The sequence below is a fragment of the Agelaius tricolor genome, unplaced genomic scaffold (genome assembly GCF_023055355.1).
Source record: "Agelaius tricolor isolate 1412-34295 unplaced genomic scaffold, bAgeTri1.0.p SCAF_8, whole genome shotgun sequence".
Lineage (NCBI taxonomy): Eukaryota > Metazoa > Chordata > Aves > Passeriformes > Icteridae > Agelaius > Agelaius tricolor.
In genome coordinates, this window is record NW_027269268.1 from 40,146,069 (window position 1) to 40,290,247 (window position 144,179).

General features: G+C 37.3%; 2 protein-coding genes across 6 annotated transcripts; one reads left to right on the plus strand and one right to left on the minus strand.

The window, feature by feature from the left end:
* The first annotated feature begins 6,291 nt into the window (after positions 1 to 6,291).
* Positions 6,292 to 109,317, plus strand: ATP8A1 (ATPase phospholipid transporting 8A1). Of its 5 annotated transcripts, none has more exons than XM_071432471.1 (37): positions 6,292 to 6,570; positions 14,279 to 14,393; positions 15,581 to 15,680; positions 16,374 to 16,472; positions 19,496 to 19,541; positions 23,433 to 23,473; positions 24,378 to 24,451; positions 28,546 to 28,615; positions 29,214 to 29,341; positions 32,550 to 32,661; positions 33,492 to 33,657; positions 35,872 to 35,999; positions 38,587 to 38,664; positions 41,083 to 41,171; positions 41,704 to 41,748; positions 44,354 to 44,426; positions 46,218 to 46,323; positions 47,566 to 47,648; positions 47,829 to 47,878; positions 52,552 to 52,621; positions 53,628 to 53,712; positions 57,209 to 57,348; positions 59,225 to 59,363; positions 60,539 to 60,603; positions 63,995 to 64,167; positions 66,695 to 66,878; positions 66,988 to 67,098; positions 73,714 to 73,788; positions 73,906 to 74,028; positions 76,645 to 76,723; positions 80,619 to 80,680; positions 83,864 to 83,920; positions 84,372 to 84,479; positions 96,194 to 96,282; positions 96,679 to 96,771; positions 104,403 to 104,494; positions 104,832 to 109,317. In XM_071432471.1, exons 1-37 carry the CDS (start codon positions 6,522 to 6,524, stop codon positions 104,927 to 104,929), a joined length of 3,495 nt encoding a protein of 1,164 aa, XP_071288572.1. In that variant the 5' UTR covers positions 6,292 to 6,521; the 3' UTR covers positions 104,930 to 109,317. The 5 variants fall into 5 exon arrangements, with proteins under 5 accessions (XP_071288572.1, XP_071288574.1, XP_071288571.1 ...); XM_071432470.1 differs by lacking the exon at positions 24,378 to 24,451 and adding an exon at positions 27,026 to 27,099 and having other exon boundaries at positions 6,293 to 6,570; XM_071432473.1 differs by lacking the exon at positions 41,704 to 41,748.
* Positions 109,318 to 110,472: 1,155 nt separating this feature from the next.
* SHISA3 (shisa family member 3) lies at positions 110,473 to 115,806 on the minus strand. Its single transcript, XM_071432475.1, has 2 exons — positions 115,416 to 115,806; positions 110,473 to 114,590 (listed from the first exon to the last, which is right to left on the minus strand). Exons 1-2 carry the CDS (start codon positions 115,708 to 115,710, stop codon positions 114,139 to 114,141), a joined length of 747 nt encoding a protein of 248 aa, XP_071288576.1. The 5' UTR covers positions 115,711 to 115,806; the 3' UTR covers positions 110,473 to 114,138.
* Between the last annotated feature and the right edge of the window lie 28,373 nt (positions 115,807 to 144,179).

Sequence of the window (144,179 nt, forward strand, 5' to 3'; positions counted from 1 at the left end):
AAGAGGGACTGATAGGAAACCTCATTGCAGTTACATCTTCCTTCTGAAGGGAAGGGCAGACATTGATCTTTTCCTTGTGTTTTCCAGGGACAGGACCCAAGGGAATGGCCTGGAATTGTGTTCGGGGAGATTTAGGTTGGACGTTAGAAAAAGGTTTTTCGATTGGGCACTGAAATGGGCAACCCAGAAAAGTGGCCACAGCACCAAGCCTGACAGAGTTCAAGAAGAATTTGGACAATGCTCTCAGGCTGATGGTGTCACTCTTGGGGGGGGAGGGTCAGAAATGGGACTCAATGATCCTTCCAACTCAACTTATTATATGATTCTTTGATTCTGTGACTTCCTCTGAAGGGCTAAGCACTATTCTTAGCAATATTGAGGCCAGGGCCTCATTATAATAGGACTGGCATTATTCATGTTAATATCAAAAGAGAATAGCAAGGGACCTTAAGGATATTGTTGTTCCAAACCCCCTGCCATGGACAGGGAACCTTCCACTAAACCAGGTTGTTCAGAACCTAATCCAGTCTGGTCTTGACCACGTCCAGGGATGAGGAGTCCACAACCTCCCTGGGCAACCTATTCCAGTGCCTTACCACCCTTACAGAAAATAATTTCTTCCTCATATCGAATCATATCTAATCTATACCTCCTCTCTTGATTAAGGCCATTTTCCCTTGTCCTATTACTACATCCCTTTGCCAAAAAAAAAAAAAAAAAAAATAGAAAAAAGAAAAAAAAAAAATCTGTTCAAAAGATAAATAAAAGCTTCCAAAGTTGAGAATTTGGAAATCATGTGTGAAAACTCCTAAAGTATATGTCACAATAGACAGGAGACAGCAGAGGTCCCCAAAGATCTCTTCCTACATAGCCTCTCTATCTATATCCATCCTTCATTCTTGCAAATTGAGTTCTAGCAAGGCCTATTTTGGGAAAAGATAAAGAGTAACTTCCCTTCCCTCCACGTGTAAAAATGAAGTTATGAAAGGAAAGGATAATGAGGTAGATTTAAAGAAGTGCTGATACACTAACTTTATTGACCAAAAGGAATGCTCCTGATGGCACATTTAATAGTATCTGTACTGTCTTTTCAAGGCCAAGCTACAAAACAGACTAAGAACTCACCATAAATGTATTGCACCATTGTGAACATCTAGGTTGACTGCTTCCAACTACCACAATTCCATTTAGCATGTGAGATCATAACTTTTCAGGAACTTGCAAGTCTGATGTGCTTGCAGCAAATGATGCTGCCACAGTGTTACAGGATGCACACCAGAGAAGATGTTCTTGCACACTTCCATTCCAGTTTGGTTTTATCCTATGGAATTATATATCCATAAGTATTTTTTCCCTTCAGTGCCATGAATGTGAATCTACGGGAGTATAAAGAAAATTTGAGTAAAGCATCTTTAGGCTCAGGTATGGAGTTTGATCTACAAAGAACAGGATGTAGCATCTGTTGCACTCTGGATCTGCTTTGTTTCTGTTTGTCTGGTGTTTTCTTGCTTTCCTATGATTTGTTTATGCAGTCAGGTACTGCTACAGCAGCTGAGGGAGAAACTAACAGGAATGCCTTCACAGGTTTCTATAAATCAGCCTAGAGACTGAATTATCTAATGTGATTTGTAGCATGTTCTATATGTCTAAATATCCACTTCAGGTGGTTGAAGTTTCCTTTATTAACATGTTTTGCCTCAGAAAAGGAGAAGTTTTATATTTCATAATCAGAAAGGATACGATCAACATAAATTTACACTAGCTTGTATGAAAGAAGCGCATTCTATAATAAAGATTTCACAGATGTAACATGTGGGCAAACAGAAGATTTGCTGTTTTCTGTTAAATCACCAAAATAACTGTCAAGAATTTCACTAGAAATATTTGAAATATCCTCAAAGTCAAATATTTTATAAAACTTGGAGATATATTTACCTGAGAAGATAAAACCTAACATGAGAAATCCCAAAGTTTAGAAAATAATGAGTTAACATGTAATTTTGTAAATAAAACTAATTACCATTTTAATGGTTTTAGGAAGAATTTTAAAGCACTTAATCTGATCTACTTATAGAATAGTTAACAGAAGCTTATGCTTAAACATATGCACAATGGATTTAAAAATCAGTACACAAAATCTGTTAGTATTAACCTTTCAGAGGGTCAAAGAAAGCAAAAAAAAAAAAAAAAAAAGAGCACAGAACTAGTTGTCTTCAGCAATACCATACATAGCCTTCTAGTAAATTACAGACTCATCTGATCTAAAATGGTTGCTTCCCCATACCTTTTTGAATTTTAGATGTAGTTATTTATAAAATTTCATTAGACAATTCCCATGCTATGGGAGTATCCTGTATATTCAATTACAAAGGTAATGGTTCCAAATTATGAGAGTTTGAGATTAATTGCACAGCCACCACTTGCTGCACTATCCTATGAAGCAGAAAACAACATATACCAGAAATCCTTTCCACAAAGCTCTGGAAAAGCAGCAAAAGTTACAGTATACATTTTCCCTTCCACTACTGTATGAAACCTGGCCACTTATCAATATATCACAAGGGAAACTGCACCCTGAAAATTCATATGAATTAATAGCATTACTGGGAAAATCTAGTCTAAAATTTTATGTATGTCAAGTTTGTGAAAACTTCAAGCCTGCAGAACTAATTTATCCTGCTTTAGATATGCAGTTATTTTATATAGAGCATTTCTTACTCCGGTAGGCTACTACAGTGCACAGTTAGTATATCAGAAAGAATGGAAACATCTATATTTTCTAATAAAGTAAGTGTTTATACCATTTTCAAGAACAAATCTGATTTGGGTTACGTAGTCTACACCCCTGAAAGCCATTACAGATGAAATGGTGATGTAAGACTGGATCATCATAGCTCAGTCAAATCATCAAACTATGGAATAGTGGAGGTGACATTTTTGACATATGTATAAATGTGTATCCTTTCACAATTTTCTTTTACTAGCTCAACATTTTAGCTGTCATTGCAAGACATTTTATGTCTGAAATAACTTACTCTTCTCAATGAATATGCAATTTTTCTGCATATATTTTAAAAACGAGGTTTCTGTCATCTTTTGTTCCAAAAGGTAGGGTGTGCTAATAAATTAATGCTAATAAATTTCTATCTGTTTCACCAGAACTTCCACATATTTCAAAATACGCATTGAAATTGAAGAGAAAACTCAATTAAGAGTGTCATCTAAGCTTTAAAGTAGAATATAGGCATATTGTTTAATTTATAGCTGTGTTGGAAAGCAGACTGACTTGCTTCTGTTTTGCAATCCTGTCATGTACATTCCAAACAAGTGATGATCCAAAGCTAAATATTGGATTCCTTAAATATAGAGCACACTTTCAAGTGCATAAACTAAGTATACACTCAGCTTAAAAAGCTGCAGAAGCCTTTTCTGACCTGTTTGTATCCAAACGGGAAGGGTGGAATGTGGAGGTGGAAATTTGAGTGACACAGGTTCCATTTACATAGAAGAGGTGAAAGGATGGAGTTCATACAGTTGTCTTCCAAAGGAAAGAAATAAACACAAGGGCCAGCTGGTTTTGCTGGCAGATCATGTAGGGGAAATGTAGAAGAAATAGACACTACTATGCTTCTCCTGGAGTAATGTTGCAAGTGGATGGGGACTGTTAGGAAATACAGCAGCTGAGTTTCATTCATTTGGATGACATCTGGTTTAACTGTCTGTTGTGTAACTAAATGGTTAAACATGTTTATCTGACCATTGAGACTTCGTAGAATAAAAACTGAAAAAATTGAGAATTTCTTAACTGATAGCATGATTTTAAAAACCTTACTCATTCTTTCAAATATTACCCATGCTATAACTTCAAAAAAGGTTTGGTTGTTGGGGTTTTTTTAAAGACTTTTAAGGTTTCACAGTAACTCAGAGTACACAAAAGTATACCAAGATTAAGGCTAGTAATTTTTTGTTGTGCTCTTTTGTGAGGTGGATAGTGGCCTTATTTGTAAAATAACTATTCACAATTTTAAATAACACTTGGCAGCATTGTTATAGTATCTTCTGTTCTCAAGAGGGTACGCTTCCAGCTGCCCAAAGGTATCAGTAATAGGCCTCACTTGCCAGGGATATTACAGCCAAGAAACCCAGTTTAGACATAAAACAGCATCCAAATGTGGATTTAAGTGACAATCCTATTTGTCACCAGCACTGCAGTAATTTGGGGGGAAATGCATGTTGACTGGCATGTGTATTGATTTATAGTGAATTTCACAATTTTGTTGCAGCCTTTTAACAATAATGAAGCTGCTAGAAATTGCAAACCACCGCTCCCACCCCCCTCAAGATTCTCTTTCACAAAAGGGCCCTATTGATGCTGGGAAGTTTATATTTATATATATATATGAGTCCCCTAAATGACTGCTTCAGTCTGGCTTCAATGGAATGTCACAGAAAACTAGAAGCTGTTTCTTGCTGAAAGTAGTTTGCACCAGCCAAGACTGCCCACGGCTGACTGACCCACACTGAGTATTTCTTAAAACTGGATGAGCAATGCATGTTGTTTCCACGCATTTTGTTTTACCAGAAAAATGCATGAAGAGGCATCATTTTTTTGTTTCTGGTTCAGAAAAGAAAGAAAAAAACTCAAAACCTACAAAAACACAGACAACCCACAGATTGCTGCATAGGATGATGCAGAAGAGCATTGTCTTTTGAAGGACACTCTTAAACAGGTTTTCTGACCTATGACTTGAAAGAAACCCACAGTATTTATTTCCTAATGCAGTCTTCTCTGAAGCAAAGTATTCCTCTTCCTTGATATCTGAGCTCAGCATTTAAGAAAAACAAATTATTGGTTCACTTTCCTCCATGAATGAAGCACTGCTTCATAGAATCATAAAATCATTAATGCTGAGAAAGACCTCTAAGACCACTGAGTCCAACCATTAACATAATACTGCCAGGTCCATCACTAAACCCTAAGCACCAACAAAATCTACATGTTTTGCTTGATCCTTTTACAGAGATTAAATTTATACAATTTTATCAAATATTCATTCTGTTGCTGTCAAGAAAGACTATATATATATATATCTTATTTTCTTATTGTGGGTGTATATCTTCTATAGTGAAAACAGCAGCAATTCTACATCTGTAATCTGTGTTATGTACTTTCTTGAGGACACAATGGTGGCCTTTAGGGGACACGTCAGCCTCAAATCCTCTCAAGATTCATGAGACAACAGTAGCTTTATTCCATTCCATCATCCTCTAGGCAGCCAGTATGCTTTATGCCCGATTGAAACAGATGCAAGACATAACTATGCCAAGCAGACCTGCCCCCAAATCCCATCACCTTTCCTATATTCTCCTGCATGCTGTTTTTACTGTGGCAGTTTTTGGCGGAGGCCCGGGGGCAGCATGCGGGAGGCGCACTGCTCAGCCTGTTGCCATCAGCCCAGAGTCACGCTCACAGTGCCGAAGTGAAAGTGCTGCTGCTGCTTCCGCCCGAGGCATCTGCGGCGGGGACCTCCTTCCCAACAGCCCACTCGGGAGCAGTGCTTGGAGTCGCACTGACTCACGGCTGTCGAGCTGCGGCATCCTGATTGAGATTAAAAATAAGAAGTCGGGCGAGAGTTTGAAGGCTGCCTGTCAAACAGAGCGTGGCACAAACACTCTCCTCGCCTGAATGGGGGCTATGGAACGCCGTTTCAATTCCCTCGCCGGATGAACGCCTCCCGACCCCCGCCGCGCCCCTCGCTCCACATACACCTCGCCCAGCAGCGTACGAGAGAGAGGGCGGGAGTCGGAGAGTCCGCTCTGCACAACCCCACGCCTGAGCAGCTCTGTCGGCTCGCCGCCGGGCCCGCTGCCCCCCATCTCTGCCCCCCCGGCAAGGCCACTGGGCTGCACACGCCTGGCGGGGCCCCGCTCACCCCGCCTGGCCCCCGGCACTCCCCGTCCCGTCACGGCTCCCGCCCGCCGCGGCTGCCGGAGACACCGGGCGACCTTGCCTGGGGCTTCCCCCGCCCGCCCCCAGCGCCGGGCAGCGGCCCAGGGCTCGGCGCGTTCCATTCCCCCCGCATCACGGGGTGGGGGCCGCATCGGAAGCCCTTTGCTCGCTCCAGAGGCGGGACACACACCGCCGTAGTGCTGCTGCCCGGTTAGCCGCGGTGACCCGACAAGCCCGAGCCCGGGGGAGAGGGAGATAGCGGCGGGACGCCTAGGGACAGGGAGGCGCGGGGGGAGGGCGGAGTTGGTAGGTTCCGGAGGGGGCCGGCGAGTGCGGAGCGCGGGCGCCGCGGCTGTCAGTGAGCAGCGGCGGCGCCAGCGGGGACGGGCGCAGCCGGAGAGAGGCGCTGCCTCGGGTTGCCGGAGCCGCCGCCTCGGGCTGCTGGAGGAGCCGCCGCCGTCGGGACCCGCCGCCCTCACCCCGGGCCTCGCAGCGGCGCAGGGCGCGCTCCGGCGGGCGGCAGGTGCAGGGCGCGCCGCTGTAGGGAGGCGGCCGCGCCACCACCCCGGCGATGCCGACGGTGCAGAAAACGGTGTCCGAGATCCGCTCCCGCGCAGAGGGTAAGAGCCGCCCGCCTCTCCGCGCCGGCAGGGAGCGACGGGGGAGCCCGGCCGGCGTTCCGGCGCGGAGCCGCGGCGGGGTCTGCGCCGCCTGGCCGGGAGGGGGCGGTGGGAGCCGGTGTCGCGCCGCCGCCGCGCTCCTCACCCCCGTCTCCGGTCGTGCCGTGCGCCCCCGGTGGGGCTACGGCGGCAGAGACCCCAGCCTGGGGCGTGAGCGGTGCCGGTGTTCTCGGGGAGGCCTCGTATTTATGGTTGTCAATATCCGGGGAGCCCCTCGCAGCATTTTGCCCCTCAGCGATGGCAGCGGTGGTTTCGTTTTCCCCGGGGTGTGCGGCTGCCCGGCCCGCCGGCCCCGAGCGGCAGCGGGGGCTCAGGGCCTGGGGTCCTCGGCCCGGGAATAAGCCGGAATCCCTCTTTTGTGTGTGACATGTACGTGTGCGCTGACCATCAGAAATAAGCGTTTCTGATACTCGGCTTGTGCCAGGAAGCTTCGGACAGCGCTGAAGTCTCGTGCCTAAGTGGATTTGTTTAACCTTAGGTAACGTGTCAGCGGCTGCTTTGTGAAAAGAATCGTTCCTGTGGAATTACATTACTATAAGGTCTATTTTATGCAAAAGTAACATTTGAATACCAAAGCAGCGGTATGTTGGGGCTGGCTGTGATTTTTGGTTGCTGTAGGTAACAATAACAATGTCCCGGTAATGGCATAAGAAGTATTGAGGCAGTTATGCTGGATTTATCCCCTTGTCTGAAAGTTTCCTTGCTTAAACCATATATCTAGTTGATTTTTTTTGTTTGTTTGTTTTGTTGTGCTTTGTTTGGTATAGGTAGGCAGAAACTTCCTCCCTGTATCTTTCTTCCTTCTTCCAAACAAAGAATATTTTATTTAACTTTTGTGCAAGGAAAAGCACAAAGAATCATAGATTAGAAGTGGGCTGTTGGATTGATGTTCTTTCCCAGTTTTACCATGTTTATGCCTTCCTCCACCAAAAGTAGGTTTGTAGGAGGTCTAGCTCTGCCTCTGCCTAGGAAATCTTAGTGGCAAAGAAATAGAAGGATGCATCTTTCTAAGAAGAAAGGGAGAAAGTGCATCCTTTCAGGAACACTTCTGAAATGTGTTTACAACCAGAGCAGCAGTCCTGTATACTCACAGTGATTAGTAGATGCACATAATGAGACTAGTTAAACGTCCAATTTTTCGGTGCTTAATTTCAATTCCTTTTCACTTACCCTTGTTCCAGACAATTGGTTTTCACTGCAAGCTGAGCATTGCATAAATAAATTGGGAAAATTGATGCTCTCTTTAAAATTACCTAATTCCAGAACTCTTAATGGTTATTAATGGAATAAATGTGGTGTTCCCTAAAGGTAACTGGCTATCTAAGATTTACAATTACAATAAAAGGAAAAAAAGAAAAGGTTTATTTTTCAAGGTTGAATGACTGTGAAGCAGTTAAATACTGGGTTTAAGAAGCTTACCAAAACTACTTTCTTTAGGACTGACAGTAGGTATAAAGCATCTTTTAAGAAACTTAACTTTTGCAAAATGCCATGATAGTTTTTTCATTATACCAGTTGAGTTGATTCTCTATGACTCATACTGTACTTTACTATATATATAGTACTACTCAAAAAATTTTGAAATCTGTTTTCTTAGGCTTATATTAATGTGACACTTACTAATTAATTTGATCTATAGTTAGTCTTTGTTTAAATATAATTCACAGTGAAACCAACATCAGTTAGTCTCTTTTTTTTCTTTTTGAGATGAGTGATTCCAAGTCCAGTTATGCCATACATTTAGACTACATAGTTGCCATTTCTAAACACTCTTTATAAATGCTACTATTTTCTAAAACAGAGAACTTTTTTCTTTTTTTTTTTTTCTAAAACAGAGTGTTTTCTAAAACACTCTGCTGTGTATTTGACAGGGACATAAAGGAACTGTCAAACCCTAGTTCTGGCTACAGCCCAAGTCTCTTAGATAAGCACTATGCCAAGTGATGATAAAGCTTCTTTCAGAGAACTCTGCCAAAGTCTTAGCCCAGTGCAGAGTTGTTGCTGGCAGGGTCCCTCTCTGTTCTTGGAACACTGGTAATACTGTAATCACAAACAACAGCTTCCATGACTTCTCTCATGGTGTGGACCATTCCTTAACCTAAGACTTGTGGGGGTCTGACAGACAGGATTACTTGCCTTACTCTAGAATTTTTGTACTGTATCTTTGGGCCTAAAATCTCACTTTTCTCTCCTGCCACTGCAGCAACTAATTCCTGCTTCAGAGACCTTTTCCATGGATCATGAATTACATTACTGGGCTGGACTGCCTTGAACACCATCTCAGAAAGAACTAAGCTCTCTCTCACATGAAGAGATAGTGATAATGTTATTAGAAAAAATCAAATGTTGTGTTCAGATGAAACAAACTGAATCAGAACTGTCAGAAGGATGTGCATATGTAGCATTCCCAAGAAGTGGTCAACAGTCACACAGAAGAATTGACACTACACTCTGTAAATTATTGAAAAATAAAAATTGTAGGTGTTTTAGGGTCTGTAAGCCAACATGTTACCTGCATAGAGAAACGAATTTGAGCAAAAAGGAACTACTGATTTTGTGCCGTTCTTCCAAACCTCTGCAAATTCTTCATGGCTGATGAAGGATAACCAAGCATGTTTTAATAGGTTTAGTAGGTTTAACCATGTTTTAATAGGTTTTTGTGTCTGTTATCCTGTTGCAAGAAATAGGTGCTGCTTACCATTCTGAAGTGGTATGTGTATCAATTAAGTCTCTCTCAAGGCACAGAAGATCTGGCCCTCTTAAACAAATATAGGAAATTGGTGTCATTCTGCAATTGCAAAACACAAGGGGAATTTTTTAGTAGTGTGGCCTACATAAAGCTTTATTAAATACAGTAACTAACTGTGGTTATTTCAGCTATATATAGCTTCACAGTTAATATATGCATCTATTAAATAATATGAAATTGGATCATTCAAGTAATTCTATTTCCTTTGAGAGGTTCTGGGAAAGTGGAATTGTTCTTCTCAAGTCTTATTAGGGTTGTCTGAAGATTGAAGCATTAATAATTTTCTTCTGTGTGTTGGTGGAGTTCAGTGAACTATATTAGGTCATAGAGAAAGGATAGAGAGTTGAGATGCCATGATCCTGCCTACCAAAACTAGTAGGTAATAACTAGTTCTTGTTGGTGTTCTTGTACAAAATCTAGGTGAAGCTGAACTGGGGTAAGATGAGATGTCTTTCACATGAAGAATGTATTTTGAAATTCTGTAGTGGTCATCAGATTGTCTTCAGCAGACTATCAGTTTTTGTAGTGCCTGATGTATCCTTAGGTATTTCTGCTTATGGTCTTTAGGACTATATAACATTTTACCAGATGTAGTGATCATTATAGTTACTTGTGTCTGAGGGTTATTTGTGCCAAGTGTGTTTTGATTCCAGTGTTTCACAACAGGGAAAAATCTTGGTTTGGTTATAGACAGGTTTGGGCATCTCAGTGGTACCAGCAGGTTCAAGTAGGTCATTTAAATTTCCTTCTGTGCTCTGAATCCTCGGAAGAACAGACTGATGGGTCAGGTTCCCAGTGCCTATTCTGTCACTGAAACTCTGTCATGGCTTTGCAACAAATAATTCTGAAGACACTTCCTTTTTTCATAGTGATTCCATCTTTGAACTGTGCCGCATTCAAAAATATGAGCTAGCAAACAGACTATTCTGGCATTGGCTGGGACTTAGTTTTCTTCCTAGCAGCAGATACAATGCTGTGTTTTGGATTTAGGCTGAGAATAATGTTGATAACACACTGATTTTTCAACTGTTTCTGAGCAGCACTTACACTAAATCAAGGACTTGTCAACATCTCATACTGCCCTGCTTGGGAGGAGGCTGGGAGTTCAGAAGGTAAAGGAGGGGACACAGCCAGAGCAGCTGCCTCCCTGCTGACCAAAGGGATGTCTCAGACCTGTTGGTATTATGCTGAACAGCAAAACCAGGGAGAGTTGGCAGGGGCCTGGCAGCCTGCTGCTCAGGGACTGGATGGACATTGGTCAGTAGTTGGTGAGCAATTGTGCATTACTTGTTTTGTAAGTTCTTTTATCATTATTTCCCCTTCTTTTTGTGTCCTATTGAGCCGTTTTTATCTCAGCTCAGGAGTTTTACCTTTTTTTCTGATTCTCTGCCTCAGCACTTGGGGTAGGCAAGTGAGTGACTATGTGGTGTTTAGCTGCCTGCCAGGTTAAACCACAGCACTTAGGTGTATAAGAGGTTCTTGGCTACAGCATCAGCTTTCAAAGGTTTTGAAAGCTCTACTTAGAGAATAAAAAAGAATTTTTTTTTATGATTAAGAGGGGTGTATTAAAATCCTTTTGGCAATTTGGTTGAGGGTTTTCTTTCCTTCCCTTTATTTCCATACTGTAGTATATGTGTATGTAACATTACAAATTTGTAGTGAAAATGAAACTGTCTCAAGGAATGAAAGCTGAATGTCTTAAACTACCTTACCTAAAGGAAAAATTAGGGGTATGGAATTTACTGTTGTTGTTTTACTAATATAGAAACTTTTTAATCAAGACTGGTTTAGGAGGAGTCCCTGCAAATACTGTTTAAAGAGAGATGCTTCTTCCAAATTTATTATTGGAATCAAAATTTGGTCTTCAATGGGTGCTGTTGTTGAAAGGAGCTGTAATTGGTTTGAGGGCTGTTTGTTTGTTTCATGGTTACTTATTTGCAATTTGTTGTTATTGAAGATGTTATGGGCTTTTTCTGGGTTAGGCTGCCAAATGAGCTTGTGTGGTTCCTGGAGTATTTTGTTGGCACCTCTTAAGTCTGTTAGGCTGGGTCCTTCCTCTGAAGAGACTTCTTGAGATAAATACTGATGTTTGAATGTGTGTGCCTTTCATTGGGCAAGGAAGGAAATAGAGAAATTGCAGAGGGTGAATGTAGTAGTAGGGGGTTCCTGTATCATAATGGAGTCTGTGATTTATGAGTAGGAAATGGGATGAAATAAAAAGTTTCTGCTGAGCCTTTTCTCAATATGTGGAGACTTGACCTTGCAAAGTAGTGTCTGAAATGTATTTTGAATAGGTAAGAGGCAGTGTACTGGGCCAGTGGACTGGATAATGGCTTGGGTTTTGCCTAACATGTCTGCATGCATTTATAGAACAGGCTAGAAATAAACATTAAGTTTTCATGTACAGCCCTAATAATCCTTGACATGCTATACATTCTGGTGTATTCAGTTGCATTATAGGGGTTTTCAGTGTCTTTTTCTCATTCTCATATAGAATGAACAGTGTATATTTAACAAGCAACTATATACAGACATTATTGGTAGCATGTTAAAACTTTATGGTGATTGATTTATGCTATACCTGCTGGTACTTTACAAGCTCCAGCCTGAAGATTGCTTGGGCCTGTTGTCAGCAGTGTAGTGGCTGACTGGTTGACAAAATATTGGTGAAAACCCTTGGGAGGGAAGAATACATTGGTGTCCCCTTTTACAGATGAAAGTTGGGATGCAGGCTGGCACAAGATTCCTTATAGTCCATAGAACAATATACAGAAAGCTCAACTTTCACTGGCTAGTGGAGGCAGGTGCTGGGAATGTCAGTGAGTCTAATAAAACTATTTCAAGTTAAGCACACACAAAATGAAGAATATACTGATGCCACTTCTCTGGCTAGTGTCACAAAGAAAATCTGGACCAAGTGAAGGAATCTCATTAAGCAACAAGACCAACCAGTTAAGATTAACCAGCTTAATGGCCTTGGTTTCCAATGATCACATCCTTCCAGCTCAAGATTGGTCCATCACAATGAGCAAAAAATCAAGCCAAGGTGGCAGAAGGACTGGATGAAGCAAAGCATTTGACACTGTCCCCCACAATATCCCTGTTTCTAGAGACACATGATTTGATGAATGGACCACCCAGTGGATAAAAAAATGGCTGAATGGTTGCATTCCAAGAATAGCAGTCAACAGCTCAGTGGAAAGCAGTGACAACTTGCATTCCTTAGGGGTCAGTCTGGGAGCTGATCTTTTTTCACATTTTGTCAGGGATTTGGACAGTGAGATTGAGTGACCCCTCAGCAAGTCTGCTAACAATGCCAAGCTGTGTGATGTGCTGGAGGAAGGGATGTCATCCAGAGGCACCTTGACAGTCTTTAGAGGTGGCCTGTGTGAACCTCATGAAGTTCAATGAGGCCAAGTGCGAGGTCCTGCACCTGGGTCAGGGCAATCCCAAGCGCAAATACAGGCTGTGTATGGACTGACAGCAGCCCTGAGGAGAAGGACTTGATGGTATTGGTGGACAAGAGGCTTCACAGGATTTGACAATGTGCATTTGGAACCCTGACAGCCAACCACATCCTGGGCTGCATCAAAAGAGGCGTGACCAGCAGGTGCAGGTGTCAGCATCTCAATGGGCAGATGGGTGCTTCTGCCCATCTTCTCTGCTCTTGTGAGACCCCACCTGGAGTACTGAATCCAGTTCTGGGGCCCCCAGCATAAGAAAGACATGGATCTATTGAACCAAGTCCAGAGGAGGGCCACTAAGTTAATCACAGGGCTGGAACACGTGTACGAAGACAGGCTGAGAGAGTTCAGCCTGAAGAAGAGAAGACTCAGAGGAGACCTTCTAGCAGCCTTCCAGTGTCTAAAGGAGGCCTGCAAGAAGGTTATAGAGGAACTTTTAACAAGGACATTTATTGATAGGGCAAGGAGGAATGACCTTAAGGAGGGTAGATTTAGATTAGGTATTAGGAAGAAGATCTTTACTATAAGCATGGTAAGGCATTGAACAAGTTGCCTGGAGAGGTTGCAGACTCCCTATCCCTGGAAGTGTTCAAGACCAGGCTGGATGGTGTTCTGAGGGAAGGTTCTGATTGACTGGAAGGTTCTCTGCCCATGACAGGAGGGTTGGAACTACATGATCTCTAAGGTTCCTTCCAAACCAAACCATTCTGTCAATTAGCAAGGAGTCCCTGACAAAGCTCGCATATAAAAAGGTGAACCTACAAGAGGTCAAAGCAGCAACAGGTGGCTGTAGAGGAGTACAGAGAGATTGATTTATGTGGCAAAGTCACAGCCTACCTGGGGTTTAACCTGGTGAGTGCCTTATAGATGCCATTCTTGTTCTCCTTCAGATGTAACAGCAGGAAGATGATGACTGAGAAGGGTGGTGCCTCTAGGCTACATGCCACAGGGAACCTGGAAACAAAAGACAGAATAGGATGCAGTAAACAGTGTCTTCTCCCCTTTGGTCTCTACTGATAAGATCAGCTTTCAGGAACCCCAGGTTCCTGATGCCAGTTAGAAAGTCCAAAACAAAAAAGACTTACCTTGGTGGAGAATGATCAGTTTAGGGAACAGTTAAACAAACTTGCAATACAAGAGTCCATGAATCTAATAAGATTCAATAACAAATGCAGAGGGAGCTGGCAGGTCTCACAGTTATGCCACTCTCAGTGATCTTTGCAAGGTAAGGATGGTCTGTGGGAAGTGTAGGTTTTTAATGAGCGTCTTGAATCTATAAAAACAACTTTTTTGTTTTTTCAGGGGTCATTACCTGTGAGAAATGCAAATACATTGAGTTCACATCCACAATAAATGTCCCTTTTGTCTCATGAAGTGCTTTGAATCTTGTGTAAGTAAATCTATTTATATGGAAAATCATGCTGTGTTTTTACAGGCTATGAGAAGACAGAGGATGTTTCAGAGAAAACTTCCCTAGCTGATCAAGAGGAAGTGAGAACTATATTCATCAATCAGCCCCAGCTAACCAAATTCTGCAATAATCATGTCAGGTATTAACCAAAACACCAGAGCATTGCATGCTGAATAGCAAAATTGAAAAGGTTTCATTAATTCTACTTCTGTCATTTCTCCTGGCCACCAATGACAGTCTTAGACACTGGAGGGAGGAATGAAGTGAGATGAGGAGACAAGTAAGATGTTTCAGTTACAAACCTGACCTCCTGAATTTTTAAGAATTGAATGGGGAAGATACAGCTGGTTTACAGCTGTACCATCAATGTGTCCCTAGAGGATGGATTTGTTCTTCAGGTTTCAGTTGAGTTCATCTTTGAACCTATCCCTGGCAGCTGAATGCTGATGGAGTTGTACTGTACTTGAGCACAGCATTGTTTGTGCTTTGGAAACACTTGGCTTTTTCAGTCAGCCAGTTACAAAGATGCTGTGGTTGCCTGTGAGACTAGTTTTCAGTTTCAGGCTTTAGGGACTTTGTTGACAGTTTTTTGTTTGCTTTTGATGAATTTTACGTCATACAGTAAATACTCATAAGTAATGTGTGTTTAGATCTGATAACATCCTTACTTCTGTTGTTAAAATTCAAAGCAAATGAACAGCAAAGATACCTCTGTTCCAGGTAGGTGCGTTTTCTGAAGGTAGCTTTGAAAATGTGCAGAAATTTTGTAGACATTGAGAATAATGGGGGGGGAGGGGGATTTTCCATGACCTTGAGAAACTTTAGATGCTATTTCTTGGTGTATAAAACTTCTCCTTTTGTCTTTTGCTTGGTTACAGAGTAGAGGGCTTTTGCAGGATACATTCATTCCCCCCTTATGTTGACAGTTTTATGCAAGGTCAAAGTAAATATGACTGACTTCAAAATAAGTTAAAATATTGTTACAGGCCTTTTGTTTAAAAGTTTTTAGCACAATTGTTTTTATATATATTGTTTTAGAACTGTAGAGGGTGGTGGTCTGTTCTTAAACAGATGTAAAAGGCTTGACAGAGAGATGGTAACTCAAACATTTTATGAGGATGGCTTAGCAGAGATTGTTTTGCTAGGATAACTTTTATTCTCTTCTTCCAGGCTAGCAAAAGCACACTTAATATCCAGTATTTATCAGTTTAGAATCAAAAAGCAAACCATTTTGTTTGAAAACTTCTATAACTAAAAGGGAAAGAATACATTTGAAGAGGTTTTTACTCTGTAATAATAGCATGTGTTTTTGTCTCTTCCTCTCAGCACTGCAAAGTACAACATAATCACATTCCTGCCAAGGTTCCTTTATTCCCAGTTCAGAAGAGCTGCTAATGCATTTTTTCTTTTTATTGCATTGCTTCAGGTAAGATCAACAATAGGATTCTAATGTTTTAAACTTGTTAATAGATCATTTATATTACAGACAGAGATACTGAGATACTTGAGATTGCTGTACTGTTCTTTTCAAGCTAGCTGGCTATCAAAACAGCTGTATCATGTAGACATATCTTTAATAAAATGCTTGGGTTTGTGGCTTTCTTGCTCCCTGAAGATAACAAAATGCACACAAATATTTTTCTGTAAAACAGGTTAAGTATAGCTGAAATTCTGTTGGGTCAAAAAGACTTGTGAGAAGAAAATTCCATTCAAAAATATCTGGCATATACAGAAAACTGTTACCTGTAGTTGGCATTTCTTCTAAAGGGTAATGTCTAAAAACATACTGAGCTATATGAACAAAAATCTAAATTGGAAAGTTTACTTATATTTTATAAATGCCTATTTTAATTCAATTTGAAACAGAAAAGGAAGGTGAATATTCTGCAAACACTAAAACCTTTGGAAATAGTTCCATTGAACACTGTACTGCTTAAAGTGCAGATGTTCTTATATTGTATCAGCTGCTTCTGAAGACTATGAAGCTCTCTTGGAAATAATAAACACTGAGTCTAAAAAGTGAATTCACATGTCTTTATTGGCACAGAAAGTACTGTTTCTTGTATTAAAAATGTTTTCAACCAGCAATGCAAAAATTTTTTTCTCCTTTTTTTAATAGCAAATACCTGATGTATCACCAACAGGACGCTACACAACATTGGTTCCTCTCTTATTTATTTTAGCTGTAGCTGCAGTGAAGGAGATAATAGAGGATATTGTAAGTATTTAATAGCAATATTTTGTAAATAGTTATCATGTTTTTCATTTATAATATTACAAAAATGTTTCCTGGTTGTCAAATCTACATCCAAGCATTTGATGCACCCCTTTATTTCTAATGTCCCTTGCATAAAATCTTTAGTTTCACTGTTGTGACTTTTCATGGTTCTTTTAAACAAATGGGGAATAGGCCTTTTTAGTTTTTTTCCTGTTGCTCCAGTCCACTGCAATTAACTGTTTGCATTTCCTAAATGTTATAATTTTCCTGGTGCTAAGTGTGATCTGCTGACTCCTGATGGCCAGGAACAGACATAGAATTGGTCCTTGTTAGGCACCTATGCTAGGCTTTCCTAGGCTCTTTCTAGTCACTGTCTGTGGTAGTGGTTGTTTTGCTTTCTTCTTGCATTGAAAGAAAACTTTAAAAGAGGTGAGACATTGTCAACACAGAAGCATCCATTCAGATTGATTTTATTTTGAGGGAAAGAAAGGAATTTCAGTCTCTGTTTCACTTCATACAAAAGATGTTGGGGTTTTCTGTGTACCTTCTTGCCCTCTCTTCACTAAAACTATATGATAGAAACCCGTCTCTCTAACTTGCTTAAAATAGTCTTTTAATTGATGTCTTTTGTATGTAAGGAATTAAAGTAATCTTAACATTTACCAAATAACTCTATATACTAAGAATTTCTTTATCTGCTTTTGTTTTATTTTAGTTCTGCAGGTATGTTAGGAGGACAAGACATTAGATATGTCATGATATGTCAAGAAGTGTCTTGTCCACTAGAGGAGTAGTGTTCCTGTTTGTGGGCTCTTCTCTTTGAGTTTTGGAAAGGGTTGCAGGTAGTGTAGTCTTTTCTTGCACACAAATTTTAAGCTGCCTGGGAGCTCCAGATTTATTGTATTTGAGCAGAATTACAATGTATATGCAGAAACATGACTTAGGGAAAGAGTGTTGAGCTGCAAAGGAGGTTTGGGATGGAGAGTGCTTGGTCCTATGTTGCCTTTATTGATTGGTTTTCTCCTCAGTTACCTCTGTGAATGGATGGTAGGCAAGATATTGGCTCCTTAGGTTGTATGAAGCTCCTGGATCACAGAGTTAAGGGGTCCTGCAAGACACAATGAGGTTTACATTAAATATTTTTCTTCTATTTGGCATTTCTAGTTTTTTCTGCCTTACAGTCAGGTTCTCCTTAAATGCCTTTGTTGCTTTCTCTTTACATAAACAAAACCCCTTTAAAAAAAAGCCATAAAATCAATTCATGTTCTTCTAGATATTTTTAACCATTCTGCTGTTAATGCTTACAGACTTACACCATCTGTCAGTGTCTAGGCAAATATAAAACTGAAGCTGCTGCTACTGTACAAAGTGTCCTTTTTAAAATTATCTCATCCAGTTGCTTTTCTTTTGTTATTTATTTCTACCATTTGCTCTTTGTAACTTGAAGTGTACAGTTTGGTGTGGCAGGGGAGAAAGACAGGGATCAGGTATAGTGGGTTTTGCATATATCAGCTAAATAAAGTTCTCATTACCAAATGCTACAGAGATACCTAAAACCAACACAGCTGTACCATTTTCTTGGTGAGAAAGCTGACCACTTTCTGCATAGTAAAATATTCAAAGTGTTTTCCCTTAACCATTAATTTTCATTATGTCTCAGTTTTTTTACACAGTGAAATATCTAGGATCTCCATGAATGGTGATCATCTAATATTAAAGCTTTTGGATGGGAACCTTGTATACTAATAATAACAAATACACTTGTCAAAATAATACTTTTAGCTCAAGAACCAAATGTTTCTCTTTCTGGAATGAAATACCAAGAAGAAAAAGATGTTAGCAGAAGATACTATTCATACACAGCATATGTTTTCCATATATGCTTCAAAGGTGCTAGCAGGATTTGTGACATGCAATGTTAGATTGTCAACTGGTTCCAATAATTTTCACCTGTCACACCTCAGAAAGCCCTGGATATTCACCTTTTCAAAATGGAGGAGATTCACCCTGTGGGCAAATAGACATCTGCTATGGTCAAGTTAGGCTTTCCCTTTGATCAAAGGTTATTTATCTGTACATTCAGCCATCTTTTTGAAAGGAGAATCTGCTGGTTATCTGTGAAAATCTAGGAAAAATAATATTTCAATTTTGCAAAGTTACAAGGTGACCTTTTAAGAGCTGCTAGCTCAGAGTCAAATCAACATTTTATTGGCAATAAATCACTCAAATATCTTGACCTATTTTTCTTCCATTTTACAAGATTGCTTCTGATTTTGTTTGTATCACAAAGGCATGAATTCTGAACATCTGTTTAAAAAGTGTACCTAAACCAGTTAATTCTACTTAAATTAATTTTATAAAATGTGTTCCTGCTCAGGAAAAACTTGAGTTCTTGAATCCTAAATAGTGTGTTTAAACTAGTACTCTGCTAAGCTTTTTGTGTCTGAGTTTGGTCACACCTTGAAAATGCTGGCTGTTAGTAGCTGTATCAAAAGATTACTGTCAAAAGATGTCTCACAGCTATATTAAAACTGAGGGGCATCATTGCCTCTTTGGGGGGTGTGCCATTGATTTTTGTTTGTTTGTCTGTTACTGTTGTTGAAGTCTGCAGGCAGCTTTGTAGAAGTGGAGTCATTATGTTTACACAGTCATTGCCTGACTTCACATGTCTGTATGAGACCCTCAGATGAAGAATTGTTCCATGATCTTTGCTGTGGTAGAGTCATCTCCCAGTTCCAGGAGAGGGCAAAGTTACAGCTTTGAAATGCACCAGTTCCTTATGTAAGGAACTTGTCCAGATAGAGATTGCCCACATGAAAGGATATTTTAGTACAGTACAATTAGCCTGGAACTGGATGTGACTTTCCTGCATAACTATGCAAGTAAATAATAGTCCTGCTTAAATACTTAAGTGGTTTAGTGAATAGATGAGTAGGAGGGGCTAATAGATGGGTTTTTTATTAGAAGTATGAAAGCTTTATCTTATCAACAAAAGTCTTTAACCACTGCATTTTTTAATTTAGAAAAGACATAAAGCTGATAATGCGGTGAACAAGAAACAAACTCAAGGTAAGAAATTTTTTTAGCCTTTTTTAGGGGGGTTGTTGACTTTTTGCACATGGTAGTAATACAACCCAAACTGCTGACATAACTGAGTGGGAAATCACATGTGCAGAGTACTTCAAAATTTCTAAGGTAAACAGTTGAACTAATAATTTGCAGTGATGATATCCCTACAAAATAGAATATGTTCTAGATTAAGGTTGTGAGGTTCCTAAGAAACTTGAGCATTTATTCATTTAGCACAGGTGATGCTGTCACTGTTACAAGATTGTAATCACCTGTATATTTAATGGACCTACATTATATTTGTACTCAGAAATGCAGACTTTTAATTATAATTTTTTTTCAGCCAGCAATAGAAAGGAAGCGTCAAAAAAATAGAATTGTCTTTCTATGCTGCTTCAAAACTGTGGATAAACACTAATGGAGTTATTTTGGGTTTGATTTGTTGGGGTTTTTTTATTAAATCAATGTACCAGTTTGATTAGAAATTATGAGATACTTAGCCAGTGTACCCTAACCAAAATATTGGCATGTCGTTTTTTTAATAGATTTTGATAAAGAAAAGTGGTATAAAACTGGGATTATTTTATCTCAGAAAGTGAGGGAGATACTAGTACGTCCTAAACATGCTTGTCAGGTAGTATGTCAAAATTTAGGTTCCTGCTTTGCTGCTCTTCAACTTTTCATGTTACTTGTTCTGAGGTAGACCTCTCTTGATGGAATCAGTCCCATTTTTATAAACAGGAGAAGGAATGAGTGTCATGTGAATTTGATTCCAGAAAATACTAAAAATACCATAAAGAGAAAAATCTTACATGGAATCCTTTTAAATATATAATAAAAATAACCATTATTTTTTAGGGAGAAATGTAGTCATCACTTAAAAATCTGTGTAGCACTGCTTAATATTGGAAACATAAATTTTAAAGCTTACCTAAATTGTATGTAAATCTTTACTGTAAAATTTAGGGGGCTTGGAGGGCAAGATAGCTTAGGAAACTACTGAGCATGTAGAAACTACTGAGCTCAATAGCAGGTATGGAGAGATTAGGGTGGGGAAACAAAACTATTGACTGAAATCACAGAAACAGAAATCTCCAGAGGCCTGAAGAAACAGATAACCTATTAGCAATACATAAAAACCAATGGAAGACTTAATATCGACATCCAAAATTCTTTCATCAACCACTCATAGCTTTTCAGATTACAAACAGTTTTGATTGCAGTGAAATCTTATAATGCCTTTTCAATTTTTCTTTTGTCCACAGTTTACAAAGTTTTAATAAAAGGATTGTTTTACTCTATTTTCTGACTCTTCTTCTTGGTTACCTCTCATCAGGATCTTTGGTAACTATTCCTAGGATTCCTGAGTGTTCCATGTGTGCAGAAGAGTATCTGGGAAGTTAAATGTGTGATGAGGATAAATAAAATATTGCTCGCACTGAGAAACACATTTCTTAAGCTCATACAGGATTCACATATATGCAGCATTGATCCTAGCATCCTGACAAACCAATTTTTAAATATATTGTCAAGTACAATCTATTGTCAAAGCAATAATTAAAAAGTTAATCAGTGTGGTACTCTCTTACTTTGTTTTTGTGTATTCAGCAGTTCTGCGACCCTGAAAAGCAGAGATGTGCACAGTACATTGTATGTGCAGCTCCATCTTTGGTTGCCTTTTAAACACACAGAATTGTTAGTGAAATGACATGAGCATGTGTAGCTTCTGTATATGGGTCCCCATTCAACTTTCTGTTCCTTAATGATGATCTGTATCTCAGTCAGCCATAAGTAATTAACTTTCTAAAAGTTTACTATAAAAAAAACCTTTTGCAAAGGATTTGGATGTATTAAGCTGAATTGGGGATAATTTTTTGTTGCCTCAGGCTGCATACATGTGTGATACAGGAGGACACCAGACATTCTGACAGGATGAAATCTGCATTTCTGTAGTTTGGTGAAGCAGCCTTCTGTAGGGCAGATGGAAAATGCTTTTGAAAATTAGTTGTAAGGAACAGCTGAAAAGTGAGAGATACAAATGAGAAGGGCTGCAGAAGACTTTATGGTGCAAGTTCTCTAACCATTATATAAAAGGTGCATAACAACACCACTTCTTTTTTTGTTCTCATAAGAAAATTGATTTAACTGAATGTTAGTGTGTGTTAACTGTCCTTAAAAGCTTACCAGATCAAAGGTTAGGGTTAGAGTACTCTTGAGATTTCAGGTGGCTCAGCATGTTTTCATGAGTCTGACTCATCTGTTTTTAAGCTGATTTTAACCAGTTAAACCAGCAAGAAACAAATCCAGAAAGAAAAAATGATAGTGTCCTTTCATGGAGTGGATTAAACTGGCTCATCAAAGGGCCCAGCAAACCAAGGAGGCAGCATGCACAAAGCAGTGAGGGCACGCACCTTGGCATGGGGCGATGGCAGGACAGGACCTTCCCTCTGCAGCCAGAATCCCCTTCTCACAAAGCCCCTGGCCACAGCTGGTGACATACTTATATTTCAGACCTGCAGAACTCCAGTGGCAGTTATTAAACTGTAACTGTTTGTGAAATGTAGTTGTCTGGACTGCTGCAAGGTATATTTTTGATTCTTGTCTGTTCCTTCATCTGATTGGTGCCATGGCCCCATCAGTATTGCTGTAAGTGGTGTTGCTGACACAAGGAGATGGAAATAGGTAGTTGGCAGCACAATTATCAAATGTCTTGGGTTCCTTAGGTACAACCAGTCAGCATGCTGAATTTGTGGTTTTACCAGTTGAGGGAAATGGTTTGTCAAAATAGATTTTGTATAATGATCAGCTGGTTGGTGAGGCAGTCATTAAAATGTCTTGCTTACTGTCAGAAAGGGAGTCTGCCCCATCTACCATTGCCCTGAGCATGTCAATACTAATAAACTTGGGGGAAGGAAGGTGAAGACTTACTAAGCAGGTTAAGTAATGATTGCAGATATCACTGAGATACACAAAAAGAGGAGTCAGTCTGGACAGAACCTCCAAGAAGACTTAAATGTAAAGGCCATGTGTAGTCTCAGATTTTGATCCACTTTTTTGAAGTCAGCACACTCTTGTGTAAGAATTTGGTCCTGATTGGAACTGAAGCTTCCTGATGGTTTGAAAGCTGGAAAACAGTGAAAGGGAGCAATCTCTTAAAGTTATCTGAGTATTGATACGTAGCAACGTTTCTTTTTCTTTTTGCACATCCATCTTCAGTAACTGGAGCTAAAAAACCATTGCCTTTATTATTCTCTGAAAATACAATCTTGGCAGTTAACTGGCAACTAGACATGGTTTTTGTATCATAATAGTAACACGTAAAATTAGAATAGTGGAATGTGGTTACAGTATTAATTGTTACTACCAGGGAAAAACTATACTAAATACTACTCTAAATAGCATGGGGTATTTTCAGGATATTTGTGGAGGAGGTGACTGTAGTGATCCTTAAGTTCTCTTATATGCCAATAACAACAGAAGAGATAAAATACAGTGAACCTCCTGGCCCTTTTAATGAATATTGAATATATTCCTCTCACCCCCTCAGTAATTTCAAAACTTTTTAACTTCAGAAATTTTTATTCCAATTACTGATTTATTTTGGAAAACACATTATCATAAAATCTATATCAGATTTATTTGATTCTCAAGCCCAGTAAAATGTTCTCATTGACTTTGTAATAAGATTCGATGGCACAAAAACTATTATCAAGAATATGTGCCATATATTTGAAATGCTTGATCTGACTTCATAGAAACAAGGCATGCTCTAAAATATTATGTAAATCAGATGTGTCTGTATGGCTTTTCATAAGGAATATAGCACATACCTGTGTACTGCAGTTAGATTGTATGACTGGGAAATTCTTTCTTTTTTTCCTTTTCTTTTAGTACTACGAAATGGTGCATGGGAGATTGTCCACTGGGAAAAGGTGTGTGTCTTTATTGGTCACTTTTAGAGCATAATGCATATTTAATATTTTTTTTATTTCTCCATGTTATTTTTAATGATAAAAAATAACTGATATTATGGGAAATGTATAATCTCTTGCATTTTATATTTTTCTTTTTTGATATTTGTCTCTCAAAACGTACTTTGAAGTCAAGTCAGTTTTGATGGCATGAGTTCAAGCTGGTCAAGGTCAGTGGGAATAATCTGAATAATATGATGGCTGAGGCAAAATTACTCACTTCCTTAGTATAATGTGGTTTGCCAAGGCAGAAACTTCTGTATGGAAACTAGTTACTTCCTGTATTTGTTGAACCTCATCGGCTTAAATAATGAGAACTTTAAAGGCGGATGCGCAGTGGTACCACAAGGAAGGGACTCTTAAAGGTGTCTTTCAAGAACTAAATGTTATGCTATCATCTATTCACTTTGTTTTAATGGTTTCCATACCTGAAAACTTGAAGAAAATTTGATCCACCATAAGTTGGAGGCAAGGTTCAGATGAAATTGGTTTATACCTTTGAATAAGCAAGGATATATAGTGTGATGCAACAAAACTGTGGTCTTGGGTGAGATTAATTTCTTCTTTAACTCAAAATCAATCTTTCAGTAAAGTATTTTACAAAACCAGCAAAATTAAAGACATGCATAGAGAAGGCTATTAAAGATTAGGCTTATTTAGCTAATTAGGCTTACTAAAGATTAGATTTCCAAAGAGTTGCAGTAACTTTTGGCAGAACTCCAGCTGTACAATCTAACTTCTCCTAAGTGTGTGAGTTTCTAACAGTCTTGCTAGCAAATTCAGCAGGTAAATATTTACTGTGCTTAAAACAAGGGTATAATACATTTTGTTTGAGACCATTAACCAATTCCCAGTTTTCTTTCAGGTAGATGTTGGAGATATAGTTATAATAAAAGGCAAAGAGTATATACCTGCTGACACTGTACTGCTCTCATCAAGGTAGAGATGCCCACTGATACTTATAGTGTAGAGGCTGGTTTCTCTACCCTGCATTTATTTATTTATTTGTGATTGCTCCAAGGAAATAAAGAATAAACAAAAGAGCTCCTCTTCTGAAGTGTAGTCTTGTGTTCATTTGGTCATTTGTCATTTAAAGCAATGTTGTTTTTTTTTAACTGTGACAATTGCAGTTTTGAAATTACACAGGCATTCGATTTACTCCTAAGAAAAATGTAGTATGTTAATTTTGTTGCTGCATATAATACAAAAAAGGCTGGTTCTCTCTCTAAAAATTGGGCCTCAACTGCCATATTTAGCCATGTTGGCTTTTTGATATGTACCCAACAAATTTCATCCCATAAGTAAATTGAAATTGATGTATTGCAGGGAACAGAAATGGTTTCTAAATTATATAGTCTCCAGTTTGATAATTGAATCGTGGAAAAAAGTGAACATGATATGTGAATCATTAAATTAGTACTTATCTGAACACTCACTTTATTATCTAATATGTATATTATGAATAATTTCATCAGTTGAAAGCAAGACTTAATTTTTAGCATGTCATGCTGTGACCCTTTTAACATGGATAATCAGAGATTGTTTATCATCATTTCCTTGGACAGTTTTATTTAAGAAATCCACATCTTAAGTGGGAGATGCACATTTTTCAACATCTATTTGATCAGGTCAACAGACAACATATTCTAAGAATCCTTTTTAATAGATTTTACCTAAATGTGAATGTATTGTAATTTATTTTTTTTTCTGGCACAAGCAGAAGTGTTATGTGTATGAATATGATTTAGGTATGAACCCTCTATGACCCCACTGAAGTTAATTAATCTACTTATGCCTAAAATAAATAAAGTTAGGATCTTATGCATTTCTGTTGACAGACTGTGATATAGAGTAGTACATTGTTTCTCTGTCTTCCATTATATCTCAAAATTAAGTGCAGCTGTTTCTAAAACACTTCCAATAAATTATTATCAAGTGTAAAGTAGATCCCAGGAAATACTGTAAATTTCCCTCATAGTCTGTCTTCAGTACAAGTGTTATTCATAACTTAGCTTGTGTTGAGCGTCCTCTGTAAACCTTTTACTTCTGTACATTGAGAAGCATTTACAAATTCTCCACCAAGATCTTTCCTTCTCCAGCAAGAACTTTGCAGGCAATTCACCAAGCAGCAAGGACACTTTCTCAATTGGCCTGATAATAGCTTCTGTCATGCTAACCATAGTGTCTTGCAGGTGGAAGAGATTACATCCTCTCAGAGCAGCTTCTTCATAATCTTCCTGAGTAATCCCTTAAATTTGAGTCTATTCCTAGATGTCTTCACAGTTTTGCCCTTTCAGATTTGGAGGACATTGCATCACATTTGTGGTTTACACACAGGAAAATACCAACTGCCTGGAAAGCCTACTTTGCAATCCTTGTATCCCTAAAGGAATCTTGTATCATGAGTTGACAGTGAAAGTAATAGTTAGCTGCTACTGGACTTGGTCAAGACTGTTTCCACTTTGTTTAACCCCTCTTTAGTGCCCTTACTAGAACACACTGAGTGTATCCAACTATGTGTGTCCAACTATTACTCATATTGAATTTTCCTGTCAGCTTTTCTTCCAGCATCCAGTTTGCAGTGGGGACTTTTTGAATCACAATTGCTTTTCTAGGCCCAGTTCAGGCATTTCTTCCAGCTAAAACATCTTCCCTAATTAAGTTACTAGGATCCTGTTCCAGCCTTGTTTCCAGGAGAGAGCCCTGTACTACTGCATGACCTCTAATTCTGCCTGCATACTGGCACATGCTCTCCTCCATCTCTCATCTCCATGTGGCCATGTTTCTTCTGGAAGACTCTCATCAATTTTGCTTTCAGGTCTTTATTAATGCCCAGCTACATTTTAGGTTCCAAAAGCAATATGAGTCTGTGGGCCTGGTTTTAATTCAAACTAATAATACTGGATTTTTTTTTTTACCAGCAATAGCAGTTTCTGGATAAAAAGAGGATCTTAATTATTTTAGGAAACTATAATCTCTTTCAGTGAAGGACATAAACCTCTGAGATTTAAATCTGTATGGTTCTTGCTAGTTCAGCGTACACTGAAATTTGCGAAACTGGAAAAAAATACAAAATAATTTTCAGCATGTCTACATAGAAAAGATACTTGTTACCTGGCTCTTCAGAAAAGCTGGTGAAAAATTGGTTGTTGTGGCTTTTATTTTCTTAATTGATGTATGGAGTGGCTGGAAACTTAGTGAGCTGAGAAATAAGCATAACACTTTTTTATGTTTACATACAATGTCAGTGTGTTCTGCAGCTTAATGTTTGTGCCTTACAGTAAAACAAACCACTTGAGTAAAAATGAAAGTGTTCTAGCTCTTTTCTTTCTGACCTGATTAAAATAGATTTTGAAAAAATTGTCATCAGACATTTTAATTAACATGTATTGTTTGAATAATAATTTCAAACTCTGTCTTTTTGTCTTTGTTCATTTGTTTTGTTTTGTTGTTGGTTTTTTTTCCCCTGTCACTTACTTTTCTGTTCTAATCATTTCAAACTGGGATGTGTAGGTGGCAGTAGGGGAAGTAGTGAAAGTGACCAATGGGGAACATCTCCCAGCTGATCTCATCAGTCTGTCATCAAGGTTAGAATAAAGTAGTTGCACAGGATATGTGTATGTGGGTCCTCATATACCAAATATGAATAACAATGCCATGTTGATAATATTTGCTTTGCTATTCACCTTTCTCCAATAAAGCCTACATATTTATAAAATTAGAAAGGGTTCTTTTATCAAATATAGATCATTAAAGTGAAAATATGCAATAACACTTCAAGAAGTTAAAATTACTTCACTCCTCTTCGTTTTTACATTACCCCCATGGAATTTTATCAGACAAGTTGTCATTGAATAAACAAAGTTAAATGCCAGGTTAAATATATGTTTAAGAGGAATATATATACATGTTGCTACCAACTTGCTGTTTTCAGCAAAGAATATGGTTTAATGTTGGTAGGACTGGTAGAGGACCCTCTGCACAAACTTGGATGTTGCACAATCTCTGCTGCATGTGGTTGCAAAAGCAGCATTGTTCTTGTGTACTGTGACAAAATGCATGTTTCTTAGACATGTCAGCTTTATGCTATTGTCTGCACTCTTACCACACTTTTTTTTTCCTAACCAATCAATGGGCCTGCCTTGATCTAACAGTAACTTACTTTGGAGGTCACTGTAATCTGCTGCAGTTCTTGCAATTAAGCATGTGTCTCACTTGAAATGTCTTTGCTGCCTTAGTTTGTTTTAAAAGTGCTTTACAAAAATACCATTTGGTTTTTATTGTTAACTAATGAAAATGTTAGAATTGTGAAAATGTCTTACACAGGTGGTTCCATCCAAGCAGGCTAAATAAAAGTTGTTTATATTTTTAGAGAAGTTTGCCAAGAATAAAACAGTAGCCTGAATGTACCTTATTATAATTTTTGACATTTTAATGCTTGTACTGTACAAAATTGTGTTAAAATAACCTACTTAACATTATCTTTAACATATCCAAATAATTTAAAATTAAGTCACTTATGTGTAGCCACTTTTCCATTAATAAAAGAAATTTTAAAAAAATTGATGCTTGAATTTCATGTTAGAATGAACGAAAACACTAGAAGCATTAAAGTGGTGTAGAGAGTAAATCTTTTTTCTTTTAAGTGTTACAGTGGTTTTATGATTTTTTTGATCCTTTTCAGAATCAAAGCTGTCTTTCTGTCTTGTTTCTGTCTTAAGCTCCTGCTGCCTGCTCTAGTAAGCTCTACAAATGTACTGCACTGTGCCATATCATAATCTCATGTGTAAAGCCAGAACATTGCTGTGTACAGTGATTTTATCATTGTTTCCTTTAAGAAAATGGGCTTTGGCAAACTTCTCTGAAAATGTAAAGTACTGTAGTTTTTATAGCTTTGGCTGTAAATTATTCTGGTTTTGAAGATTTGATAAGACAAACCTGTTTGCATAAATAAGTATTACAAGATTACAGGAAGTTAATGGATTCTGCCCCCTGTTATAATTTTGAATTCAGGACTTTTTTTCTCTTAATAGTGAACCACAAGCCATGTGCTACATTGAAACATCTAACTTAGATGGTGAGACTAACTTAAAAATTCGACAGGTAGGAATTTCATTTCTGGGAATATTGGTAATATTATTTCTGTCTATTAATGCTTATAAAAACATTTTATTACATTGATGTTCTAGAAGACTGAAGTTTTAGTGGTTTGAATAAAAAACAATGGATTATTGGCATCATAAAAGTGGAGGAATAAGTGGTTACTTCTAAGTCATTCTTTGTGCTTTGTTTTAGGGTTTTTCTTTGGGAGAATCAGTAGAAACATAAGTGGTTTGGGTATTGGCTTTGTTTCTAGAGAGCAGATGACGGGGCAGAAGCCCTGCAGAAAGCAGCTGATGGGGCCAGTGTTGTCCTTCAGGGACTGGTAGGGAATAGCAGATTTTGACTGAGGGCGCTGTCGCTGTGCAGGGACATTCTTGCTGAGCTCTCTGATGGATTATGACCCTGTCGTGGTCGTGGTATTTTCAGATGCCAAGGTGACTTTTTCACCATAGCACCCAATTGCGACAGCAAAATGTAGCTGGTCCATTTTGCTCCCATAGGGATGATTGTTTTCTGGTCTTGCTGTTAGATTTATAATATGTAGATTTGTTATTGGGTAGTGTTTTTTAATGTCATGACAAATGAATTTTGTTTACAGGGTTTGCCACTAACATCAGACATCAAGGACACAGAAAGCTTGATGCAACTCTCTGGCAGAATTGAGTGTGAGAGCCCAAACCGACATCTCTATGACTTTGTTGGAAACATCAGACTGGATGGGCATGGGTATGTAAATACAAGGGAGAAGACCTTGGGAGATTCAGTCTAAGAGTAGACAGCTATGTGTTCTTAAACTACTGAAGTAAAAATAGGAATAGTAGATCTTCTTTTATGTATTGACTGCTAAACTTTACTCTTTTGAAAAACTAGAAGCATAAAACCTTCTAATGTCTACAACTTGAGTTGTTTTACTAGTTGTCCTTCAGAAAGCATTAAGTATTAATAATAGGAGAGACTGCTAATCAGATTCTGGCAGTTCTGGAATATGTGCCTAGTAACTCACTTCTTAGGCATGTCATTTGTTACAGGAGCTGAATAGAAATAATTTGTCTTTTTTATTTTTTTAATTGTTCTTCTGTTTGTGTAAGTGTGGAGTGGAACAGAGCCCATTGCTATACACCTGAAATTCTTCTAATTTGGTAGCTGAAAAATGTTTAATACCTCAGTTTACTGGAAGTATGTTCCTTTAAAAATAGAAAATATGCACTTACAGCACACATGATTGTACAACTGCTTAAAAAATTCTTAAAATACTGAAATGCTGACCAAATACTGATAGTCAGGGTCCTCTGTGAATTCACAGAAGATTTATTGCTAGATCCAAAATTGCTGGATCCTTCATTCCCAAAAATTTACAGTATTCCTTATTTATTTGGTAGGTACTTATTTATCTATATCCAGTATTGTTCATGTTTGTAGTTTTAGACTGATATATATATAGTACTAATTATTATTATAGTACTAAATATCTCTTTTTTTTCCCCTTAAAATTCCATTTTTTATTTACTGATTCTTACAGATGCCTTCAGGAATTTTTCAGTCACAAGAGTGTGGATCTATTATAATTCCACTGTGCTTGTCATTAAGAAGAGAAAAACATTTACCTGTAATTCTTCTCTGAAGGTAATATTTATAACAGATCCACACATTAATTCTTCCTCCCTGGCTAGAAGTAAAAACATACTTTCCTTTTTAATATAATAATTTAATTTTTAAAATTTGATTTTAAAAATCGATATTGAATGTGCTGATGGCTGTTATGCCTCAAGAATGTGTAAGAGGCTGCCATCTGCTGGTCAAGAATTTTTCATTTGAGAAATTATGTTTTGGAATATTTTGCCTATAGTTCCTGTGCAGTAGGACAGTTGCAAAAGTGTGGCTCTAATATAATATTTACCTTCAGTGAAAAAGAATTACAGGTAAGTGACTCTTTTTGGATCTTGGTCTTACTTCAACCTGAAAAGTCAGGGATCTGTTCTTTTTCTGCCTGTTACAGAAGGAGTGCAAATTCATCTAATTGATATTTATTTGTCCAGATCTTTAGACCTTCCTACCATATTATGTAGGTCCAGCAGCTGTGATTTACACTTTATTCATTTCCATCTTAACATATTGGCAAAAACAATAGAGTTAGAGGATACTGAAAATATGTCTCCCTCTTCTTTCATGTAATATAAGTCACTGGAGTGCCATAAATGTTTTATCTTGTTGACCTTTTCAGTCTTTTCTTTTGCCCTTTATTGGAGAGGAACTCAAAAAAAAAAAAAAAGGTTTTCTTTCTTTTCTTTTGGATATCCAGTACTCAAGGAGACAGGAGACCATTACAGGTATTTTGCCTTTTGGCTAAATCTGTGAACTAGAAGAGGCAAAAGTTTTCTGGCTATCCTCAGCCTTTGAGTGAACTAACCCTTATCACCAAAGTGTGCAGCTCTTTATTATGAGTTTACAGATGCATGTCAGCTTGGTTTTAGTCCATGAAGACAATTAGCTAGAGAAAGGAGAAAAGTTCTGTAGCCTGGTTTATATGAACCTATGACTGGACAGTGGCTTGGTGAATGGTGAGGGGATTGTGCAAAACAAGGTCAAATTCTGGTTATCCAGACCTAAAGTATATGTTTTCCTGAATACATTCTTAAAATTTTGGGTAAGAGTGCAGTATACTTGTTTACAAAAACATTTTGTTTTGTAAGTTTTCACATGTGTCTCAGAAATTACTATTCCTAATATTCCCTCTGCCATGAAAGCATTCTAAAATCACCTTCCCCCACTGAAAACATACTTTACTGAATCCAATCCAGGCATGTTGGTGACAGTCAGCAGTTATGTAAAATGCAAGAGAAATGAGTTGTATTGAATCAGTTTTAAGAAGGCTGAGGCTGGGAAATAAGACACTTGAGATCTCTGTCAAGCCATCACTATTAGAGCAGAGTGTGATGTATCACTATTAGAGCAGAGTGTGATGTATTTGTCATCAATGTTGAGTATTTGTCACATGACACCTGACAGATCTGGGCTTTCCATACCCTGACTATACTCTTTGAGCTACCCAAAATGTTACTAATATAATGACTTTTTCAGATGCTTTTTATTTTGTATATCAGAGATACAGCTGCTGTCCTTAATCAGTTAATTTGTGATCTTAATAATGCATTGCTTTCAAACAAGTAGAGATAGTAACTGTTTCAGGTAAGAATTCCAAACATTAGAGCACTTTCACAAGTGTGAACTGCCAGCTGTTATTTATAGAAAGAAAAGTACCAGAACAGGGCATGTTTATCCATGGAAAAGAGTAATAATTATCTAAAATGTTTGTATTTTAAGAAAAACTTGACATACATTATATATATAAAGACACTGTCTGAATTTAAGACAACTAAATGTTTACTATGTCTTTTGAAGGTGTGTTGCTCCTTAGCTATACATAGTTTTAAAAGAATAACAGAACAAAATATACCTGATTTTGCAGTTAAAAGAAGGCACATGAAATATTGTGAATGTTAAATAACTGTGTTCATAAAGGATGGTTATTTCATTAGAAGAATAGACTAAGTTAAGAGTTCACAAAATTATTTCATTTGAAAATTGCTTTGAAAATCAATTTTTAAGAGAACATTTAGGAAAAAAATTGATAATCATAAATCAGAGGAGAATCAGATATTTTTACTTGCAGTATGCTTGGTTAGTAGTACCATATCAAAATTAGTAGTCCATAATAAAAATTAGGTGGTAAGTAATATTTTTGAAACCTTCGATTTTTGGCATGGTTTTTTATCTCTCAAGTTTTCTCTGTAAAAACTCTAAAAAAGTTAACTGAAAATTAACTATTAACAATAATCATGTAAATTTTGAGAAATTAGTTTTAACAAATGTTGATTACATTTAATCATTGACATTGACTGGTTTAGTGTTAAAGTGTAAAACTTCTTACTTCTAGTACTGTTCCATTGGGATCTGATCAGATTCTGCTACGAGGAGCTCAGTTGAGAAATACTCAGTGGGTTCATGGGATAGTTGTCTACACTGGACATGACACAAAACTTATGCAGGTTTGTCCCTTGGATTTTGTCCAACCTGTCTGTTTTATTACCTTAATTTACCATTCTGTGGTACAGAAACATGGCTTGGTTCAATACAGTACTGAAATGTCAATAATAGAGCATCTTTCATATCAATTAAAAGCAAGAAAAATAAAGCAATTTCTTGTTGTTTTAGTCACTTAGTCCCAAAGTAGTTTTTCCACTCGTAAGCATATTCATTGATTTTATCTAGTAACTTGTGCTTTGAAAACTCTTTATTAGCAAGTTCTGTTACCACAGTTTGTCGTTTTTACTTTTGACTGTTCCTAAAACTGTCCTGTTGTGGGGCTTTCTTTCCAGTACAAAGATAATCATTCTTGTCAGAGAAAACAAACTGAGGAGGGGAGAGACTGAAATTACTTTGCCTAATTTGTTTTGAAGTATCACAATTGAGATGCAACTGTTGAGAAAAAATAAGTTCAGATTGGTCATTCATGCATTATTTATTGCTTTTCTAATTTGTAAAACAGTTACCTGAAAAAGAGTGTCTGTATTGGCAGCTGTCTTCTGTTGCACTGACAAGGTGTATTCACACTCATTTTTAATGTTTACTGTTAACTATTGGTTTTACCAGTGTTCTGTGTCATTTTTTAAACTTCTTGTGTCACAATTCTAAAGCCTCAATTCATAGATTTATAAGCTGCTGGTTTTGGGGTTTTTTTAAGTAAAAGGGTTAGGGCCTTTTTTTGTGATGATGTATTTGGGAGACTATTTAGAAAAGGATACAGTAACTTGAAAAGCAAGAGCCATGTTACCTCATCTAATATTTAATAACCACTGTTGGTTTTTGTCTTTTGCAGAATTCAACAAGTCCACCTCTTAAAATGTCTAATGTGGAACGAATTACAAATATTCAGATTTTGATTTTGTTCTGCATCCTTATTGCCATGTCTTTGATCTGCTCTATTGGTTCAGCTATATGGAACCGAAGGCATACTGGAAGAGACTGGTACCTTGATCTAAATTGTAAGATCTAAAATATTATATTAATATTTTAGTATTTTGTTGCCTTTCATATTTGGAAATGAGGATAATTACCTTGCACAGTGTGGGTTTTTTGTCAATCTCTCTTCTTTATTTTTTGACTAAAGTCCTTAGGCTAGGTATATCATAGCAAGTATAAAATTTAAAATTTGCCTTGCTGTGCCATCTGAGCTCTTGCCAAAATTCAGGAAGGGCAAGATGATTTGTTTGTCTTTACTTTTTTCAGGCATTCCATCTCTGCAGCTCAGCGAGGTCTGCATCAGCATTCCACTGGCATAAACAGTCAGCTTCCTAGACATCAGTCTGAAGCCTCTTTGAGCTGTTACTAATAGATTACATTTAAAACTGCAGTGACTTTTCTGAATTTTTATATTTGTCTTAGGAAGCGATGCTGTGTCTTTACAATTTTGACAGGGCTTTAACTAATCAATATCAGAACTTAATAGACTCGTCCTGAAGAAGATTTAAGAGACACCACAGGTCTCTTTTAACATATTATACTGGGCAGCTGTAGGTAAGGTGGATGTAGGGCAGTGTGATGTTGCACAGGCCTTCACAGCAGCATGGAACATACTGACAGAGTCTGACCTTCTGTGAGGAAACAGGATTTAAAAGAAGTTTTCATAAATATACTTTGCAGTCAATTATTCGTGTTTTCAGAATTTCTTAGGACCCTTTTTACTTAGGCAGAACCAGAACTAAAACAAAGCTCCTGAGTACAAGGCTTCTGAATGTAGTCGACAAAGAGGGGTTTTTTGGGGTTTTGGTAAGTTCTTAAAGAAAAATATTGAAGTTCTGATTTGAAGGCATTCCTAAAGTTTCTGTGTCTGCATTTATGATGAACTTTGCTTTCCTTCTTTTGGATGCTGAGAAAGAAACTTTATTTTTCATTAATTAAGAAACTTAACTTTTGTGTTTTCCTAGTGAGGTAAGAAAAAGTGAACTAGTTCATAGAATATTGACAATTTTAGGTAATATCAAAGAAGGACATCAGATGCGCTTCATCTGTGCTTTTTTTTTTTTTCCTGGGAAATATAAAAGTTTTAAGAATATGGTGGCTTATATGTGGTTAGCACAGTAGTGAAGCAGTTCATAAGTTGTTATTCCTGAAAAAAGAAACATGAAATAGTGGCCATTGATATTTTGGTTTGTGTGTTCTAAATTGAGTATCCATGTCAGTTTCTTTTCTGATTTATGTCCCATGATTAAATGAAATTGTTTTGGGTTTTGTAAGGTATGTCCTTTAAGGCTGTATTCAGCATATAGTTGTTATGATACCAGATATGTAAGAAGCATCATAATTTATATGTAAGTGCATTTTATCCCCCTTTCCCCTTAGTTATTTAATTTTTTAGCTCCCTGATCTTTTAGGCAAGTACATCATTTGATGCAGGAGTTGATATTGATGAAAGTCTCCAAAACCTTCTTTCTTGGATCTTACAGTAACAACCAAATCCTTGTTGGACAGACAGTGGAAACCTATCTGAGGCCAATTTTCTTTGAGATACCTTAAATAGAGCTAGGCAGGCTTCATCTTTTGCCCATTTGCTGTACTGCACAGCAGACTTTCCCATTCTCATCCTCTCGGAGGTGCTACTGCTAGAGTTATCTTTGTAAGAAAAACTTAAAACTTGAAAGGAAAAAGGAGTATAAAACTACTTGTTTTATATTTTAATATTCACATTTCCATTTGTTTAGAACTTTCATTAAACTCTCTGATTTCATATCTCCCTTTCATGGGGTGTGAATTTACCTCTTCCAAAACATTTTGCTCTGTTGAGGGAGACTATATGATTGTGTTAAGGTGAATGGAGAAAAAATTCATTCCACTATGTATTTCCCCTTTCAAAATGTTAAATTATAATATTCTGAGTTTAGAACTTGGTTGCTTATATAGATATTCCCAGATTTTGATCTTAAAATGTAGAAATAGAGGGAATGGCTGGTAAGTTTGCTCTTCAGAAATTGGAGATGAATGCAAAGATTGCTGAATTTGAACTCTGATATTATAACTGAGATCCTTAACTCTGAGGAAGGTCTTGTCCATAGGCAAGTGATACTGTAATTAATTCCAAAGATACTTCTTAGAACATTTTAATAAAAATCAGCTGTTCATGCAATATTTTGAATACAGTACATATATATACTTCTAACTACAGTCTCAAATATTTATTTGATTACTTTGTTTTTTGGCAGATGGTGGAGCAAGCAACTTTGGATTGAATTTCTTGACTTTTATCATTCTCTTCAATAATCTTATTCCAATCAGCTTGTTGGTTACACTTGAAGTCGTTAAATTTATCCAGGCATATTTCATAAATTGGGTAAATATTATTTTTGTAATCTTGATTTCTAAAATCAAGTGGTTCACAAGTAAGTGAAATGATGGATTGCTTGTTTATGTATACATTTTTTTTCAGACTTTTTCTAAATGCTGTTTATTTATTATTAGTGGAATCTGAGGAGATAATTTCTTTTAGTGCAGTTATAGCTGCACTGGATTGATTTTTGGAGCATGTTTGTTGTGATCCACTCAGTAATTGTAGAGGAGCAAACTGAGCCTTCTGTGGATTACAGAGAGAAATTTAAGGTTCAGATGTTCCCCAAAACATGAATAAAGCCAAACGAGTTTAAATGTTGATACCAAAGAATTGATACATTTTATTTACAGTAAATTAGAAAGAAGGAAATAGAAAAAGAGGGTGAGGGAATAGTAATAGTGAGAGATATTAAATAGAAATATATCAGATTAGGTAGAAATATATCATCCCTCTGTGGGTCCCAACGACGTGTCATTGGTCCTCTCCATCTGGTCTTCTTGGTGGTGAGTGTCCCCTCTGAAAGGCATAGAATTCAGTATTTAATTAACCAGCCTGATTTGAGCCATATGGAAATGTCCAGGGCAAGTTTGACGCTGTCTCTGGGAAGACTCTGGATCGGTTGCATGGTTTTGCATCATGTGCAGTGCTCTGAGGCATGGCTTCAGGAATGAGTCTGGGGAGCACTTGGGGGGTCTTTGATGATTGTGACACCCCCTGGCTTGCTCCTCACATGAATGTCCTGTGGATGTGGCTTTCCTGGGGTGGTGGGGGGTTGTTTCACAGCTGAGCCAGTTTGTGGGATGGAGGATGGGTGTTCACTGGGTCTGACCAGAGGTTGCGCCGCACACCCAAGGCCCTCCTCCTCCTCCACCCTTGGTGGGCGGGGACTCTGTGCAAACCTGGCAGCAGGAGATAAGAATTGGGAACTGTGGCCTCCCCCAGCCCAAAGCTAGGGAGGGATGATTTTCGGGACAGCTGCTGGGCTTGGCTCTCCAGTGGATGCTCTCCCAGCCTTATCTGTTTCTTCCCAGAGCTGAGATGATTGAACAAAAGTGTCCTTTTATCTTATCTCAAGTTCTCTTACTAACTCACAGTCCAAGGTTTCATTCATGGGGCCCATTCAAGGTGGGCTTTGGTGATGCAGCTTTTCACATCAATGTTTAAGCCATGGACTATAACATTTCAGTCTCTTGACAGTATTTTTTTGCGTTTTACTTTCTCATTATTGGTATTCAGGTATCAGTTTCATTCAGAATGATCAGAAGAATGTGTTTTGCAGTGCTGGAGAGTTTGACATTTTGCTTTGGCATTTGGGTTTTGGTTTGGTTTTTTTTGAGCACAACTCTAGTTTAATGGAGTGGGGGTCATTGTACAAAGGCAGTGTCAGTGTCTGCTAGTATTATCCCTTATGAAATATATAAAAATCATTTTGACATCCTCTCTTTTTTTTTTCTTAATGAATTAGTGGGGAAAATGAAGGGTTTACTCTGAGTGGGTGTGAGCTGTTTTCCTTAAAGCCATGTAAACATGCCTTCAATTTTTCCATTTTTTTCTGAATGTAAATTTATCATAGCATTCTGAACACTTTAATCTGATTCCTTGATCAAATGTGTGAAATAGATTTGTATGTGTAAGATATGTTATGGAGATATAGATAAGAATGCATATGAAGTAGCAGGTGAAACATATGCTTTATTTTAAAAGTTAAATACTTTTGTGAGCAGTCAGCTAGTTTCGATTTCTTGAGGGTTTTTTTTTGTGCTGTAAAACAAAATGTTCACAAATTGGAGAATGCAGTGAAATTCTTCCTTAATTTTCTGTATTTTAAAATAAATATTCAACAAAGACCCATCTTGAATGTGTAGATTACCATTGTTTATACAAGAAATCAGAAAGGCTGTTTTAACTTCCTTTCTTGCTCCAGTTTCTCATTATAAGGGATTAGTTGCCTTTTATTTAGCCTAATCTGGGACTCTGGACATTTATGTTAAGTAATATTTCTCTTTGTGTGTAGATTCTATTTGTATGGAGAAGTTGGTCATCTGCAATCTGTTGGACTACATTACCATGTTTGACAATGTTTTAATCTTTTACTGTATTTGAAAACAAACTCTGATGTTTATTTAACAAGTAAGAGGAAAAGAACTCACACCATATGAATTGTATCCTACATTTATTGTGTACTCTCAAATTTATCTTCATGTTTTTATCTCAAGATATATTTATCTTGCTATTTAGAAATGACTGGTTGTGCATACAATAGAAGTTGGTAATACTGACTTCTCCCTATGAGTCATTTCTGCATGTTGCTAATGTCATTTTAAATGTGTGGGTCACCTGTTTTTCAATATACTGATCACTAGAAATAATCTGAGCAAAATCACCCATGAGAAAATCTTACTTCTACTGGGGACTCTTGGAAATGATCTGACAGTGTCTGTGGCTTCTCATGTTGAAACAATCTTAGATAGATCTATTCATGTGTGGTCTTTTCTTCTACACTTAACTGTTCTATTTATGTGCTAGACTTCTTGTGAAAAGTTCTGAAAGACTGATTTTTAAATATATGTACTTTTTTTTTTATCTCTAGGACATAGACATGCACTATGAACCTACGGACACTGCTGCAATGGCTCGTACTTCCAATCTCAATGAAGAACTTGGACAGGTAGATAAAAGAATTACTGATTCTAACTCTGTATTGAAATTATTCATGTGAGGATTTATTTTAAAAAATATACTCTTGACTTAGTATTTACTTATTTCTATTCTCTTTGTTTTGTCAGATACTTTTAAAAATACTTTGCAGTATCAGTGAATTAAAACCAGTATTACATGAACAATCTCTGTATCAATGTGCATGTGGTAATCACAGAAGATTGAAGTGTATCAATAAAGTTACAAAATCAAAGGAACTTTGGGCATTAAGGCTGTGGCATAAAATTTAGTCTCAGTATATACATTTATGATAATGTGTGTCTTCGGTATGTCAATTTTTTTTCACATTCTCTGCATTCCTCAGAAGTGACAGTGGGTATCTTAGGGTTGAATCAGTTCTATACATGTCCTCTTTTCTTGCCACTAAAGACTGGAAGCCGTGAATGGAATGGGGGCTGAATTAAACCCTGGAAATTTGGGCTTAATTCTTTGTGCTTTGGAGTTCTCATTTAATACTGTAAAATCAGTTTGACTTTTCACAAGACATCACTTGTTATATGTTCATAATTGAGAAGTATGACTTAGTGCAAGTGTGCCTGGGGCAGAGGGTGTGCTTCTAGAAGAACTACACATGGTATTTGCTCTTTCAGTCAGTTGTATTTGCAGTCTGGCTTTAAAAACATGCTGAACTTTCTGGAACACTGGTGGTGAGCAGCTCTTACTGTGGAAAATAAATTACATGCTCATTTAATTGAATCGTATTATGAACACAAGTATGCAAGTTCTTGCATTTCCTAACCTAGAAGTTAGGAATTTTTTTTGCATTTCCTAACCTAGAACTTATGAATTCTTTACTTTATTGCATGGGCATGTTAAAGTTGTCTCTAGCTTTCCAAAACCAATAGCTCAGATTTAGCCATATAGTAAAGCAGTCCTAGGGACTAATATATGTCATTTGGAAAAACTGCTTGAAGGTTAGCATGTTCTATGACTGGTCTACATAGAGGAGTACAGAGCTTTTGCCTGTTGGGTTTAATATGTGTGTGCAGAAAATTTTGTTCTTTTGCTGGCTTTGAAGGGGAGTACAAGCTCCTCTAGTGGGGAAGAGTCTTTGTTGAATCTGCGCTTTCCTTCTCTTTCACTTTACACTGTCTGTTTTTGCTATCTTTGCAGCTAGTTTATTATTCACATTCCGAGACACATTCTTGCCTTTTGACTTCAGTAGTTTTTGTCTTCATTTCTTAGGATTCTCATCAAATTCTCCTTCACCATCAAGAGCTAGTCAGGCTTCTTGGGATCTCCACTTTCATTTTTTCAGCAGGTTCTTAATTTGAGCAGATTTTTGTATGGAGACCAAAGGACTCTACTAAAAAGAGCAGATTTCTTTTTGAAGTACATGAGGGTTGCACATTTAATGAAGAGATTTGCCCCAAGAGATCTTTAGGTTTTAAGAAAGACAAAACTTTGGTGTTGGGAAAAAAGGTTGACATTTTTAAGCTGCAATTCCCACTTTCCCATTGTGCCCACACACACAAAAAAAAAATATACAGTTCGCCACATAAACCTGACACAAAAAGATTCCTCCTTATTACTGCTGATTTTACTAAGGCATAGTTCCACAGAAACATTTTTACTAATACATAGCTTTATTAGTCCCAGGTATAATGTAGTTAATTCCTAATTAAGAATTCTTGTTGTTTTTTTTTTTTAATTAGAAGTAAAATTTAATGAATTGAAGTTTACCTGTGACTCACAGAACTTTTCGTTCATCACAACCTCATTTCTTCATATATTAACTTTTTTCATAAGATTAGATTAGAACAAAACTTTAAAATATCACAGGTTCATGTACTTCAGCTTTGAATTTTAAAATGCTCTACCTAGTAGTTTCTGGAACAGAAGGGTTTGTAATGCCAGGGGAATAGAAGATGCAGAGTAGGTAGAAAGGAATGTATTTCTCCTTTTCCTGTAATTTGGCATTTCTGAACTGTTGTGCTTTTACTAACGTTTTGGGTTTAAGAAGATATTTCTATGTCAAAAAGATCGGCTCAGAAATGCATATAGATACTTTTCTTAGCATATGGCTTTCTGTCCAAAGTTTAATGTTTTACTGGCAAATTCATTGGTCTTCAGAAGTTTCTTGCACTTCAACAAAATGTAGAGTGAGGGATGGTTAATTACACTACTGTGCACTGAGGAAAGCTTAAGTTTCCTGACATATCAGTTGATTGATTTCTTTGGAAATGGATATGAAGGCTGTGTATCTGCCATGGTTATGTATTGATTTTGTTGTTGGATTTTTTGTTGTTGGAACTGTGAAAATTGCAGAACAGGTGAAAATATTTCATATATTGATAGTCATGAATTGTACTAGATATGTCACTAACTAATGAATTTTGATGTATAATGGATTTTGTCATTCATTTAGGTCAAATACATATTTTCTGACAAAACGGGTACCCTGACATGCAATGTCATGCAATTTAAGAAGTGTACAGTAGCAGGAATTGCATATGGGTAAGTATTTTTATATATTTCTTCATCTATGTTCCTCTGCCTGTCCATATGTACTCATGCATTAATACTGTAGTTAAAATAAACTTACATCTGAAAATATCTACACCTCAGTCAGCTTTTTGTGACTATAAAATATTACTCATAAGAGACAGGATCACTTCTGTCATGATGTCTCTTTTTGCAAAGAGGAACAAAAATAAAATTGAGATACCACAGGCTTTCTGCTGTAAGGCAGCGTCAATATCTTCAATATGCATGGTTTTGCCATTGTTTACCCTGTTTAATGTTGTCACAAAAGCCTGAAGGAGACTTGCAAAAACTTGGTTTGTTATAATTTATGAAGTCTCCATAGAAAGACTATATTTTTGCAATTTTCATTGCAATCTAGGCACTAGCACAATAATTGCAAAGCAGGGTTCTTTGGTAATTTTGTTTTATTAACTAACTACTTTTTTAACACATGATCCAATTTTTTAGCATTTGTGATTCTTTCTCCTCTCCCTGTTCTGTTTTTTCCTTGCTTCTTGTGCAGCCATTGCCCTGAGCCTGAGGATTATAGTGTTCCTTCAGATGATTGGTAAGCTCTAAAAATCATTTAGCTTCTGCTGTTTCTTGAAGATTCAGGTTTAAAAATACTGAGCAATAAATTTAGAGATGGAGCTAAATGTGAGAGAGTTTACTGCTCAGAAGTTAATTCAACATTGAATTCAGGCAGACTGACCATCTTACACAAAGTTATGCCAGCCAAATTCTATGGCGTTAGGTTGCATACTGTGGAATAGAATCTCTAAGTGGGTCCCTGAAATATAGTGCTGTCATTATACTGACAGTCCTGGTGCAATTCAAAACTATTTATTGGAGAGAAGGATTTGTCTTTTATTATATATCTGGTACTATGGTAACTTTAATCACACTTTTGTACTGGTAGTCAGTAATATGTTAGTAATAATCAATAATATGTTTAAAAAAAATCCATATTTGAGAGTGAAAAATATGTAATGATATTGTGGCTATTTTACTTCCTCCAGATAGTTTTAGAATATTAGCACTACATAGTTCTTAACTGGAACTGAGATTAGAGCACCCAAATACACTTGGGACTAACATTAATGCCTTAATGGGGACTTCAGGAAGGAAGTCCTGGCTTCCTTTCTGCTGTCATCTACATGAAGCCTTGTGCTTCTTTATCATACTTTCTCACACTAAATATTTGCAATACCATTCAAAGTAAGCTCAGATACATCAGAGAAAAAAAAGTAATTTACAGTCTCTAAATTATCATTATTTTATTTCTTGAAAGTGACAACAAGACAATGTCACACAAAATTGGAATGTGTTGTGTGGAATATTTTCATCTTTTGTTGAAAATATTTGAAGGAAAAAAAATCTTGTCTAAATTAGAATTAATAATTCTTTGTTTAGATAGAAAAACAAAAAAAAAAAGCCAGAAAAATTCCTCCTGCAATGTATAAAATGTAGCACACAGACCTACCCCAAAATCTTAACCTGACCTGAATATCATTTGATGTAGAAGGAAAATGTTTCCTAAAGATGCATAAGTTTGCTTAACTGCATACAAGTAATTTCATTAAAACAATGCAGTGCTTACGTGAAATGAAGCATGCTTGCTTATAAGCCATTAATGAAAAAAGACTGGTTTTGAATAAGTATTTATTCATATAAATATGAGCACATCTGAAATGGATAAACTGATATCTGAACAGTGGTTAAAAAGAAAACCAACCCAAACCTTATAGGTAAAGAATATATTGGAAATACTTAGAAAATATTATACTTGAAATTTCTTGGTGTGTGTAAATCTGTTGCAATTAATAAAGTCTCTTTCTGCCAGTAACACTTCTAGCCCTAACATGACTAATATACTAAATCCCAAATCTTCTATATCTTTTTTTTTGTATTAGAAAGAATTGTTTTCCACTTCATTAAAACTTACACCTGCAAATATTTTTCTGTATTTTAGCACTGAGAATCCAGAAAATTTGTATCAGAAAGCTTTAAGCAAACAAAGCTTAAAGCTTAGACTCTAAACAAATATAATGTGTCTGAAGGTGTTAATATTTGTCACTCCAAGATCTATTTGCTTTGCATTCAAAAAAGAAGTCTTGGTGAAGAAGAATGCTTCAAATTTTTCCTGTAATTACATAGTTAGAAAAAGTACTCCTTGCATGGTGGTACAGAGGAGATTCTGCATTTTATATTCTTCCATGGCAGTTACTGCAGGACTAAAACAATTCACTTTTGGTTTTCATATAGAATCTTTAGACTGCCTTTGATGTATATGGCTTATTCTTCAACTTAAATTGCCAAATGTCTTTGTTCTTTTGTAAGACTGTGTAATCCAAAGTAAATGAGAAAAAAAAAATCCTTCAACTGGATTCACTTTTCAGCACTGTTTTGGTTTTGTTTTCAAATTCAAAGTCATCTAGATTATCTTAATACTTAGCTGTAGTATTAAGACTGTTGCTGTAGTCTGCTGCAGTAACAAATCTTCCTAGAAGTATCTACATATCTGAGCTCTCCCATTCAGCCAGAATATTTGTTCAGTTTGGGAGATGTTAGTGTATGGCTTTATTTCTTCAGAACCATCTCCTCCTTGCATCTCTTAAGTCCATACTTCACCACTGTTGTTGTGTCTTCTTTATCTTTCAATTTCATATGTTCCTTTTTGATCATAAGTAATAAAAAGCAAATTCTCTGCATGTAGACTTCTCTGATGTCTGGACTCATTTGTTTATCTCTTTCAGATTCCAGACTTGCTTTTCTATAGACATTTAGAAACTTATCCCAAAACTGCTAATTTCTTGATGAACTGTGATCTCTTTGTGCATATATATTTTTATGCGCCTTCAATAATCTCATTCTAGAGATCAGAAGACCAGAAGCCTCAATTTTACATTGTGGATATATTTTTACTTCATCCTTCATTACCTGAATTCAGCAGAAAGACTTTGCTGGATTTAAGTGTATTTATATAAACCAAGGTTTCTTTAAATTAAACTTTGGAAATGTGAGACAATTGCCTTTTCATTTCTTTTTCTCACAATACATGATTGCAGCCTTTATTGTAGCAGCTATAGCCCAAAACTTGTGTTTGGATGATTTGTATATAAACTGTTTAAATCATGCTAAGAGTGATCTCTTTTTTACTCAATTATTTCCAGGCAAGGCCCACAAAATGGAGAAGAAAAAACATTTAGTGACGTATCATTACTGGAGAATCTTCAAAACAACCATGTAAGTTATATAGAAACAATTATCATTGTATCATTTGTGACATGAAGCCATTGCTTCCAAATTCAAAATAATTCAAAAAATTATGTCCTTTGAGGGAAAACAAATAAGTTGTGTATTTACACAAAATCAGCGTGAGCTCATGAATACTTTTGTAATTGTTGCTGATATATGTTAATTAGATCCAACCCTTATTTTCTCCCCTCCTTTTTTGTTTTGATGCTATGGTTCAGATGTTAAGAGTTTAGAGTAGTCTTGTGTTCTTCTTTCTCTGGGTGTTTTACTGGTGCTCCTGCTGTTCAGATGATGTCGTAACATCCAATAAAGCTTTCAGGATAAGCCAAGTTAAATTAACACCCTGACATGACTTCCCTGGGCTTGGACAGGAGTCAGGAGTTAACTGTATGCCTTGGGTTTATGTGCATGCTTCCATAATGTTAGATCTTCAGATGATGAAATGAAGGAGGCATTTTGGAGACTTATATTTGCCCCAAAGAGACAATACATTTCTCGAAAAATAACAAGTTATTTATTATCTGATTAGGAAACAGTACCATCATTACCACTTTCTGCTTTTTGTTTGTGCAAGAGATTTTTTACCTTGTCATAACCAACACCTACTTTAAACAGTGTAACTGTTTGTTCTCTTTTTGAAGAGTTAAAGTAAATTGCTCTTTTCTTAAATTTTGTCCTTGCAAGAGGCCAGTTCCAGTTTAACTGACAGACAGTGAAGCATCTTTTTCTGGTAGATATGTATTATCAAGTATATATAATATAAGCATGCTATAAAAATGTGTCTGTATGCATCTTAAAAATTCAAGTACACATTCAAAGAGAGGTTTCAACACTGTATATTAAATGTATTCAGAAGTGCTTTGGAAAAGAATTTGTAATTCAGCTTTGTGAGTACATCATAGAGGATCTGGGGCCATCAGTGGAACAGAATAAGAACTTGCTCCCATTAGTGTTTTTGCACTACAGAATTAAATTAGGTTTTCAGAGATTATTGTATTTTATGGAGTAATGGTAATGTTATTCTTAGTTTGAAATACAAAACTGAAATACTGTAAGCATGCTACAAGAAACCCTCAGCTGAAGTGGCAGCTGCTTTGAGCTCACTTACAGGGAATGCTGGGGTTTCTTTTAAACCAGTCAGTTATTCATTTTGTAAATGCCAGCTGCAGTAATAAGGTTCATAGCTGTATTTGTCAAGTCTAATCAACTGTTCTGCTTCTATGTTTCTTTTCCCCTCTTTTGGCTAAATAATTTTAAATTGTTTCCACTTTTAACATTTGAAGTGCCTGATATATTCATCTTTAAAGCAATCTGATATTGCAACATTTTCCATGTGATTTTTGTTTGCTACATCTTTCTAAAGGTTCTCAAGAAGTGTTGTCAAATACTGTACTAGGCAAAAGTAAAAGAGACTATTTTTTAGTAACAATTACAACATCCAAAGAGACTTCTGTGAATACAGTAAAATTCTTTCAATACATCATTCATACTTACCTTCCCTAAAAAGTAATTATTTGAACTGTTCCATGTTCCTGGTTATCTAATTTTGATTGTTATGGTAGCAAATGCCACTAAATTCTATTTATATAACCAGTATGTAAGTAGAGCAGTATGTAAGTTAGTATGTGCATGCTGAAATTAGTTTACAGATAGTGCTTAAAGAAAAGAGGTACCTTTCATTAAATTTTTGTGGGCTGTTATTTGTCTATATCTATTATTACATTTTGGTTGTTTATTGCTTAAATGATGAATCACACTCCAACCTATTTTTTTTCTTAGCCAACTGCGCCTATAATATGTGAGTTCTTGACAATGATGGCAGTGTGTCATACAGCAGTTCCAGAAAGAGAAGGTGATAAAATTATATATCAAGCAGCATCTCCAGGTGAGACTCAAATAATTCAGTGAACATATTCTGTCAACTCAACAAGCAAATTTTATTCAGTTTATTGCGTTTGAAGAATCTTCCAAAATTAAAAAAAAACCCCCGAACTTATCCCTCAAAAACTAATTGGTATCAGCTAAAATCAGTTTTTTAAAAAAGGATTTAGACTTTTTTAGTTTTCATTAGAAAATACATTTGAATGTTACGGGGATTATGTAAGGGCAAAGAATCAGTAACTATACCTCACTGCTATGGTGTTGTCAGATTGCTGTGGAGTTCTAAAGGTAGTGCTCAGAAGAAATAAAATCAAATCAGGACACAAACTGATGTCCTTGCTCATTCTATAAGCCTATTCTGTATTTGGTATCCATGATACTGATTTAAAACAGAGGTTGTGTAATCAAAACAGAAAGGTTTTTAATTGGATAGACGTTGTGATAAATTCTGTTAAGGGTTGAGAAAAGATTATTGTGCAAAATTCTGTTTCAAGCCTATTGTGGTTCACAGACAATTTCTGAATTCAGGAAATTATTAAGCAAGGCAGAATGATTAAAATATGCTCACTTTTGCAATAACTAATATGTTACAATTTGTGATGGGAAAAACTATAACTAATATGTTACAGTTTATGATGGGAAAAACTACCTGAAGTGCAGAGGTTCTTCCTTGGGTCCTCAGCTTCTAGGTGGCTACCTCTGTGAATCCTGTCCTTCAATAGCTGAAAGACAAGGGCAGAGGTAGTGCCATAAGTAAAGTTCACTGGGTCATGGCACTGTTTCACTGGGCATTGCAAGCAAACTCCATTCTGATATCCTGAGCCACTTGGAGACAGCTGATGACTTTTGGAGATGTGGTTGCTGGTTTCCTGAATATAGGCATTGAAGTTATCTGTTATTTACAGGAATGACTTACCACTCATCTCTTCCAAACCGGAACTTAAAGAAAAAGCATTGTACATCGTCCAGTGACCTGAGGAAGGTGCTAACCTAGGTGCTTTGACAAGGGTGCTCTCATTACTGAGCTGAGAGGTGTGTTCCTTTCAGGGCTTACTTTCTCTGAACTGTAAACTCATTTCATCAGTTTTCACAGGAGAAGCAAGGAGTTCTTTCCAGCACCACATTTAATCTTAAAATCCATAAAGGAAAAAGGAAGTGAAAAGTAGAAAAGCCTCGACTGTGTTGATTAAATCATGATTAACAGTTTTCTGGTACATTTGTAAAATAACTATTGAACTTGCTGCAGATGAAGGAGCATTGGTCAGAGCAGCCAGGAATCTTCGTTTTGTATTCACTGGAAGGACACCTGACTCAGTAATCATTGAATCTGTAAGTAATTTGGAGTAGCATTATAATTTACTGTATTTGCTTATGCTTTAGTTTAAATAATCTGAATAACTTCATCATGATATATTTGTGTTGACATGTTGTTTAGTTGGTTTTGGTTCTTTTGCTTGAGATTTTTTTTTTTTAATTCTTACCCTTCTGGTGTGTTTTTTTATTCTTCAGCTGGGACAGGAAGAGAGATATGAACTGCTAAATGTCCTGGAATTTACAAGGTAAATTTGTACTTGGTGTCTTTTTGTGAAAATACTTAGACACTTGGATAAAAATGCTTACACTTTTTATATTTTTACAGGTAAAGTATGCAGGTTGTGTAGCTTGTATCTGTGTAATATGTAAACACACTATAGACAAAGCAGAGTACGTGATTAAGATTCCACTACCTGGTTTATTGTAAAACATTTTTGGAGGCTTTTTTTTGTTGTTGTCTACATAGTGACTAGTATTTTTCACTTTTGCCTTTGCTCAAAGATTAAAAAAAACTTTGATATCAAAACTTAAAAATATCTGTGGAAAATAATATAGGAAAGTACTCAAACTTCTAAATGTATTTCTGAAAGCCCTGACACCATATGATTTGTTAAAAAGTAAGTGTATTTATCATGACTGATAAATTAAATTTTGCATTTGACCTTAAATATACTTGTATAATTATGGCTTGTTTAAATACTCTACACTGAGATTCATTATCTTCTGAGCAGCGTCATTACAGCAGTTGACCAGTTGGTTTACTTGGGATATGAATTTATCACATCTTTTGCTTTCAGTAAAAATTCTCTGTTAAAGTTCTTGGAGTTATAAATGTACCCATAAGAAATATGGATGCAGTTTCAATTCTTATGTAGAGCTGTATATATTGTATCTGGGTATGCTGTCTGTGTTCTAAATGTTTGTGTAGGCCTATTGCTTACTTTGGCACAGGATAAGGAAGAGATTTGCATGTAGAGGAAGTTCCTTTTTTTCTTAAAATGATTACTCATAATTGTGCCTGTGGAAAGTGATTGTTGTCTTCCTTCCTGTCATATTATATTTCCCTTAAGATTAGCTAAAAACAAAACATAAAAAAAAGAGAAAAAATAAAACAATCCAATGCATGAGAGACTGAAGATGTATAAGTTGTGTGAAATCAGAGTAGTTGCCTAAAGTTATAGTAATAGCAATAATAGTATGAAACAATGAATGATTCAACAGAAAGTAATTTTTATAGTTTTGAATGTATTTTAACATCTGTTTGCAATTAATGGGGTTTTTTATATTGTAGAGGACATAGGTGAATTTTTTAGATTTATGTCATGATTTCATTTTTTTGCAGGCATTTGCTTGCATTTTATTTTTCTTGTAAGTTAGCAAGTATGTAGTGCAAAGTGCATTGCTGTTAATTTCACTTCTGTGAAAGTTCATACTGTGTTTCTGGAGTAGCAGTGAAGGATTGCTACTTTGTTTCTGGTTTTGATCTTTGTCTTGATTCCATCGATTTTTTTTTAACTTCTGCATAAGTCTAAAATTGTAATTTAAACTGTGATACTTTACGGAGGTGGGAGAATTGCTTTTAAATCTCAACCTTCAGAGGTATAAGTTTTTTGGTGGATACTGATCCCAGAATTTTGTTAAGTATTCAGTTTTTATAGATGTTTTTGTTCTTATTCTCCAATATTTAGCTGTGCTTGGAATTGACTTGTTGGAAGCACTAGAGGTCACCCGTGTTCCACAGCAAGAGAAATTTTGGCTCCAAAACAACACTATTTGTATGGGTAGGAGCATGTACCTTCAGAGAAGTAATCTGTTTTGAATAAAGTGTTGAGTTAAGAGTTTGCAGGTGTTCCAAGTTTTTCCCAGAAAAAATGCCAATGAATTCCTCTCCACTTTCCAGTACAGGCTAGATAAAGACTCTTCTGCAGGTAGAGTGCAACAGCATCAAGATTTGATAGGACAGTCTTACAGAGAAGCATGTTACAGAAGTAGAATTTGTAGGAATACTTGGTAGACTTGTCACTTCTGATATTCTCTTTTTTCAGTGATTACACTTGTGCCTGTGAAAAGAGAAGTATTTACCTGTATTTACAGTATTTACCTGTAATTCTTACATTGATTAGTCTCTCCTGTGTGATTGGTTTCATGAGTAATCCACATTGTCTTAGCTGTTCTACTGGGCAGACAGAAGGCATCCTAGAGCATTTGGGGCCTTACCTCCTCTCATCCATTCAGAAAGCTCCAGAACACACTGAGTTTGTGACTGCAGACATGATACTTCTAAAAGTAAAAAAGAGTGAGTGGCTGACAGAGGAGGCACCAAAACCTCTGTAGCAGTGTTTGTTTACTATGGTTGTTTAATCCTAAGTCAAGTCAGATGGTAGAGTAACTGGACCTACCAAGAGCTGCTTGGCAAATCTTGTGACTGAGGGAAGTATTTCTGTCTCTTTAAGATGCTTCTGTCTATTTATAATTCCACTGCAACTCCTTGGGAATTACCAGCTATTCTGCCTCTTAGTAACAGCACAAGGGGTTACCCAGCCTGCAGGTCCATAGAGATCACAACAGTGGGTTGCAGGATTCCATAGCACCCAAGGACATGGGGGCTTTTTTACCTACTTTATTTTTTTAATTGCAGATTATTAAAAATTACTGTTAGCAAAGGAATGTATACAAGCACACCCTTGAAGGTGTGCTTGGGGATGAGGATGAGGATGATTTGCTTGGGGCTGACTCTTAGAGAGGCTTTGTGTTGGGGTTGACTCTCTGGTAAGTCATTTGTGTGGGGCGCAGACATAAGGAAATGCAGGACACAACCACATTCAGCAATCAGTAGATGCTCCTAATTTCTGTATTTCACTTGGGACTGCCAGGAGATGATGGTGGGTTCTTTTCTCCAAGGCAAATTTTTATTTTTACAGATTTTTGTCAATTCCTAATTTCTTATATTTTCTTCCTTTTCCAGACAAAAAATTCTAGTTAAGTTTTGTGCATATTGATGGTATCTCAGGATGCCTCCAATTTCTAGGCTTCCAGGCATTTTCTCTATTTCAGGAGACATCTTCTGTTAGGAAGTCACTATTTCAGCAAACATCTTCTGCTCAGTATTTTTCCCATTGTAACCAGTTCATCTTTATGGCTGCTCACATTGCTTCTACAGAGAACAAACAGAAGAAAACAGTGGTCTCACAATTACAGTTATTTGTAGTAGTGCAATTTAATGGCTTACTGTAGTTCACCAGGAAAAGGAAATAAAACTGTCACTGCCATAAAAAGGTTTTTAAGAAGTTAGAAGTCCTTGACTTGGTCATTAGCTATATTGCAGTTTTACTAAGAAAGTTTATGTCAGTCAAGATTCAGTATCTGTCTGTATAGCTAAAATTCAGAATGCTACAGGAAGTCATTGGTTATTCTTTGATACATCTTCAGTAGAATAATATGCAGCTCCATACAGGAGTTCAAGGTTGCAATCTTCTGGTATTGCAAGACAAGTACAAAACTGCTGAGTTTTTACCTGTCAAGGGTAAATAGATCAAATTATTGTTTTATACACCCCCTAACCTACTGTAATTCCTTCACTATTTCTGAATTGAACATTCAGGCAAGTGTAATGAATTCAATAGCAGAAGCTAGATGGTCTTGACTGGAATCAATATGGATCTGAGACATGCTTTTATTTTAGGCAGCTTAACTGTAGTTTAGATGATCCTTATTTCTCCAGTGTTGTCTAAGTAGATTCACAACTGGACACTGTCAAAAGGTTTTTTGGAATTCTACTTATCTGAGTTTTAGAGGTGAAATGGAAAAGAAGTTGCAGTAGTTAATGGCTTTGTATGGGCTTTTGTGCAGTATTCACAGTAACAATGTAATTTAATATTGCTTTTCAGAAATTTTTACTTGAAACAGAGTGCACACCCAGGAGAAATTAGAAAATGTTTTCCTGAAGATACTCTTCAGCCTGTTACTTCACCTATAATTACAAATTTCTTTCCTTCACCTATGTCCACATTCCAATTACAGGATGTTTTCCATGGGAGTCTGAACTTCAGGAACCATTTATACAATAATGTTCCTTGATGATGTATAAATGGGATCCAGTTCCAACTGGAACCAAAATTGTTAAAGGACCATGTATTTCCATCTCTGTTTTACTGTGAACTGTTCTATGAGAAGTGTTTTTCTCCCTGAATAGTTTCTGTAGATTTATTTATAAATTGAAATTTGAAAGACTTATGATATAAATACACATCTTGACAGGACATGATCTTGCACCTAAAGAATGCTTGTTGGCAAACCTTAAAGGGAAGAAGACAGAAAGCAGACCGTGACAGTCTTCTCCATGTTTTCTTCCAATTTCTACCTCAGTTATGAGGACAAAAAGAAAAAATAACTTGGATTTTATTAACAACTGAGAGCCAGAGAGTAGTTAAAATTAGTCCAGCCCCTTTCCAGCTTTTAGCATACTGAAAACTTTGCATGATAAATGAAACTCTGGGATAACAGTAATGGGATTATAGCACAGTACAGTGTATGATCGACTCTGGCTGGCTGGAAAGGAAGGAAGAAAAAACTGAAACAGTCCATGATACACTACCTCTTTATGATATTCATGATAAGTGCTTTGTGCTTTAAGGTGCTTTTTTGTCATGCAGTATTTAGATGAAGGTGAAAATTCTTAATATCATTTTAATGGGAAAAAGGCCTACAGAAGTATGCACAGAAAAATAGCATTCATTTTAGTTGAAAGACACTAAAACTGTTTTCCGTCCCAGTCAGCTGAGAGCATAATTCAGAATTGATAGCACTGACTTTTTATTCTTTGTGTAATGTAAGATATATATTGATATTATTAGGTAAAATATTGGTAAATGCTTATATTTATGAACTGCCTTATATAGAGAATTTATTTCTCTTTCAGCACTAGGAAGAGAATGTCAGTGATAGTTCGCACACCATCAGGGAAGTTAAGACTCTACTGCAAAGGAGCTGTGAGTTTTATTCTTTTTTCACTGTAACAAAGAATACATCCTACCAATAAAAATACAAAAGCAAAAGATTGTAATAACTGCACTCAAAATATTGAAAATGTAGGGGAAGGAATGTTGATGTTCCTCTTTCAATTTACATTGTTTTGCTATGTAGCTGTTCAATGTGATGAACTAGTTAATGTCTTTTTTTACTAAAAAGGCCTATGAAGGTATGACAGACCTGTTCATCCTATTCTTTGTACTGGACTGATACCTTTATGTTTCCTAATAATTGCTTCCTTCTGTACTCCCAAGAAAATGGATGAACATGTATTAATTACTTGCTGGAGTAGCTGGGCATGGATCACTAGACAGAGATAGTAATCTAGCAGAACTGACTAGTTGGGAGTGTTAGCCAGCCATTGACATTACACAGAAGTAAATTTTCCTAAAGCAGGACCAGTGAGAAGGTATCCTTATCATAATGCATAGGGGAATGGAGAGTTGCTCATTAGTTCTCAGTCTGTATGTCAAGTCACGTTTGAGGAGGAAGGAATTGAAATCCAGTTCCAGAATGGTTTAAGGAAAGGAAGTTTTTGAATATAAATGTCCATTTTTTGTCATCTCTAGGGGGGAAAAAAAACCCCCAAACCTGTTGTTAATATTCCATGTATTAAGCTGGCTACAAAAAATCTGAGAATGTCAGTTATGAAGCACTTATTTTACTTTGTGGGCACAATATTAAAAGAGGAGAACAGCATTATGGCACTTTTCAAAATAAGGGGAAATAAGATCCAAAAATGTGGAAGAAAAAGACTGCATTATAGCAGAGTTTTTAAATTTAGAAAATCTGAGGATTAAGAAGTCCTTCTTTAACTTTTGAAATAAGATTATGTCTATTAATTTTTGATACTTAAATAGTGCAGGTCTATTTTTCAGCCATTTTCCTACATGATTTGTATTGTCTACCCAAAACAGAAATAATTTGCTATTAAAGTGTTCTGAGCTATATTTATTTGTTTTGTAGGATACTGTAATTTATGACCGTCTTGCTGAAAGTTCAAAATACAAAGAAATTACCTTAAAACATCTAGAGCAGTTTGCTACAGAAGGTAGGTGATATTATTCAGTATAAAAATAAATATTAAATTCAGTTACTGCTCAAATTCCCATTTTTTAAATTTTGTCTTGCTGTAGTGTTGTACTCATGTTGTTTGAAAATTATGTTTTAGCAATGTCTCCTTAAGAAAAGTCTTCTTCTTCCTAAGAAATTTCAGTAATAAGTTCGTGCTTAAAAAAAACCCTAAAAAACAAGCCACACACCCACAGAGTATACAGTAGACTCTTTTAACCAAAGCATATTTTTCCAGAGAGCAAACACATGGCACATTGTTTCTGTGAAGATCTCATTTCCCATGGTTGCTTTCATGTCCCATACCCAGTGATGCTGTAGGGATGGGCACACAGAAAGAAGTAGCCAAAGTAAAGATGGTTGGAAATTATTAGTGTGGTGCTTTTAAGGTAGCTTTTTGCTGTATTGTTTCTGTCACCAGTCCCAGTGAGGGGGATTGCCAGTGTCCATATGATTTGTTTTGGTGTCTTTAGTTTAATAATTGCTTTTACAAAACAGTTGCCAGAGGTGGGGAACCTCTCTGTGAGGCTTTGTGAAGTAGGAATGGTAAGTAAAATTTAAAAGACTGTGAAATTAAGATGATTGATACAAGCAGCCAGTTAGTTATTTAATTATATTGGATTTCACAGTACAGATGTGATGAGAAAAGCAGAATGTAGAAACGTTTGTGCACAGCTCCTAGATGTTCAATGCCGTACCCCCTTAGTATCTCAGGAGGATTTAAGTGTTGTACTGTGCAGTATCATAATGTTACAATTTATCAATGAGTTGATAGAGAGGAGTTGGAAGCAGAATTATAAGAGTTATGGGAATCTGAACTGCAGAGTTTCTACCTCTATTTTTCTAATACACTGCTAATAGAACATTAAAATTATCTTTAATGTGTCTTAAAAATAAACTTACACTGGGAAGGAAACTAAAAAACAATGCTTATGTTTTGTTAACTGATCTCTGGCCAGATATTCTTGTTATCATGAAAGGTCATTTTTTTTTGTCATGCATATGACTTCTCTAGTTTTTGTCTTCTGGTTTATCATGGAATTTAGAGTTTTGGCTAATGTATTAAGCAGCTTCAGTCTCTTGGTTCTATCAGTGACAGCAGAAACAAGTCACAGATCTGTTTCTTTTGTTAGTTTTTCATATCAAGATCCCTGCAGGAAGCATTTGGTTAGTCTTAAAGAATTTCAAATTTTAAAAGAATAAATTTTACAATAAAGTTGAAAGCAGAACTATACCTGAAAAAATTTGTCTGATGGTATAGCCAAAAGCCTCAGATACACACTGGGGGTTCTAGAAAGGCTTAACCAGGATTAGTCAAGAAAAAGTTACTTAGGTGTGAAGTTAGTTTGGGTCATAAGGTACATATTGGGTTACAGAAAAGACCAAATTAGATCACTGTCTTCTGTCCTGTGTGAATTGATGTGAAAATTTCAACCCAGTTCTTAATTACCATTCTCATTACATCAGTAGTACAACTTCTTATCTATCAGTTCATAAAAAGTGAAAAATTCCATCTGCCTTTAGAAGCACTGTACACACAAAAGGATTAAGAAGTTTATTCAGATATTTTTTGTATCCTTCTTTTCAACAGATTGAAAGATTTACTGTTCAGAAGAGTGAATTTCTAACTCTTAAAAATCATAAAATTCAATCTTTAAATAAATCACATATCTCTGGAATTGATTAAAAATTTGGTATTTATTTTTACTTCAGATTTAAATTGCAGCCAACTATGTTGCAAAGTTTCTCATGAGTATCCTTTCATGTGGCAGGACAGTATGTCCTTGGCATTTGCTGCCTGCTCTTGGTGTGTTGTTCAAAAATGAAGTGGTTAGCATGGCTGGCATTTATATGTAAGCATTTATTAAGCTGGAGTGTTAATGCCTCCTTGGATAAATAGAAAAATCCTCTGTAATTTTCCTGTGTTGTTCCAGTCTGTTAACAACCAGGCTTAATGATATTTTGTTTTCCACGTTTTATTTGGAAGATTCTTTTAAATCACAATGAAAAGAAGCATATTAAAAATTTTAAAAAATGTATAATTAGGCAGTGATTTAAAAAGAGAAAACAAATTCCTTGAAAAAACTATCTGCTGACATTTCATACACTTGGATTTCTCTTCTTCATTTTATTGTCTGCGGAAAATATGTTGAAAGCATTGGGGAAATAGTATCACTGTTAGTCAGACATAGATTCCTTTCCTCCCCTTCACCTATATTCATTGCTTTGGACCTTGTAAGCATATCCTTATTATGCAGAGAAAAAAATCAGTTCAGTTGTCAGCCTTGAGCCTTATTCTTCTAAGTCTAAATGGTGAGACACTGTGTTCCTAATGCTGTTTAGTTTTCAGAATACCCACATTACACATGATTTTTATCCTGAAGATACTAAATTACTCTTACGTCTAAGACACATGTGTTATTTCATGCCCAATCTCTAATAATTTCAAAATTGCCACTGGTGCTGAGCTGTATGCTCCAGAAACCTGTGACCAAATAAAGGTTATATTTAAGCATCCCTGGTTGTGGTGCTGTTTGTCTCCTAGAGCAGAGTGGGCAAGTGACCAAAGGTAACTACATTAATCCTGCCTGCCCCCCTTCTAAATCTACTGGCCTGCAAACTGTGGCTAGCATATAAAGAGTTATGTCAACTTCATGCTCTAGAAATCTGGTGATATGTGAAAATGAGCTGTTAGAAAATTCACACCTAGCTACTTAAATTGAGTGTTAAATGTGTGTTGTCAAAAAATAGATATTTCTTAAAATCATGCCGTCTCAAATTCTTGCTGTAATGCTTAAGTCAGATTTTTGCTGAAGGAAAAAATCTGTTAATAATATCAACCAGCTCAAAGGTTGGTAAGTAAAATTGCCAAATGGTACATAATGATTTTATTTTAAGAATTTGGAAAGCTGAAACAATCTGTGAGATGGGAAAGTTAAATGAGGGGATTCAAAGTTGGTTTCTAGATGATAAATTTCAAACTAGAATTCCATAAGAATATTGAGGACAGGTGAAAAGGGCAGTTTTAACATTGTGCTGATATATTTTAACTTTACGTCCGTCCAGCATAGCAACTTTTAAGTTTATAAATATTTTTCTCAGAAATACAATTTTACTCTGTAATTGTTTCAAGGTACATACCTGTTCAGCAAGTGTTGGGATTTCTTGATGATTTTTTACAATTTAAACTAAGTCAAATCTTGCATAAAAATTTACTCTTTTTTTCCAGTGAAATGCATCATCTCTGTTACATTCAGCTTCTTAGAAACTGTTACTCTGTTGAATAAACTGCTATTTATAGTTTATTTTTACTTTATGTATATTTAAAAAGTTTTTCAAGATGTGCAGCAGTAATTTGAAATCAGGCGTAAGCATGCATAAAATACAGAATAATTTCTACTTTCAAAAGGTACTCACTGCAGGCATATCAAGCAAGAGACTAACAAATACTGAATCATTATCTGCTTTCTCTCTAGGCTTAAGAACTCTGTGTTTTGCTGTGGCTGAGATTTCAGAAAGTGATTATCAAGAATGGTTGGCTGTCTATCACCGTGCTTCTACAGCTATACAAAACAGAGTACTCAAACTTGAGGAGAGCTATGAACTAATTGAAAAAGTATGTGCAGCTTGTTGTAGCTTTCTGGGCTTTGGGTTGGTTGGGGGGAGGATGGGGTGGGCAGAGGGCTGAGCAGAAGAGTGAGTTCTTAATTATTGTTCTTATTTTCTATACCATGAAAAGTGAATCAATTTTGAGGAATAACGCTTAGGTAGATAAAAGAAATCTAGTGATACACTGACAGCTGTGTCAGGTAGTCCTTGAGGTTTACACAATCAAAATGAAGGAACAATTAATCTGACAAAGTTTTTCCTGCAAGTAGCTACCTTGCTGGAAAGTGTCGATTATGGGTTGAACTACTGGAAAGCTTTTTTTTCAGAGTTCTTCTAGTGTGTAAAAAACTGTAAGAACAGATAAACAACATCTGCTTCATTATATAATGCTCTTGGAACAGTGCAGTAGTCAAGATTGGAAGGGACTTCAGGAAGTCATATAGACACAAATCCCTGTTTAAAGCAGGGCTAGTTTTGCTTGCCCAACACTTTGATGAAGTTTAGAGTATCCACAAGGAGGGAGTTTTCCCAACTGCAGCAGGTAATTTTTTTTTGATGTTCAACTTAGTCTTTTTTCCTTCTTCAGAAATGATTTTTTTTTTTGCTGCAGAATGTGTCTGGTGCCTCTTGCTCTTTCACTGTGCAGTATACATTTTGGAGAAGAATGGCTGCTCTTCAAGCTTCAGTTAGCAGAAGGAATCCCTCCCTTAGTCTTCTTTTTTTCCCATGTTAAACTCATCCTACTTCTTCAGGTGCTCTTAATATGATGTGCTCTGGGCCCTAAGCTATTTTTGTGTCCCTCTGTTGCACTTGTTCTACTTTGTCAGGCTGTTTTACTGAAGGCCTGTAAAGCAAGCTTGTACCCAGAAACAGCATCACAAGAGCAGAGCCTGAAGTTTCTGACAACACTGCTTCTGGAGTAGCCAAGCATGAAGTTAGGACTTCACTACCTCAACAAAAAAAAGGTCCCATGACTATTAAATTTATATGAAAAAGAAGTGCATTAGACCAATAGTGCTTGAAGTTTTGATGCTTAAATTTTGGGGGGGTTATTTTTAGGTTTTCTTCCTCAGAAAGTATAACACAGATTGATTGACAAAACTGGTTAAAATTCAGAGCCTCACAAATCTGTAGTGTTTAATTCATGAAAAAGAAAGGTGAGGGTATATAGCTTCAGTCACTAATAAACATTGCTGGAGCAGTATATCTGGATGTGACAAAACAGTCTTGAAACAGCATTACTTTTTAATGCCATGACAATCCTGCTACCTTTACAAACGTGTGTGTAAGCTGCACAAGTACTTCCTCAGGATGTAGTATGCAGGCCATGCTGCTGCCAGGATTGCACACTATTAGATGTATAATGGTGTCTTTAACATTTAGCTAGTTTTAAAGGTATTGTAATAGGAAATATAAAAATGGCTGTATTCACAAAAACTATGTAGATTTGCTCCATAGGAAGCTAAAATCAAGCATAAAATACTAAGATAAATTTACAGGTGTTTTGGATTTTTTTTACAAAGGGAAGAGAAATCATTAAAAGAGAGAAGGCATGGTATTAGCATTCCTGAAGCCTTCAAATCAGAGAGATACTCCTCATGAAAAGGTAGCTGTTGCTGCACAAGCTACTGAGCTACTGAGAAGATAATTGGTTGAAATTTGAGTGGTCACGCTGTACAGTTTTGTCAAGCCACACAGATATCTAAGTTAAAGCTCATAGAATAAAGTACAAGTTCTTTATTTGTTGCTACCAAATCTGATTAATGAGTTTAGACTGCATGAATCTTGTTGTAAATACAGAGAGTTAAATAAAATAAATGGAACATTGAAATTGAATTTAAGTCAAAAAAACCCTGTATGTATGAAATATTTTATGTTCACAGAATCTTCAGCTGCTCGGAGCAACAGCAATTGAAGATAAACTACAAGACAAAGTGCCTGAAACCATAGAGACACTCATGAAAGCAGACATAAAAATCTGGATACTTACTGGGGACAAACAAGAGACTGCCATTAATATTGGTACTATATTTGTATTTATTTGATTTCTTTGTTACAGGTTTAAGAATAATAGCAGTTGATGCAGTAAAATTTCTTTCAGAATGGAAAGTTGTCTTGTAAAAAATAATATTGTATGTCACTCCAGAATTTGAATGTGAACTTAGTCAGTGATAGCAGGAGGAGGATAGGAAATGCTGGATTCTGCCTCTGTTAAAATACTAAGAGCAAGAAAAAGCTACGTTAGAGAGGAGGCAAAAAAATAGGAAATTGTACTTTTTTATAGCATATGAAATGAATTTAAAAGAATATATTGACTTTTGACAGTGAGAGGCAATAATATTAAGAGAATGTAAGTATTTTTTTGCTTCCCTTCTCTATTTTTGCTTCTTTCCAAGAAAGGTGAACTAAAGTACTATAACGTTTCGACAATGGGGGGTTTTTTCTTTCCTTTTATTATGAAGGATGGTAAAAAAGACTGATTTCAACAATGATAAATCTGTATCTTTAAAAAGTTATACATGAAAGCTGTTTTTGACATTTAATAGTCTTTGCATGTGACCACATCAGGACTTACTGCTGTAGTGTAGATGCATGTCCAAAATAAAGCCTTACCTTAGTCATATATATCCCTTTTATTGGATGCTATTATTTCTAATCTTAAAGAACTCTCCATATGCGCACAATACAGTTGATCTAAGGTTATTTTCCTTAGTACCTTCAGCTTTGAGGCAATACACATAATACCAATATTTCCACTTTATTAAGAATGGTGATACATATTTTTGGCTAGGCAGCCTACATCATCAGCACAGAAAATGCATCCTGTTTATGCATCAGAGAATAAACAAAACAATGAAAAGGTGTATATGTGCAAGTTTTGAAGGAAATGCAAGTTGCATTCTAACAATTTACAAGGCTTAGAGAGATCTGTTTGTTGTTTTCTGTAACACTCTTTAAAGCACCTCTGAATAAGGCAGAACAGCTGCAAGTTACAGCAAGGGAAATTCTTACTGTTCTGACTTATATATGTATGTATGTACTTATATAAAATGCAGTAGAATTTGGGTTTTTATCATTTATTTCAGCTAGGGAAATCTTATTTTTAATTCTGTCTGTAGGTCTATTACAGGAAAGAAATGCTTTGTTATAATGGATTTTGTGAAACTGATTTTTAAAAACAAAATCTTTTCTAACAGGTCATTCTTGTAAACTTTTGAGAAAGAACATGGGACTAATTGTTATAAATGAAGGCTCTCTTGATGTAAGTAAAATCTTTAAAGTTCTCAGTTAATGAAACATTATTTTATTGCTTAAAATATCCAGACATCATGGTGAGATTGGTGTAACAACAAAAAATAAGTTGGAGTGTCTATTTATCAGAAAATTCTGCCAAAGCCATGGTTTGGGGGGATGTTGTTTATGTTTGTCTTGGGGGGGGGTTGCTTTCTTAATTTTAGTATTCCATGCTTGGAAGACTTTATGATCTTTGTGACATAATGTTACTGAATAACTGGAAAACAGTCTACACCTTCTGAAATCAGAGTGCAGCTACTACACAAAGGAACTTCACAACTATTAGCAAACAAATTCCATGCAGTAGACTTCATCCATGCAGATCAAAGCCAGGAGTTTCACATTATACGAGCATTAGAGATCAACCACTTCTAGTGTGGTGATTCAAAAGTTCAATAAATATCTATCAAGCAATCTATTTTTACAGTAAATTTATATAAATATAGAATAAGAATAAATGGTAGTAGCTGCAATGATAACTGCAGCGTACTCTCTATTTCAAACTGGAGTGTCTAGATTGTATAGAGATTGAGAGATCCTTTCCTTACGTGGCCGAAGTACAAAGTACATGGAGATGCAAATATCTTATGCCAGCTGAATTTGTACATGCAAACTGGTCACTTGCAAATCTGGTTTTGGTGATAACATATATAATGGGTTTTCTTCAGCAGCAGGTAAATGTAGTCTGAGAGGCAGTTCAAAAATAAAGAGTAAACTAGCTCTAAGCAAATATTTTAAGAGACTGTTTATGAAGTCTTCTGCCTCACATGGTAGTGTGCATTTTACTGTTTGATGAATGTATATCTTGTGTCCTACCCTTTGCTTGCTAGTGTGGTTGGAATTACAAGTCAGTCTCTATTTCTAGTGTGACTCATTACCTTGAGTAAATTACCTTGAAAGTTCTAATAGAGGAGTGGGTCTGGTCTCAGGAAATGAAGAGAGGGGTGGATTGCTGTGATTGCAAAATGCTGAGGCAGTGCAGCTGCAAAGGTGGATCAATTCCTCTTTCCTTTCTGCATACCAGTAACAGTTGGCAAGAGACTGTAGTACTTTGTTGGAATATTGTCTGTTAAGGAAATCACATAGAATGACACTTTGGCTTTTGAGCCAGGTCCACCTCTTGTACTGGGACTCTATGCACCTATGAGGGTGGTTGGACAACCCAGTTTCCTCATTGTGAGAGGAACTGAACAGCCAGGAAAGCTTGAAGAATATAATCCCAGTGTCATGGCACTTGTGTATTTAGGATCTTTGATAGGAGTTGCTCTGTGGTAGTCCTCTCCTCCTTGTCTCTAAAGTACAGCCTCTTGGCTATATAAAGATGTTGATAGGGTCAGTGGAGTTAGGGAGGTTGGCTTTTCTTGATCTGCATACTCTCGTGAGAAACCTTGCACTGAGAACCGTGGCATTAAGTGAATGTTTCTTCCCCTTGCTGTTAAAATAGTAGTATATGTCCATTGCATACCAGTGGCTTTTCCTAAAACACAGCTTGCTCAAATCTAATTCCTTTATGGATATGCAGAGTCTCCTGTCTCAAAGACATGAAAAAAAAAAACGATGTAACAAAACAAATACCTCATCAATTTGGTCATTGTTACGACTTACGCATGCAAGACAGAGGAAGTTAGAATTAAATGTATTTGTTCAGACTGTATCCCAGCTCTGTGAACTGAGCTTACAAAGAATATGCTAAAATAAAAGATCCTCTTTAATTTGAGCAAATACCCTTGTTCATGAAATTATAAGAAAAATATCTCAACCCCACGCACCTCCCCAGTCCGCAATAGACATTAGCTGGTATAGAACTGAAGGTATTTAGGTATCTCAACTCTTTAGAATGTTATTTGTTTAGGGGCTCATATCTAAATGGCAGAGACCATTTACTCCTGGATTATGGGGACTTCACTTCATAGAAGAAAGGAAACAGTAGGTGGGAGGAATATGACTTTTCATGTGTTGTTTAAACTTTGAAATTAAATTATCCGCAGAGATGAGACAAATTGATACTTCCTTTATGTTGCAATATTTCTTAATTAGAGAAGATGCTCTAGAAAATAGTTACAGAAACTGTTGTCATTTTAAAGACTTTCTAGCATGTAATTTTAAACAGTGGAACTTCATTTCTGTCACAGTTTCTAGCAGGTGAGAGCCAGGAAACAAGTGCAGAATTCCCCAACAGGCTAATCTCATTTTAGATAAACCAATGAATCTTTAGAAGGCCAGTAGAAGCAAAATAGTCAAAAACCATTAACAACAATGTGTGGGACTGGGAGGAGTAAGTTGGGATGAAAAGGCAAAGCGGTATCTTTTAATTTCATTTCAGAGGGGTTTGAGATTTTTAGTTAGTTCAGTGTTCTGTTTTTAGGTGGTTACACCAAATTTGGTTTATGTATGCCTAACATCACTGAAGTAGCGCAATTATTTGGTTGGTAAACTTGTAAAAAAATGTGAGAAGATGTTGTCATAGGATGTCACTAGCTTCCAAAGTTAATATTTTACAAGCAGAAGAGGTTTTTTTCATCTTCCTTTCTCCTCTAAAATACTTTTTACTTTTGGGCTGTGAAGCAGGAAACAGAAGAAAAGTGTGTTGTAGCTCTGTAAAGGTCTTTCAAAAAGAAAGAAGGGCAACAAGCAATATTTTTTGTCCCTTATGACACTCCATGGTAGAACTGCACTGTAGCTAACTAGAAGTCACTGACCTTCCCAAAGCAGGCTATTTATTACTATAAATAAATATATATGAATGTTTTGTCTACTGAATGTAATCTGAAGTTCTCAGTACTAGATCACAAAATAGTGACTTCTGTAGTTATGATTCAAACTGTCATTAGCAATTGAAAAATACAAAATATGTTCCTTTATATAACAGGTACTTTGTGTTATAATTGTTAAATTATGTTAAAATATGAATTTAATGTAATAGAACTATCTATTATAATGCCTGTATTTATATCATTAATCATCTGTGTTTCCTTTTTTCTAAACATTTAGGAACATTTTGTATAATAGCAAATTCTAGTATCTCTATATATGTGACTCATCTTTTGTATTATTATACCAGTTTTCTGTATACCTATGTCTTCTGGCAAATATTTATGCAACTACTGTTATTGTTCAAAGAGCATTGAAGGTTCCACTTCAACTTACACACTTCTTTTTTGGCAGAGTGAAAGAGCAATCCTACACAACATAATAGCGCAATATTGCAAATATGCTTTTTGCTTTATAATATTTGGTAGCAGAATCAAAAGGCAACTTCCTCAAAAACCAAAGTGCTAGTGTTTATTATCACTGAAAAATTTGGATTTAAGAATATTAAGAAGTAAAAATAATGGACCCCAATTTTTTCTGTGCAACAGGGAACAAGAGAGACACTTAGCCATCATTGCAGTACTCTTGGTGATGCTTTAAGGAAAGAAAATGATTTTGCTCTCATCATTGATGGTAAATCTCTGAAGTATGCTTTGACATTTGGAGTAAGACAGTATTTCCTAGATTTGGCTTTGTCATGTAAAGCTGTTATTTGTTGCAGGTAAGATTTACGTTATACTCTCTCCATGCTATTTTTATTGACATATAAAAATAAAGAAACTGGAGTTATGAAATACAGTCATTCAAGTGAAATATCACTGTAGAGCAGTCTGCAACAAAGTGTAATTGTCAGAGTCACTCAGATTGCCTATTTCCAGGAACATGATTTGTAATCCATTGAGGGTAGTCTCAATAAGGTTGAGACACTAATCTTGACCTTGAATTGTTATTACAGTTAACCACAGGTTTTAGCATATCTAGAGTCACCTGTAGATCTTTCTCCACAGACTGCTTTTCTGTAAGATGTGGATTACGCTGTATAAGAAGTGCTCAAAAATGTTAAAGGTACTACTCAGGGTGATTTTTGTTACCTGAAGCTGGTGGAAATGCCTTTTTAAGCATTATTATGCCTGATTATTATAAGCTTTGTTTATACAATGAACCCTTTCATCCTTTCCTGTAAATATCAACTATTACAGCTAGAAATTTCCATTGTTCCATTAAAATAAGTCAAACTCATCTGAAAAATCTGTTCAAAATGGAACTATTTTTCTGCTTTGCAAATGGACACAGAAAAAGAAGTAATATTACAATATCCAAATAATCACTGGGTTTCTAGTCTTTCCATCCCTTCTGAAAAGCAATGTCATGCTGCCAAGGGATTTTTTAATTAATGTTTTTGTGGTTAAGCTTTGTAGCCATGCTTCAGCCTGAAATAGTTTGAATTTCAAACTAAGTTTTTACTGTCTTCTAAACCGAGAAGTTTGTCTGATGAACAGTTTATACTGTGCATAAACACCTTCCTAATGGCAGTAGTCTTTCTGACAGATAAGTTGGAGTATTGTGCTTGTTTTACTAGGTTGAGTTTGCTCAGTACAGCAACAAGCAGGAGATGCATGCAGAACTGATCCTGTAAAGCTATATTGCTTCTTCTTCTCTTTCCTTGATTACAAAATACATTTTATGCATTTGAAGAGATAATTTTTCTGGTTTAACCTCAGGGAACCATTGAGAGGTATTCTGTACATAAAGCTGTCTTTTAGTGTTGGCATTCTTGTAAAGAAACAACAAAGTGCAAAGTGAAATTTTCTGTTCTAGTAGTATTCTCTCTGTCATTTCTTCGTTTTACACTTCCATAATTTACCTAGGTCACTTGGTTTCAATGCATATCTAGATATATGTCTGACATATTTTGTGGTTGCTTAAAAATTGGCTACTGGTTTAAAACTAAAATACTTGCTCGTAACACTCACTGTTTTAATGTGAACCTATTTAATATCCCATGTTTCCCAAAAGTCAAAATTCTGCCAAAATATTTGTTTCTGTTAAATGCTTTGTCTTTAGTACCAAAAAACTTCATTTCCTTGTTTATGAGCTTAAAAATAAAAAGTTTTAAATGGTAGTTTTTGATTAAGGTAAAAATATAATCCAGACTTGAAAAGAATGTAAGCTCTTTCTTCATCCATATAATGAAAGTAAACATCAGAAATTCTCATTTGTTCTAAGAGTACAAATTACACCACTTTCTTCTAAGCTTGCAGGCTGCATTGACTTGTGCAGAAGCATTTATTGCCAATGGATTCTTCTTAAGACTAGCTGTAGCGCAGATGATGCTGACAAATATTCAGTAGACATTTCTCTTCAAAAAAAATCTGTGTATGTTATTAATTCCAAGCAGATGTTTGGCTTAAAGACTTCAGCAAGCTGAATTCCAACTCTATATTGGCTTCAGAGTAATATATGCAAGAAGAATGTTTAATGGGTTATTCTGGAGTAAAAAATGTACAGCTAAGAGTGAGGAAAATGAATAAAAAATATTTTTACTGGTTTCACCATGAATTTGAGGCAGTGACAGTGCCATGTTCCAGCTGCCCCTATAACATTGTCTAAAAAGGAATTAAGGCACTGTTCCTAAGAAGTTAAAAAGATGAAAAAGAAGTACTTGGGTCAGGAATCTTCTGTAGAAGCTGGCTGTAGCAAGTCTTGGTACAGTTCTCAACAGCAGAGTTCCAGTAAAACATGTACCAAAAGATCACAGAATTTTTTTTTCATATAGGTCTCTGGACCACAGAATTTTTCAGAAGAGCTGTTGCCCAGAAACTTTCAACCCAGGTTTTCCACAAGGCTGTGGACTCATCCCACACAGCTTTTTCAGAAGTCCAGTAGTTGTGCATGTGTTGTGCTGGCCGCTGAATAATGTGATTATATAGCCACCTGCAATTTGAAGGCTGTATTATTTTTCATTCCTTTATTTTTTAAAATACATTTTCAAACAGTTCTCTCTAACACACTTGGTAAGGTCTTTCATCTTTTAAGTAGTCCAGAGTTCATAAATGTTGTTTTTTATGCATTTTTCTGTGAGTGTGCTTTCAGCATATACCCTTGAAGGGCAATAACAAGACCATGTCGCTCACTAGGATGTTAATTGGCCTGGGTTTATTAGCTTTTCACAGAATATAAAGTATATTTTAAAAGTACATCCATTTGAAAGTCCTGTATTAAATCTATTTGGTTTTTTTATCCCTTAGGGTATCGCCACTTCAAAAATCTGAAGTTGTAGAAATGGTTAAAAAACAAGTTAAGGTAGTAACTCTAGCAATTGGTGATGGAGCAAATGATGTTAGTATGATACAAACAGCACATGTTGGTGTTGGTATCAGTGGGAATGAAGGTCTACAGGCTGCTAATTCTTCAGACTACTCAATTGCTCAGGTGAGTCATTACACTGCAAAATACTACAATAAAATATTTTAAAAATTTATTAATTTTAGTGTATGTATGTTTTAATTGTATGTTTGTTGATTTTTCATGTTTTTTGCAGTTCAAGTATTTGAAGAACTTGCTGTTGGTTCATGGAGCCTGGAATTATAACAGAGTAGCTAAATGCATCTTATATTGTTTCTACAAGAATATAGTCCTTTATATTATCGAGGTAATTTTACAGCACGTGAAATGTTACTTCTTGAAAGTAAAACCTTAATTTAAAGTTTTTGGTTATGATATATATTTTTTAAATATTTTAACTATAAATAAATACCTACTATATTGAATCTTGAAATTTTTAATAAACTGATTAATCTGAATTTTTTTTTTACTTTAAAAAACCGCAGTTGCTTAAAAATGCATGGTAAATATTAGTACTAAATGTATTTCTAATATTGCTAGCTTATTGAAATGCTGTACTTGTAACATCATTGCAGTAATTAAGGAGTCCAGTTACAATTTTGCCTTCAATTTACCCAGAGATGTGTGTGCTTCAGCTCCTTGTGCTGGTGTCAGGGACTGTGGGGTTCGGAGTCTGCAGCCTTTCCGAAGGTCCCTGTTGCCCTGCTGGGCTGTCGCAGCTCAGAGCAGTGCCCAGGGCTTTTACAGACAGGTTCCATTCCACTCCTGGGCACCTTTCACTTGCTGAATGGGGTGATCCTGCATCTTCAGTCTCCTGTTCAAGAACAGGGATACTTTCCTGAAAGTAGCTGACCTAGTTTTTTCACCTGGGATTTTAAGGAGTGAAATCTTGCAAAAAGTACAGTGGTATGAGAGGATTGTGTTGTAATAAATGTACATTTATTGGTAACTATGGTTAGAACCGAGTGTATAATTGTAGTTATCACTCCCTTCATCACCACACAGCAACCATAAAATGTTTTAAACATATTTTTAAAAAATTTTTAAAGCTACTCTCTCCTTTCCCTTCCTTCTCTTCTGACAGCTGCTGCATCTTTTATAATCAAGTGTGTGTATATATATACATACACATATAGTAATTGCATTTATAATTGATTCAAACTTTATATTCACAGTGAAACTTTGGGTTAAAAATGTGGAAAAAATATTTAATTTTTGAAAATCATGGCCATAAAATAAATTTTACTGAAAGTCTTATGTATTTTGTATGTTAATGGGGTTAACAGATACTCTTTAAATTTTCATAGTTTCTTTAAATATATTTTCAAATTAATATCTTAAACTTGCAAAGTAAGTATTCAGCTTTACTGGAAGAAAAATGCTTTATTTCTGTTAAACCTGATGTAAACATTAGATTAATATTTCCATTTTATACTTACTTATGTGACCTCAATTGCTGTAATATTTGAAAATACTTTAATCATTTTTTATGTGCAATGTTGTAGCCAAAGGAGTGTACTTTTCTTACCATATTTTTACATTTTCTAAATTTCCTCTTTTTTCTCTCCTTACTGTGTTATAACTGCAAATAGATTTCTATCTAAGTAGCAGCAAGTTTGTAGCCTCTTAAGAAAAATATAAAGTAGGAAGTTATAGAAAAAGCAAGTCCACTAAAGATCCTTTATTGTCTTGAAGTGGCAGACTTTAGAGCCTGTATTTCAAAGGCTGTATATCTCCTTACATGATCAGACTTCCAGAAGTACTGATTAGCAGTAGCTCTAGAAGTATTTGAAAAAAAAAAGTAATAATGTATACTTTGCTTATAGAAAGCATAAAAGGTTGGCTTTAGAACATATCAACTTATTTGTCTTAAATTTCTGTCATTGTGTGAATTTTTAACAAATCAGATATAAGTATCCCACTATTTGTATTTTTTTATAAAGAAAGTTAAATGCAGGGTACAGAGATCATAGTCTAAAGATCAAAACTTTGGTTTTATGAACAGATAGTCTCTTCTTCCTGAGCAAATTGAAGGGCAAAGAGATAATTTTGATATGGGTTGTTATGACCCTATATATATAATGCATGCAATCATTTTGCCATATACACCTTCTCTGGAAGACAAAATAAATTCTACTTGAATTCCTGTATACCCCACATTTGTCAGCTCAGAAAACTTTTCAGAGATGTTAATAGCTCATGTCAATACTGTGAGTGAATGGGCAGAAATTCATCATTGAATGTCTCCAGAAAGGACAACTGCCAGTCTTGAGTCTCTCTTTTCAGTTTTTTTGTACAGATCAGGCGTGGGAGCAGGGAGCTCAATGAGTATTTGTAAGCTGCTGCTTAATATGCAGAAATGCTACATCAGGAAAACTTCAGTGAGGCTTTTGTGGCCACACCTCCTCTGTCTTGGAGTTTAGAAAATAGTACTGTGAAAGGCATGTCTGGAAGTTACTTTAAACAAGTTTCCTTTTATTCTGACAATAATAAAAATACCTACCCTTACTTAATAGATCTGTATCCTGGTTTTAAATGTCTGCTCAGTACTAATCAAGAAAATAATGGAAAATATTCCATTTAATCTAAAGTATAGCCTTTATCCTAGGCATTCATGGGCTGGTATGAAATTGATGTCATTTGGTTTCTTAATTCAGAAAATGGTAAAGGTCTATAGTAGTACTGAAGCACAGTGATCAGTGCTTATTGACATTTAAACTCCTATTCATAAGAAACTAGAAGTGGTCTGTAATAATGTTTTTCTACTCTGCGTCTTGATGCAATAGCTATTTAAATATGGGCCTCGTCTTTTGTATAGGACTAGTCACAATGACTTGAGAGGCTATATTCTGATATATCAGTCTAAATTGCAAGTGAAAACTTTGAATCTCTAGTAGACCACTAATGTGCTTTATTGAGCCTGTACAGATCATCACACTCACGTAGGATAAGCCTATACAAAGTCCCATACTTATTTTGGAGGAGCTGACATTATTTTACAAAGGTGATTGATGTTGAGATTGATCTCATGACTGAGAACTCCTTTGTGGATTGGTTTTATTTTTATAATTACCATTACTGTATGCACTCTGTCATTAACCTACTCATTTTATGAAGCTATGAAAATCACCCTTTGACATCAGAAGAACAGAATTTTCCTATTCCTACTTCTCATTTTGCTGTCTAGTAGCAACTAGCAATAATGTAAAATAACTGGTTCATTTTAAATAAAAAGGGTTTACAGTTTTAAAAAATAAGAATATTTGATTTTTACCCAACATGAAACATCAAATGAAAGAGTAAGAATAAGAGTAAGAATCAGAGTAAGAGTGATAAAAGACCAAGACAAGCAGAAGAAACAGATGTGTGGAGTTGAGATTTAAATTTCAGTCACAGATGTTTAAACATGGCTATTTATAACAATTTAAGTGACACCATGAAAATAATTAATTTATTGAGTAATTAAAGCTATAATGACTTTTTTTTATTCCATAAACTTTGGATGATGGGGAGGTTATTTTCCCCCTTGCCCCAAGCAGTTCATGTCCATAACTGGAATTGACCATTGTGTTCCTATTCCCTTTGCCTGATATATCAGATGAATAGCCATGATCATATAAATGCATAACCCATATAATGCATAACCCCAAACATGAGCAGGCTTCTGGGCATACTCACACTGGGTCTGAGCTGCACAGTTCAGCTGCTGTGGTTCACTCTGCCATGGCTTACTTGAGGTGTGCAAACTGCACCGAGTTCAGTTTGAAACACACACAGCAGAAGGTGATTGTGCTCATGCCCACATTTTTGCATTACATGGCTGGAAAAATTAGAAATACAAGGATCTTTGTTGAGATCCATCTCATTTTAGACAGGCTGGGGACCTAATTCTTTCCTTTTCAGTAGAAAATTTTGTAGGTGTTGAACTACAAAATAGTCTAATTTTCACGGCCTGTTCACATATATAGACTAAAATACTATTTTTAAAACCACCAATCACCTGTTCTTCTGTAAAAGGGAGCTGGATTCATAATTTGAGTTGTTAGAGTAGGGCCTGTACCCTAAGAGAGAAGTGTTTGAGTCTGCTCCTAAATTAGTGTCATGTCCAGCATCCTAAAAACTGATTTTGCACGTACAGCTTCCTTCATTGTCCATCATAACTAGGATGGAACACACTTGTCTCTGAATTATTTGCCCAGTGCAGAGCAAGTGTTTCTTGTCACTATTAATAATGTAGTAAGCTCCATATTACTTTTTTCATATGGGGTTAAGAGTGTAATTTTCTAGGGCCCAAGATTCAGAAGTTAAGGCAAATAGGTAGGTTATTTTCTTCTTCTCTTATAGTTTGAGGTAAAGGCTGTCCTTTGTCTTTTCTTTTCCCACCTTTTAGCTCTTTTAATTTTGAGCCATTATGGCATAAGCCAGTTGTTCTTAATCTTGTAACTAATATAAAATTAATGTTTCTGCTTAGATACTAGAGATGTTTTGTCTCTTGAAGTTAAATATGTGGTATTCCGCTAAACAGTAGTGTTTCTACTAGAGACCACTGCTTTTAGCCACATTGAAAGATTTCTTCTTCATGGACTTTTATTGATATATTCCATAAGAACTTCAGGACTTAGAAATGCTACCAAATTTCATCTCTCCTTTAGTTTGCATCTAGGCCTCTAACCAAGATATATTCCAGTCCCTTATTACACTAAAATTAACTAAAATGCCTAAAACTTGCATGCTTTCTTTAGAAAAAAGTAAATGCTAATATTTCAGGAAGTCAATACTATGCCTTTAGGGATTTCTTAACAATTTTCTACTAAAACCACTTTCAGTTTAAACACCTTGAAAATTCTAACTTAAATTCTGTACAAAATAAGCTGAAAGCAGCATTCCATTGCAAATTAAAATTTTATTCTAAATACTTGCCTTGCTTTTTAAAAGCCACTCCAAAACATTTCCAAGTGTTGCTTAACATCATTTACTTGTAAGAGCAGTCAACATGTGGAATAGATTCAGTGTATGTATTTAGGCCTTCCATTTTAAATTAGTGTTTTATAACATTTTGCCTGCTAGTTAAATCATAGTGGAAATTTAATGTCTTTTCCATATACTTCTTGGTTATGAAGGGTCAAGCCTGTGTGTATTTGTGGTCTTCTATTTTCTTCCTAGAGAGGAATACTTTTCTTAACTCTATTTGCAGTTACCAGCAATGAGATGTACACATATTTATGACCAGCTACTGAGTCACATATCTTCCACCACCCTAACCCTTTCAAATCAATATTTCTAAAATTTACTCCAGTATTTGATACAAACAAGGGGGAAAAAGCATCAATTGTACTGATGTCGACTGCATAATTAATTATTCTGTAATGCACAATTGATTATGTACTCATCTTGAACCTTTACAGTCAGCTACTGAGAAACTGCTGCCAACAAATTCATCACAATTAAATCATAATTCATATTTTGAAATTCAAAAATCAAAATAAAAAAGAGCTGCTAAAAATCTGATTCAGCTAAAATAAAGTAAGTCCATTGTCTTTTCAGTTTATAGTCTGAAAGGTTAGAAAATTGTGCTTGTTGCACTTATAACTACCAAAGTAAACAAATATAGCATTGCAAGATTTTGGAAAATTCAGGGTATTCTTACTCTTTCTGTATTGCAGCCTTGAACAGTCATGACTTTGTATCCAATCTTGTTTTAATAAGTGGCCACCAAAAAAAAAAATTACTCTTATCTGTTGAAAAAAATAGCAATTTTGGTTGGATTTTACCTCCCATTTTTAGTGTTTGTAGTTGCCAAATTCAGGAGGTTTTCCATCTCAAAGTAGTCACAGACATGTTCAGACATTGCACCACATGATTAAAAAAAAATCTTGAGTTCGGTCATAGAGTCCAGTCACCTGGAGGCCAGCTTGGGTACATACTGATAAACATACATATTGATTGTAGTAATTCATGCTTCCTTAATGAAGTTTAATGAAATGTAAACTGTAAGAAAGCAGCCTATAAAAATTCAAAAATTGAATTTTCAATTTTTGAATTGAATTTTCAAAATTCAATTTTCAATTCAAAATTGAAAAACTTGAGTGTTAAAAGGAGTAGACTGTTCAAATTATTTTGACTTGTCTTACTTAAGAGCTTATGTTTTTCCTAGACCATATAGTTTCAGTGTAACTTGGTCATAAAGATTCATCAGACGTGCTGCTTCTCCACTTTGTCATTGAACTAATTCAAGGATGAGAATAATAGGAGAAAGCAGATATGCAGAATGCTGTGCTGTAAAACATTAGAAAATATGTTATCACGTTTCAAATTAAATCTGCTTTCATTTAACCTTTTAGCAAAAACTGATAAAAATTATGCAATTAAAGAGATGTCCACTTCCCTCTCTACAGCACCTATGTAGCTGAGTTAGTGCTTCTTAACTAAGTAGCTCTACTTTAATGCTCTGGTAAAGCCTAATCCTTTTATGAGTAAGGAATATTGGTAGTTTCAAACAGCAGGTTAATCAATGAATTCTGTTAGTCAAGTTTGCTAACAATGGGAAGACAATGACTACTGATCTGTAGGTTCCCCCTCCAGCAGCCCATATTTGTCAGAATTTTTATTTAATTAAGAATTAAGTGAGCTTAAATCACTCTTAAAACCTTAAAGAATCTGACATTTCTTCTGAAAATAGTTACCTCCTTTGAATGTTTTCCTATTTACATGGAATTGCTCATGTATCTGACTAGATTGCCTGCTGTCTGTTCTTGATTGAAAGTTCGGTTTATCATTAATTTTTATATGGGTTTTAACCACAACATTTTCAATTGTGTTGTAAATGTGTTGTAGGGGTATCCCTTTTTGAGAGGCTGAGGAAAAATCTGTGTATTGTACCTTGCAAGACATTTGAGTAATACACGGTTCTAATCTTTTGCAGGTCTGGTTTGCATTTGTCAATGGCTTTTCTGGACAAATTCTTTTTGAAAGATGGTGTATAGGTCTTTACAATGTGGTAAGACAATTTGTGTGCCTTTAAGTACATTTAACCATGAATGGTTCTTGAGTAAGCAATCTTTAAGCAAATCCTCACCTCTAAAATGTTGCAATTTTTTCTTTTTAAACTACCTAGATGTTTACAGCAATGCCTCCTCTAACTCTTGGAATATTTGAGAGATCCTGCCGAAAAGAAAACATGCTGAAATACCCTGAGTTATACAAGACTTCCCAAAATGCACTGGACTTTAATACTAAGGTAGATCTTTGTAAAAATCAAAGCATAAAGCAAAAATTCATAGGAATTCAGTATAGTTACCCTTTTTATTCTATGCTGCTCATAATTAAAAATGGAGGGGATTTTTATTGCTATTATTTCCAGGTGTACACTTGTCAGTGAATGGTACAAATCATATATATATATGTATACATATATATATTCATTTTTACCAAGTATGGAAATGGACAACTAGGATTTCATTTTTTCAACCCTTTTTTTTTTCCCTGCTGGTAATAAAGCTGTCTTCTGTAGGCAGAAGTGATTAGACCTCACTGTTGCTGGGCTGTATGTATTTGTACTGTTATATGGAAATGGATTACTGAAGCCTGTGGAGAAGTGTTGCAGTGGACAATAAGAACTGTCACTAGATTTGTAGAGGGAGGGACGTGGTACTATTCTTTGTCAATTTGGAGTTGTGGTTTTATGGTTTAATTTTGAGTTTTGGGAAAAAATACTTGGGAGTCAAGAATGTGTCAGTGTGGATCAAAAGGAATCTGAAGCTACTTTTGGTGGGAATTGGGTGATGTTCATCTTAGAGAGACTAGCATAAGTAGTAGTAAAAGAACTCTTTAATACATAAAATAAAGAAAATTTCTACAGAAAATAAAGGACTCTTTAATACATAAAATAAAGAAAATTTCTACAGCATTGTCCATAAAATATCTCTTTGAAAAAACTAAGTCAAACTTGTTGAAAAAACTAAGTTTTCAAACTTGTTGAAAAAACTAAGTTTTTCAAACTCTTTTGAAAAAACTAAGTCACATGCCTGAATCTGTGATTTCATGAGTATTTGACTTTTGTAAAAGATTCTTCTAATTTTATTTCTCATAAATATAATTGTGACATTTCAAGTAATGTCATTTTATGTTGAACTTGGGGACATTTTCAATATATCCTGGAATTAAAAATGCTTACATGTGATGGTCTGTAGTAAATATGCAGAGCTGATACAGCATACTTAACTCTTGTATCTGCACCACTTGTGCTATATAACTCAAGTTACCCCAATATATACATAATTATTTGTCTAAACTATCTTTGTTCACTGAAACAGATGAGATTTTTCTCCTCCTTCCTCATTTCATCCCTTCAAAATCCACCCTGAAAGTTTGTAAGGACTCTGTAACAGAGTCGCTTGTGTCCCTGTGAATGCTTTCCAAATATGAGGCTTTTCATGGTCCCATAAATACAGACACTTTTTTGTGTTGTGATAGTTTTAATAAACAGTGTAAGTATGAGTTATAATAGCTGTTTTTCTGTTTTAAAATAAGCTTTATTTTGGTTTTTTTTATTGCACAGATGTATTGTTGACTTAATTGGAAATTCTGTGACTGTTCCCAGACAACATTTGCTATGAGTAAATGTCTACAAACTCACCAGCTACAAAATTCCCACCTATATAAGTTGAATAGTTGGTGTTGAAGATTTGGAAACATTACTGCCTTGAATATTGATGCAGATATTTGTTATGGTAAAAGGGATCAAAGGTTATGAGGTCATGACAGAGGTTAAAGGATTAGCATGGGACAAAAAGAATTGGTCAGGAAAATGGAAAAGTAGAACTAATTTTTCTTGCACCCACCTGTGCTTTCTGTCAAATAAAAACTTCTGGTAATGACATAGCAAGAAGGAGAGACAAAGGTTAATGAGTAGCACAAGTTTAAATGTGCAAAGTATTAGAGTGTAAATTGGACCATGCAACCAAGTGTAGCTGAATAATCTAACAAAAGATGTTGAGACATTGCGGAAAAATGTGAGACAGGCAACTTAATTTCAATTGTTTGAACACCTTAACACTCAAGATACACATCATTCAGTTACAGTAAAAGGCATAACAGTCAAAAGCATTGTTACTGAAAAAACCAATATTGCCATACTGAAGGAAATGGGCTACATATTTTTTATTAAGTCTTTTTATGTCATTATGCAATGTATTATGGAAAATGCTTATAGAGTGTTTTTTCTTAAACTTAATACAATCCTTTGCAGAAGGCATCTTCTACAAATGAAAATAAGTTTGAAAGTAAAGCTTCAGTTGTTCAGCAAATACACTAAAGGAATTTTAACATGATCAAATTGTGCTCCTCAAGAATGGAGTATGTAAGGAGAAATTTAAGGAAGAAACTGATATTTGTCCTTTTTAAATTCCTTTGTGTGTGGGAATATGTAGGTTAGGCATATGTGTAACTCAGGTTTTAATTTTTCTATTATCTAAATTTATTCTTATACGAAATGCAAATTATAAAAGCTAGAGTCCTTTTTAATTCCCCACTTAGAATGTAGGAATTGTTCCAGCTGTCTAGTTTAGTCTCATTTTTCTGATGATATTCCCATATTTTTATGTTTTAATTTCCATTCTGAATTGAAATTAAAAGGAGGAGATAATAAACATTTTTTTTCAAAGCATAAAAATAAACAAATGACCCATGAAGAGCTAAGAGGCAGAAAGTGCCTGTCAGTTATATTACTCCACAGTGGTGGCCTAACAAAAACACATTTTGTGAATCTAACACACGGATAAAAAGAAAGGTCAGGGTTCACAGAGCTAGTTTATTGCAAATGGTTCTCATGGATTTTCTGTTTTCTCTTTCTTAGGTTTTCTGGGTTCATTGTTTAAATGGCCTCTTCCACTCATTCATTCTGTTTTGGTTTCCACTAAAAGCCCTCCAGCATGGTAAATATTATGAAAATAAAAATATAAGTGTTGAAAAGTACAACATTTCTAAATATTGTCTTATTTCTAAGGGAAGCTTTATAAATAATAACAGTTCGGTGTGATTAAATTTCAAGATACCATTTCTAGAACTAAACCAGGTGCCATATACATAAAATGTTTTATTTAAGATCTGTGTAAAAGCAGGAATAATAATATGTACATAGACATTTAGCTATTTCAGTAGTTGATGTAAACTGAAACAAGATGGAGAAAAAGAGATTGCTATTTAATTATGCTAATTTTTATGAAATACACCACCATGGTAAATACCTCCATGATTCTAAAATGCTATGATCCCTTGTATTGTCTCTTCCATTTTGTCAACATTTAGTTTTATTGTGTGTACATTCTGTCCTGTTAGGTCAAGGTCATACTAATCTGCTAGTTTATATTTCTATGAGTGGGATTGTGGCAGAGGAACAGTGACATCTTGGACTGCTCACTCCTGTCCATCTTCTAGTTCAGCTGTTGTCTATGCTTGAGCTGCAGAAGGAAGTGGGGTGGTTGAGAGGAAAGTGGTGCTAATTAAAGGAAACTTGAAAGCACTTGCTTCCATTTCGTGGGAATGTTTGGGGCTGGAAGAGCTTTCATAAAGGTGGGGTTTTGTTTTGTTTCCAGTTTGTGGGGAGGAAAAAAACAAGTGTGTACCTCACAGATTTTCTGAAAATTAGTTCCTTTTCAGTTTTGGTGATATAGCCAAGCAGTCTGCCCTGGCATAGGGGACAGAAATGTTCTCATGGACTTTTGAAAGTGCTTAGACTAGCAGCTCAGGTCAGCTGAGTAACAGCTGCTTATGCCCTAAAAGCTTAAGGGAAAAACACACTGTGACTCCTAATGGGTAAAGAGAGGGATGTGGCAGCCTATTTTCTCTGAAAGCCCACTCACATAACATTGAATGTGAGTTCAGTGGCAATAGTTTGCATTGGAGAGATTTAGATGGCCCAGTAGGAATGAGATTCCCAAAATGTCAGTGCATACTCTAAAACCATAATCTCACATTCAAACTGAAATCTCCGTTCAAAGCTGTAGCCAATCCACGTGAGAGATTTTTGCATTACACCATGGATAAGTGTTCAGTGAGTGTCTGTGGTGATGCAGAGTAGAGTTCATTTGTGAATGGCAGAGATACCTGTACAAGCACTTGTCAGAGCTCAACCTCCTCAGCACACAAATCCTGGGCTAGAGCTGCCTTGCTGGCAAGTGGCCTCTGTGAGTCTGAACAAATTGCCTGCTGCCCTTCCCTTTCATTGCTAAAGAAAGGATGGGTAAGGGAGCAGAACTGGGATTTGGGAGAATTGTGTACATTGTGAGGTGATATAATCAGTACCTAGGATGGGTCTGGTGGTGCTCAGAGTTTTACATGAGGGAGATACAAGTACAAAAAAGAGATATGCTATTAACTAAATCACTGGTGTCTGCATGTGTAGTGAGGAAAGGGATATAATACTATTAGTTTCCTAAGGAGTACCAGAGACAGGAACTTCTGAGAACAAGTCCCTGTTTCCACCTTCTCTTAACAAAGAAGAGGTGCAGATAGATCCTGAAATATGAAAGTTATAGCTTAGCTTTGTGCATTAGAGTGCTGAGTCCCAGCACTCTGACTGGTGGAAATAGGCTCAGCTGCCTGCCTATTCCTCTGCCTTATTCTCACTTTGCTCTTTACTGCTAGGTATAGATTGTAAAGCAGTGCAGTGGTATATGAGAAGGTATTTATTAGAATGTTCAAAACCAAATCTTGAAGAAGATTAAAATCTCTTGGCACCCTTCTCTTGGTCAAATTCTACTGTTTAGTCATAGTCTTGCTTGTCCACCTATTTCTTATCTGTAAGTAGAAAATTTCAAACTGCATGTCATAGTAGTGTCTATCAAGAAATACATGATCAGAGAATAAGTATGGATTTGTAAGAATTGTTTGTCAGAATTGGCTCCATGGGACCTTACCATTGTGCAGTACACAAAATTTACACTCTGTGTAAATCTGAAGAAGCTTCTGTGAAGATTGATGTTTCACTTTTTGTATCCACATGACAGTTCATGTGGATACAAAAAGTGAAACATCAATCTTCACAGAAGCTTCTTCAGATGCAACTTTGTCAACATAAATGGGAGAAGCCAAATTTGCATGTACTAGTAAATTCACCAGGTGCTCCCTCTTTTGTATAATCTTTAAAATAAGCTACAGTCTCAGGGTTTTTTTTTTTCAGGCTTCAGTTCCTGTAGTCCTTCTTGGTGTGCTAGTCTGTCCAGGGAGAAAGTTAAACAGGGGAAGTGTCAGAAATGCAGGCAGTATCAGTAGAGCCAAGGATGCAGCTATGGTGCACTCCTCATCATGGAATGGGAGACAGCTAGGTTAAGGAGGACTTCTATCCTAGTATTTTTGTGTGAAGTTGTCCCCTGCTGTCTCTTCCAGAATATCAGTAAATACATCATTTTTTTTCTTTGTTAAACTGTCTTCACAAGTCCTGAAAAGCTTTTAGAGAGGAGCATTCTTCATCCACAACCAAAATGGATTTAATTTCAAGCATATATAAAGATGATATGCAGGCTGGAAAAACACTCAACACAAATATGAAAACATACTTAACTAGCAGTGTTTAATATAACATGTGCCAGTTGAGATAGTGGAAAATAAGTGTTTCCAACTACAGCCTGTTTTTATCAGCATTTATCACCATTTTTGTCACCTTCCTCTGTCCAGCCTAATCAGAGGAGTTAAAAATCTATCCCTTAATTCCCCCCACAGAGAAATACCTTTATTCTTCTCTTTCCCCAATACAACTTTTTTTAAAATACTTCTTTATTATTCTTTTTTTTAATTGTCTTTTATCCTTACTTACTACATACACAGCATTTAACACTCTGTATAATGTAGTAAAAAGCAATATCCCAGTGGTTAGAACCTCTACAGCAGAGTATTATAATTTTATTATTTTAGTTGCTGTATATGAACAGCCTTGAATGCTAGAAGCATTTCAAAACTGAATATGGGAAAATGCAGCCACCTCAGCACTTTTAATTGAGAATGAGGAATTTCCTCATAGTAATTCAGTTGTTGATCATCCCATGTCTAAAAAAACATTTGACAGAACTGGGATCAGAAAAGCTTATGCTGTAAAAATACTCACGAACTTCTAATAAATAATGGAAAATTCACTGCTTTAGAGTCTTAAACTTAGGAAACGTGGTTTTTATGAAAATATGATTTTTTATGAAAATGCGTCTCTTGAGAGCTCTGACTCTGCATAACTGATGTGTGTGTGTGTGTGTGTTTCCATATGTGCCAAATGGGTATGTACTTATATGAATCCACATATTTGAGTTGGGTAAATTTTGAAAATTTTATGAATGACAAGCATCTCAAGAATTTAAACTGAGTATATTTTGTATTTTTACTGAAGTTGAATTCAGAAATATGCATAAGAGCAAAGATAAGTTTCCATACCAAAAATAACAGAATTTATGAAAGTCTGACTCTAAGCCTTCTGCTTACTTACATGTTATAAGCAATATATACTATAACCATTTTATTTCACATCTTTCTGATGATAAGAGTTTATATCTGATATTAAAAGAAACTCTTAATTGCACTCTACTGAATACAAAGTTGGTTTTATTGGTCTATGGTGTCACAGAAAGTTCCTGTTTCCTGCATAATCCCTGAAGTCACTGAAAGTTTTAGAGCACTAAACATGATACAAGTCATAGTTCTCTAGTGTTCAGTGCAGTTCAAGGTGAAATCTCTAAGTACCCTGTAGAAAGTGCTGCCATCTCTTTTGTATCAAAATTAAGATCATATATAGTCCTTTTGTGGATGTTGAAATGTTTTTATTTTAATCCGTGTTTCCTTTTCCAGGCACTGTATTCGGCAATGGCAGAACTTCTGATTACCTGCTCCTGGGTAACACTGTATACACTGTAAGTCTACATTGGCTCTAACTATTTTGAAGATATCCTGCTACTATTACTATTAATTCTATTCATAGAAGACTTAGTGCAGTGCCTCAAAAAGTGCCTTAAGAAATGGCTCTTGAATGACTCTTCAAGAAGATTTGGAGTGCACTTTGTGTACTAATTTCAGTTTTTAAAACAAAGCATTTTAATAAAGATGCAGAAGATACATTTGTTCTTTACTGTTAACTCTCTGGTTTTTTAAATAATGGGAATTCTAATTCCCTAATTAGCATGCTTATTAATTTTGTTTAAGCATTTGCATTGGAGAAATCTCAGGTTGTTGATTATAGAAGTGGTTTGTGGGCTTCTGATGATACAATCCTGTTCTCTCTCTTAATTTAACATGAGGCCTTAAAAGAGGTAATCAGTCATACTGAATAAAGGTTGTGCCTCCCTTTTCAGAGGCAGTCAAACCACCAGAAATACACCTGATCCATACCTAACAGTAAATTTCTGTTGCTCTCATAGGTAGTAGTCATAATTGGTTTTTTTCCTTTTAATCTTTTATCTCCTAGAATAAATCAGTAAAGCTAAATATGTGCTTTTCACTTACTAGATATGAATGTTACTCAATAGTGGGTTTTCCAAGATCTGTCTTAGAAACAAAATTAGATTTATGCTCCTCTGTTCTTCAATGTTAAAAGTTTAATTAATTTTTCAAGTTCTTCACTGTTGGCAGGTGCAAAAAAGAAATTAATTCTTCCATTAAAGTAAGGGGCTGTAATATGAATTCACATCAAAATCACTTCTTTGGGGAATAAGGAAACAGCATAACTGAAATAAAAGGAAAATATTCTAGACACATGCTAAAACAGAGGTCACAATGCTGCTCATATGTCACATTCTGCAACTGCTTCTCAACTAGAAGAGCTGAAACTTGACCATCTTGAGAGGTAGTTAATTTCTTGCTACTAACCTGCAAAATGCTCAAGAATTTCCCCAAAAAAACCCTATTTTCCTTCACTTCAGGTTAAAAGTCTGGGGAAATAGAGAAGTTACAATTGATGGTTTCCTGCTCTTGCTCAGGAATTCAAGGAAATCTGGGACAAACATGATTTTTGGAGAGATTTTCAAAATTAGGGTGGAGAGTTTAATTTTTTCTTTAAATCTGTTTTTGTGAGGTATATGAGTAGTAACAGTTGTCAGTCATATCAAAATTCTGAAGCTAAGGTAATTCTCATTTCTCATACTGTTTACAATGTGGTTTTCAGACATCTGTAGTCATCAGTTCTGCAAAAGTCAATAAGAAAGGAATTCAGGAGTTGATACAGTTTCGTTTCTTTGGATCCACAAATAAAATTCAGAAATATGCAATGATTCATAGTATGTCCTGGAATTATTTCTTTAAACATAAATTCCAAAGAGGAATCGAGTGCTGTGAAAATATCTGTATGACCATTTTGGAGAGTCTTTTGTTTAAAAAAAAATCTCAGTCTTTATACAGAATACCAGTTTGAGTTCTTGCTCCCTGGGTAGGATTTAGAGCACTATTGAAGCAGAGGAGGGAGCAATAAACCCCATATTCCTGAGGGAGTGGCTCTGTGTAGTTGGTGATTTTGTTAGCAGTATCAGATCTGATCCCATCACAGGTCAGTACAGGCTCTATACTCACAATGTGCATCTCCTTTTATAGAGATCTGTAGTGTTTGTTTTGTGTATACATTTTGTCTATGCAGCAGCAATGTTTGATCTTATCCTGAAGGATGTTTACTTCTCTTATGACTGACCCAACTAGCGAACAAGTGTACCAAAGGAGTTTGTTTGGGTTATTTTTCCATAACTTTTTTTCATGCATCCAAATACAGAACCCAAACTGGATAGACCAAGCCAATTATAATACTCATAATCATCCTCAATTTTCTTCTAATTAGATTTCACACATGTTTTAGATAATGAAATTGTGGTGGTGTGAGGTTGGTTTTTTTTGTCCTTAATAGTACAGTTGAAATAGGAGATTTCAGGATTTCAGAATTGAAAGTATAAGCGTATAGGTGGAAGCTTTCTTGCAGTGTTTGTATCCTTCTGTGCACCAGACAGAGTGAAAGATTTGTCATACATATTTAACTAGTTGCTTCAGCTTCTGATTGAAGTACATTTCTTCTGAATTTCTGAGGCTGCTTGAAGTTCAATACAAACAGACTCACTGACAACCAGTGCTGCCAAGTTGTCCAACAAGCTAGAATTTAAAGTGTAGCTGTTAGAGTTGGAGCTTGGTCTTTGTGACTCCTTTTATCAGCCTCATATTCTTCAGATTACATGTAAAGCAAAACTTGTGATACACATCCACAAGTGAGTTACAAAATGTCATAACTATATCTGTGGCAAACAGAAAACTTGCTTGAGTGAATTTCAAAGGAGGGAGATAAACAACTTTCCTAGATCAACTAGTCCTTTCTGTAGGATTATAAACTTTCTCCTGTTGCTCATCTGTAAGATAAAATGGAGCATGTCCTACAAACGTGATGTTTTCAGAGACTGCTGTATAAAAGGTATAAAGATGAGAAAAGGGTAAAGATCAGAGGGAATAATGAAAATGACATAACAAACTTACTCAACATGTTATTTGTATGCAGAACATAAGTCTTCTATTACCAACATTTCACTCAGGCTTTTCAGGGTTTGGTGCAGATGACTCATTTACTGATGAAGTGAACAAAACTTTTGGTTGTGTTTTAAGTTTAGATTAATGTAAACTTGAACAATTGCAAGCCTCCTTCAGTCCAGCATCTGTGTCTTCTAAATCTGTCTTGGTGTACAAAGTTGTAGTCATCCTGTCTGTAACTAGAGTGCCTTCAGTCTCTACTGAAGAGGACTACTACAATTTTCACGAACCTTTCTGTGTAACCTAAATGCCATCAATAAAGATGCCAACACCTTTGTAAGAGCCAGACTTACAGAGTTCTAAGAAGCAAGGATAAGATTTCTAATGCAAAAGAAGAGTTTTCCAAATCAAGGGAGTGGCCATTATTAATGGAATCTAGTAATTCTTAATGTTCTATTATTAGCTTATTACTGGGTTGTATCCTTAAATCTTCTAGTAGTAATTTACTTTTTCTTGTCTTCTCCTGAAAGTTTAACCAAACTAATAATTTCTGTGTGTTAAGATTGGCATATTAAGAATACTCTCTCTGTCTTTCTCTCCTGAAGTTTGTGGTTCTGACTGTGTGTTTGAAGGCTGGATTAGAGACCTCATATTGGACTTTGGTAAGCAAATGTCTTTACCATATTCTCATATGTTCTGTGAAATATGATGGATGAATAATTGTATTGTTTTCTTCTTACTTTTATATATTGCACCCATTTAAGAGTTTGTCAGTAGCAAACTGTGGTTACTGTGTGGAAGGACAGAATATCCACATTCAAAAAATAATGCTCAATATTGAAAATTACGACAGATGTAATACTTAAACTAGAAAAATCAAATTACTCTGGACTTACTGTAACTGAATTTAAATTGGCTTAAAATGCAGTAATATTGCTGCTGATAGTATCATTTTCCTTTAAGAAATAGCTAACTGAAGTAGTAGAGTTAAATTAATACAAGGCATGGAAATTTAACCCAATATATCAATATAGCATTGTAAATACTAGGTAGCAAAGATGTTATGTTATAATGCATCTATGATAATTGTTCTTTTTTTGTTCGTTTCAACAGTTCAGCCACATAGCAATCTGGGGAAGCATTGCACTTTGGGTAGTGTTTTTTGGAATCTACTCTTCTTTGTGGCCGGTCATTCCTATGGCACCGGATATGTCAGGAGAGGTAAAAATATATTTTAACTACCAACCAAATGTGTGGAAAAAATATTGTTTCAGTCTGTAGTACAGACTTAATCTTTATTGGATCCTTCTGCTAAGTAGAGGTGCATATGTCATTCTGTCTTTTATACCTTCAATATGGCAACCATGTTTATTTAAAATACAATAAATTTTTTCTCTTGTAAAAATGGAGCTCAGCTAACAGGCTGTGAGTATATGGTCTAATGAGAAAGAATAGACAGGTAATCTGTTTTGCAGTTCTTAGGTAAGCTTTAGTTTTCTGTAGAAAAGTCTTACCAAATGCAGTTCTCAGAATTATAGTGCTTATTTTTCTGGAGCGTTTTTTTATAATGAAGTAACCAATAGTTGCCTGGTTAAGGCTGTTTTTAATCTTGAATTTTACAAATTTTCCAAGTAAATTTCTGTAAAAATGCCTCAGAAAAATTTGAGGTTCCATAACATTGCATTAACTGCTTGTCAGGAGCACTTCCTTGTTGATTAATGTGCTGCTTGGAATGCATTATTCTAATGTATCTTTAACCTTTTGATGGTAATTAGTGGTTTCTCATTCATTTTTAATTGCATTTGTGTAAACCTGATCTGAATATTCCAGATTGGATTGAATCTGTAAAAGATGCTTATTTGCTACCTTATCTGATTTAATTGGAGCTGCAGTCCCAAATTCTCAGTACCATTCAGTTCCAGAAACGTCTGAAGAAATAATTTCCCAGACACTAATGTCTGCTTCTGGGTGAGACCAGTACCTCCTGAACTGAGAAGTTTGATGTCCATTCTCAGTGGGAATCAGAAACTGAGAATACTTGCTTGAGTCAGAAGGATATTCTTCTAATGGTTCTCAAAGCATATCAGCTAAATCAAGCCTTACACCAGTAAAAGAGTGAGTCCCTTTAACTCCACCACCACTGTGATATAATTCAGCAATTTAAAAATTTATGTAGTATTTGGAAAATGTAGGTGCATATCTCTCCCTCTCTTGAAAGTAATTAAGACTCATAAATCCAACCTCTTTTTTAAACTGTTAAAGGAAAAAATAGTCTATAGGCATTTTTGTAACTATTACATTTTAATGGAAAGCACAAGGTGTTACATTATATACTTGGACACCTAAGGCAAAGAATTTGAAATTACACAATTTCTAGCTGGTTTTCCTCTGTATCATAGTGTCTAACACATGTATATATGTAGATTTTGTACATTACCACATTGCCTCCAGTACTCAAAACTAATTCTGTATATTATTTTAAATTAAAGTAATCTAAGCTATCGTACTTCAGCATTTTTCTTCATATATACTGTATTTTATAGAAGAAACAATGTTTTTGGAATTTGCTGGTTTTAGAGATTTTGTAAAAACTTGATAGCTTTTAAGACACCAGAACTTTCATGGTGATAAGCACAGTGGAAACAAAATGGAGTGTTATACCTTGTGTGGCATAAGGGTGGACACTTCACTATTGAAATAACAGTGTTATAGTTGGTACATTTTCAGAGCCTGAAGTTACTGTGAAAACACCTGGTGTTGAGGGAGTGTAATTCCTGTGATCTCCTAGAAACAGTTCTTCATTAAAGAGATCTAGCTGTCAACAAAAATAATACTCTTAGGCTTTAAATTCAACATTGTGCCAAGTAGTCTGACTTATGAACCTAAAATCATTTCTTTGTTGTGATAAAACTTTATCTGTACTTGAAATGGGTAGTCTTAATTTGTTGGTGTGTTTGTTTGTGCATGTATGCATATATAGTAGTTTTGATGTGTGTATGTGCATGAAGTTGTTCAAAGGGGGGTGGTGTTGACTGAGGTTGGTTTTGTTTCCTTTCTAGGAATATATTTCAATGTCTATGATGTCAGAATAAAGTCTTCTGAAAGTATCATAGGCCAGTAAAGCTTATGTTCAAAACTCTTGTCTAGCTTTTTGTGCTGCACTCTGTGTGGCTAAAAGTCCTGTTGATGCATCCTGCAGCTCAGACTGGAAGCAGGATTTCTCTAAGCTTTCCTGGAAGTTCCTCTACTGACTGAGTGGTCTCTGGCAGGGCAGAATTCACTGAGTTTCTCTGCAGCAAATCAGGCCTTCCAAAAGTATTGAAACTAAGAGATTCATGGATTTATCTGTGCAAAAAAATGTGATGTGACAGAAACAAATCCATATAAGCAATTCTACTTGCATGTGCAAATACTGCTTGCCTGATTTCTTCAAATGTGTGAGTCAGACTTGAAAAATTCATCTACGTATTGGCAAAAGTTAGTGTCAAAAGCTGACGTCTGCTTTTAGCTTTTTGTCCATTTTAGCTGGTATGATATGAGAAATTATGCTGAAGGGGACTTTCATGCATTTTTTCCCCAAATGTGTTCATTAAAAATTCCCCCTTTTTAATAAACTTCAAATTTATAAGGATATATAGTTGCAGATTACTAACTTCAGTCCTTAGAATGTTTAAAAGTATTCTCTTTCTTCTTCTTAGAGCTGGTAACAATTCTGTCATAGTAGGTTTATAGTCTTTCCAGTCTGTATTCTTAACATAATATTCATCCAACAATTAAGTTCCAGCTAGATGGTGTCTTCTGCAAACATATTTTTCATGTCTTCTTTGAGATAGAAAAGCACCTAATGAAACATTCTGGTAAGGATTCAGTTCTTCTTCATATTAATGTCATGAAAATAGTAAGATTCTTCCTGCTTATTTCTGGTTCTGTTCCAAGAAAATAAAATTCTATTGCTCTTGAGGGGGAGAGAAAAAGCATAATGGAGGTGATGGAAAATTCATTCATTGGATGCAGAGGAATGTTTTAATCTAAATATTTTGAAACTCTTTTTTTGTATCCATTCCTATAAAATATTCAACTCTGATAAATGTATTTCTATGGAGACACTGCAAGGTATTGACTCAAGAAAAAACTGAGTTGTAACAGAAGAAAAGTCAGTTCATGCTGCTAATACTCTTATGTTTGAGCACTAAAGGTAGTGACCCAAAGTTAAAGCATAAGAGTTGTTGGTTTGTGTTCATCTTTTACTATCCAACCATCATCCAGTCACTTACTGAACAAAGAAACAAATATATCACCTATATTTGCAAGTTTTTCTGACTTTTTACACTAATTGTTTCCATCCTTTTGTGTATTTTTCCAATTATACAGAAGATAATTAAAGTTGGCTTTTACTGTATTGTTCCAATTATACAGAAGATAATTAAAGTTGGCTTTTCATATAGGTTGCTGTATGTTGGTATCACAGAAGGAAAGATTGCAGAATGCTGTGCTCTAAAAGAAAATACAGTAAAGTGAAAAATTATGAAAGTTACAGCATTTTTTTCTCTGTTGTCTAGGCTACTAGACCCCTTTCCTTGACATGTTCCTAATAGTATAATCAAGTGTATTTTTCTGTCTCTCTCTTCTGCTGAGTTTTCCCAGAACAAAAACACACAGGGCCCCCCTTGATCCAAAATGTCCAGTTCATCTAGCATGCTGAGACAATTCTGGCATCAAGACCTTTGTTTTCTGGTTTTCCCAGACTGGTTGATCTGCACTAGGCAAACACTCATCCACCTATACAGTACTATTTCTCACAGTGTGGGAACTACATGGCTCTCCATGGTGCAGTAGTCCTAAGTCCTGTAAGTACTGATAACTTATTGTCAAACAGGTAGTGCACCAAAAGAACTGCAATTTGACTTCTTACTCACATAAATAAGGTATCCTGGCACAGGTCTTCTGATATGAGTAACTGGTAGTTCTGTAGCTGATTATCTGTTAGAGATTGATAGTAGATGTCTGGGTTATAGTAGCTTTCCATATTCTGAAACCAGTTACATCTTGCCAAACTTAAAACAGTTTCTATTCCAGTTGTGGGGTTTTTTTCTTAAAGAAATAAAGTTCCAAGTGAAGAAAACTTCATTCATTTTCCCTTACTGATGATGTTCAGATGAAAACTGTCAGTTCACCATTGTCTTTTGGCAGACACAGGCTAGAAGGAAAAATGGATGAAAACCATGAGAGAAGCAATGGTCTTTATGAAGATGAAGAAAATGGAAAAATAGGCCATAAAACTGAAGAAGGATATGTGATAAAAAGGGGTGATAACCTAAGTAATTAATTATGTTGTATAGTATGTGTAGCTAGTTCAGGTACTGTAGCAAATCAACTTCATGAGTCTTTTAGTAGAAACAAGACATAAATATTTTATCATTAATTAAGTAGAACTTACTGTTTACTTTCTTATTATTTTGCTTGTGCTTTACAATCACCCATTCAAAAATTACTTTCCTTGAGTTTATTCTGGGACTATATTCTTCTAGTCTTTGACACAGATCCTAAGAAACTGAGAATTTAACTTCTATTTACTTATAACAAAATATTAAAATACCTTTTCTGCAAGGAGGATTTTGGTAGTAGTAGCAAAACACTATTTCTGTGAGAAGAAATGGGGATGCACAGCTTATAAGAGAGAAATACTGAAAACATTTCAAAAGCTTTCATTGAGTTTATAACAACTTTGCATCTTCTGTAGCATACAGAGGATATTTTTATTATATTAAAATTTGCATTACATCTGCAGGAATGTTTATTCATGCATTTGCTTTCTGTCAGTACCGTATAGTATGGAAGCATGTGAACAAGGAACTTTGTGGGTTATTTTCTTAATATTTTACTAGTAAAGACTGTGCTCTTAAATACAGATGCGCAGGAAAGAAAGGGGAAAAAAACAACATAAAATTATTTTTAGGCATTTTTTGGCTAGGTTTAACACTGTATATTTTGACCCCTTCATTAAAAAGTTGCATTTAATTTCAAAAGAAAGGTTTCACTTCAGAATAGAAGAAAACTTTTATTGTGGACTTGAAAAAAATCAACTGTCTTTCTACTACATTGATAATAATTAGGTTGATACCTCTATATATAATATTAACAAATAAATAATTTAAATATACTTTCAAAATATTTTAAACAACTTACGGTATTTTCTGTTTAAGCCAGATGAAGTTTGCATAAGTTTTTTAAAGTAAATGCCAAGTCTGTTCATATTTGATAAATGCTTTGCAGGTGTATTTTCTTTTTTCTTTTAAACTCTTCAATACAGAGAAAACTATTCTGTGATACTGAACAAAATGGATTTTTTATCTTCAGGGAATTGCCAGAAGTTTCCTGCTGTCCATGTTTTGTCATATCTGTATAATGACTGCATAAATAAATGAAGCTGTGATTAAATTTTCTATGTTTTTATATCTTTGTAATCCTTTTGCAATAATTGCTTTAACTAATGAAATTTCTGTAACTTACATCACCTAATAACAGCAACCTCCATTCATCTGTCAGTAGGCTGTAAAGCTGCAAGAACCTTCCATTAGTGCTTCCATCCTTGCAGTTAATAGGTCTGCTTTTCCTTTAAGTCTTCTTAAAAAAAGCAGACAAATTTTTTAAATTATAAAAATAGATACTTTTCTAAACTAATATGATTATCTCTTTCTTGAAAAAATCTGGTTATGGTCTGAATTGCAAACCTGTAATTGAGGAGGGGAGAAAAACAAATCAATCTGTAATGCTCCTTGTTACTGTTCTGTGCTCTGAATTGTTAGACCTCTTTTTTTACACCTATATGATTAATAAGATAGCTTAGAATAATAATACTTTACTTGAATAAGAAGTATGACATGGATACTCAAGCAAAAGTTCAGTATCCACAGAACTTTTTAATTTATGGTTGTACTGTAGACAATGCACTGTAAAGTTCTCCAGAGCACCATCTGTTTCTGCTCTGCCTGACCCAGGGGATTTATAAAACTACTGGCGGAAATTGGAGTTAAGGTCCAAGCATGTATTTTACAGAATTTAAGATCATTTGATTGAGGTTTTCAGAAGTCTTGTGAAAAACAGTAATATTTCTTTTGGGAAGATTTAGCTGCACTATGTAGAAAAGGTGTTTTAGAATATACTATACTGACAGCATTGTTTTCTTAAATATTGCTTCTCTCTATATTATGCCAAGTACCCTGCTTATATGAAATCATGCTTATTAAAATATTAGATATGCATCCTTTAATGCCTTTACTACATTGAGGTTTTTTACAGAAAAACACATTCAAAAAATAATTTTTTGAAACTGTAGATGCTTTGGTCTCTAATGAAAAGGTCTTCTCTAGTAAGATGTTTGTCTAAAGTTTGATCCAAAAGTGGGAATTGGTTTTAGTCTCATGTAGAGCAAAGCCTACAAAGCAAAGTATTTAGGATAGAATACAATCATAGAACAGCTGAACAGGTCTCTGGAGGTCATCTTGTCTAAAGCTTCTGACACTGCACTGAATTGCCCCGGACTGTGTCCAGGCAGCTTTTGAGTGTTACCAAGGATGGAGACACTACAACATTTCTGAAAAACCTATGTCCCTGTTCAGTCACCCTCACAGTGAAAGGCTCTCTTGATCTTCAGATTCAAGTTTTAGTTTGCTCTCCTTGCCTCTTGTGCCATGACAGGGCTTCACTGGAAACAGCCTGTCTCTGTCTTTGCACCCTCCACTCAGGGTGAGAGATCTCCCAAAGCCTTCTCTTAGGCTATAGTCCCAGCTATCTCAGGTTTCTCTCCTGTATGAGACACTTCAGGACATTGGACTAATCTCGGTTTATCTGTGTTTCTTGTGCTGGGGAGCCCAGAACTGGAGACTTCCCTAGGCATGACTTCATCAGTGCTGAGTCAAGGGGACCTGCCTTCCCCTCTGCTGGCAATATTTTGTCTAATGAAGCCAAAAAATACCATTCACTTTCTTTGTCACAAGGACCCATTTCTGGCTCATTTTCAACTTGGTGTCCGTTGGGACCAAGTCCTTTTCTGCCCAGCTGCTTTCCAGCTGAGTGACCCCCAGGATATACTGCTCTCTGGGGTTGATCCTTCCCATGTGCAGGAGTTTGCATTCCACCTTGTTCAACTGCATGAGGTTCCTGTCAGCCCATTTCTTCAGCCCTTTGAGGTTTCTCTGGATGGCAACACAATCCTCTACTGCATTTGCCACTCCTCCCCCCATTTTGTGTCAGTAGCAAACTTCCTGAGGGTACGTTTTGCCTCTCATCCAGATCTTTAATGAAGATGTTAAATGAAACTGGAGCCAGTATTGATCCCTGGGGTATACTTTCAGTTACTGGCCTCCAGCCAGCCTGACACTGATCCCCAGCTGCCATTCAGCCCATTTTCAGTGTATCTCACAGTCCATCCAGCCCATACATCAACAGCTTCTCTGTGAGGGTCTTAGAGCTTTTGCACCCTGCTGTGTTGTCCCTCCAGCTGTAAAAGGTGATATTAATGGATACTTGTCTCTTGCACTTTTAAAAAACAGATTAATATTTTTTAATAACTTTTCCAGAATACAGCATAATAAATAAATTTAAATCGTTGTATATTTAAGAAAAATTGCTATGGTGCTTTTCCTCAGTGTTAGCCAGGGAGAGTTATAAATAAGGCCCCTAAAATCTGGGAAGTAATGATTTCTCTAAATTCCTCCAAACAAGAGAATTACTGTGCCATGCATTTAAGGGACCTGGCAGATAACTGAGTTGGCAATCTGTATTTCAGAAAAGTGCTTTGAGCTCTGTATGGTAAGCAAATACCAAAGTCTATCAATTCTCACTTCATTATCACAAAACTTGTAGAATATAGTCCTTCTTCAATGGCTAATATCTAGGGTAGTTGGTCTTTTTTTTTCTTTTTTCTTTTTTTTTTTTTTGCTGTTGCACTGCTTTTTTACCAGTCTGGATTAAAATACTATCCAAATTCTGTGTTTTCATTTCAGGGGGAATAACTGGTGTACTAAATTTGCAAGAACATTGAAATAATTTAACAATAAAAGCTAGGCTTTTCCTTCGTAGTCCAAAATATTTCCTGTCCTCAGCAGAAGGCCCTTAGAGGCATTATCCTACAGTTTTAGCACATTTTCATCCCCCTTCCAAGTTTTCCCAGCTTGTCTTTTAAGACCTGTGAGTCTTTACAAAACAAAAATCAGTAATCTGTTTCAGTGTACATTTGTGGAGAATATTATTACTTTTTTAAAAAAGTGATTTATTGATGATTTTTTAAGTTAATCAGAGTTCATCACATAAAACATATCCATTTTAGTCATCTGTCCTCACCTGGGAGCCTAAAACTATGTTACCATTCTGATACTAACATATTTTAACTATTTAATAATTTATATTTAAAGTTTTCTTTTTGTCTTTCACTTCAGGGGTTGTCTAAGGGGTTATTATTTTTCTGTTTAATTCCCAATAGGTAGCTTCCATTTTTACTCCTCAAACCTTCACATTTAATTGTACTTGGTCTAGTAGCAGACATTTATTCATGAGCCAGAATCTGCTATTCCCAGATATACTTCAAAGATCCTTCTCCATATTCAGTAGTTACATTCTCATTCTCTCAAACAGGAACAGCAGAGCTGATCTTTGAACTGCCCAATTTATCTTCTCTGCTTCCAGTGGTCTGTCTTGGTTAATGTGCCTAATAACCAGAGATCCTAATAGAGAGGAACTTAATTCTTTGCAATTCTAAGTAACACAGTTCCTAATTAAAAGGAGCTAAAAGATGTTTTTTAAACTCTACATAGCAAAGACTAGAGGCAATATACAAATTTACTTGTAGGAAATTCATTGCACTGGAAGTTAATGCAGATCTGTTTTAGTACTACAAGAGTAAGTACTTTGGCATATACGAAGGCAAACACATGCACATTACTACTACTAATGGAGTTTTTTCAGTAGGTGGAAAAGAGAAACTTTTGCTGGTTTGATGATGTTGAGGTATTTTATAGCTTTGTAGTTCATTGGAAGGAGATGTATACCTAGATGGTACTTGAAATAGATTAAAGGGTGAACTTTTCTGCAGCAAGAATTTTACCACTGTTTTCATCTTTCTCTTCTTATTTTTAAAGGCTTTCTAAAATCTGAGCCAGCTGTTTTGGCAGATCATTTCATAATGAGGAAAAAGCAAATATTCTCTGTTCATTCTGACATGTAATTTCCTAACACTACATCTTCAGCAGTGCTTTAAAAATGTTTTGCAGCCAGGATTTCTTGTCTGCCACTAAATCATGAAAAGGAGCATTCCTCAGCAATTCTTTCTTTTTTGAAAAATGAGAACCTATATAAAAATCTAAACTTAAAAAAATGTTAATTTATTTTAGAAAGTCTTAATATTGAGCATGAGCTACACACACAACAAATTATTTATCTTCCCTGCAGGATTTGTAAGTCCTACAATAAACTGGGCTTCCCAGCTCTCATTTTGGATTACTTCTGAATTCCCCTGGGAGCCACTTTTGTGGCAGATTCCATTTGGTTTCACAAGGCCTAAAGGGGGAAGACTTGGCATAGACCACAAATCTCTCACATTAGGAACAATTTGTAAACCACAAACAGAGGCAGCCAGAGTCCGTCCCCAGAACAGGCTGCTCCTGTTAGTGCCATTGTCTGAAAGGGATTGGTTTGCCATTTCCCAGATGACCTGCCTATGTGTAGAGAGATGTGAAAAGTTAGAGACAAAAATGTTTTCTACAGAGTGAGGGGGGAGCTTTCTTGTACAGAAAGGAAGGAAATACCTCTGTGGGATTTTATTTTTTCCCCTCTTCATCCAAAAAATACAAAGAGGGCCTCTGTCTTTAATGCGAATGTCGGCTTTAAATCTTTTAGGTTTGGATTAACTCTGTAAAAGAAAAAAAATCTGACAGGCTTTCAAATATGACGCAGAAAAACTTTTTTTTTTTACCTCAATTCATGTTGTTCATTTGTAAAGCCAAAGGCTGGATGGAGTGAATAGTAGGCGCCAGTTGTTCCTTCATTCATAGTTAGCATTACAATGGTCAGAATTAACATCCTAAGACCTACATTATCACTTTTGGTGTTTCACCAGCAAACATTTAATACTGGGTGGCTAACACAAGGACAGCTCTTTGCTATGTTCTTATAAATTAAAAAATGTTGTTAATATTAGGAAGGAATAATCATAATTAGTTCAAATTGTATTATTATGCTTTTTTCTTGTTTTTAAGGGAACTGTCTATCTAATTACTAGTTAATTGTAAAATGTCTTGCAAAATGCATTTATGATAGACATTTCCTATTAGCTCCTGTTCTAGAAAATTAGTATTTCATCAAATATGTCAAGAGTCGGGTTTTGCTTATAAAGTGACTGCTAATACATTTTTTTCTCTAATACATTTCCTCCTGATACAAAATTTTCTCCTTTTTTTTTCCCTTTTGAAAATATGAATTGTTTTATTCTGAACCTGCCACTGCTCAGTGTTTACACCTTTGCTGGCAGCTGTTGACAGAAGTAGTTAGTAGAACCTCAGAGCAATATCTATGTCCTTTTAACATAGTCATGGGAAGGTTACCGTATTTTTAAAGTACGTTCTAATGCTTTCCAAAGAATCAATGTCATTAGGAATTTGGATACAAAAACAAGGTAAATTGAACTTTTTGCTTATATGAGAATTAGGGGTTTTTCTGAAAATAATTAATTTCTATTTTCATATATTAACTTGAGTATAATTCTTAAATGTTCATGTATGCATGTTGAGAAATTAGACTTCAGCTACTCCGAACTATCTACTATTTGTCTGCTAACTAAAACTAGTAACATTCCAGCTTATTTATTTTAAATACTGAGGCTTTAACCTGTGAAAGAAATTAGTCTCCAAGTAATGAAAGAAAGGATTTGAAACTACACTATGCTACTGTTGTGTAGTGATGTTACTTTCAACCTCTCTACAATCAAATTACATTATAAAATTATTTCTAATACTGACTGCAATTCAAATCTCTAGTAACATGCTTCAGTAAGTATTTATCATACTCTTTGCATCCATCATATTATCAATGTAGACATTTCAATGTGAATTACAAGGGTAAAGACATTTTTTCTTTGATGTCCATATATTGTGATGTTTGTTTTGGCCATTCAATATGTTTTACATTTTAGTATTTCTAGAGACCAAGTTGTGAACAGAAGAAATTCCAATGTATTACATATAGTGGTGTACAGAAAAAACAAATACGCAGAAAATAACAATTACGTGGTTTTCACATATTTCACCATGTATTAATGTGTTAGATTTTCATTTAACGATATGTTGCATATTTTCATAATTACATAAATAGTTGTTTCCTTATTTCTCATTTTTAAGCAATCTGTTTAACAGGAGTCTGTGGCAGTGTGGGAACTGTGGTACAGCGAGTTCTGTGGGAGAAAACTTTGATGAAGTTATACTGCAGGGTAATTGTAACAGTGTCGAGTATCCAAATGAAGAGTCAGAAACTGTTATATCCTGTAAGAGTAGATTGCAAATTGAAAAACTATGCTCATAATGTATTGAGAAAGTTGGAAAAAGGTGGATTTTTGATAAATCTGATTTTAACGGAAAAGCCTGTAATCATTACAGTGCTATGGAGCAGCATTGTGGAGGGGTGATTCCCCCATGCAAAGAGCTAAGCACTGTATCTTTCTACCAGCTTCTAGACCTGAAATAGTGCTTACTGTTTACTGGATTTATGTTGCAACTCAGGGGATTTCAGAAAGGAGTTCAAGTTCTATTTCACATTAGTCAGACTAGAATGATTCATTTAAATTTGCTTTTGATAGCCTCCACAAACTACTTGATATTTCTAAGATGATTTTTTTTTTTTTTGCTAGTTCTTGTCATGACATCCTGTTTTGTGCATTTTCTCTTCAGGCAGCTATGATGTTCAGCTCTGGAGTGTTTTGGATGGGACTTCTGTGTATTCCTATGACAGCTTTACTTCTTGATATAGTATACAAAGTGTGAGTACGGAAATGCCAGTGTTTACAGAAGAGAGTACTGACTTTTAAATGTGTATTCTAATTACTAATATAATAAAAAACAAATTAAGATAAATTCTGGTGATTTTATAAAATTCTTTTTTACCATCTTTGTTTTTTAAAAAACTTTATTACAAGAGTTATTACTATTTTAAATGTTCAAATAATTGTAGTGTTTTATTAATAAATATTTTCTGTTTCTAATTTGCAACAACAGATGATAAAATATGTTCTTTAGATTTGTTTTTTGATATTTCTCCTTAGTTTTAAGTCAGGGAAAATGGATTTATAAGTTGAACATTTATATAAGCATTTAAAGTATCTGTTGTTATACTTTCAAGAAGAGTAAGTCTGGCAGTATTTTGTATGTACTTACAGAGTAAAGAGAGCTACTTACAAGACACTGGTAGATGAAGTTCAGGAGTTGGAAGCGAAGTCTGAGGATCCTGGGGCAGTTGTGCATGGCAAGAGGTACAGTAAAAATATGTAGAACATTTTCTTAAAAAACAAAGCTAAATATTTTTAGCTGTATACATGTATCAAAGACAAAAGGCTATTTTTCAAAAGCTGTACAAATGAAAAGCATCTGTGAAGGACCTTCAGGTCTACTGAGCCTATGTGTTTTTTCATAGGCTTACATAGAATTTTTACCAAAAGCTTTAACTGATGTGTTTCTTTGTACCTGACTGGTTTCTGGTTCTTATGTATAGAACAAGCTTGAGGTGCAATTTTAATTCTGTGACTTTTGCCTGTGTTAACAATTAACTCGCAAACAAAATAAGAAGAAAATGGGTTAGAACAAAATGAGTTTAAATCTGCATCATTTTCTAGTATAGCCGTAAACAGGGCCTAAGCACAAAAACAAAAATTAAATTCTATAAAAGCTGCTCAGTAGCATAGGAAAAAACAAAAAATGTATCTAGTATTTTCTGAAATTGAATATAGCAAGCTGGTTTTGTATTTAATTCCAGTCCAGAGCAAACTAATTTGATTAGCCTGTATGAAGTAAGTAAAATTTTTAACTTACAAGAATTCCCTCGTTATGTCCTCTTTCATGGCCCAGGCAGATAATTTGAAAAGGGAGAAGGTAAAACTGAACAATTGGACATTTTCTACATGTAAACTCAGCATAAAGGTGTGCACTCACTAAAATATTTCAGACTTTTTAACCCCAAGCTGAACTTGTGGCAAGCAGTCGCTGAATGTATGAGATGACAGAATCCCCCTCTCCCCCCCTTCCAATTCATTAGTGCCATCTGGCTGAGCTAGACCCTTCTTTTCTTGTCTTCATTTTCGTGAGTTTTGTGAAGTCTAAAAAAAAAGCCAAAACTGCTGATACTTGATTTTCCTGTTCTTTCTTTTATTTGGACTGCTGTTCTTTTAGTATCTTCATGGCAAAAAGCATAGCCAAGAAGGCTTTTTACCTACCAAGCTATGCACAGCCACTTCTTTTACTATAGGTTCAATTTTCAGAAGGTACCTTTTGTTCATAAAGATACTTTAGCAATCTTATTGTATCCCTCTTCCAATTCAGCAGGAATCAGTTTACTAGGATTTACCAGGTTGAGATCAAGTTACATCAGATACCAAGGTGATAACCATCATTTTTAATGGGGCAGTATCCAGCTTGTACGAGCACCTTCACAATAATGTTTTGTCTTTAGTTGGGTTCATCTTTCCTGGTAACAAGGAAGTGGGGTTATGGAAGCTCATCCTGCCAGCCATGGAACACCTAGTCTGGTGTGGTGGGTTACAGAAGAGGACACACCTGCGTGCTTTTGGGCTCTATATGCTGTTTTTGTAGCAGCAGCTTCACACTGGAAGTACTGTAGAATCCCCTAGTTGGTGGCAGTTCCTCCTTCAAGCTTACTTTTCCTTCATCACTGCAAGACCTAACCATTGCTTGCAAGAGTAAGTTCTCTTGCTTTTAAAGGTGATGTAAATTGATTGCCTCAGATGCTTTTCTCTAGTGGCAGTGGTCATTCAAGCAGATTGAGGGAAATATCTTCCTCCAAATTAACCCACTCAACTATCAGTGTGCTGAGCTTTGAAGCAATGTATGCTCTGTCCTCTTTTGCAAAGAGCAAAAACTGTAGAAGTATGAGTTGCAGAAAAGAAAGCAAACATTACTACTAGACGGTGCTAAAAGGGGAACATCTTGTGGGTATAGAAAAAAGTAAGGTAACCTACCTTTTCAGTATTTCGTACTTGCATTCCCAAAACTTCCCTTGTATTCTCAATTCAGCTGCTTTAACTTCAGTTGTCTAGGCAGGATGCTTTTCCCTCATTCTACACACAACATGTGTTCCAAAGCCCTTCTTATATAGGTGAAATGAACTTGGTGTTTTCACCACTGCTTTTGTAATTATCTTTTTATCCCACAGTTAAATAGTTATGAGGGCTCCATGACAGCTGTTTAGTTACCTGCCAGAATATCTTTCTTAGATCTAATTCTTCTCCACAAAGTTACTTTTAAACCAGTATTTCTAAAGGATACAAGCATTCACCTTATATGCAAATCACTGGATGTTACACAATACACTATCTCTCAAGATTTTATCCCCTCCATTATTTTTTTAATGTATTAAAATTCAGGTGATAGAGCCAAAATTTTAACTTTATGGAGAAACTATTCATTGTTAAAGAAATGGTCTGATGAACTGACCTACTTGCATCTACAAAAATTTGATTCAAATTTTGTAAATATTCTTGAGTCTCCTAAATTGCAGAAGCTCAGATTAATTAATTACCAGTACAGAGTAAGTAGTTAAATGGGTGAGGAATGTCCTCTCCATCTGTTTAAGATATGTACATGAGACTTCCTTATTCTAGTGTGTGCATATCTGTGGGAGTACCTTTTTCTGTTATAACAGAAAAAGGGATTTGTTCTCATTAAATGCCAAAAAAACCTAAGAATATATAAATCACTGCATGATTAAAAGATAACTGGGAAACAGTGAGAAAGATAACTCAGAAACTTTTCTTCTCTGTCCACTCCCATCTTAGAAATACTACAACACAAAATAGAAGTCTCAGCTTCCACAGATAACAGGTCAGGATTCTTGTATTGGATAGCTATTGTAATCAGTGTGTATCTGAATGTTTACTGAGAAGGAGACCTACAAGAAAGCCAGTAGATTTTATAAGGGTATGTAGAGATAGGACTGAAAGAGGGTAGGTTTAGTTTAGATACTAGGAAGAAATTCTTTACTGTGAGGGTTACAGGAATTCATAATACAATAATTTTTTCTATAACTGTGTTTAATTGCCTGTAAAGGTATACATCTCATGTTCAAAATTAGTTAATATTCTGCTTGTCCATATAGCTACACATAATGAACGCAGGCATTTAGTTCCTGTGATCTAACATTGGTTAATTATAAAACCATGTTTTCTTGGCTTCATATGTAGATATTTAGATATGCTTTTGAATGGCAACAGGGTGATTTATAATAGAGAGCCCACAAAATTTCAAGTCTAGAAAAGGAACAGAATTTAATACTTGAATAGCTGAAATCACTTTTCTCAAGTGTATTTCCTATGTATTTTGTGTTTTCTTTACCAGCAATCAGATCTGTGCAGTGGAAACTTCATTATACATTAACTAAGATATGTGCCTACTTCATGTTCTTGTAAAAGTTTAAGGTAGTCTTTTCACTGCTTAGCATTTAAGCAATGAAATGTGGTGAAATGAGGAGGAACATCAATAAGACTTTCACGTTGGACTTCCAGAGGGCAGACTTTGGCCTGTTTAGGAGACTTGTTAAGAGAGTTACTTGGGAAGCAGCCCTTAGAAGCAAAGGAGTTCAGGAAAGGTGAGCATGCTTCAAAACAGGGATCTTGAGGGCACACGAACAGACTGTCCCTGTGTGCCAAAAGATGAGTCGACAAGGCAAACATCCAGCCTGGATGGGCAATGAGGTTGTGAAGGAACTTAGGAATAAAAAGAGAATGTATCATCTTTGGAAGGAGGATCAGGTCTCTCATGAAGTATTTCAGGGGATTGCTAGAGAATGGAGGAAAAAAATTAGGGAGGCCAAAGCTCAGTTCAAACTTAATTTGGCAACTTTTGTAAAGGAGAATAAAAAATGTTTTCATAAATGTATTAATGGCAAAAGGAATTGTAAGGTAAGAACCTTTGTTCTCTATTGGATGAGGGAGGGAACTCAGTAACTGCAGATGAGGAGAAGGCAGAAGTCCCTAATGCCTTCTTTGCCTCAGTCTTTAGTGGGAAGATGGCTTGTCCTCAGGACAACTGTCCTCTTGGGTTGGTTGATGGTGTCAGGGAGCAGAATGGTTCCCCTGTTATCCAGGAGGAGGCAGTCAGAGAACTGCTGAGCCACTTGGATGTTCCTAACTCTATGGGCTCAGATGGGATCCATCCCAGGGTGATGAGGGAGCTGGCAGATGAGTTTGGGAAGACACTCTCTATCATTTATCAGCAGTCCTGGCTCACTGGGGTAGTTCCAGATGACTGGATGCTGGCCAATGTGACACCCATTCACAAAAAGGGTGGGAAGGAGGATCCTGGTAATTAAAGGCCAATTACAGCCTGACCTCAGTACCTGGTATGGAGGTTTATGGAACAGTTTATATTGAGTGTCATCACACAGCACTTACAGGAGGGCCAGGGTATCAGACCCAGCCAGCAGGGGTTTAGGAGGTGTAGGTCGTGTTTGACCTGCCTGGTCCCCTTTTATGACCTGGTGACCCACGTGGTGGATGCAGGAAAGCTGTGGATGTTGTGTACCTGGATTTCAGCAAGGCCTTTGGCACTGTCTCCCACAGCACACTCCTGGAAAAGCTGGCAGCCCATGGTTAGGACAGGAGCACTCTGTGCTGGGTTAGGAACTGGCTGGATGGCTGGACCCAGAGAGTGGTGGGGAATGGTGCTGCATCCAGCTGGGGCCAGTCACCAGGGGTGTCCCTCAGGGCTCTGTGCTGGGGCCAGTTCTGTTCAATGTCTTTATTGATGACATGGATGAGGGTGTTGAGTCTTTCATTAGTAAATCTGCAGATGACACTAAGCTGGGAGTGTGTGTTGATCTGTTGGAAGGTAGGAGGGCTCTGCAGAGAGACCTGGAATGGTTGGATGCGTGGGCAGAGTCCAATAAGATGACGTTTAATAAGTGCAAGTGCCCAGTCCTGCATTTTGGCCACAATAACCCCCTGCAGCGTTATAGGCTGGGGATGGTGTGGCTGGACAGTGCCCAGGCAGAAAGGGACCTGGGGGTGCTGCTCAACAGCCAGCTGGACATGAGCCAGCAGTGTGCCCTGGTGGCCAAGAAGGCCAAGGGCATCCTGGCCTGGATCAGGAACAGTGTGGCCAGCAGGAGCAGGGAGGTCATTCTGCCCCTGTACTTGGCACTGGTGAGGCCACACCTTGAGTGCTGTGTCCAGTTCTGGCCCCTCAGTTTGGGAAGGACGTTGAGATGCTTGAGCACATCCAGAGGAGGCAACGAGGCTGGGGAGGGGCTTGGAACACAAACCCTGTGAGGAACGACTGAGGGAGCTGGGGGTGTTCAGCCTGGAGAAAAGGAGACTCAGGGGTGACCTTATCACTCTCTACAACTTCCTGAAAGGTGGCTGTGGTCAGGTGGGGTTGGTCTCTTTCTCCAGGCAACAACTGACTGAACCAGTCTCAAGCTGCACCAAGGGAAATATAGGTTGGATGTTAGGAAAAAGTTTTTTATACAAAGGATGATCAAGTACTGGAATGGTCTGCCTGGGGAGGTGGTGGAGTCATCATTCCTGGATGTGTTTGAACAAAGACTGGATGTGGCACTTGGTGCCATGGTTTAGTTGAGGTGTTCAGGCATGGGGTGGACTCAATGATCTTGAAGGTCTCTTCCAGCCTAGCGATTCTGTGGTTCAATCTGAACATTCCATTCGGAAATACAAGCAAGGAATGATGGTACCAAGAATGGTACAATAGACATGCTAATGTTTTAAATAAAACATTTTTTATTTAATTTTTTAAATTTTTATTTATGGCAAACATTTTGTAGAAATTTTCTGATTTCAACTCACATTAATAAGGATTTCACAGATGTATTGCAAAGGAGATGCAGCTGATAACTAAGTGTAACTAAGTGTATCCATAGTCTTCTACCTCCTTGGCTTCCAGTTTTACATGAAAATACTGATTTATTTATTCAGTCTCTGTATTCTTACAGTTTAGATTTCAGTCCCTAATTTTTTATTAATGTTGTCGCTTAAACAGTTTACAGCTCTGAACTAAAAAAGAAAGCTCCTACACAGTGTAGAGGAGCAAGCAGGATGAAAAAAATCCCCAGAGACTTAGCTTAGGAAAGCACTGAGAGTAAGATGTGTTTCAGTACTTCAGCCTCTCCTTTCTTGATTCAGTCAGCAGATGCCTCCTACCTTCCTAGAATCAGTACCTAATTTTTTTTCTTACAAGGGAGTCTCATTACATCTTTTCATTCAAAACATGGCCACAGAAGCAGTTTCCCCTGCCTATCACCTTACCCTGTAGATTTTCCAGTTAGCATTCCTCTGTGGGTGTGGAAATAGTAGGTTTATTTTCCTTTTCCGACTTAGAAAAGCCAAGCTTTCACCATATGCTTTAACCACCAGACTAGAGGGGAACAGAAAGATGAGATAAACCATTAGTGTCTCCAGCTCTAAACAGTGATTCAGCTTCATATATAAATGTAGAATCACTTAAGGAAGAATGAACATTTCTAATTTAGTGGCTTGAATGGTAATCTAGTAAGGAAAGCAGTCTAGTTCCCTTCCTTGCACCACTTAGTCTGGTTGATAGCCTGGGAAGTTAAGTCTGTTGAGCTAATTGACAATAATATTAAAAAGTGATTGTAGTAATCAAAACTTGGTAACATGAGGCGTGTGAAATCTGTTTTTCTTACTACATCATTGCACAAGAGACATCTTTGCTAATCTAGCAAAACTGTAGCAATATCCAATCACTGTGTACTCACATTATACATAAGATACATCTCTTTTTTAATTGAACTAATTTTAGACCGGTTTACATTGAGAGGGGGCTGCATTTTTCAGCATTTGAAGTGTTTAAGTGATAGGTTGGTATTTCTTGAAACACAGGCTGTAATTCACAGTGAATATCAAATCAAGAGAACAGAAGAGTTTTTTTGGGTTTTTTTTAATATAGCCCCTCACACATATTTAATATGTTATTAAAACTATCAGATTTTGAAATTTTTCTTAGCTATGGCTCATGTACCTGGTATTTATTTAGTAATGTATGTTCCTATTAGAGAGAACTTTAGTGCAAGAAAGACAAAGGAAACCCAATACCTTTTGGTACTTGTTTCACTACAGTTTGCAGCATTTGGCTGACTCCTGAGTCTCAATTTAAAAAATGTTTAATGCTCCTGTTTTCCACTTGGGCTTAAATGGGGAGTACCTTGAGTCACACTAAAGGTACCCAAGTGTGTGCACACAACAACACAACAAACTCAGTAGTGCTGGGAAGGAAGGAGATGGGCTGAGGTGGCCAACCTTAGCAGCAATAGTAGTCTGTTTTTTGGGTATGATCTCCAGAAAAACACCTAGAGTTTCCTGGGGGAAGCTCCTTTCTAGAACACTTTTCATGGAAATAATGTTTCTGTACACACAGCTGATAACCATGAACGTGGCTTTCCTTCCACTCATTTCCCATCCCTTTGGGGTACTGTGTCAATAGAGGCTGGGAACACTTTCTATGTAAGATAAAAAAGACTAATTCAGCCGGGCACTATTCAAGCTGTGCTACATTAAGGAAGACAGTGCCTTCCCTTTACATTGTGTGTTTCTAAAGGAGTCACACTCAAAGGTTCACAGTATTATTCATTTTTTTGTGTGGTCAGCACACAGCAGTGTTTCAAAAAGATATTTTGCCTGCACTGTAACAAGTAAAATCATTACCAGGGGTCAGAACTTAATAATCTGTCCTCGTGCAAGCTTTTAATCATCATCTTAATAATTCATTAGGCACAATATAGAAAGAAAAAGGAGCGTGGACATTTCTCATTTAACAATTAATTCCCATTGAGCAGACTTAAACATAAAGGGATAGGGTAATTAGTAAGTAAATATTTTTCATGTGTCTACTTTCTCTCTAGCTTAACTGAAAGAGCCCAACTACTGAAGAATGTTTTTAAGAAGAACCACGTGAACTTGTATCGCTCTGACTCTTTGCAACAAAACTTGCTTCGTAAGTGTTCACTGACAGAAAGTAATATCCATTAATAACAACAGTAAAAATCTGCCTTTCACTGCATTTATTTATAGCAAAAGTGCAGTATCCTAAACCCATTAGACCATATTCTTTGTCTGTGGTTAAGTTGCCCTTCATACCTAAGGTACTGTGCAGAGCTCTTTCTGCTGTTTTATAACTGCAAAATTCTGTAAGAAATGGCACAGTATTTTAGTTACTGTTGAAAAGAGGTTTATTCCCTTCTGTTCATCTTTGTTAAGTTGCTTTTATTAAAGTTTTAAAAAAATTAAAATTATGAAACTTAATTTGTTTCTATTTCACTTTATATCTGCAGATGGCTACGCCTTCTCTCAAGATGAAAATGGGATTGTTTCCCAGTCTGAAGTCATAAGAGCTTACGATACCACAAAGCAAAGGCCTGAGGAGTGGTGAAGGAACACAGCTGGACATCTAGGCCTTAGTTTTTACTTTTGTGAGACAGGCTACTAGATCTTTGCTGGGAGCTGTGACCATGGTCCAGTTATCAGACATTGAAAGATCTATGATGGTCTTGTTCCATAAAGTTTGGATTTATGTATTCAGTAGACATAAGCACTGTGCAACTATACTGTAACACACCATCTCTAAATTTTTAACGAGTATTTGCTTAGCCTTTGTAAACAGATTGGAATTTACCTTGTATCTTGCCAGCTTGCTTATTTTACAATGAATTTGGATCAATACTGGTCATACACTGGAAAGGCAGTGGTCAGATTGCTAAATGTACTTTACATTGACAGATCAACTAGCATCTGTGAAGGTTTTTAAGTGTTAATATATTTAAATATATTTGATAACAAGCCTTTGATTTCAACAAGTGCTGAAAAAAACCCAGTATCTTAATGGTGTTAATTCACCTTCGCTAAGAAAGATTTTGAGTCAAGATGCTCATAGATGTTTGTGTCAAACTAATCTAAAAACATTTGCCAAAGAAGTTCCATAAATGTTTTCTGTTAGAAACAATTTGAAAGGAAACTATCTCCAGTCCTGATCTCAGAACTGCATGCTTGAGTCTCCAAACTTGAGGAGAAGGTATAGTGAGTCTAATTTGAGTGGCCTTTTTGGCATTTGCTTTCAAAACTGCAAGTCTTTGCACCTTTGGCCTTATACAAGCTTTCCCCTTATTTTCATTTAGTATTGTGTATGTTGAATATGGCTGCCAACTTGTATAATGGAGTACACGTAATACTTTATTCAATTTTTAAGAATTGCTCTGCCTTACTTCCCTTTAGCAAACTTAATTATTTTTGTGATGCTTAGTTGTATCTGCTTATACTGTAGGTTCAAAAGAAAGTTTGTTTAAACTTATTTTTTAAAATTAATCAAATTTTCAACATTTTTATACTAGGATTATTTGAAATGCATACATTGAAATACAGAGCAAAGCATGCCCTTCGCTAGTCTGTGGTATGTACTGGTTTATTTGTACTAAAGTCACTTCCTATAAAGGTGTGAAATACATTGCAGCAGTCTCTTTACAACTTATTTGTCATGTAGAATACTTATATACTCTCACCTTTAATTAAAATGGAGAGGAAGTGACTGCAGGAAAAGATACACACCTGGTATGAGGGAAAAAAAAGAGGGCAGTATTAAATGAGAACAGTGTGATACATGCTTTAACTAGTTATACTTGGTATTTCTCAACTTACCATCCAACAACTGTCAGGTTTCAAACTAAGAAAGGCTACTTGAACTTTAAAATTTAGCTAATTCTTGCCTGTCTTTAGTCCGTGTTTAATTCTGGGTTTAAAGGCCACCACAATTACATTAAAAATACAATTTTCTATAGTAGCAGTTGGTATACTGTTTAGTAAATTTTTGTGAATTGCATAGGAATTATCTCTTTTTTCCTTTCAATGGAGATCAACCGGATGGAAAAGCAGAACAACAATATCCCCAGTGATCTGTTCAATTAAGTATTTTACTCTTTGCTCTCCAAATCATAACAAGTCATCCAGTCCCATCTTTTCTCTGTCCTCCTTCATTTGTCATTACAAAAGGTGACTTCACCTCCTTGCCTTTCATCTAGCTAAATGTTTAACATGTAATTAATCTCACTATCCAAGTTTCCTATCCTCCATTCTGAGAGAAACTTAAAAATACACGGAGAAAGCCCAGCAGAAGGCACTATATGAAAGTACATATTTAGGAAGGTGTATGAGTGGCAAGGCAGTCTGCATTTCATGTGCCTGCTATGCAGTGTCTTCCTCTCACTAGCCTGGAGTGATCTCTAAACAGCAGGCACAAGGAGAAAGGGAACTAGAAACAGTACTGCCAGTCAGTCATGCAGACAAGAACTGCCTTCAGAAAAGCCATTGCAGGCATAGATAAATAGATGCATCAATATGGGAGGGCCAAATCACTTGACCTAAGGCAAGAAAAAATTCGGGGGCATGCCCCTTTCCTAAAACGGGGATCCCTATTTGCTGTCATCCAAGGGACAATGACCACCTTCAAAACATTTCTGAAATTAACCATGACACTGTTGCTCCTTTTTAATCTTTCTGTGTACTTAATTCATATAAAATTAATCTATACATAGTGTCATAATGGGCAATTTTTTTTCTGTTCTAATTGGTTGAATTGCTAATTATGCAGATACAGATTAGAATACACTGTGAAATACATGCAGTGAGATATTTACATGATCTCTTATTCTTCCTATGAAATAAAATTCTGTTTTACCACTGTAATACAGTTTGAAGAAAACAACACACAGTACATCCCAAATTAACTACCTTAAAAAGGAAGAAAATCACTGAAACAACTCTAAGATCCTAAATTCAGACTAATTTAAAGGTTTGTAAGATAATCTTATCACAGCATTTCATGCTTACATTTTTTCAGAATTTGAAGGAATATTTCACAAAGTGCATTTTTTTACTACTTCTGATGAATTTTTCCCCTGTCTTTTACTTTTTCTCATAATTAGTGGTTGAAAGATACCACTTCTTAAAAATAGCAAAAAAGACAAATGTGGCAAAAACAGTGGGTTTTGATTGCTCATACAATTCCATTTTAAAATACAAGATTATCTTCTCTATGTGTGCCCATTTTTAAATCAGGCAAGTATACAATATGTACTTTATTTTCATGTTAAGTACACAGTAATATAACCTAGTTCCATCCTGTTAGTGTGTCATACCTTTGTTAAAATAAGGGGATTCTGCTGATGTTTGTTTAAAGGAAAAAAGAACAGTTGAGGCGGAAATGCTCATAACAATGCCTCTGTTCTTACTGTTCCAAAATTCAAAAGTGTATTAAATAGAGAGTTCACGTGGACTTTTCCATCTCTTTCCTGGGCACTGCAAGTTAGTATCAAAAATTTCCATCTAAAAGATGAACCTGTGCCACTAAAAAATCGGGTATCTTATATAAATACTTTTCCTTGATTATTTTTAAATATATACATACATATATATAGAAATTATTCAAAAGAGTAACTGGAAACAAATTTTAACAAACCTATTGACAATTTGTATCTGGAATTTTTTCTTGCCATTTCCTAATTTTACACATATTTTTGCAAAGCAGTTTCAACAGATTTATACTTAGTCATCATTCTATTTGTATAAAATGATAAATAAAATATTTTGAAACACTAAGAGATAGCTGAAGATTCTTATATGTCCACATGCATCCATAAAGTTCACCTTGTTACAAAGATGAGCATTAAGTGTCTTAAGATGTGTATCATGACATTTGAACCCATCTTGAATGATGAGTAATTTGGAATATGTGTTAAATTTAAGGAGAAAAGTTTTTCCCTTTTTTTCTTGTGTATTGTGTAAAACCAGTTGTAGTTCTGATGAATTTATCATTCTGTCTGCATGAGGCACTATTTCTAAGTGTTCTGAGGCGATGCATGGTGGTTGTTGATCCCTGTTTTTTAATGCCTTCGTTAAAAGTCTGCTCATAATATATTGAGAAGCTAGTGCTGTGTAAGCAAATGAGTTTGTCAGTTCAGCTTCCTTGGTACTGGATGTTTTCACTGGTTACAAAACTCCACAAATAAGTTTCTCCTTCCCCTCTCTGCCCTCGCTCCCCCAGTTTCCTCGCTGTTAACCAATAGATCTTTATTAAACAAAGGAATATTTTAGCATTCCAAACCTGGTTCCTGCTTATGCAAACCACTACTCTTATAGGGTTCAACTGGACTGCTTGTGAGTGTAAGGACTACTCATCTGAGCAATGATGTGCAAAGTTGGGCACTTTTGAGGGTTGATACTGAAGTAAAAGTATTTCCATGTAGAGTGTGATTTGTAATTGCAAAGCTGTGACCAGAACAAGTTTGTTTTGTTGTTTTTTTTTTTTTTAAGTCATATTTTATGGTGTTTTTTTAATGTAGCATAGAAGCCATAAATGCGTTAATATTGTTTTTCTACTTCAACATAATTTTTCATAACGATTTTTGGAGTTTGATATGTATTAACCGCTGCAGAAAGCGGTCAGTCTGAAACAGCAAAATTTGCATTCAAGATGAAGTGAGGTTTTACAGCTCCACTAAGCCATTACTGCTGAAACTGTTGTGGAAATTGTGAAGCTGCATGAATGAAGATTTTTTGACTCGGTGTTTATGGTAGTTTCTCAGGTTTAGTTTTAACTGGATGTTAAATGCACTGTGTTTTTTAAATAGTTCTTTTAGTAACACATTCAGTTCTATGCAGTGTTAAATGTCATTTGGCATTTGGTGAATGTGCATGTTTTGAACTGCAAATTTTAAATGTTTTGTCATTTAATTGTTAAAAAATGAATAAACTTTGCCATTAAACTAAGAAGCTTTATTGACTTTATTGGTTGGAAATGTTAGGGATTACTTTCAGAAGAAAACATATCTCATCATTCTTGGGTTTGAATACTTTAAAATTAGACATACCAGAAATATTACTTCACAAATATTATCAAGTTCTTGCATTTTTTAAGGTGTACTGAAAAAGTAGAAAATTGGTTTAAGGTTTGTTGGGGTTGGCGTTTTTTTTTAACACTTTTTTGGAGATGTCTTTTTCAGTTCTCATGTGAAGTCTAGAAAAGTTTAAAAAAATTTAAGGAGCACAGGAGTCTGCAATTTAGTGGCTTCCAGCCAGGCCTTAACATACTCTGGTGCTGATACCCTATTTTGAAAGAGAAGTATGTATCAGAAGAATGGTTAAAGTAGGAATAAGGAAATGTCACCTCCCTTTTCAGACAACAATGGTAAATACTGTATCCTTTGGCTTTGATAGTAGCTGGTATTTCTTCCCTCTAACAGAGCCCACCACTGAAAAAAATCAATATTTTACGACCTTAACTGAGTTTTGGTAGTAGCTGGGTGACTGATTTTTATATGTACACTAGACAATGAATTTATTTTGTATTCTTTGCAAGCAGGTTTGATAACACATGCATCTTAGATAGTGCTAGTTTCACAAGATCCAGCCTCTAGTAGCAGAGCTGGTATAAGGATATTCCACCTGATAATATTTTACATCTCTCTTATACTGGCAGTCATGAGGCCATTGAAATTATTCATTTTGTAATCCAGTTTATAATGATCCAGGCTTCCTCTCAAATCCTTTCCCTTCTTTCTTACAGCAAACATTATTTTTAAGATGAAATCATTTCACTAACCTGATTCACACTACAGTCTCCTGAATTTGCACAAGCCATAGATGGAAAGAATAAAAGAACAGAAAGACATTTCCTTGTCTGCCTTTGCTAATGAAAAGAGGATAGCATGGAATTATAGCCTTGGTGTCACTGTGAGTCAAAAACTTTATGTGATATGAGTGGCTCCCTCAAAAGCAGACTCATCGTTCAGAGGAGTTCAAGTCCAGACAGTACATTGCAATAGGCAGCAAAACAGCACTGAAAACCAACTTCAACTCCTTAATGCTCCTTAATGTTCCTTAATGTCCTTATGTCAAGCTGCAACTGAGCATTAATGACAAAATACCTTTGAAATTGTCAGGTTTTTTTATTCCAGTGGGATTAGTATTACAAATAATCCGTGAGTTTACATAGCCACATACTGTACTGCTTACCTAGTTTCAAACAGCATCCTTCAGACATTCTTGCAAGTACTTGTAATGTTTTTCCTAGCACTGGAAAGTCTTGATGCATTTTGGAGATACACACTTCAGAATCCCAAATTGTGGAAACACAGAACAAGTGGCCAGTGTTGCTCATTATCCACAGAAGGCTTGGGTTTCATCTAAGTCATTACCAGTTAATGGCAATCAAAGCATTTGTAGCATCGTATGTGAATGACAGTATTCAATTTAATGAGTGTGAATATTCTTTCGTTTTGATTTTAGATTCTTGTAGTGCTGGTAAAAAGGAGTAAGAACTAAATTCAGAATTCCAAGAGAAATAGTTAAATCTACTTTGTTAACATGGCAGTAAAGCAAGTACTGCCTGTAAATGTTACTTCTGATAGTAAGAAACGCTTTCAGTTCAAGCATACATCCAGCCCTTCAAACCATTTCATTAGTCATTAAAGTGCTATCACAATGTCATTTCTGTTCTGTCTGCAAGTTTTAGGAAAATTTCCTGTTCCTATAAATCATAGGAGTATCTAGTGCCAAAAGGCTCTTTCCATTAGGAAGGAAATTCAGCATTCTCGCCTGCACACCAAATCCATCTGGGTCGGAAACTACTGGCACAGGCAGAATTGTTTCTATCCATGGGTTTTATTCTGGCCACCTCCTTTCCTCTCCCTTCAGCTATGTGGGTCACTGCTACTGTAACTACATGAACAATAATAGATTTTTTTTTTTAATTTATAGTTTCTTCTTTGTCTATCTGCAGATGGTGCATAATCCCCACCTCAACTATTTTACAGGTGCAGCACAGCTACAGCACAGGTACAGCACAGCACAGCTATTTTCACTTCAACTGATCTTTCTCACCCTTAGAGCCACATCTGCAGGATTTGTTGCAGTCTGGCTACTGATCTGTGAAATACTTAGCACTCTGTAAACTTACAGATTTATCTAAGTCTATTTCAATGAAATTCTTCTTGTGTGTCAAGTTCTGCAACCATTCTATGAGGACAAACCCATTATGCAGCATCAGGGGAAGAAAGGAAGTGGCTCAGAGGGGTCTTCTCTGCTAGGCTGAGTTTCTTGCTATATGGCAAATAGCACAGCTCTCTTTAGGCTGAATTGTCATTGACATTTAAGGCTGCATGCAAGTGTAGCAAAAATCTGTCCCTGTGTTAAAACATTAATAACTGACTGCAGAGCCCTCTGAGACCATCACACTGAAGCAGCCTGGCCTGTACAGCACCAAATGGTAATGGGCAGTGACTGAGCCAAACTCTCAGCTTTGCTGTGTAGTCTTTCTTTCAGGAAAACACTGAATTTCAGCCACTCACCCCCTGTGTCAGTGGCTCTGATGACTAATTGCTCTTTAAAGGTACATAAATTGCCCCTTCTTAGTTAAAAGTGATCAAATTTCTGCTTCCAGAATGGGTCTGTGTTGCCTTGGTTTACTAGATAAAGACTTCTTCTGATTGGAGATTACCTATAATTTGTAAAAAAATACCATTTAGTTGGTTTGCTGTTTCTGCTGTATACAGGAGTGATCAGTACATCTCACAGAATGCTTCTGAACAAGACAGCTGATGCATCTTGAAATATTCAATGATTTTTCAAAACAATTACTTGACAAACAGTCCCATCCATAGCCATTCAAAATATGCAGTGAAGAGTCCTGTGGAATCTTACCAAAGGCAAGCAAAATTTTTCTTTCTTGAAGATTGTTTCTACAATAAAATTACAGGCCAGAATTTAACTTTTGATTCATTTCCTGAATACTTAAATCTAATTTTTAGTATCTTGCAAAACATATACACATCCGTGTGTCATGATTTGGGTTGTCATTAACGACTACAGTATTCAAGCTAGAACCTATTACTTAAAACTTTATTGTACAGAACTTGTCTTTTTGCATTTCTAGCAGTATTGTTTGCTGGATTATAACGTTACTTGTGCGGTTAAAAACTTATTAAAAGTTATTTTGAAAAATTTTTGTCATAACTGCTGATCACTAGATATTTGCTATGAAAAAAGTATTCAACTCTTGAGAAAGAACCAATGAAGCTTTTCTAAACTACTTGTTAAATAGGTCAGCTATAATGTACTTCAACAGATCCTACACACAGGGAGTTTGAGGCTGATAAAATAGGAAAGCTCAGCCTCTGACATTGTAGATTCTGATGCACAGAATGACTTCAGTTTTTCACAAAAAACAAGTATAGAGAGAAGCCCTTTAATGACTGCATTTTTTACTTGTGTATTTTCCATTTGCTTACTGCATGTATTTGGTTTAGATGCTTTTTTTTCTTCTTCCATTTGGTTTGTTGGTTTACTTAGGTGAAGGAATGTAGAAGGGCAAACAGAATTTATTCCTAGCGCAGGATGTTTAATCCAAAATACCCAACTAATCAGTGTCGTTTTCAACACTTTTCCACTGCAGCTGCATGTAAAAAACATAAATGAATCTATTAGTCTGCTATATAGTCAGAATTTTGTATTATATTAAATCTGCACAACAGGTGCAGGTAAAGTTGTAAATCATTTTAAAAAGCAGAATAAGCTATTTTAACAGGAAAAAAATACAAAAGAGTTACACCAACCAAATTCAACAAACACTACCTGTACAGAGTCATACTGATGACACAGCATTTCAACCACACAGTTTATTGGGTTGGGGTTTTTTTTGCGTTATTACTAAATAATTAGTGATGTCAATGGTGCAAATGCATTTTAAATTACAAACTTGTCTTTACATTTTATACATGGCTAATTTTACAAACAGAACTTCATGATCAGTTTGGCCAACTTACACTTGCTGAACAAAAAGCTGACAATAAATACTTCCTTCTGAAGAATACTTTAGTAGACCGCTATTTTCAGAGTTTTATGTGGAGAAGTTATTGGTGATATTGCTGAATACATTCTGCTTTCCTCACAGATAATTTGGCTATGTGAGACTGTCTGATCTTCAACTAGCCTAATTACTACTAGTTTTATCTACCATCATTAAAGTTTACTAATGCAAATATGCAGTGTAAGTTCAGATAGATTATGTGTATTTTTAAAAAAACCTCTGCATTTTATTATCTAATAAAAATTCTTCCTCTTACTTTCATTGCTCATGGAAGTGGTAAACAGAGGTTTTCAAGGATCCTCATTAGTAAGTATTACTCCTGTCTTACTTCTCAGGCTTGTTGCTGCTTTATAGAACAAGTTTGATTATTATCAGTGGAAAGCAGCCACTGTTTGTTAACTAAGTTAACTGCATTAGGGTAAAATGTCATTTATAACACTGAGTACCTTCGTCCCAACATGGTTCTTTTACTTGTCTCTGAACACATTCTGCACAAATTAGGCAGAGCAGTCCTGTTTTAGAGCAACAGTTTGGAGTGTTTTACAATTCCTTTGTAAGTGTGATCCAAGTTAAGGAAATGCAATCTCAAGTGAGACCCCTCACTTTTCAAGGGCAACTCACCCACAGGAACAGTTCTGACTTCTGCAGCCACAGAGCACATCAGTGTGACACCCAACAGCAGCAGCCCCTGTGGTCGCAAAGGTTGCATTACTTCTTCATGAGTTCCTTCAGCTCTGAGTAAAATCAGAGCAGCTCTTCCCAACCAGGGCAGGCTCTGGCTGGAGAGGATATCCAAAGTATGGCGGAGACACCAGAAATCCCGATGGCTGGGTCAGGTGGACTGTGTGGGCTGTCTGGAAGCAGCCAGATGTGTAGGGTGGAGGTGAGGACGGCACAAGGCAGCCTGGCTCTGCCCGGGGGAAGGAGAACCTGCGAACCGAGCTGCTGGTCGAACTGGAACTGGTCGCGGTGCTGGACTGCCTGGATGGGGTCCTGAAGCTTGTGGAGGCCAAGATCATGGGAAGAGTCTCGGTCTGATAGCTCCGCAGAGAAAATCGGATGGGCTGTGACGGCTGTTTAGGTCTTAAACATGTGCAACAATAAACTGCTACCAGTGAGCCCACGATAATGAAGGCAATAAATATTGATCCAACAATGAGGAATGGAACGTAGATTGGTTCTGGGAGAAGAAAGAAGAAGAAAAGCCATGCAAATTAGCCCACTTAAGTAACAGGTTTTCTGTGTAGAAATAAACACAGTGTTTATGAAGCCCCACATTATTTCAGTCCCAATAACGTACCAATCTGCTCAGAAGACAGAGCACTGTTAGCATTGAAACAAAATCAGAGTTTAAACCCTGTAGGTTCCAGTAAAAATTTATTTCTGTTACAAAGTTTTAATAGTTACCAAAGGTAAAGGCTGTCTACATCGAGTCCCCTTCACTGGTTCTTGGTAGGTACAGCTCAAGAATTTCACTCCTCTCCCCCTCCCTCGTCCCCCAAATAGCCGGGACTGTGCAGTGTAACAGCTTGAATCTGCAGGTGAAGCTCAAATGCTGCAGATGCTATTAAATCGCTTCCTTTCCTAAGGTGGAAGATAAGCGCAGAGCGTGTGACTTGGGAAACCAGTCTCTGTATGCGCTGCCGGATTTCTTTTGTTCGGGAAACTGACGGCCGCCAGCGCGGTGAGCTGCGCGGGCAGAGCACCGGGGCCCACTCACACCTCCGGCAGCAGTAAAGTTAGACACAGCAGAATTTGCCGATGTGAACTTGAAATACAAGTGCACCATGCGGTCAGGAGGGATCCTGCTGCCGGTGCCCTCGGGAGCGCGGAGCTGCGGCCCGCGCCCCCGGGCTCCCGGTCCGTCCCGGCGCGGGGCCGCCCCGCAGCCGCACCTGAGCGCACCTGGAGCCGCGCCCGCCTCCAGCCCACCCCGCATCGGCCCGGGGGATGCTCCGCGGGGACCGTCTCCCGCCCGCCTCGAGACCCGCGGCCGGGCACTCACGGGCGGTGACTCCCGGCTCCGAGGGTTCCCGGTCGTTGGTGCAGCCGCCCTGCTCCAGGCGAGCCTCGGCGGCGGCGCAGCAGTAGCGCAGGGCGCAGGAGCCGCAGCAGATGGTGGCGGCCGCCGTGTCGAAGCCCTCGGGGCACTGGAAGCCCTCGTGGTAGCCCCCCTGCCCGTCCACCCAGCCGTGGCAGTACTCGCCGCCGCCGGGCTGGCCCCCGCCGCCGCCGCCCAGCAGCCCCAGCAGGAGGCAGCGCAGCAGCAGCCGCGGCAGCGCCCGCCGCCTCCCCGCCATCTCCCCGCCACCGCCGCCCGCCCGCCCGCCCCGACGGGGCGCGCAGGGGGCGGCCCCGGGTGCCGTGCGGGGCCTCCTGCGCCGCGTCCGGGGGCTGGGAGGCAGCTCCCACAACACAGACACCCTCACACACACCCTCACACACACCCACCCGCGCACCCTCACATACCCTCATACAACCCTCGCACTCACACACCCCCACATACCCTCACACACCCCTCACACTCACACACCCACCCTCAGACACCCTCACACTCCCCCGCTTACACACCCTCACATACCCTCACACACTCGCACACACACACACGCACACAAACACTCACACACACACTCTCACGCACACACACACACATTCACACATGCACACACACACACTCTCACACTCACACACACACGTACACACTCACACACACACTCACACACACGCACACACACATTCACACATGCACACACACACACTCTCACACTCACACACACACGTACACACTCACACACACACTCACACACTCGTACACACACTCACACACACACTCACACGGCTCGCACTCACACTCTCACACTCACACTCACACTCACACGGCTCGCCCCCGCCGCTCCCCTGCCGCCCCCGGCCCCGCCGCCTCCCGCGCCCCCGCAGCATCGCCCCCGCCGCTCGCTGCCCGGCCCCTGCGGCTCGGCCGGTCCCGCTCGGTACCTGTCGGTCGGACGGGGCCGGGCGCGGACGGAGGGACGGAGAGAGGGAGCGAGGCTGCAGCCAGACCAGCGTTTGCTTTCCGGGGCCCTTCCTCTGGGCAGGCTGTGCCCGGCCGCTGCGAGAAACGCGCGGAGCGGAGTGCGGGCAGCTCCCGTCCCACACACCCGATCGCGCCCCTCACTCCCGGCCGCCACGAAGCAGAAGGGTGTCTGCACTGGCAATTTATTAAAGCAGCCCTGTGCTTCTAAGGGTTAAAAAGCAAGTACAGCGTATGATTTATTACAAAGACTTCTTGCTTTTTAACCTGTTTCCCCTCCTCAATACTTTTTATGTGCAAAGATATAACAGCATATCCCCAGAAGATTTATCGCCCCTCTTAGTCAAACACCAGGCCCGTCACCTCTATTTTCCAAGAGAGAGAATGGGTGTGGGGCTAGGGAGCAGGAACACATCTGTTCATATAAGAATCCAATCCTTTTTCTGCTAGAAGAATAATAGCAAATCACCAAGCAAAAACCACAAAAGGAACTGCTTATTCATTTATTCTAGAGGAAAAAAACATTTTAAATGAACTGAGCAGATTTGGACTTCTGGTTCAAGCAAAGAAACATTTCTGTAAATGATGTCTCCCCTGTGTGCTATCTAAGAGGCACTCTAGCTCGAACGTACTTATGAAACTTACATTAAAGCTGTGCTGAACGAAAGAATGCAATTTTCCTGCATCTGAAACTTCCTGACATCATTTACTGCTGGGGTATGAATATGTATATCAGAGTCTGACCACTTGTCCAACATTTTGAATGCCCATGTCGCTAATTTCCAAAGTTGGCAAGTTTAGTCAAACAAAAGGAACAAAGTGTGCTGTGTACGAGCAATAAAACTGTGCACTCAGAACCATCTATCAAGACATTAGACTTCTGACCAACTCCTAAATACAGTCCACAAGCACTATATTTGTGGGGTTTTTTCCTTTTAACTAATCTATTCTATTTTTTTTCCTCTCTGACCCTTTTTTCCTGTTTTGATTTCTGTAATCAGTACCACCAAATCAGAAAAGCAAATTTAAAAAATTGCATAAATGAAAAATATTTTTCATGGGTATTTCACAGATATGACTATAGAAATAACAAAACTGGATATAAAAGAAAAACATATAGATTCTGAAAGTGAAAATGTGCTATTTTGTCCTCCTCTGCGTTTTCATTTTGAAACGATGATGTGGATTAAACTTTTACCAGCTGTCCTGACTACAAGTTCCTAGTTTTTATAAGCCAATGTTAAATATTAATACAGTTTTGCATTTACTTCACCGTGGTTTTAAAGCAAACATAACCTTCATGGAATGTTTTAAAATGTATGACTTTTAAAGGCCTAATCCAACTTCCAGGAAGGTCAAAAGGAATCTCTGTGTTGACCAGGATGAGGCTTGGAGCAGGAACTCAGTAAGGTCTTCATGGTGCATTTAGCTGCCTCAGGTGCAGAGGAAAGAGGGACAACAGAGCCGTCCTCTCAAGTTTGCAGGAAAGCCTCATTTAGTAGGAGTCAGTGAGTAAATATCTCACAGCTCATATGATGATTTTGTTAATTAATTCATCAGCTTCCAAAAAAATTAAAAAAAAAAAGTGGTCTGAAAAAAAGCCTTCTAAGATACAGAGATATTTCAGATCCTAAACTACCATAGGAACTGCAGTGAGAGTTCTGGGTGGGGGCACTGAGGAGGCTCCCAGCTCACAGACATTGGGAAGGCTTTGACCTGGGCCTTGTTTGTGCCATCTCTAGTGCTTGGATTGTTAATAAAAATGTTTGTATTCCTTTAGGCAGAGGCTATTCACTGCTCCTCTCTGTTGATGGCACCTGTACAGGGTCTCCTGCAAATGGGCACAATTAACCTTCTCTTTATTTGAATCCCAAATTTCTCCATCCTGCAAGAAAATTCTTTTAAGAGTTTCGTAAGTATGGGTTTGCAAGTGTGTGTGGTTGGTTTACTTTTGTGTGGCTAAATGGCATTTCAATCACACAAGTGGATTTATCTCCCTTTTGCCAAATAAGTCAGCAACAGGTTTCAGGACTGATCCTGCAAACACTGCTAACCTGGAAAGCTTTGAAGATACATGAGTTTTCCTATAAACTGCTGAGGTTGTAAATTACTTCTTTGGTCTTTTCCCTTTCTCTAAAATATTGATATAGCCTGCAGAATGTGATGTGACTGTAGTGGAGGTGAACTGGATTGTTCTGACCTAGACAGTAAAAACCTTTGTTCTGCTCCCTTTTCTGTAAAGGTACAGTTTGACATGCTAGAAGATTCATTTGAATTGATTTTTGCCATTTGCTTTAAACTAAATCCACAAATAATTAAGAATACAGGAAAAAACTATCATATTGACTGTTGCTGAGCATCCTACATCTGCAGTTTGAGGACATTGGATGGTTCAGAGTAGCTCACTTTTAGACTGGTTTTTGTTGGGTGATGTTCCTGCAAAGTACCAGTGCTGACTTTGCTTATTATTTATCCACAGCCAAAACCTTCCAGCTTCCAGGTGATATGTCACAAACTTAATTACATCACATTCATTTTGAATGAGAAACATTGTTTTTAAAAACAAAAACTTGTATAGTTCTGATTGTTGTTGTTTATAAAGCTTAGTATGAAAACTAATGAAGGTGAGATCAGTCATACAGTAGGGAGAAAAGATACTTAATTGTGTTTTAAGGTGTTATTATCTACCAGTTTTTTTTTACTGTCTCCACAGCAAACCTACAGGGAGAACACATTATAGCACTCCTCATCTGCTTCTGTGCAAGATCAAACAATTTTTCTTAAATGACTTCTGAAATCATTCACTCCCTGAACACAGTAATTACCTCACTACTGCCAAATAGATCAATTTTAAAAACAGATAATAAAATCTTCTTAAACATATTCATATTTCCTAATAATTATTTTGCTACATTCCATTTTCTGGATTTGGGCTTTTTTTTCTAAGTTTTTTCCCCTGATTTCACTACTATACTTTTGGCATTCTTTCAGACTATAAAGCAAGCCAGCGACCCATGAAGCTCAAGCATTAGCATAAATCCTAATATCACTTCAGGCATATACTACCAATGTAAGGTAAAGTCACAGAACTTTGGATTAGCTACTAGAGTCCAAGCAGAGACTAAATCTCCCAAACATTCCTAAATAATGTCAGAGTTCTGTCTTGACTAGGGCAATTACATATAGACTCAGCTCATATCTTTCCTGATAGTCATATCTTGCAGGATCGGTCATTTCACCTCTTCATTAAATTTTGTCTTGGATTTCAAAGAGTAAAAAAGGCCAAATTGAGGTACCAGCTTCTAAACCCATCCTGGTGCAAGAACAGTTCCCCTTAGAAATAAAACCAAAAGATTTTGCCACCTAAATTGCAAGCCCTTGAGCTACATGATTTGCTTCATTGTGCGTATAAAGACTGTGTTGAATAAAATCCTGTATGCTGATCTCCCAAGTGATATCCTTAGTCTTGGCTGGTTGTGAGAATGCCCTTCCTGCAGCTCTCTTTCTGGGAGAGCCACCTGCCAGGCCACCAGCATCCCTGTCACCTGCCAGGCCACACACGTGTCCCAGCCAGGAAGGGCTGGCAGGAGTGCTGCGAGACGCCCCAGAACCTGCCCCATGTCCCAGGGAGGCTCCAGCTGGGTCTCCACTCCTCCTCTGGCTGCAGAGCCTCATCCCATTGCCTACATCAGCCAATTAAAACAGGCCCATGAAGCCCAACCAAAGTGCATTTTGGTTGACTGAATCAAGGGGAAATGTGGTGCTTTTCTTCTTTCTTTTCCCTTGCTTGTTTTTCAGTAGTCTTTTGTACTTTTCTGGTCTGGGTTGGAGGCTGCAGATCTGACAGCCAACTTTTTATGATTTATTCCTGGGATTTGACCAGCACTGCATGGTGTTCCACCCCAATCAGGAATATCACCATGTTTTCTGAAGTCTCTCAGAAATATTTGAGGGGTTAGGTTACATAAGCCAGCTGTTAAAGGCAGCACCACTTACTCTTTCCCACAGGTAACCATTGAGAAAGCTGGTTACAGTCTGTGGAGAAAAACTTAGAAGTCAGGTTATCTCAGCCTCATGACTGTCAGAGTAAGTGAGATTAATCATAAGTGCCTTGGGCTCACTCAAAGCAGAAGGTTTGATTACTGGTATCTTGATCCATGTGTACACATGTCACCATAATGGCTCCTTATCTGGAGTCTGTAGCCCTGCTGGGTAGAGGAGTTAGGATCAAACTTTAGGAGTCATCATTCTCCTCCTAAGGCAGCAAAAGGGGAACATATTTTTAAGCCAGCAATGCAGCCATCTCTATTTGAGGAACATTTTATCCCAGCCATCCCCAGCTACCCTTTAGAAGATCACTCTTGCCATTCTTTTGAGCTCTACAGACACCACATCCTGAAAGATGATTTGGTCGTGGTTGCATTCAGTAACTCACATGTGCTGAATGTATCCCCTCTCTACAACCACAGCAGTGCTCTCCATCTCCTCATCCAGGAGGGCACAGAGCTGATAGAAGTGGAAAAGCAGGGACAGATATCTAGAATAGATAGGAATTTCTGATCTTACATGATGTGCAATATCCTTTCTTCACTCCTGTCTTATGGCTACCAAGCAAGGTTTTCTGAAGACGTGTTTAATTTTACTTTTAAATCAGAAGTTCCTGTGCTTTGGAATTCAAAAAAAAATTCTCCAAGCAACAATTCTTGATTCTAAAAAAAAGTTCAATATGTAGTTACACCAACCACTAGTAGAGCAAGATAATAAAGCCAAAATAAAAAGTAAAAAATAAAGTATAAAAATTACTGGCTTTTTGTATTTATAACAGCCATTTTCAAAGCACTGAACATGGGGAAATGTTTTGACAGCCAAAAAAAGATTGAAAAATGGCCACATTTTGACCACTGTTTCACCTGAAAACTCTTACTCAATCGTGATTTGGCAGAGCTCCTTCTCTGTAACTTGCTGAGAAAAAATGAGTTATTGCAAGTAAATAACCATACTTCCTAATAATCTTAACTGCTGCAGCCATTTTTAAACAGCACCAAGCTTCCCAGCTAGAGGTGGAAGGCTCAGTCTACCATTGCCAGGCAATTCCCTAATCCCCCAAACAGTCATATTAATGAATATTGCAACAGAGAGGTCAGAGGAGAAAGATAGCATCGGACCTGCTTTGCTCTCTAGCAGTGTGCATTTCTTTTTCCTTGAAACAGAATTAATGACCAAAAAAAGGTGAAAGGATGTGAGAGAACATGACATCTGAGTGTAGAAAAGTGTAGAAAGAAAATGTGTTTACCAGGGAATGAAGACAACTGGGTTGGTTTTTTGGTTTTTTTCACTCACACCAGGAAAAAACAAGAAACATTCAAAAAGAATAAATTAATACACACCAATGCTTTTTTCTTTTTCTCCAAAATAAATAGTGCTGCATATGAGGGCACTGTTTCAATCCTTAACTGAGTGCCTAATAAACATATGCCTAAGTTTAAAAATATGCATTTTCCATTTTTTGTTATTATGAAATTAAAGCATGAGAATAACTGACAAAAAATGCACAAAGAAATCTCCAAATGAACATATTAGGAGTACCTTTAGCCTTAAGTGGGATACATCCCTTAAAGAACTAAGGAAGAACTTGTTTTGTAGGAAATATTAATATCTAGCACTAGTTGTTTGCTTATTACACATGAAAGTTGCACACAAGTAACTCACAGCCAATGGAGCCTCTGGATTTAAAAGAGTAATTCCTTTGAATCACTAAACCTGGTAAACTGAGCTGGTCTCTTTAACTTGAATCAGCAACCAATGAGATAATTTCATTAAATATTTTAATAATACAAACAGGAATTTTTAAAAATTCTTATATTATTGCTGCTAAAAATTTATTTTGGATCTTAAAAATCAGCTCTCCAATGCTAAAAACAGAGCGAAATTCTGCATCTTTGACCATGGGAGCATACCCCTCATTCCTCTGCACCAGATCCTCAACACCATCTTCCTCTGGCTACATTTTGCCCAGCTGAGGACCACCCATCCAGGTTTGTGTTGATATCATTGCATGTTTATAACAGATTATTGTGGGGTTTTCCATCCATTGAATTTATCCTGTCTGCAGAATGGCCTCTTAACACTTCCTACAAACAGCAGACTACCCAAGAATTTAAGACACTTCAGGTCTGAAGAAATCAGCATTTGGTGATATAAACTAATTCTATATTTATGATAATCTAATCAGTGAATGACAGGTTAGGTGAGATTAAAGACTGAGACCCGTTTTCTTTTTTCTGACTGCAGGTGGGCAGGATTTAAGGAGGAGCTCTACCTCATCTCCCACAGCCTGGGGCAGGTCAGGGACTGGGTCACCTTGGCACTGTTTTGAGTGGCTGCAGAGTTGCTGTGCTCAAGTGCTTGAGGCTCCTGATATGCTGCATTTCCAGATGCTGAGCAAGATGGGTCCTGTCCCTCACCTCATCCAGTCTCGTCTCTGGGGCCATCCAGAGCTGCTTCAGGGGAGGCAAGGAGCCCTGCAGCAGCAGTGCCACCTCCACCTCTCCATGCAGTGAGCAGGCTGGTGGGCACAGGCTGTCTGGCTGAGCAGGATGTGCACAGGGGAAATATTTGGGGATCCCGTGCTGAAGTGCACTGTCCTAAATTTTATCCAAACAAGATTTGTGTGCCAGAAAGAGGTCTTATCTAGCAAAGTAATTTTAAACTTTGGATCAGTAATAACTGGGGACTGGTTTTAACTCAAAGCCTAGAGCAGGCACACTGATACACTTTTGAAAATATTTTGCTGGTAATTTTTTGATGGCAGCTGAGCATTAAGCAGATGTCTTCATTGGGCTGTCCTTTTCTCTGGAATAATACTGTGGACTGAAATTCCTGTTGAGTGTCTAAATAGAAGTCTGAATGTGCCTCTCTACATGGTATTACCCTGCATTTGCAAGCACAGCATTTCACTTGCCTTTGTGTTGCTGTGATGGTTCAACCCCAGCTTCAGTTCAGCCCCTTGCAGCCAGTCCCTCGCACTGTTCGCAGCCCAAATCCAAAAGACAGCCCTTTACTGGCTACTCTGAAGAAATTAACTGTACCCCAGCCAAAACAGCATGGTTACCCACTCACCTGATTCACTCAGGTCTCATCACGAGTCTCCAAACACGGCTTCTCTGTTTGAAGATGAAGGATCCCATGAGACAGCCACACAAGCTGGTGACTTACAAACTGGCTGCTGCCACCAGCACAGCTGTGATGCAGTGGTGCCAGGCAGAGTCTGCATTTGTGTCTCAGCACAGTTTTACATGGAGCAACCTCTTCAGTCAGCCACCTCTTCACCCCCCTTGCCTTAGCTGGAGAGATGACATGACAGGCTCCTGTGTGTGCTTCCCATGGTACCTTCCTTCACACAAACACGTGCCAGGCATGAGTCCTTCCCCTGCTGAAGGTGCCTGCAAAGATGGGCTGCCTCCCAGTGTCCCCTGGCACAATGTCTGTGAGCAATTCTCCTGTCACTGCTGTTTAGTGAGTAGTGGTTTTCAAACACTGTCTGCTCCCTGAGGGCTCTGGACCTCTTGCACCTCCATCTTTGTGAGCAAATGCAGTAGCTATGAGTGGATGGTAGCTCAGGGTCACTAACACAAACCTGCTGCTGCTCAGGACTCAGCTTGAGAAGGATTGAGTTGGTTTGCAGTGGTTAACCAACCAGAGAAGGTTTTAACTGGAGAATTATTAGCAGGCAGCCACTATTGGGATGTACATCCATTCCATCTGATATCCACTCTGCTTATCTCTGCTGCAATGAAGAGCAAAGCACTTGCACAGCAACATTGGACCTAGTGCCTTGTTAGGGGCTCCTGGATGAGCCTGGGAGTGACTTCTGCTCAAGCCAGACAGCCCCATGCACATTTTATCATTCCCTGTCTTGCTCTCCGCACCAATTTTCCATCTTGGGAGATAAAACTTGGGAGATAAGGAACAAAGCTGTATCTCATGCTCACCTACATGCTTAGTTTTAGTTATCAGGTGCCAATCCTGAAGCCCAGCTTCTAGGAATAAAATTCAGCTCAAACCCTCCTGGCTGGCATCAACTGTACTTTAGTGACATTTGGAAAAAGGTAGATGGTAATGTGTTCTTGTAGCCCAAAAGGCCAAAACCATCCTGGGCTGCATCAAAAGCAGCATGGCCAGCAGGGATAGGGAGGTGATTCTGCCCCTCTGCTCTGCTCTTGTGAGACCCCACCTGCAGTGCTGTGTCCAGCTCTGGGCCCCCAGCATAAGACAGACATGGACCTGTTGGAACAAGTCAAGAGGAGAGCCACAAAGATGATCAGAGGGATGGAGCTGCATGAGAACAGGCTGAGAGAGCTGGGATTGTTCAGCCTGGAGAAGAGTAGGCTCCAGGAACACCTTATAGCATTTTCCAGTACCTAAAGGGGCCTTCAGAAAGCTGGAGAGGGACTTTTATACAAGCAAATAATGACAGGACAAGGGGCAGAAGTTTTAACCTAAACAAGGAGAGGTGTAGATTAGCTATTTGGAAGAAATTCTTTGCTGTAAGGATGGTGAAGCACTGGAACAGGTTGCCAAGAGAAGCTGGGGATGCCCCATTCCTGGAAGAGTTCAAGGCCAGGTTGGACAGGGATTTAAGCTACCTGGTCTAATGAAAAGTGTCCCTGCCTATGGCAGGGGGTTTGGAATGAGATGACTTTAAAGTCCTTTCCAACCCAACCCATTTTATGATTCTATGATTCTCTGACATAAACAGCAGGGTCTGCACAAACCCATTTCACCCTTTGCAGTTTAGAGCATTGCCACCATGTAGGAATCAATGCAATTTTCCTTGATTGTTACTCAAGGAAAAATTATGTAAAAAAACATGTACATGTTTTCCTCTGCCATGGAGGACACTAAAAAAAGACTAAAACTTTAAAGAACTATGAGGAGATTCATAAAATGTTTTGGTAAACACATTAGTTATTTTGGAGACCAGTAACATTGACTTAAAATATTTAGCTTTTGAATTTGACTTCAAGTATTCATGTAGACTGAATGTAGTCATGTGTTTGGTGAATTAATAACTTTATTTCTAAGTATTACTTATTATTCTTATATACAACAGCCTGAGGAAATTTTGTTTTGCTTATCTACTTTTCAGTCTCTTTGCTTAGATTTCTTCTGGGATCTGACCTATAAAAACAACTGAATTTATGATACTCTAAAGTTTACAGCAAACACTTAACAAATACTCCTATTTCAGATATGAAATTTACAGTGTTTAAATATAGTCTTCGATGTTATCATTTTCAGTGTTTACTGAGTGAAGTAGTTTTCCAGCAAATGTCAAGAAAGCAGCTAGTATGTAAATATACCACAGAAAGTAACTGCACACTGCCATCTACAGAGCAGGCCAGGGACATGGCAGGAGCAGTTGATCGCCAGGAGACATGAGAGAGGGTATTCATTCCCAAAATGTCACGGCTTTTCCTCTTCTGGCAGCAGTTTCTGTTAGCAGAGCATGTGTTACAAAAGAGGCATCGTGATACAGACTGTGCACGACTTGTGTGAGGAATGGCACAGAGTGTGGTGAGTAATTATTTCTCTGAATGATGTTGTTTGTAACACCAAAGCTGCATTCAGAACAGTCAGGTGAAACCATGCAAGAGGGCAGGAGGAGTGCATGTCCCATTCCTGGTGGGAGAGCTCCAGTGGGGATGCCAGGCTGCAGACATCACCTGCAGCCCAGTTTGTGCAGCGTGTTGCAAGAGCATCGTGTCAGATCCCTGGCAAAAGTGGATGTTTCATCCAGCAGTCTCTCCCTCCCCACTCCTGACCTGTATCTGTCTCTCTCCAGCTGCCTCTCACCTCTCCTCCCTGCCAGCTGCTGTTACTGCCCAGTGCTTGCATGGTTTCACCTGACTGTTCTGAATGCAGCCTTGGTATTACAAGAGCTGCAAGGATCGGTAATGAGCACAGGACAGTCTTGGTCCCACCCTCTAGTTCTATTCATCCCCCCAGAAAGGCTGCAAGAAGCACCTGCTCAGGCCCAGCCAGCAGCTCTCCCCACAGTCTGGAGGAGAGAAGAAGGAGGGTGTACCAGTGTACCACACACACAGGTTATATCAGTAACACACCTGCAACATTTTACTCTCTCTCAAGGGCTCCTTTTTGCAAGTGAAAAAAACCCAAGGGAAAATACCTCACTGAAGAGTCCTCCTTCAGCCCCCCTCCTACATCTTCTATCCTATGCACAACTGTCCTTTTCAAGGAGCTTTTGAAGGACACTAGGTGGATAAAAGAAAGTGGGAACCATTTCATAAGGCAAAAGCAGCCATAGAGAAAGAATCACTTTGCTTTATCACCCACTTCTGTGGGCCTTGCTGACCTCCAGCTGCCACAGGTTGTCCCTTGAAAATCCACAGTGCTCAACAGAGCATGCTTTGCTCATAGCCTGGTTTTGAGCCCTTTGCTGCTGGGTGGCTGTGAACCAGAGCATCCTGCTTGTGTTTATCACTGTGTAACTGAGGCTGTTTGTATCTCCTGTAGTAATAAACAACTGGGGTTTAGACTGAAGTCAGTGGAGCAAGTGCTGGCACCAATATGTGCAAGTACACTGCCTATCACAACTGGGCCAACAGCTGGGTTTGATTGCTGGCATGCCTATATAAATCTTTAAAAACAATAATAGTCAGTAGCCTCAGCCCTAAATCACTGTTAATACTGTTCTAAAAAACCAGCTTTAAATTAGCTGAACCATTAGCCTCCCTCTCAGAAGAAAAGTTAATGTTTATTGCTCAGACTGCCTGTAGTCCCCTGTATTACCCATGTTTGGCTTCCTTCAAAGACCTTATCTCATCCTGAATTGATGATGAATTATTACAAACTTAATCTTACTTCAGACTTTTGGCTCAGGAGCCTAGAAATTTCTTCAGTGCCAGATTGTTGACTTCAGCCTCAATTAATGATCACTTTTTATCAGCTTAGTTCAAATGTTTGGTTTCTAACTTTTGGTTGCATAGTCTAAACATTTCCAAAGTCCAGATAGACAGCTTTAAATTAAAATGTTGTGATTTTGATACTGACTTGATGCCTTCCTGGCTAAGCGGGAATATTTTATTCTTCCATCACTTTGATTAATAGACCTGTTACAAACCCTATGATTTAGAGTACCAAGGAGTGAAACAAACAAATGCCATGTAGATTAACCTAGCTGAGACCTAATCTTACACTTCCATGAGAAGTTTTTAATTGTTCAGAAGCTAATGCACTCTCCTGTAAAGTTTTCATAATTCTGCAATTATGAATAATTGCACTTCTCTGCAGTCACCTATTTATCTTTTTCTTAGCCAAAACTTTTGTTCTGCAGATCACATGCTGTATGGTTAAACATCACTCTATTACACGAGCACTTCAGAGTTGAACTTAAGTATCAGCAAATTATTCTGCAAAAGTCTCTGCTAGCAGATTGCAGATCTTTACCACCAATAGTTAAGACAGGATAAAAACTCATGTGTTCACATACTGGTAGTTCTGCTGTGAATACCCAGTCCTCAGGCATTCTCAGCTGTGGATACCAGACCAGTCACAGATTTTGTACTGGCTTGTTCCCACAGCCTCCATCAAATACCCCTTAGGAATTAAAAACACACTACAGGAAATAACAGTCTTCAGCACAGTAAGAACAAAAATGCTCAGGTTCACTGTTACTAATAATGAAACTCATCTTGTCATATTGGTTTGTAATCAAAGATGCATCTGTATTTTGTAGACTTACTTTAGTACCTTCTTATAAACGAACCAAGAAGATTTAAACAATTTTCTCCTGAAAGATAATTAAGTCAACTTCTAGTAAACAGGAGATATGTTTGAAATTGAATATACCCTTTATATTCTGAAGTTTATTGTACCAGCTAGGGCTTTTTATTTAGCTAGAGAAGCTGAACTGAGACAGAGACACTATAACAATTATCATTCTTGAAAATCATTAAAAAGCACTTTATATTGTTTTGTTTTGAGTAATTTGAGATTCTTAAAATGCTCATTAAGTTTATTAATGTGTGTTTTGCTATGAATAGATGTGTATCCCTGTCTTGCATTTGCCAGCAATCATAAAATGGAATTAACATATTGTCCTAGTGCATCCTTCAGATTTATGCCAAGAATCCTGCCAAGTATTCCCATCACTTAGGGATGAAAGGTTAGATACATTAGTTCCTTGCATAGCCATGTGGACACTCAGCACAAAAAAGGATTTGTAAATATGCTGAGACTTATTTGAACCCTAATAGAGTTAAATGAAATGGAAGCATCCATGAGATCAAAGCTGTGCATCCCTCTGGTCAATAAATGGCGCATGAGCAGCAGGGAACTGGCGACACAAGAAACTCTATGGAAAACATGTAGGGGCCATAGTAGCAGCTTCCTTACTGTGGTAGAGCCAGGATTTCCTTAAAGCAATGTGACCACTCTCTTTCACAAGGCAACTTAATCACACAGGTAATTTATTTGTTTTAGTCCATTCTTATCTCTAATCAGCTTATACAAACCTTTGGCTTCTGTCCCACTGTACAGGTCAGGGACATCAGATGCTATATCTTTATGTGTGCAAAAATCATGAGTGTTATCTGCCTATTAAATGCCTGCCTTACCATCATTTGTCCTGATTAATTCCATGATGAGAAGTGAGATGCCTGTTAAATTATGCCTTTATTGGAGTGCTTAGACCTCTGTGCATAGGCAAGTCACAAATGGAGGATTGTTTTGTACCCAGGCTGTAAGTATGATTGCTCTGGAAATCACAGTTTTTGTATGAGGGAATGTGCTCAGGAGCAGATGTGTAAATGAAGCTCTGGGCAAGAAGTTAAGAATTTTGTCACTCAGCAAAAAGTGCAAAGTTACCGCAAGGTAAATTTAGAGATCATTTTCCTTATGTATTTATTTATATTTTTATTGGATAGTTGAAGAGGTAAGAGACATAATAGACTTATAATGAAATATAATTTATTATACTTACCTGTGTTCTTTTTTATGAAACTCATTCATATGTCAGTTTGAATATTATAGAACTCAGGAGGTCTCCTCTGAGATAACTTCAGAGTCATACTGTTCTTGGTCTGATAATCCATCCTGAAACAGCTGATAAATTTTCATGGCTATCAGATTATTTTTCTCCTGGCTAGCTGCACCTGAGACTATAATAATACCACTGGGGGTGGTTATCAAATAGGCTTTGGTATTGATAGCTGAATACTTTCTAAATTTCATTGACTAGCTCAGCAGTATAATGAAATATCTGATGCCTATGAAGTTTTTCCTACAAAGAGCTTTTTCTGTTCTACTGGGATGTCTTTAGAACAGAACAAGTTCTCTAAAATCTGTGAGATTTGCAAGCTTTCCTTCTTTTCTGCCATTCTTCCTGAGGATTCCATATCCATTTTCTAAATTACATCACTCTCTGTCTGATATTTACCACTGTGAATTCAGTTTACCACCAATAACACCATGAAAATATTCATCATTTGCAAAAGATGGGCAGCTCTGACCACATCTACGCCTCTGGTGCTGCACTGCTGATGGTCCTGCCTCTCCCTCTGTGTCATGGGTGCCCACAGTGTGCTCAGGACATCCAACGAACATTGGATGTTTGCCAGTGTTCAGCCAAACAATGACCAGTCCTGGGGGATGTGAGTCTTCTTTTCCCAGTCACACACCTTAGGAAAAGCCCATTCACCCTCTGGGAATGAGTTAAGTCTCTCAAAATATCTGTGTATTTAACCACCCCCTCTCTCCCTCGCTCCACCAAGACACTTCCCCAGAACAGACCTTTTCTTTGCAAAGCAGCCAGAGTCCTTCTCACATGGAAGAGCACAGGGCATTTCAGTGGGGACAGGCTGGTCAACCAAGCCTGGCTGCTTTCTGCATGTTCTTCTAAGGTGATTCTGAGTTTTGGGGGGAAATCATATGCTACACACTCCATCATTAACAATGTTCTTTGGACCAACTGTGTCATACCTATCTGGAACACTCAGAGAAATTGAGGGAGACTTCTGAGTCATTTGGCTCAGTTTCAGTGTGACAGAACCAATGTGATTACAGGGAAGTATTCCACCACCCTTCAGAGTGTATGTTCCCTAAATTTATAGCTCCTCTTAGACAAATAGCTGTGAACAAGATAGCTGCTTTCTGACTAGACATAGACAGGAAAAAATTTGTTCTCAAAAAATAATTGCTGCTATCCATCATCTGTATCTCATCTCAAGAGTGGTCTGCTGCAAGTGTTCTCCTTGGGGTAGCTGTGGGAAATACTATTTGAGTCTTCCAGAACCTGATAACACAAAAAAGTATCATGACACAACTTGGTGCTGGATACCATCACTTTTGGCCAAGGGGTCTACTTGAATTTCTGGGTAGAAGAAGGGAAGATTTTTTTTCTTACTTAAATTTGTGTCTCTTCTCATGCAGCTCCAGCTCCTGAGGCAGTCTCATCCCACTCAGGCTGGGGCTCTCCAAGAGGAATGCCCTCATTTCTGGGGGAGAAGAAGATCCTGGCCAGGGCATGGGGAAGCAGGGTGCTCTGGGCATCATGCCTCCACTGCTGGAGCATCATCCCTGCATGAGCAGGGCAGAAATACAGCCCAGCCAGGCAAAGTGCTGCAAGGCCTAGGACAAGCAATGCTGCAGCTTCCTGGGATTTTGGTATGAAGAAGTTTCATGTTCACCTGAAATCACAGTGCTCCCAGAGCATCTTTGCACCAGAGCATTTTAAACTGCATTGTACAGGTGCTCAGGGGGCAGTCACTATGGCACATGGGCTGGCCAGGGGTGTGACCACAGCCCAGCTGTGATCCAGCCTGGCTGCCTCTCCCAGACCCTCTCCCAGGGTCCCTGACAGCACCATGGCTTGGGAAGCTTCCCATCACATACCCAGAGTAGATGTGGCTTGGGAAGAGACTGTCCCCTGACTGACCACAGAGTGACTGTCCTCTGGTGACCACTAGAAAGATTTGAGAAGTGGGAAAGAATAATTTATTTTGCTATATTTTTGGAATAGTTTGGGCACCATAATAATTGATACCTTTTACCATTCTCTTGTCTGCTTTTACCAATTTGGATTTTTTTAATGCAATGGTAAGTACACTAACCTTTAGTTTAAAATGTTTCTTCTTTTTGAAATGAAGATCTTATATAAATTACCAAATTAAATCCAAAATATTCTTTAGGCAGTTCAGTATTTACTTATTTTATTTTTTTAATTACTCTAGCTAGAGGCATGCTATTGGATTCATAGGTGTTTGGATAACTTAATTTAAAAAAGCAAAACAGACTAAACCAGATAAGAGAAACTTAGGCCAAATTATACTGGTTGTGACATATGTGATACATAATGCTGTGTAATTAGATATTAAAATGGTTTCTGTACAGCAGGATGTTTTATGAAAATGGGACAAATGTTTTTTAAATGTACCACTGGAAACCAGACAGATGGTAACCTATATCCCCAAGGAGGATAGCTGAATTCCACCAAGTTTTTTATATGAATTTGAACTGTAGTGAACAGGAAAGGAGGGAATTTGTGATTATAGTCTAGTTTGCCATTAGTCAATGTTTGGCTGAATGTGCAAAGGATGCATATATGGTGCTTAGTCTGGACAGTAATATTTTCTGGGGATTTGTTCTTTCTTGAGCAATAGCAGAGCAGATGGTGACAAAGCAGATCTAGCAATAAATCATGGAGACAGGATACTTGAAGGAAGCAAGATGATCTAGAGGAACAAAATAGAAACTGAGGGATAATTGTAACACAAATTCAGAGTGTATTCCCAGTAATTTTATTAATGCTGGGGACAGCACTTAAAAGCTGAGCATTTCCATGTAGCTTGGCTGTTAAAACCCCTAGTAAAATTTTTAATCAACATCCTTTGGGAGCAAAACTTTTTAGATTGCATACAAAAAAAGATCTCTGCTATGTACTGAAACTCCTGGTGACCACACAATTTACAAATGCCTGACAATCATAAACTGCAAATGCCTTTTAAGACTCACTGGGTTTGGGGCTACATGGATTTAGCTCTGAAACCCCGAGAGCCTTCAGGAAAACCTGATACACATAATAGTAATAGGAAAGATGCCTGCAAATACAAAAGAAGAAACAGCAATCCCAGGAAGCAGCATCTCAGTGGAAAGATTTTAGCCCACTAGCAGCTGGAGGGTAGTGCTCTCTCTGCTCCCTGCTTGGGAGGCAGCACAAAGCCACATCTCTGCCAGAAACTGACACTTCTTTGTCAGCCAGACTGCAGTGTGACCCTGGGAATGGTGCTTCCTCATAATTCCCTGCTATTTGCTCTCTTGCCGTCACACCAGCACCTGCATCAGTGCTTGCAGTCCCTGTCTCTGTCAGATCTGCTCTCACACTTAATATTTCAGTGGAATGTTTATAGTTCCATTCCCCAGGCTGGAGGCTACTGATACTGAGGAAGGCAATGGTGAGCAGTTCAAGGCCCTGGATAGCAAAGGGTCCCTTAGCCCTGCTTTCTTGCACTAAAATGAGGCAGAACCTTGGCTTCCAAGACACGCAATAAGATGAGGAACTGTCAATTCCCAGTTTGTCAAGCTCAGGCAAAGGATTGCTGTTGCATTTGGTACTTCGATAATCTAAAAGACAAACTATCCATTGATTTAACCCACAGATCTCCACATCAGATCATTCTTGGTACCTTTCAGGATGCACCAGGCACAGGCAGCATCATACAGCCCTAACATGCAGTGAAGGCCACCCTATCCTGCAGCGATTATCAAGTGGTTGGTACTCATGCACCCCCTTGGATCACTTGTTGCTCACTTTGAGTCAGCATTTCTTCTAACCTGCCTCATCTCAGTGACCCTCTGAGACAGTCCTACTACAAATAATGGCTGAACAAATTGTGTTTGTGTGCTGCATGAAGGAGCACCACACAAAGGAGACTCCTTTTAGCAGATGAAGGACTAGGCAAACTAAAGGCAGAACTACTGAGAAGGAAGATTGGCATTTTTGATGAAAAATGTTTCATGAAAACATTTTTCAACAGCTTGCAGAGACAGTAATTTTCAATCAATAATTATAAAATTAAAATAATTATAATTATTTTAATAATTATAAAAATAAAAATTAAACTCAGATGAGCAGTTTTTTGGTATTATAATGCCTCCCTTTTCTTTTTCTGGTTACATATTAGAATGACTTGTTGAAATGTGAAAACAAGTAGAAAAGGGAAACAAGCCATTAAAGGGAAGAGCTAAAAGCATAGTATTTTGTTTGTTTTTTCAGTAGCTTGTACCAAAGTTTGAACCAAGAGGGTAACAAAGTTTATGTCACATGTTCTTGCATAGTGGCTGGAATTCACCATTACATCATAGATTTTCAAGAAGCAGCAGCCTGATTTCCAATGTACCCATATATATCAAACTCTGTATAATCATGACTTGCAGGCTGACATCCATTTGGGATTTGTCCATTTCTGGTTATCATCAGGACATTTATGTATTAGCTAGATACTGCAGCAGTATCATTCTTTGAATACTAGACTATGTGTAAGAGGGCAGAACTTCTGCTAAGTGATACAATCAAAATTAGTTTGATTGAAAACTATGTGGTGCAGACATATAAATAGCTAGAAAATGAGCTGATTTCAGCACGGTTGCTGTGTTGGCTTTCCTTGTCCATTATCATCTCCCCCAGCTTTGTTTACCTCCCCTGTGGTCTGAGGCAACACCTGGACAAGAGTATTGCCTTTATTTTACCTCAGGTTCCCTCTGTGGTGCCTTAACTTACAGTCCAAGCTCCAGGTATCCATGGAGGCTTATTCAGGCTTTGGTGGTCACAGATTCTGTCTATCCCCATAACTTGGGCTGATCTTTGTTTCACCAGTGATATGCCTATGAGCTGTTGCTTCTTTACACAGTTTGCCAAAGCAGGAATTTTAGTTGATAGCATGACCCAGGATGATCTCCCGTTTTTTTCTGCTCCTTCCTATCAAAGAAGGGATGAGAAGATAATGTGAAACAGAATTTACTTATGTCTCTTCAACTGTAAAAACTATTTATGAGAAACAGTGTTAGAACAAAAAGTTTTAATGAGTCACATTTCAGATGCCTTATGTAATGTTTCCTTCCTGACAACACTAAAAGATCATCAGAGTAAGGAGGCTGAAGTTCTTGCATCTGAAACCTTGTATGTTGGTTATCCTTTAATGCTGTAAAAAGCCGGGGTAATACTAACACCTTTGATCCTCTAGAGTAATTAATTCTGTCAAAAACAAAGACAGACTTATTAAATCTTGACAATAGCAAAAAAAATGACCAAACCAGGAGGTAAATGCATTGTAACATGGTGGTGCAATTTTTTGAGTTGTGAAGAAAACTAAACTTCAAACGCCGAGGTGTCTTTACTCTTCCTAAATTTTAACTCTTCATCAAAGTCAATATAAGAAGAGAAGCACAGTATGTGGATCTATATTCAGATTTTATCTGTTAGAGATGGCTCTTTGTGACAGGGCTCCTTCCATCTTAAAGCAAAGGAGGAACATCCCAGGGACTCCAGAGCTGGGAGCCCACCCGCACTGTTCACCAGAGGGGTTTGGGTGGTGCCTGCTCCAGCAACAGAGAGAGCACCCTCATGTTATTCATGAACAAGTCTGCCATCTTTTCTTATAATAATTTCACATTGCTGTGAAGTGCAGCATAAAAATTTTAAGAAGAGAGGCCATATAACTCATAACTTTAAAAATACTTTTTTAGCTTAAGAAAATTGTTCTGTTAGTCTGAGACATAATGATGAAAGAGAAGCCACTTGTGCACAAACAATTTTACTAAATAATTAAACTTATTTCATCTTACTGTTAGCAGATGGAAGTGTGATGGCTTCTTTTGCTTGGAGTTGGTATTAAGGTCTGGTTTGAAAGGTGTTGCTTCAGTGGATGAGTAGTACAATTACAAAGTACACTCAAATATCAAATGACAAATGTTCTTAAGGTATGATTCAGTAAGATAATAGTTACTGGTATAAAATTTTCAGGGCTATCTTGTGCAAAGCTTTTATTTTTAAGGAGAAAAAACCCTTCTGGTGCTAAAGCTGTGGAAATGAGGCCCATTTCCTGTCAAGAATGATGTATGGCCTGATAGCTCCTGAAAGGTGAAGACTTACTTATCAGACATCTACCTTTAGAGTTATGGCTGGCTGAGGTAATTTGACCAATTACTTCTACTGATGTCCTGAGCAGTCTGTGAACTTGTTTTTGTTACCAGTGACAGTATGGTCCAATTTGATGCCCTCAGACCAACATAACTAAACAAATTAGCTTTCCATTCCAAAGAAAATATAACCTAAAGCAAGCTGTGACTTATGTGAAACAAATGCTGGCTCCAACCCTTGGGGTCTGTAGTCTTACCTCCGGCTAAATTACCTTTAAAACCACACAGGAAAACTCTGAAATTCAATTAATGGGTACTTACTACCAAAAAATAAATTGCTAGGGCCTGTGTGGATACTGGAAAAAATATCAAACCTTCCAGAAGTGCAGCTTTTTATGAAATGTTCAAATGACTTGAGAGGTTGGGGCACTGGCTGAGCAGTTCTGCTCCATAAGAGCAGTGGAGGGAGCAGCAGCACAGAAAGTGCTGCTCTGGGCTGACTTTCCTGTGACACCACATATCCTGGGATCAAAAACTCAAAATATGTGTACCTAACTGAAAATGTGTCTGTTCTGTTTGCCTCTGATCCAGAAGCAGAAATCACTTTGCATTTTATACAGTCCAAATCTCTTTCCTTTTCCTGTTTTCTCATTTACAGGAGTTGGTGTTCTTCTGCCCCTCAGAAAGTGGAAGGCTGGAGGGTGTTGTAGGATAAAGGTTAAGAAATAATAAACCATTACAGTTACAATTGAGTTTATTTCCTTTATTCCACATTACCAACTCTCTGTGGTTCTGAGGTCTGGTCTCAGTAACAACAGAAAACACAAGGACATCAATACCTATCGTTGTTTTTCATATTTTATAGAAACTAAGCCAAATAAAGAGAAATAAAATAAAAATGTTTAGAATGTCTGTATAACATAGGAAATGTTTAGGCAATGTAAGAATAAAATGCATTTTCTGACAGTATGAACACTGGAGCTTTTTTTCCCACCAGTCAGGAGAAGGACAAGGAGAAAGAGTACGGACAATACCTTTTTTAGAGCCTTGAATCATAGCATTTTGAAAATAACATATTTTATTTTATTTTCAAGATAGTTGCCTATCCTTGTGGAACTAGGCAACTCTTAAAATAGTTTGCTTAGGATAAAAAACAGTCTGAGTAATTATTTTAGAAGAGGTGACACAGATAAGATACTCCAGTGCCTATTTTCCCCACCTTTCTTTGACGCCTGAGCACCTCCCGAGAATTTATACTTTTCTTCACTAGTAGCAACAAGAACTGTTTTAAGCTACATGTCCAAGATCAGAGAGATGTGCACTCATCTTGCTTAAGGTTGCTAAGCTTTACACAAATGTCAAAAATGTTTACTTTTGTTACTACAGTTACTAGAGAGAAACTCATAGTGCTAGTTGTTTATCTTGTTTATTCTCGTTATCCTGGGCTTGACAGCATGACATCAAGATTATCTGGGTATATTTGTGTCTCAGAGGACTCTTACCAATACCTGGGTAGAATTAGATGTCAGGCTGCATTTTCTTATAATGAAAATACCCAGTTTTATCTTCCAGGACTCTTGACTGTGTTCCTTGCTTTGGGCCAACTATTTAGCAACTGCAGTCACATGGATTTACTCAAATATGGGATGCAGACTGGAGTGTACAGCAGGAGTAATTCAGAAATTACTCTGATGAAAAGTGTTTGGACTGTGACTTTGGGTGTCCTCCAGAAATTTTCCTTTTAGAGGGACACTGTAAACTTCAGCTGCAGCAGTCTTACAGAATAAAGAATAGATTTATCATATATACCTGTGTTCTCCAGAAATATGGTGTGGCATTTACCAAACACACATCTCTAAGCACAAAGTATAAGTTTATAGTTCCCATTTCTAAGTGTAAACATGCTTGAGATTTTGCTTTTGGCAAGTACCATTGATGGATTTACACTTGTGAAAATTGGAACTGGATTCCTGCAGGTTGCAAGTCTGATTTTATTGCATATAAGAATACAAATGTATTTCCAAAAATCACATAATCAAAGCTCTAACTCTGAAAGAATTGCAGACTATATTTTCACCCTTTAAGTTGAAGTTATACTTTTGAAAAATTCCTTGTTGTTTTATTTCATCACCCTTCTAAATATGGAGACGGAGGTTCAGACTCAAAAGGGAATCTGGGATCCCAGCTGATTTCTCTCTATTCACATATTCATCCCAGCTATAAAGGTCTGTTGGTTAAATCAGGCCTTTAAAATTACTCCTCTGTAATGCTGTGTCTTACAATTCGGCCTTTCCCAATCATCTTTGTAACTCAACTGCCCTCCAAGGATTCACACAGGAGTGACTGACTGGCATTGAGACTGGATAAATTATTCTGTTGATGGTGCCTAGGAGGTAATAAAATTCACTTGAGTCCCTCAGATCTGGAAAGCCAATGAAGTCAGAAGGAGGAAATAGCAATAAAAACTGTGTTTTGTCAAAAAGTCAGGGAGTGTGTGACTGTGAATACCTACAAGGGGTAGTCTCTAGAAAAAGAGGTTACCATTTCTGCAGACACCTTTGACACAGACAAAACCTAGAAATAATGGATGATATCTCCATTACCTAGGACTGTACCTCATTCATTTTCTTTGTGACCAGAAGAATATTTATATAGCAGTTTCCAGCCAGGGAGCTCAAGAAGCTTTAAAAACTACAATTAGTCTCACCTCTGAGTTTGGGCAGTGCTATCTCTATTGCACAGATGGAGCAACATTAACATGGGGAAGCTGTTTATCAAATGAGCCAAACCAGCCTGTAAAGAAGGTAAAGCATAAGCCCCCAAATGCCTGCCCCCTGTTCCTGCACTTTGTCCATTTTTCTGTCATAGTGCCTTAATGAGCTTTATATATGTATAGAAATATCAATGCATAATAATCTGCCTTAGCATTCCAAGGGAGGGCTAAAAAATGTAAGAATAAGACATAAATCATTGATTAAAATGTCAGAAGTGATAAGAATAAAAGATTGCTTCTGCCTTTGCTGAATTACATATGCAAATTTGCATACACTACAAAATGAACATCTCTAAATGAATGAATTAGAATCTCATGTAGAAATGACTGAACCACATTTGCATACAACATTTATTAGGAGGAGATGTTCTTATTTTTGGAATAAACAGAGAACAAATCCCTGGAATCTGCTGAAGCAGCGTGTGCCTGCAGCTTGTCAGAGCACACCGTCTGCCCTGCCAGTGTCTGCAAACAGACAAATATGAATTGTGCCCCGAAAAACCACAACTAGAAGAATCAGGGAAACATTAATGCATCCCAAATGGGATTTTACAGGAGTTTATCACATTGTTTTTAGTCTGAAAAAATTAAAACCATTGAGTTTTTCATGATATAATTTTCTTTTCAGACAGCCAGATTAGTACTTTGGCAGGTTTGACTTCAACATCAGGACAGGAGCATCCGTATTTATTTGAAACAAACTTTATATTCTACCTGTTAAAGACAAGCAACTTTTCAGTAAGACCAATCCAAAGGTATTGATACAATTAAAAAGTATTGGAATTGGAAAGTACAGCATACCCTACCTATATATCCAAGACCCCAAATTATCTGGCATAGAGAATCATGAAATAAAAATCCTATCTGAAGTCTATGTTCTTATTCAATGTATGAGTTCAAAACATTGTAGTTTTCACAAGATTTCATGAAGTGCTGAATCTTCTTTGAGGTTTATTTCACCCAGAGCCTCTTTTATTTGGAGTAAAGGTGAGCACGCTCAGCATCTGCATTTTCAGCCACCATAAAAACTATTCCAAGTATAGGAAATTCCTTTCAGTTAGTTAAAGCAACAGGGGAGAGAGGAGAACAGGAGGAAATCCATCCTGACTCCCACCCACAGGCATCCCACAAGAGGCTCAGACCACCTCTTCTTCCTTAATTGCTAGTTACTTCTTAAAATGAAGAGTTTATGGAAAAAGGCATGAGCCTCTTTTCCCTGGGCACTGTATTTGCAGTGGTGACCCTACAACTATTTCAAATGCTTTGCGTGGTTAACCCCGGCCAGCAGCTCAGTCCCATGCAGCCACTCACTCACTCACTCACTCACTCTCTTTGGTGGGATGAGGGAAATCGGAAGGGTAAAATCCCCATACGAACCACTAGGAAGAAAATTCACCCTACCCCAGCCAAAACCAGCACAATTTATCAAAACAATGGAATGCAATGAAGGGGGAAAAAAAAAAAAGAAGAAAGAAAAAAAAAAGGAAAAAAAAAAAGAAAAAAAAAGGAAAAGGAAATGAAAGAAAAAAAAGAAAAAAGAAAAGAAAAGAAAAGAAAAGAAAAGAAAAGAAAAGAAAAGAAAAGAAAAGAAAAGAAAAGAAAAAAGAAAAAAGAAAAAAAGAAAAAAACTGAAGAAAAAAAGAAGAAAAAAGGAGAAAAAAAAAGGAAAAAAAAAAAAGCAAACCCCCTATTGTACACATGCGGCTGCTTTTCCTTTTGCCGCTGTTAATGTCTGTCACGGCCCAGCCCGCTGGAGCGCGGGTCCCTCTCGCTCGTTATCCCCGCGGGTGGCGGCGGGCGCGGGCCGGGAGCGCCTCCAAACGGGGGCCGGGAGCGCCCTCTGCAGGCGCTGCCGGAGCCTGCGGGTGCCCCCGCCTCGGGCGGCCCGGCCCAGCCCGGCCCGGCCCGGCGACACCGCGGCCACTGCCGCGTCCTGACCCCAACCCTGCTCGTCCTGAACCCAACCCTGCTCGTCCTGAACCTAACCCCGCTCGTCCTGAACCTAACCCCGCTCGTCCTGACCCCAACCCTGCCCGTCCTGACCCCAACCCTGCTCGTCGGCACACCTCGGTTTGTCCCGGCGTGTTCCCCGCGCCGACAGCCCCTGGCGGATGCTCACCCGTTCGCTCGCTGCCCGGGTAGTCGGGTGCGCTGTGTCAGGGCACCCCCAGCAATTCACAGGTGATGCCTGAGACACGGGATGCCATCCAGAGGGACCTGGATAAGTTCAACAAGGGGCATACGGGAGCCTCAGGAGGCTCAACAAAGCCGAATGCCAGGCCCCTGGGCTGGGTCGGGACAAGTCCCAGTATGGACACAGGCTGGGGGATGGATGGATGGAGAGAGCCCTTCGAGAACAACCTGGGAATGCTGGTAGGTGAGAGGCTGGACTGACCTGGGAATGTGCTGTTAAGCATGGAGAAAAGAAGGCTTCAGGGAGACCTCACTGCAGCCTTTCAGGGGACTTACAAGAAAGATGGGGACAAACTTTTCAGCAGGATCTGTTGCAATAGGACAAGGGGTAATGATTATGGAAGTTATAGAAGTAGGATTTAAAAGAAACCTGGATGCTGCTTGCCAAAGACATTTTCCTGTGACATTCCCAGCTCTCAGAGAAATAAAACAACACAGTACCCTGGTACAAATGAATCTTGGACAGCTGGCTACATTATCAGTAACACTACGTACCACATACCTCTTGAGGAAAACTGTGTGAAAAGGAAGGTGGTGGCACTGTGGCCACTGCAACATTCCTATTTCTCTGTCACTCTCAAGTGTAGGATACAGGACATCATTCCAAGCAGGGTCTCAAAACGTGCCCAAAAATCAGAACAACTGTCTGTCTACACCTCCTGACTTCATATTCCTCAGAGTTTCTTCTAAAGGTGTGAAGTCATATCGCCCCACACATAGCAAACTTTCCCTTCTTGGCAATTCTATCTCACTTTTGGCAAGCTTCGGTATGTCAGTCTCTCTAAGCCCATAGCTGTAATTTGGAAGGACTGATTTTTATTTTTTTTTATTAGACCAAATAATAAACAAGTTTGAGCAAGCAACATGGCATTTCTTTCCATCTCTTTAGCACTTCAGTGCTTTCAGTGGTTTGGTCATAACCACCAACCCACCAACCCACATAACCACCAGAGGGGTCATAACCTGGACCCCTCTGAACAAGCCACAGAGCAAGAAGAGAGCAATAGGGTGGCTCCTACTCTGGCTCATTGACCTTCCAGAGAGAGAATTTTAAAATAATTAAAGTTCAGAAACCTTGAGGGGTTCACTTGTAAACAAGTGTATTTGATTTTATTTGAGTAAGAGGATATCTTTCTAGGTTTGAGCCCTGTCACAAACATTTCTACTGGAATTTCTAAATTGTTTCTCTAGGCAAGGTGAAGCCTGAGGAAATTGTCTTAATTCTTTTTAGTGACCAGATTTTACACTTTACTTTATGCTAATTGAACACCTAAAGACTCCATCCTTCTCATCATAAACAAGAAAGGTTTCCCAGAACAGGCAAACAAAATAATAATTTCTCCAATGAGGGGAGTCTCCCTCAACTTACAAATCCAAAACCAAGAAGAATTAAAAAACATATCCAAGAAAATTATCTATTAAAGATAATCATATTCTTGAAAACACAATATGCATTCCTCTGCATATATTTTGGGGGGGAAACAATATGTGCTAAACATATTTTCTCCCTCTTTGGATACAATCTTTTATTGTTGGAGTCATACCAATCAGCTGGCATTCCCTGCTCCATAATGGACTGAACATGTCCCCAGAGTCATTCCTCTCAAGTTATACCCTGGATGGATTTATCCTTTTGTGTCCTTTCATCAGGTTTCACCAGACAGCTGCTAACAGGAGGCCAGAAGGAAATATTGGCAAATGTGTCAAAAAGTGGTCATAGCTGTTTGACCATTCTGAGTCTGAATATAATAAGTATTGATTTTTTTCCACTTTCTTTTGTATTTGGTACCATTAGTTTAGCATTTTGTTACCATATAATTATTAGGAAAAAAAACAGAATCAATATAAATACAGCCTTTCAGTTCTTAATTTTCTGAGTTCTCTCCACTCATTTTCACTTGGATTTGTATGGAATTTTTTTAAATGCTCTATTATCATTAAAAGAAAAAAAGGAAAAAAAGTCCAATCCTATGATTCCAGAAATTTCTTTTAAGTTCAGTAGGGGGGGTACTAAGCATTTACAGCGAAAATCAGACTTGTGTTTCAGGAGATTCCTTCCCAGTCTGCAAATAACAGACTGCTGCTTATTCTATGGATTTGTGAATATAGATCCAAACTGATGGGATTCTAACCCAGAAGTCATCCAGGAAGTACTTAAAAAACAGTTATCTCACAGCAGAAGGATCTTTTGGTAGAAACCTATGTAGAAATAAGTGAAAATTTTATGTGGGTTCTGTTGTCATGGTTGTCTCTGTCCAAATCAGAAAACTTTAAAATAACTGCCAGCACCAGGTACTGTGTTACCACTGTCAGGTAGAATCACAGAAAAGTCCTCAGGACAAGAAAAGATGGACCACTCTCAGAGGGAGATTATGGAAGATACTATGTACTCAAGTCACAAACTTCTTCACATTACTTTATTCAATTTTGCCCTTGCCTTGGAACACTGATGATCAAAAAGAGGTCTTAGTTTGAGGTGTTGGTCTTAGTTTTCCCAAACTGATCCAAATCTGTAATTTTTACAATATATGGTCTTAAATACCATGAGTCTCCTAAAATCCAAAGACACCCACCCAGTATCCAGCTAGCCGGGTGCAACGCCGTTCTTGGGGGAGCTCTGATGAACCTCCCGCTTGGCACATATTGGGCCTCTCTGCAAGAACAATGAACCACCAAAAGCTGGTCTCTGTTCTCTCTACAACCCAAAGATCTCCTGCCCAGTAGTGTCTGAGCCTGCCTAAACCACGCCATGAGAACCAGCAGCTCAGTTCAGCCCACAGAGGGTGTTCTGTACCATGGTCAGGGGCAGAGCAGCTCATACGCAGTGGCCTCACTCTTGCTGGGCTGGTTTAAGCTGAATGGGGCTCTCAGCCCAGACCTCCCACCTCTCATGTTGCCCTCCCCAGCGACAGAGGACTGCTCAATAGCAAGCCCTCTGACTGCATTTTGTGGCATTCACATTCTCTGAAAAAATTCCTTTGCCCGGGATTTTTCTCCTGGGAAGCTGAGAGGCCTCAGAGAAAAAGAAAAATAATTCTTATCTCATTTGCTTCTCCTGTGTTGTGCTCATGTGTAGAATGTGCTTGGAGACTGTTTACCCAAAGGTGATTGCCTGATTGGATTCTGGTGTGAGTTGTTTTAACTCATTGGCCAATTGGGACCAAGCTGTGTTGGGACTCTGGAAAGAGTCAAGAGTTTTTATTATTATCTTTTTAGCATTCAGTAAATATCTTTTCTGTATTCTTTAGTATAGTATAGTATTCTTTAATACAATAGAGTATCATAAAGTAATAAATTATTCTGAGAACACGGAGTCAGATGCATCATTCCTGCCTTCGTCGGGGCATTCCCTACAAACACAATAGCATTTCGTGCTCTGGGGGACCTGAAATTCTCAATGAGAAACAATGGTCTTTGCTCTACCTTTTCAAGGAACTGGTACAAATTCTTAGCAGAAGGAAAGACTGATATAGAAGTAATACAACAGCCCTGAATAGATGAGCTGGTGGTCTGGCAGGAGGGAGCATCACTTTTTGAGTGACCATTAAATGGCTTTGGAATAATCCTGTTGGTCAATACATCTCCCCTGAATATTCAGGGGTTTTTTTTTTAAATAT

Bases quoted from the DNA above. Each gene is read 5' to 3' on its own strand.
- SHISA3 (XM_071432475.1), bottom strand. From the start codon at position 115,710: ATGGCGGGGAGGCGGCGGGCGCTGCCGCGGCTGCTGCTGCGCTGCCTC. The intron at 114,591-115,415 runs GTGAGTGCCCGG...TTCTTCTCCCAG, and splicing joins GGAGCCGGGAGTCACCGCCC to AACCAATCTACGTTCCATTC.
- ATP8A1 (XM_071432471.1), top strand. From the start codon at position 6,522: ATGCCGACGGTGCAGAAAACGGTGTCCGAGATCCGCTCCCGCGCAGAG. The intron at 6,571-14,278 runs GTAAGAGCCGCC...GTGTTTTTACAG, and splicing joins GATCCGCTCCCGCGCAGAGG to GCTATGAGAAGACAGAGGAT. The intron at 28,616-29,213 runs GTAGGAATTTCA...TTTTGTTTACAG, and splicing joins CTAACTTAAAAATTCGACAG to GGTTTGCCACTAACATCAGA.